The 113,941-nt window shown below is 47.8% G+C and overlaps 3 protein-coding genes across 3 annotated transcripts; 2 read left to right on the forward strand and 1 right to left on the reverse strand.

Moving 5' to 3' along the window:
- Positions 1 to 3,797: 3,797 nt before the first annotated feature.
- Positions 3,798 to 17,089, reverse strand: IGFBPL1 (insulin like growth factor binding protein like 1). Its single transcript, XM_087823213.1, has 5 exons — positions 16,642 to 17,089; positions 8,074 to 8,183; positions 7,263 to 7,379; positions 5,393 to 5,546; positions 3,798 to 4,707 (listed from the first exon to the last, which is right to left on the reverse strand). The coding sequence occupies exons 1-4, from the start codon at positions 17,087 to 17,089 to the stop codon at positions 5,397 to 5,399; spliced, it is 825 nt and encodes a 274-aa protein (XP_087679339.1). The 3' UTR covers positions 3,798 to 4,707; positions 5,393 to 5,396.
- A 7,970-nt stretch (positions 17,090 to 25,059) lies between these two features.
- LOC107544847 (stimulated by retinoic acid gene 6 protein-like) lies at positions 25,060 to 48,745 on the forward strand. Its single transcript, XM_016222771.2, has 18 exons — positions 25,060 to 25,079; positions 28,615 to 28,690; positions 30,479 to 30,579; positions 31,021 to 31,151; positions 31,939 to 32,059; positions 33,572 to 33,617; positions 34,452 to 34,580; positions 36,867 to 36,937; positions 38,328 to 38,439; positions 40,737 to 40,890; positions 41,273 to 41,348; positions 43,368 to 43,449; positions 43,771 to 43,819; positions 44,280 to 44,397; positions 45,478 to 45,597; positions 46,893 to 47,056; positions 47,757 to 47,903; positions 48,597 to 48,745. Exons 1-18 carry the CDS (start codon positions 25,060 to 25,062, stop codon positions 48,743 to 48,745), a joined length of 1,866 nt encoding a protein of 621 aa, XP_016078257.2.
- A 5,799-nt stretch (positions 48,746 to 54,544) lies between these two features.
- Positions 54,545 to 100,523, forward strand: CCDC180 (coiled-coil domain containing 180). Its single transcript, XM_087823214.1, is given in 39 exon segments — positions 54,545 to 54,603; positions 55,069 to 55,139; positions 55,361 to 55,451; positions 56,757 to 56,947; positions 57,536 to 57,624; positions 58,848 to 58,951; positions 59,996 to 60,124; positions 60,220 to 60,330; positions 60,455 to 60,550; positions 62,511 to 62,674; positions 64,012 to 64,131; positions 65,533 to 65,612; positions 65,979 to 66,067; positions 67,836 to 67,958; positions 69,044 to 69,217; positions 69,979 to 70,094; positions 71,198 to 71,324; positions 73,229 to 73,268; positions 73,397 to 73,812; positions 75,046 to 75,275; positions 76,460 to 76,635; positions 78,178 to 78,358; positions 79,246 to 79,392; positions 80,230 to 80,374; positions 80,549 to 80,665; positions 81,600 to 81,698; positions 83,394 to 83,513; positions 85,185 to 85,357; positions 85,654 to 85,768; positions 85,771 to 85,904; positions 87,612 to 87,689; positions 90,938 to 91,004; positions 91,727 to 91,868; positions 94,788 to 94,948; positions 95,520 to 95,657; positions 96,304 to 96,415; positions 98,238 to 98,343; positions 99,085 to 99,220; positions 100,395 to 100,523. Coding segments are annotated over 37 exon segments (4,944 nt in total). The 5' UTR covers positions 54,545 to 54,603; positions 55,069 to 55,139; positions 55,361 to 55,382.
- The last annotated feature ends 13,418 nt before the right edge of the window (positions 100,524 to 113,941 follow it).

Here is a 113,941-nt window from a genome sequence, read left to right on the forward strand (position 1 = left end):
CCAGGCAGAGAGACAAGGAAGGCTGTTCCTGGGAGAGGGAAGGGCATGAAGTTTGTGAAAAAGCATGGAGGGTGCGAAGAAACGGTGTGAGGAAGGGACAGGCAGGGAGGAAGGCCTGGGAGGAGGCAGCGGCTGGGTTGTGAAGGGGCTGGGCACCCTGTGAGGAAAACTTGAGAGTTTTGAAAGGAATGTGAAAGGGTCATATTTTAGTTTCTAAAGCTGGTTCTGTTTCAGTGGGAGGGTAGGTTGAGGGGGCGACCTGAAGCTGGAGGTCTATTGTCAGTGATGTTAACCTGAACCAGGCGTGGGGACGGGTGGGAGATCTTGGGAGCCAGGAGGTGACCCGTGCTGCTGGCTGGGGTAACCAAGTGGATGGTGGTGCCAGCACTGGGAAAGAGCACTTAGCTGGAGAAGGTTTGGGGACAAGATGGTAAGTTTATTCATTTATTCAACACGTTTTTTAGTGAGTGCGGACCCTCAGCACCCAGTGAAGCCTGGTGCTCTGCAGACGTGTGTGGGGATTTATGAATGGAGATGAGAGGCTTCTGTCTCCCAACCCCAACCCCACTTCCTACTCCTCCCTGGACCGCCACCCACTCCCTAACACCCGCCGGCAGGGGCAGATTCAGGCGTGAGGAAGGAGAGACACGGGCCACCCTGCCTCCGGCACACTCAGCCCTGCCGCCCAGAGGAGCTCAGGCTCTGGGGAGGAGGCGGCAGCGAGAGAGCCGGGCGCCGGTTCGGATCCCGCCCTGATGGGTGCCCACGTCTGAATTCATTACTGAGCCGCAGACGCCGGGCGCTCCAGTTTCCCTTCATTAATTAAAATAGCGCATGTAATCTGTCCCTGATTTAACGTTCCAGAGGCCCTGGCGAAGGCCAGCAGTGAGGAAATTCATTAGAGGAGACTGTTCACTGTCGGTTCATCTGCTCATTCTTATTAATTTTACCTGCGTAACCCATCCCTGGGGGGAGGCAGGGGCAACGCTTTTTTTTTTTTTTTTTTAAACATAGGCTTAAATTCACCATAAAACCTGATGAAAAAATTTGTTTTGACTAAAAATCAGACTTTTTAAGGTGGGAAGTGGATACATTTGGGACTGGACACTGTCTTTCAAATTATCTTCCTCCAGCCCAGTTATAACTTAGTTGACCACAGGCTGAGATTCAGGCTGCCTGCTGCTTACAGCATCAAGTCCAGCCTCCTCTGGAGGCATTTCGGGCTGTGGCCTAAGCCCTGGCCCCCACTTGCCACTACAGCTTCCAGCAGCCACACTGGCCACTACTCCCTGTTCACAAACTACACTGCACTTCTCTACCCCTGCTCCTTTCACGTGCCGTCTCCCTAGCCAGGAATCCCCCACACTCCTCCAATCCCCGGCTCAGATGCCTCCTCTTCTCTTCCAGGAAGTCTTCCCTGATCTTCCCCTACTCTGACCACAGAGCAGACATCTTCTGCTTCCCGGCAGAATGGTGACTTCATCCCACGCATCCCCACTCCAGTATCACCCGAGTGCACGGCCCAGGTCCCACCCACCTTCACATTGTCAAGTGTCTGTGCCCTTCTGGCCTCTGGAGGATGCCACTCCTGTGTGCGTGTGGAATATGGCAGAGGGCAGATCTAAGCGAGTGAATTAAATACTAGAATGTTTACACTGTGGGAGACCCAAGTTCAGGGGGAGCTAGAAGAATCGGGCCAGCAGCAGACAATTAGGACTAGTTAATAACTGCAAGCAAGGTGAGCAGGTGGGGCTGTGACTACAGCCCGGGTGAGAGGTAAGAAGATGCGGGCAAACAAAAAAAGGGCAAGATGCACAGAAATGATGAGGTATCAGCGGGACCTGGGCCAACCACAGCAGCACTCCAAGGACAAGGAGACCACAGACGGTCCTTAAAAACATTTATTTTCAGGGCAAGGGGTCATGTGACATCATCACATCTATGAAAATGGGGTAGAAAACAGGCTCTGGGGGATCATGTTTCCGAATGATAGCAGCCACAGCACACGTTCTCCAGCTCTGCAGAGGCCTTGGGCTCTCACCCTTGAAAAGTCGTTAGGTTGGGACAATCATCTTCATCTATCTTTTTGGTTCTGGTGAAACTATTGGACAGTGTAACATTTATTATTATTTTTGCACATAATTATGATGCTAACCCAGCCTCATGCAGTCTTCATGCTCAGCTCCATCAGCACGGGGCTCCGTCCATCCTGCTCTCTGGGTCTATATCCAGGTCTCTAATTCTGATTGGGCAAAATTGAGGGGATTCATCTGATTTTGTTAAGTGTGCTTATTAGCAGATGCATGCTGTTCTACTACCTTCTCCAGGGCCTCAGCATCCCGACTCCTCCTGAGCGTCTTATCACTCATTCAAATTACAGAGGAATTAACTGCAGACCTCGGGTACAGGCTGGGGGCGGGCAGGAGCAAGGGAGGAGGTGTTCAGTGGGATGTGAGCAGGGCCCCTGGCAGCCCCAACCTCCCACAAACAAGGAGAGCTTCCAGTTTGATCAGTTTCAATTCTAATCTTATTCAAAGAAGGGGTTCCAATGTGTTCAAGTTTGAAAGCCACCCATCTAGCTCCATTCCCTTCTTACTCAAATGAGAAAACTAAGGTGCAGAAAGTGAAGGGGCCCTCCTCAGGATCACACAGCGAGCCAAATGGACCTCACGTTTCTGGATTCCCAGGCCAGTCTCCTGCTGTAGCATGTCAGGGTGATGCCACCCCAACATTCCAGATGTGGAACGGCCAGCCTTAAAGGCAGAAAATGCAATTCCAAAAAGGGTCCCCCAATGCCATGGCCACTGTGGGCAGCATGAGGTTGCACTTTAAAAGTTGAGGTGGACCTGGATAAGAATCCCCGAAACCTGGGCAACTGGCAGCATCTTTTAAAAATATATGTTTTTATTGATTTTTAGAGAGAGAGGGAGAGGGAGAGACAGAAACATCGATGAGGGAGAAACATCGATCAGCTGCCTCCTACACACTCCCAACTGGGGATGGAGCCTGCAACCTGGGCATGTGCCCCGACCAGGAATTGAACCAGCAACCTCTTGGTGCATGGGATGACACTCAACCAACTGAGCCACACTGGCTAGGCTCTGGCAGCATCTTTTTACATAGTTATGAGATTATTCTGAGAAGCAGCACCATGAAGTGGGAAGAGTGCCAAGGAGGGCCAGGTGCCCTGAGTTCTGGTCCTTCTCAGAGGCCTTCAGACTTTGGGCAGGCGCCTTACTCTCAGAGCATGGTTTCTTCATCTGTAAAGAGTCAGGGACACTACTTCCTAGTGTCCCAGAGTTGGGAAGTGATCACAGATTGAAAAGGGCTTCATGAACTTTAAGAATTATCCACATGTGAGATCCCCATTTAAAAAAATTTTAATTGCCAGGATATCTATTTTTTTAGCCCAGATATTAAGTATTCTCCTTTCTTTTTTCATTAAGAAAAAAACAGGAAAGGAAAGGAAAGGAAAGGAAAGGAAAGAAGGAAAGGAAAGGAAAGGAAAGGAAAGGAAAGGAAAGGAAAGGAAAGGAAAGGAAAGGAAAGGAAAGGAAAGGAAAGGAAAGGAAAGGAAAGGAAAGGAAAGGAAAGGAAAGGAAAGGAAAGGAAAGGAAAGGAAAGGAAAGGAAAGGAAAGGAAAGGAAAGGAAAGGAAAGGAAAGGAAAGGAAAGGAAAGGAAAGGAAAGGAAAGGAAAGGAAAGGAAAGGAAAGGAAAGGAAAGGAAAGGAAAGGAAAGGAAAGGAAAGGAAAGGAAAGGAAAGGAAAGGAAAGGAAAGGAAAGGAAAGGAAAGGAAAAAGAAAAGAAAGCCAGCCTCATTCCTGGTTGAGGTCAAAACATCTGTAAATAAAACATATTCTATCACACTCTAGCTCCATAGCCAAGACAGAGCATCTGACCCAGTTTTTACAATTTGATGTCCAGGAGCCAGGTCTCCACTGTCCACCTGGTTCAAGAATACTGGGCTTGTTAACAAGTGGACATCTTGGTCCCCAAACGTCCAGCTACGGGGCCCCTGAGTCTGGTAAAGTGTTTCTTTAAAATGGGAAACGGCAGGAATAGAAGAGCTACAGTAAGCTGTCCACACTCTAGTATGAAGGAGTGGAATTTGTTTTTGAGGAAATACTGTTTAAAAAAGAAGGCTAAGACCACACTTCCTATGTTTCTTCCATAGGGCCATCTTACTCCAGGGTGGCAGGGTTCGAAGGGACACAGGTAACATCCAGTCCAAATGCCACATTCACAGGAGAAGAGACCAAGGCCCAGAGAGGGAAGAGACCTGTCCAGGTCACACAGCAGGTTAGAGGTCAGGCAGAGGACAGTGGGACCCTCCTCCTTCCCCCTATAACACACACTAAGTCACAGAGCTCCACCAATCAGTCTCGGACAGATGAGGCAAAGAGTCACAGTGGACACAAGCCTTGTCCAGCCCTTTAGAGTTACACATATACCATGACTTGATCTTCCTCGGGAGGGACTAGTTCAAAAAAGAATTCTCTCAGCAATTCATTTCAAAAGTATAAAAAAACCACGTGTTTTCCCCCCACACTGCTAAAACTACATCTGCATATGAATCTAGTTTGCATCTAATTTTTAAAAACATACAAAAGGGGTGGTCTACAAACACAGTTTTTCCAACTTGTCACAAAACAAAACGATCCACGGCTTGACCTTCCCGTCATCCTGTGATCAATGTTTTTAAGACCCTGGAAGAAAAGAGGAAAAAGAATGAGAGGAAAGAAGTCCACTCTGTCCAGTCAACTGCATGTTAAGTGGAAGGTGGTTTGATGACGTTCCCTGTAGTTAGATGACGTTCACTTTTCCGTTTTCTGTGCATCCTCTGAAGACGACGTAAGGCCTTGTACCCAGAAAGTGCATAACAACAGTGGCTAAATACGGAATAATGTGCATTACACAGCAAAATCCTTCTGCTTTTCATAAACTATCAACTTTTTTCTAACTTTTCCTGCCCTGTTAAAAACCCGCCAGAAGGCCGTGGTGACGGGGCCTGCTCCCGACTGTTCGGGCGATCCTCTAAGGTCATCCCTCCTGCCCTGGGCCTCCTGTGGGGGGGCAGACCATGTCTGCTCTCTCTAGGAGGAGCTGCAGGGAATATTCCCTTCAGCCTCAGAAACAGAAAGAAACCGCTGGTCCTTTTCGCCTTGCAGACGCCTGTAACGTTCACAGCTGGTAGGTGGGAAGCCGAGTGCCGTGTAGAACTTACTAGTGATACTACCTGCCCATCGTAGTATGTTCCTACTCTTGCTCTGTATCCTTCTGGTTGCCTTGATTTATGTATCTTTTTCTTTTTTATTACACATCTTATAAATGATCTCAATCTCTTGTGACACAGGAATATAAATACAAAAATGACTGAGAACACGTACTTACTCAGTCATATGTGGTCATCTGGAGCTGGGAAGCGAAGGGCTTTGTACGTGTTCAGATCACTAACTGTCACCTTGCCGTGGGACTGCGTCTCCCCGACCGCGTTGGCCGAATGGCACTGGTACACTCCCTCGTCTTCCTTTCTCAGGGGGTTGATCTGGAAATAAAGCAAGCAAGCAAGTTCATATAGTTCTATAGGGTACAGCAAAATCACCTCCGGTATTTAGTCTTGGTGATACCTGAGCGCTTAATTCCTTTTCAAAATAAGCTAGAGCTCACCATCTTTTTGCCTTGGCCTCCAAGGAAGAATTTAGATTTCTTTCTCAGTACTCTCTATCTTGGCTCTCATTTTAATGTTTCCTCTGCAGTCCTGCCTTTTACTGTGAGCTACCTTAGGTCCTCTGATTAAAAGGGAAAGGTATAGATTATAAGGAAAATATTGCAAATTAAAAGAACAAAAATTTACAGCCCAAGGAATGGCCCACAAGGGTTCCCAATGGAGGCAGCCTTCACAAATTAACACCAAAGAAAACCTTTTCCTCCACACTTCTAATAAAGTGTGGGAATGCTAGGGTCACAGGGCCCTTGGATGCTGTCCAGCCTAAAGCCCTCTTTTAACAATTGTGGACACTGAGGCTCAGATTTGAAAAAGCCACGGACCCAACTGCATTCTGAGCTTCTGAGCTGGGTGCCGAGGAATCAGCAAACCCTGCAGAGATGGTGGTGAAGTGGGGAAGATACCCCCAGAGCGCAGCCTGCTCCCCCTGCCCCTGCAGGGCAGATCCACAGCAGCTCTCCCCTCTCTTGCTTTCTCTTGTTAGAACGACCTCTATCCATTGAGTGTCACTCTGTAGACTGGGGGGCTCTATGCGCACCATCTCATTTTGAACTCACGCCAATCATGGGTGAAGGGGGAGCATCGTTAATCTCATGTTACAGGAGACTTCCAGGTAAGTCACAGACTGTTAGAATCACATGTCCCTTGCACACTGTCCAGCCCAAAGCCCTCTTTTTTTAATTGTGGACACTGAAGCTCAATGAGGTAGAGTGAATTGGCCAACATGGACTTGTCACTCTACTGCTCCTTCAAACACATGGCATTCCCCTGTCTTAGCAAAACTGCTGCAAGTGGCACAGAAGAGCCATGAGAGGATGTGGAAGTGCCGTCTTCCCTCATCAGCCATGTGGTCTCGGGCAAGTATATTAGTTTCCTATGGCTGCTGTAACAAATTACCACACACCTAATGGCTTAAAGCAACGCAAACTTATTATCTACACTTCCTGAGGTCAGTATTCCGAATGGGTCTCAGTGGGCTACAATCAAGGTGTCACCTGGGTTGCTTCTTTTTTAGAGGCCCTAGGGGAACATCCATTTCTTGCCTTTTCCAGTCTATATGGGCTGCCTGCATTCCTTGGCTTGTGGCTCCTTTCTTCCATCTTCAAAGCGAGCAATGGCAGGTCTTGTCTTTCTCACACTGTCATCTCTCTGGCTCTCTCTCCTGCCTCCCTCTTCCACACTTAAAGGACTCTTATGATTTCATTGGGCCTACCTAGATAATCTGGGGTAACTTCCTTATTAAAGTCAGCTGATTAGCAACCTTAATTCCATCTGCACCCTACTCTCCTCATGCCCTATAACAGAAACCAGTCACAAGTTCCAGGAACTAGGACATGGACCTCTTTCCAGGGCCATAATTCTGCCGACCACTGAAGACGACAGGCTCGCAGGGGTTATATTGCCTGCCCTGCTTTCCTCAAAGTTCTTACAGGCTCCAATGGGAAGTGGGTAAGAGCAGCTTTGAAGCATGTAACATGTTACAGAAATAGGAAGGGTGCTTTATAAGGGCCAATCCTGAACAAATGAGATACTCACCAAAATCCAAGCTGTGGCCTCATGGTCAGAAGGACCCCCTCGCACCTGGACAGCTATATTGACATGGTCCCCAGGCAGGTCCTCCAGAACCTGGGTGCCCTGGGGAGACTGTGTGACCTAAAGAGGAAAGCCAGAAAGCCAGGAGTGGTTTAGAAAAAGCATTTCTGGGAACTACCACCCCACAGACATGTTTGCTGTCTTCATCTTCCCATTGACTTGAAGGCCAAAATCCTAGTAGCTCTTATTCTTGTTACAGTGCCAGTCATGTTTAAAACCCAGATGTATGTACAGACAGCACACCCTGACGGACAGCGAAGATGTGGACACCACCACCATCTCGCAGAAGCAGTTCAGAACTCCATGGTCTTTCTCAGGGCTGCTGAGACAAGGGACAGCCTATGCTGTGATCCATGCTAGTCTCTCAGAAATTGATCTGCAGGAAGATCTAGTTTTGGAACAGGATTGGGTTATCTGCCACCAGCCAAGTCTTTCTAAAACCCAAATCTAGTAGTCTCCTACTTCATTCCCACTGATCTAGGCTAAACAGCAGAACTTTCTGGACAGCTGAGTAGCCAAGAGAGCAAATGCCACAGGAAGGATGGCAACTGCCCTTCTCTGGGGTGGGCTTTAGGATAAAGGTTTTGAGGCATAAACCTAGAGGCAGAGGAATGGTACATAAGATATCCTTTTAAAACCCTCTTATCCACATATAAAGATATGCACACAAACATGCTTAAATGAAGAAAAAAACATTTACACCTCCCCCCCCCCCTCTCTCTCACACACACACACAGTTCTTGGATATAAATACCTTCCTCCACATGATGACTGGGGGAGGCACAGCCTTCACCTCACAGGACAGGTACACCTGTGCCCCAGTGACGTTGTGAACACTTCGGGGTGGAATGATGACCACAGGAGCTGGAAGAAGACAGGCAACACAACCTTTACCCTGCCAGGTCCCAAGGACCCCGCTTCTAGAATTCCCTGCTAGCGGTGAGCCTGTTAGGCCAGTCTAACCTGAGGAGAGCAGTGGCCAACTAAAGCTCTTCATGCGTAAAAAACAAACTCGTAGGCAAGGAGTCAAGGAAGAGAGTTTGCCTTAGACCTGGAAGGATGCCTGCGTGCTTCCTCACCCATCACCTTTGTTCCGCCAGCAGGAAAACAGGGATCAAGAGAGAAAAGGCAACTTCTCAAAGTCACCAGCATGCCTGCGGCAGAGCTCCTGTCTCGTCACACTCCCTCCCAGAGCCCCGGCTGCCATCTGCTTTTGGCTCAACTACACGACAGGGCGTTGGGCTCCGGGAGGGGCTGGTGTTGCTTCACCAACAGCGGAGTCTTCTAACAGATGGGCTTTTCTCCTTCAGCGTGGAGGGCATTTCAAAGAATAATGCCCCATAGGACAGCTGCATCTGCCCTCGAGCTGAGACCCCCGTCGTCCATTCAAGACGCTCATTTGCATATCACACACTCACAGACTCCACTGGGCCTCCCCCACCCCTAAAGGCAAAACTGCTGGCCTGGAAGCCGTGTGAAGGCTGGGAATCAGGCAACGTGGATCTAGGCTGCCAGAACATTACACAAAGGAAAGGGAAGCTGTGGGCTCGCTGGATGGGACCAGAGAGCATGTGGGCATCTGAGTTAGAAATTCTTAGCTCATACGCACACCCTGCCCTCCTCTCTGTGCCTAGCATCTGCTCTGCTCACATGGGGACTGAAAGAACCAAGTCCACTGCCTTGACTTTCATGCCCTCTGTTGGCCCCTCAATGTACCCGCCTCTGCATGGAATGCACTGCCCAGCTCCAGACGTGGATGGCACCCCATCGTGCAGGGCTGAGAGGGTATGTGTTCTAGTCCAGGACCAGGGGGTTTGCCCCGCATTGACCTGCTGGTCACAGCCTGCCGTGCAGCCCAGGCACTTCCAACTGGTCTCACCTGCACAGGAAGGTAAGCTTGGCCCACCCTTGCATCTGGTCCCACGGTGTCTTGGGCAAGGGGAAATGTGGTCTCTGTCAATAAATGCTCTCTGCTCAGTTTTGCTGGACTTTAAGATGCCAATAACACCCCATGCTTCACAGGGTTGTTGAGCTGATCTTACCATGTGATGAGTGTGAAAGTGGTGGTTTAAGTTAACATGATATGCAAGTGGGGGTCAGGAGCAGGTCTAGTAAACAGATGACTGGGTGAAGAAACACATGACAAATAAAAAAGCAAACACATTCATTCTTGAGCCATCCAACTGCAGAGCGTAGGGGCTCCTGAGGCTTTCCTGGTGACTCAAGAAAAGCTCAGCAAGCCAGCCGTGGAGAGGAAAAGAACAAAGGGAGGGAGACAGAAGGCTGGAGCAAAAGGGGAGAGGGACAGGAGTGAAAGGACGAAGAGATGAGACTGGTCTGGCTCCTTCAGACAGACTGGGAAGCAGACCCTGTCAAGCTGCTGCCAGAAAAACTTTGGAAAACTGTCTTAGAGCCACAGAGTCTCAAACTAGAGGGGCCTAACTCCCCAAGATCCTGTGCCTGACTGTCTGTGATGTTCTCATCTAGCCTCCACTTGCATGCCTCTAGTGACAGAGAACTCACTACCTATGGAGACAGGCCCTTCATCCTTGGAAGGCTCTGCTGGTAAGAAAGCTTGTCCTCATTGTAGCTAACACCCACTTCCCTGTGGCTCCCACCTGTTTATCCCAGGCTGCTGTCTGAAGCCCTACAGCCCCCTGGGTGCCCCAAGGAACTCCAGTGATTTGAATACAGACACTGCCCTTCTCCCCCACAGACTTTCTTCCTCCTAAGCCTGATCAGTTCACTCCTTCAGTTGTGCCCATCTCACTGCCCTCTAAGCACCAAACCCCTATTTACCTCCCTGAGTCTAGCCAACATCACCCCAGGGAGCCAAGATCTTAGGCTTTTAACACTGATGCATCCCAGCCACCTGCCCTGCTGCCACAAAGAACAACAACACCCCTGCTCTCTGGCAGGAGCCCCATCTGCACAGGCGACAAAGAGAATCTGATTTATTCCCGTTCTCCTGCCAGCATGGCCTCTCCCGGAGCCCAAGCCGGTCCTTGAATGGCTCACTGTGGGAACAATCAGAACCACGTCTTATTCCAAAGCCCTCAGTGGATTCCAGAGGGACACTCAATCAACGTGTTTTACTTTTGTTCATGTAAGGTCATAAATTTTAAATGAGATTTCATCAATCCCTTTCATGCCTAAACGAATAAACCAGTAAATCACATTTCCCATTTCTCTCCTTGCATTTCCCTCTCCCTCTCTTTCAATAACTACAATTAGGAAAGACCATCTTGCAAATACTGTCTTTGCCACTAATTTTATGGCAGAAAATGCCATTTCTTTTACAAAAGAGCTTTTGATGATAAAGTGACATTCAAATTTTTACTTTTAAATTTATACCCAGCACACTCACTCTTTCTGGCATACAGGTCTAAGTTCTGACCGATATGTACAGTTGTGTAACCACTGCCATAACCAAAAAGAGAACAGTTGGGTTATCTCAAAATTTTCCTCATTTTTTTCAAGTGTCTCTTTGTCATAGTAAGCTGTTTTCAATTTTAACCTGTTTGATTTTACATTGAAAATATTTTTATCCACAACAGCTCTTTATGATCAGTCACCATCATCGTCATCATCATAGTAACAATGGTAACAATGCTACCGGCTAACACTGAGCTTGCTGTGCACTCAGCACTCTTCTGCTTACAGGGATTATTAACCCGTTTGATCTTTCCAGCCATCTCGCCAGCTGCCAGCTGGGAGGGCTAGCTGGGGTCACTCAGCCTTAACTGGTGGGACGAAGATCTGAGCCCAGGGATCTGGCTCCAAGCTGTGTCCACACCATTTTGCCCTCTCCTTACATGACACTTCCACATACACTACTCCTTTTTGGAAAGACTGGAAGGGAGAGAGAAAGAGAAAGAGAAAGAGAGAGAAAGAGAGAGAAAGAGGGGGGGAGGTGAGAGACACACATCAATTGGCTGGGGATTGAGCCTCCAACTGAGGTATGGGCCCTTGGCTGGAATCAAACCCGGGACCCTTCAGTCCGTGGGCCAATGCTCTAACCACTGAGCAAAACCCGCTTCACACTGATTTTTAAAGTGAGACATTTGTTATTCTGCAGGGACGCCATTTTAGTATAAGAAAACCCTTAGGGATTGTGTTGGGGGTCCCCAAGACCACCCCTAGGTTCAATGATTTGCTAGGAGGACCACAGAACTCAGCATAGTTTTACTCACAACTGTGATTTATCACAGCAGGAGACAAAGTAAATCACCAAAAGAAAAAGGCACATGGGGCAAAGACTGGGGAAACCAGGTGTAAGCTTCCAAGAGCCTCTCCCAGTGGTCACACAATACATGCTTAACTTACCAGCAATGAACTGTAACAACATGCAAAATGCCATCTACCAGGAAAGCTCACTGGACACTCAGTGCCTGATGGTTTTTATTGGGGGAGTCACCTAAGCTCCCTCTGCCTACTACATGCCGAAATTCCAGGCTCCCAGAAAGAAAGCAGCTGTGCAGCTACCCTCTGTTCAGTTTAAGCACAGTGAGCCACCATCATCAGTTCTGGGCGTGGTGGGAACCCTCCTGAAATCCAAGTTCCCAGATGCCAGCCAAGGGCCACCCCTGCCAGCAGGCCTATCTAATTTGCTGACTCTTCTATGCTGACTCTTTTCTGCGCAGGAATGAAACCCTCCAGGTGTCACCCCAAGGGAATAGCTCTTGTGAAGATAGCATTAAATGGGTGATGTGTCCTTAACACCAGCAGGGCATTACCGCCCTACCATCCCCAAGGGCTCATTTGCGTGTGGCACTGGGATGCTCAATGTCATGGCTATCGAAGGCAGGAGGAACTCAGGTTCAAATCCTGTCTCTGCCACATCCCAGTGCTATGACTTGGCTTCAGTTTCTTCTTCTTTAAAATGGGTACAGGAGTCCATTCTCCCTTCCTTCCCCTCCCCATATGCTATTGTGAGGAACAGTTACGAGACCCTTTGCAAACTCTAAAGGCTTCCATGGAGGGACTTGAGGACTCGGCAGGTCATGCTTCCCCGAGGGTGGTCTCCTCAAAAATGGCTCTACTGGTGCCTGGTGAGCAGGCCTATTGGTGGGCTCTTCCTGGAGGCTCCAGAGGCCATGGTCCTTCCTCGGGCAAGCCCAGGGCGAAATCTTGCCGCTGCCAGAGCTGCTACACTCCTAGAAGAGCCAGGCTTTCCTTTCTACCTGCCTTTGACAGGTGTCAGGTGGCTTTCAAGGGGGAGGATGGTGCCTGGTCGGCCCAGTCTGAATGTGCCAGCTTTGTCTTTCTAGCTGTTCCTTGCTCAATACTCATTTCTTTCAGCAACAGCCCTAGAAATGCTGGGACAGCACAAATCTACCCATCAGGTAACAGAAATAGTCACCCAGGTGTGTCCCAACAAAGGCAGCACTGAAGGCGGGCAAAACGGACCAAGGGAACCTCAAATGCCCAGGGTCCCAGTCAACAACAGGAGCCTGGCAGGTTGCCAACTGTTTCTTCCTTACCCACACATGAAGATGAAGATAACCCTCATCCTCTGGGGTGAAGGGAGAGAATGAATGCAGCTGTGTCATTAATGGTGCGGATCTGTACAAATGAAAAGGTGTGATCTGTCCCCCCACCCCATCAGCCGTGTCCTTGGTGGCTGGAATGAAAGATCTTCTCAAAGGCCTCCAAGATTTCCTTAAAGTGAATAGTGCTAGGGAAAGAAAGAATATAAAAAATCATCCCCCAGGACCCCATCTGCCTGCAGGAAAAAGCGCACCACCAAGAGTTTAATGATCGACGCACTGAACAGCCCTGATAATTTATGCTAATAGTCACCTTACGATGTAGAAAGAGAAACAGCTTAATCCTGCTCCCCACAGCCTGCGCCTCTAACCCCTCCCTCACGTGAAAGGCTTTTGAGCATGAGGCCCCCCTTCTTTGTCCCTCTCACAAAGTGGCATTCGCTGCCTCTCCTGGTTACCTGGTAACACATGCTTTGCAAAGACAGATTTCTAAGTGGAGCTGGAATTCCAACCGAGGTAAATTTTTCAAGATTCAGGGTCTTAAGAGCTCACTGAAGCTTCGAGCGCTCAGTGTCCTGGTGGGCACTGGCACGGGACCCTGTTCCTATCTAATGCAGCATTCAAAACAGGACATCACCCTGCTGTCTGCAGGATCCCACCCCCTCCCAACGTTATGATCAGAGTGCATGCCTGGAACAGCACAGCCTTTTAAAGTAATGGTAGCAATAACAATATAATGCCACGCCACCTTACAGTTGAGAAACAGAACCAATAATTCAGTTCAGAATGAAGCCTCACCCCTCAGCCTGGCACTTATGGCTTGCAGTGAGCCTGCCCTGAACTACTCCGGGCCTCACCTTCCCCAGCCATCCCACTGGGTGGCTGCCCAGCAGGCCCATTGTTCACACTCACTACAGGACCTCCTACCTCTGTGCCTTGGTTCATGCTGTGCCTCCCCCATCCCTCAACCCAGGACTTTTCTACCCATTCTTCAAGACTCCTTTCACATGCTTGCCCTCTGTGAAGCTACTCCTGTGCCTCTAAGGAGCCATCACCAGTGCTAAACAGAAGAACCAGCAACAACCCTTGGGGGAAAAACAGGAGGGTAGTTCCAGACTGAGAAGCCCTCAAGACTCAAGAGTAGCTAATATGTGGCACCTTCCTAATCAGGTTGCCAGTGGCCTAGAGATGCATGGCCCCTTCTGAAAAGAGCCAGGAAAACTGAGGCTGGAGCCTCACATCAGCTGGGAACTAGCCTCCTTCCTCAGTTTTCCTTTCTATTAAATGGGAGTGAGACCTGACCATGGTAGTTGTAAAAATCGAGTAAGAAGATGGGATGCAAACACGATTTCCAACAGTAAAGAATTATTCACATGTGGGAACACAGTGGGTCTTCAATAAACGTGTGTTGATCAGAGGATGACTCTCATTATTAGGCATTTTGGGGCATTTCAGAGCATCAGAGGAAAGGGAAGCATTTAAGCCTAAAAACTGTTTCCAAATGCTCCTGAGAAGCAGGCGTAAGGACACCTCCCACACTGTGCGGAACTTGATACATATTTACCCGGCCTCATTCTGTTCAAGCCTGGAGCTGCATAGTGAAGGAGCTGCTGAGTAGCTGAGGAGGGGTGGCTTTATTGCCAGTGTTGAGGCAGAACAGCTGCTGCTGTGATCAGTCTGCTTCGCTTCAACCAGGGTCCCCAGGGGCATTGTTAAAAAGTGCTCCTGCTTCGTCCTCTGTCTAGAGGGTGGCTTCTGGGCCGCAGAGTGAGGTGCCACTTCTGCCTTAGTCACCAGCTAGGAAAGGCCCTCCCTGTCCCCACCTTCATGCTTCACCAGGACACAGGAACAGGGGCCACACAAACATGTCAGGACAAAAGGCAATGGGAAGACAGTGCCTGGTCTGCAGTGGATGACAACTGCTAGTGGGGAAGGAGAAGTAAATTCCAGGGAGGCCTGATGCCTGTCACTAATGGGATCATTAAAAGCAGCTTCTGTATTGCCTCCATTTGGCTCCATGAACATCTTTACGCCCGGGGCCCATGCCTGAGGTGCGCCTCAGGGCCCATACATCAGAGTGGAGGGGCTGTCACATTTACTTGTCATTTGGTAATTTTCAATGAATTAGGGATATGGGGTTTCCATCTGCCATCTGGCCTCACTCTGGTAACCATGGCAACCACCACCTGCCTGCCTTAACACTATCAAGTCCTGTCCTGAAAGAACACAGAACAGGGTGTAGGGGACCTGAGAGCTGTCCAGGCTTTACTGGGCACCCTGACCAGTTCCCTGCCCCCACTCCAAGTCTCAGTCTCCTCTCCAAATAGATTTGGTCTAAATATCTTAAATATCTTCAAGGCATCTCTCTCTCTTGGAAACAGAATGCTACTCCTGGGAAAAACCATCTGAGACTGAGACCATCCATACCAGCAAATTCTGGGGACCTGGTCAGCATTTATGTCTCCTGCATGTGGAGAGAAAGTGTTACCTGCTGAAGACAAAGAGAACCGCCTGTGAATTAACTGCTGAGGAAAGCAGATTTTAAGAAAGAGTGACAGGAACTAGAAAAAGGAAGGAGGCAGGACTGTTTAAGTGCCACAGGGCAGAAACAAAGGGACCTCAACAGTGGCTCCACAGGGGCTGACATGACTCAGAGGGAAGAGACCAGCCCAAGGTCACTCAAGGGGAAGTGCCAGCCAGCTCTCCTTCATGGGAGGCCCAACTAGGAATGGCCAGCAGTGCTGTTCCTGTAGTCCAGGGAAGCCTCAGCCTCCTCAATGGGCTGTACATTGTTTTCATGTTTCGGGACAGGAGCTTTCCTGCCCCATCTCCAACAACTCCGTTCTCCTGGACATGCATCTACTCGGAAGGCTGGGGGGGAAAATAATAATAGGAACTTCCCAATGCCTGTTAAGTCCTTTCCCCACCCCCAAGGCTTCTTTGTTGGAACAGAAGTCATTACACTGACTTAGGCATTTAGGTCTGGACTTGGTCTCCAGGCATGGGCCGGAACCCCAAGCTGGACTCCTTGGGACTCAACCAAGACTCTCCAGGCAGTGTAGAAAGGGGCAGTTCTCCAAAACCTACTAGGCTGGCAGGGTGCGTCTCTGGGCATCCCTTTACTAATGTTTTATTTTTGTTTGATTTTTAAAAATTACATATAGAAGGTGAGCAGCAAGAACACCCATAGACAACTTTACTGTGATGTTAATGAAGTTTAAGTTTCTAGGTCCCAAGCAATGACTAATTTTCGATTCCTTTAAAGTGGGACCCTCCAAATTGTATAAGCCTTGGCCCCACAAACCTGGGTCTGTCCCTGAAGGCACCATAATCTTTTCAGAGCCTAGGTCTCCAAAGGTCTTACCTGTCTTCAGTGGGCCCCAGCCCTGGTCTGGAGGTCTCCTCCTCCTCTAGCATCTTCACGTTCCCTCCCTCTGCATCCAAACAACCCACTCCGGGGAACTGGGCCCAACGAGCGCCTCTCACTCCCAAACTCCTAGTCTTGCGGAGGAAAACATGCCAGGCCTGTGAATAACTTCATCTGCAAGTACTTAAGTACCAAAAGGAACAGCGGGTTGCCCAAATTCCGACCAGCTCAGCGCCTGGTGTCCCCATGAGCTTGGTAAGGGAGGGTGCCGGGTGCGAGTCCCTGCCCCGGCCTCCCTGAGCACCTTGCCAGATAGAAAACTGCTCCCTAGGGGCAAACAGAGGCTCCGGCGGCGCTGTCCGCCGTGGCGCAGGGTGGGGCGGAGGCGCATCCTTTGCCGCCGCCCCAGAGCGTTAGGGTCCCTCCTCCTCCCGCCTCCGCACCGAGCGGAGGACGCCGCACTCACCGAATTCGCAGGGCCCGTCGCGCACCTTGCGCAGGTGGCCGGGGTGCGGGCGGGGCGCGCGCCGGGCGCGCAGGCGCAGTGCGCAGACGCTGGGGTAGGAGCGGCCGTCGGAGCCGCAGACGGCGCCGCGCTGCGCACAGACGCAGAGCCCGGTGCCCTCGGGCGCGCCCCCCGCGGCGCGGCTCGCGCACACCAGCTCCGGGCCGCAGCGCGCGCCGGCCGCGCCCCCGCAGCGCGCGCCCTCGGCGCCCAGGCAGCGCGCGCAGCAGCCGCACTCGTCGCGCGCGGGGATCCCGGGCGCCGGGCAGCGCGCGGGCGCCGGGCAGCGCTCCGGCCGACACTGACCGCACGCGGGGCGCCGGCCGCCCGCGCCGAGGAGCCCGAGCCCCAGGGCCGGCGGCGGCAGCAGCAGGAGCAGCAGCGCGAAGAGCGCGGGCGAGCGTGGCATGTCCGCTCCGGGACGGAGAGGTGCCTCTGCTCGGCGCTCCGCTCGCCGCGCGGCGCCGCCACCCCGCCCGCCCCGCGGCCGCTGATTGGCCGGGCCTGCACCGCGGGGCGCCGCGGGCTGCTGCGGGGCGCGACCACCGCCGCCCCGGATCCGAGCTGGAGGGATGTCCCCACGCCCACTGACACCCAAGGGCCCCGGGGATAGTGAGACGCGGTAGGGGCAGGAACTTGCCCGAAGTCGCCATGGTAAAGTCTGTATGGTAGATGCGGCTACAGATGCAAGGCTGGATCCAAATAGCATGGCACTATATTTTGCACTTTGTATTTTTCAAAGTTTTGTTTTAAAAAAGAGATATATGGTTTAAATTTTCAGAGTTTATAAACGAATGTAATGATGTAAAGAGGATTTCCCTTCCACCCTGTGTCCCAGTGCCTAGCCCAGTCTCAAGAGGGCACTCGCTATCAGGTTGTTGGTATAGCTTTCCAAGAATTTTGAATACCTCTAAAAGCACATATAATTATATAGCCCCTCTCTTTAAACACATACAGTACATTATTCTGCTCTTGGTTTTTCCACCTATGAAATTTCCCTCAGTTTCCCCACCACTTTTCACCTCTGAAGTCGGGTCTCTTGTACAATCGGTGGAGCATTGTTTAATTAGCTTTCCTCCTCTTAATGCTACATGAAGTCATGAAGCATCTCATGGTCAGGAGTGACTTGGGTTATAACGAGATATGGCGATATATATTGGATTGGCTTCAGACTTAAACTTAGCACAGAGCTTAACTGCACAAAAACTGCAGTTATTCTCCAGTTGTTTGGGGTCCTTTTGTTACTACAAATAATGCTGCGTTGGATGTCGTGGCACACAAATGTCAACATATCTGTGACTTAGTGGAAAGTGCACGTGAGAAAGACAATGGAACAGGTTCTCGGAGTCACTTATTTATTCATGCGGTCCCCGTGCCTACTCAGAGCCAGGTTCTCTGCACCAGTCCTTGCAGAGGTCCCAGACAAGAAACCCAAGGGAGCCTTGATTGCTGGAATTTGATGTGCGGCCAAGTGAAGACAATGAATGGAGGGAGGGACTCGCTGACCAAGCTTCATGGGTGGCTTTTTTTGCCTTCACTCCCTAGCCCTGATTTGTCTGGTGTTGTTTTCTTTCTATTTCTGAATTCCTAGAGATGGAGAAAGCCTCCTGGAGTCTAGGATAACCAGCTGCAGCACTCTTGGGTGGTGTCTATTTTGCTTTTCAAGCCCAGGTCCTTCCCAGTTTGCAGTCTTTCAGGGGATGCCCTTATCCCCAAAGGAGCTCCAGCAGAGGCCACTCCATGTGGTGGTCAGAGCAGGGCCAGCTACCCGGCCTACTCCAGCTCTTCCCTTACAAACACACACATAGGGCAAGCTTCATGGGGTGGAGGTAGGCGGTGATAACTAAGCATAGTAATGTCGGTATAGCACTCAACATGTCTCTCAGTACTTATTAACGATTGGTTTATCCAGAGGCTGCTGTCTTGACCTGGAACAGCCCTTTAAAGTGCTTACACTCCTTGACTCTCTGTGCACTGCTATGAATCTCTCCTAGGGAAATATCACTATGTGTGAATATTTCATTCTGGAATTGGTCACGATAGCAAAAAATTGGAAACAATCTAAATGCCCACTGATAGGCAATGATGAACTCGGTGATGGTATATTCAACAATAGAGGATTAGGTGGGCACTGAAAATGAGGAAGGAGATGTAGGTTAACTGAAACAAAAAGATGTTGGTAATATCTTGTTTAGTGAAATAGCAATTACAAATTGCATGGCACGTGTGACGGCATATTTGTATATGTGTGGTTGTAAGTATATGAAGGAGTTCAAGATTGTTTAATGATAGGAAAGAAACGCTTATAGTGTTAAATGAACAAAGCAGGACTTGAAAACAAAAGAAATTAATTCCATGCTGCTTTTCAGGGACATCCTTCCCAGTAAGTTCAAACTTTCAAATGCTCAGAGCTGTCCAAAAAGAGAATAGACTGCTCCAGAGGTAGTGAGCTCCCTGTCATTGGGAGAGTTCAAGGATGAGTCTTTGCAAAGAGTATGGAGGGGATTAAAGAATCAGGGATTGGGTGAGTCACCATTCCCATGGTACAGTGTCTGACCCTGAGATCTGGGTTGTGCAAAATATGGTCATGATTAGCAAATAACTATACAGGGATGATTTGCCTGCTTTTTATACAAATGTTGACCTATTAAAGGTAGGTCAAAATAATGACCTGTGTCATTATTATGAATTAATGTGTGCCTGACACAGGTTGGGATACACAATCTCAGAAGCACATTTACACATGATCCATGTGCTTTTTTAGTAGGGAGAGCATTATTTAAGCATGACTCTTTGAGAATATGAGCAGAAGACTAGTTTTCCAACCCTGAGCCTGTGGTATCTGGGTAGAGAAAACATTCCAAAGCTTTGAAGGTGATTAACATTCATTTCCCTTTTAAAACTGCCCCAAAGCCCATAGCCCAGTGAACTCTGGTTCCCAGAGAGCCATTTAACACTGTGGACAACACTTTGTGGGCCCATAGAATTATGGGGAAAAGTGAGGATGGATTTTCTCAGCAGGGAAGGGAGTTGAGGCCCGTCTGTTGTCTGCAAGGGGTTAAGGAGGCTTTCTGGAAAAGGTGCTTCCTAAACTGAGTCTTGGGGAGACAGTAGGTGTTGTCTGGAAGGAAGGCAGAGAGACGGAATAGTGTGTCCGAAGGCTTGAAGACCAGAGAGAACACAGTACAGTTGGGAGCGAGGAGAAAGCTCAGCCCGGCTGCAGCGCTGTGTGTGGGGTGGGCAGATGGGAGCTCGGGGGTGGGAGGTGAGGCTGGAGAGGATGGGAGGGCCGGATCACCGGCCTGCTGGATATGGTGGAACCCAGGCTTGGTGCTGCTGGCTCAGGCCTGCATTACTGTCTGACAGGCAGAGACTTTAAATGTGGAGGGGAAGAGAATAGCATGTATTCCCACAAGGGGTGGGGGCAGAGGATAAGTCTGCAGAAAGTCTCCTGTTTCTCCATTCTTCCCTTCAGCAGCTTTTCCTAAGGCTTCCACCAAAATGCGAGGTTTGTGCTGTGGCCACCCATGCAAATCGCCACCTTGTGGACAACACAGGGATTACAGATCTAGAAATGCTGTTCCTAATTCTTTAGTTGAATCAATATTTTCTAATAATTCAAATGAGCCAAAATGCTGGGGTAAGGTGCTCTTGGTCCAGAGGAGAGAAGAGAAGTGTATACAGATAATCACCCCAGCTTCATTTTGGTTGTCCTTCAGTTTAAATGGGTCCCCCCTCCTAGTGTTCTAGAAATGACTTCTGCAGGGTCTGATCTACTCTTGTCTGCCCCGGTGCAGCCCCACTTCACCCGTTTGTCCATCCTGACTTCTGGTGCAGTAATCTCTTCCCTCATCCTGTGTTCCATCTGTCATAAATTGAAAAGCACCAAACTCGTCCCCAGGGAGGACACTGTGCTTAAGCCAGGATCTTGACCAACCTGGGAAGAGGGCACAAGATATGTCCCTAAAGTGTCTGTCCTCAGGGATTAGCATACTTCTTGGCACATGAGTACTTCATAAATATTTGTGACATGAATAAATGAGTGAGGGCAGGAGAGGTAGGTGACACTTGAGAGGCCAGTCCCCCTTTCCTGTGGGCTTATCCAGAGTTGAGTCTAGTCCGGAAAGATAAATTGAGGTCACGTTACAAAGATCACTGAATGCCCAGCTAAGGAGTTGGTTTTTTTTTTCTTCTCCCAGCAGGAGGAGCCAACCCTGTTTGTGACAGAGAAGGGATAGGATAGGAATATAGGTTAGTTTCATTGTTTTTCAAAGGGAGAAAAAAATGTTCTTAGTCAGGGGTCATACCCACCCCAGAAAGCCATGATATTGCTTAACGAAGAAATTGCACTAGGTCTTCCATATACCTGGTTCTTTTGTTTCTGAGTTTAATAATTAAGCCGTATGTCTGCAGAATAAACAGAGGCTGTCCTGCAGTAAGCTCCCAACACTTGGGAGACAAGCAGAGCCTTTGTGGTGGACTGCTGAGTTTCCTTCTGTCATGTCACCGGAACGCCGAACACTGCTGAACACAGGGCTAAACACAATAACCCTTCCCCACCTGGCTCGGGTGCAGTCAGTCATCTCTTCCCTCATTCTTTGCCAGCTGCCTGCAGCATCATTCCGTGGCTCCTGGAAAGAGGTCTCTAGTGGAGTGCTCTAGGGCTCTGTTCTATTCAATTTTTTATCAATAACTTGGACAAATTCAGATGTATTCAAATGCCCCAAAGCTTCAAAAAGGAATTAATCCACATTCGATAGGAGAGGCAGTATTCAAAAATCCTTGCATAGGGTAGAATGGCAGAGATCAATCAAATGTTGACGTGTTCTCCAGACCCATGTTAAGTTCTACGTTTGGACTCAATACAAAACTGAGAAACTATGAGAGAGGGAAAATGAAATCTATCACACAGGTTTAACTTCAGGTTCAGAAGGGGTCATGTCTGGACCATGGTAGCCCTTTAGAAATGGGTCCTTATTACTATGGATGACATTTTGCTGAACTAAAGCATTTTATAACAAGTGTCTTAGTGTTTCTCTCACTTTCAGGTGGTTGCCTTTCCAGCCTCCCCAGGGTCGTCAGTGGAAATTCAATTCCTTAATGGTGTGAAGAGAGGAACTGTGGAATTGTGAGGAAAACCACCATGATAATTCAAGAGTTTAGAGTGCCCATTGGAAGCCTGGGCAGTGGAGCTGGGAAGCATCTGGCAGGTGGGCACCCCTGAAAGAGCATCTCTGTGCACCTGGAGGAAGAAGCTCTTTGCAAGTCTTTTCCGTGAACAATGTGGCATGGATGCACCAAGAACTGCTTCTTCCAGGCATGAGAGGGCCTGGGTCCAGAGAAAACACATTTACAGTGTTTCTTTGCTTCTGGGCATCCAGGAAGAGAGCTGTGATGTACTCGATCTTTATATTTCTGTCTTTTTCGTTTTTCTTTTATTGTTTTCAATTTTGAGAACCAGCATTTATGGGGCCTCCCCTGTATGCCAGACGTCATGCTGAATCAAATCTAGGTGTGGCTTCTGAGCCACTGTGATCTAGCAGGGGAGCTGAGACCTGGACACAGTGAACTGTGATGTGACTGTGCAGTCACATCGCATGCAGTCAGTACCTGGCAGACAACAGGCGCCCCTTAACAGCTCATGTTCACTGAGCGCTTATTATGTGTCAGCCCCCCCCCCCCCCCCGGAGCATTTTATGTGTATTAGGTCACTTCAGCCTCACAGGTCCATGAAGTAGGTGTAACTTATCTCAGATAAAACCAAGGATCAGAGAGGTTAACCATGTACCTTGCCCAAAGTTACGCAGTTAGTAAATTGTGGAGTTAGCTCCAAGGTCCACACTCTGAACCACTGCACCAGACTACTTTTCCATGAACATGTGTTAACTGAACAAATAAAGAAGGCCTAAATGCATGCTGTAAAAAAGATGTAGACCAAGCCAAGGGAAGTAAGATTAACCTGGTGATCAGGAGAAACATGATGTCAGGTATGATGCTCGAGGTAGGACTTAATGAATAAAAACGATGGTGGTGAACAGAAGTGGAGAGCGTGTTCTAGGTGGGAGTGAAGGGATCAAGGTGGGCAAACACCAGTAGCCTGAATTTGTCAGTGATGGTGCCTGCTCACTGCCTCCATGACCCTCTCCTGCTCCACTGGAGCTGCTTAGACCAGAGGTGTTATAGAGTGAATGGTGTCCCGCCTAAACTCATATATTGAAGCTCTAACCCCAGTACCTTAGAATGGGGCCATATTTGGAGATAGGGCCTTTAAAGAGTTCCTACCCAATCTGACTGGTGGCCTTGTAAGAAGAGGAGATTAGGACAGAGAGAGACACCAGGGATGCACATGCACAGAAGAAAGGCTATGAGGACACAGGGAGAAAACAGCCTTTTGCAAGCCAAGGGAAGGGGACTTAGTAGAAATCAAACCTGCTGACACCTTGATTTTGGACTTCCAGCTTCCAGAACTGTGAAATAATATCTGTTGTTTAAGCAACCCAGTGTGTGGCATTTGGTTATGGCAGCCCTAGGAAAACTAAGAAAGGGGCGTATGATTGACCCAAAGACACAAGGGCATGGACTGGCCTGTGTTCTACCTGGGGGAAAAGATAAACTGGGGCCAATCTTTTCTCCTGGCAGTTAGACCTGGGGGAAACCCTGGAAAGGAGCCAGTGAATTTTGGTGACAGAAATTGAAAGGATGCCATGAGTAAGCGTCAGGACAGTGGTGAGTTGAAGCCATAGGATTGTGGAAATCATAAGGAAGCAAAAGGACTGAACCGTAGAGAGAATAGATTGAAGCAAAAATGCCAAGAGGGAGAGATGAAAGAGAGAGACCCATTGACCATGAGAGGGGAGGAACCATTCCCAAGAGTGGCTTTAGTTCCCAACACCTTTCCAGGTTGGGTCCCAGCCCTTGCCGAGGAGTATTAAGAAGCCCCTTTAACTCAAGGCAACTTGAGTGGATCTCTGATCTCTGTTCCTTGCTCCCTAAAGATCCAGAGTAGCATGGAAGGCTATGTTAAAGGATGAATAAGCAACTTTAAAAAGCCTGTAGGTGTGTGCAGGAAACCAGTGGAGATTAGGCTAGAAAAGAGGGTTGAAGCAACTTCTTGGAAGGCTTGGATTGGAGTGCTAGGATAGGGAGTGCAGAGTATGGGACGATGCTCAGCAAGTGTGTGGCAGGTCTGAGCTGTGCTTCAGATGTATGTATGCACTGAGCCTGGAGCCTGGAGGTTGCAGGGTCATTAGAGAGCTCTCATGATCGTCCAGATAGGAAGTGAAGAGGGCTGGATCTGGGGCAGAAACAGTGTGAATGGAAAATAGGGTGTATTGATTAGGATAAAGACTAGCTGCTATAGCCAACTCTGAAGTGTATAATGGCTCTAACATAGTAGAAGTTTATTGCTTATTCATGTAAAGTCTCAAACAGCTATTCCTAGTCTCCTCCAGTGTTGATTCAGGGACCCAGACTCCTTCCAGGTTGTGGCTACACCATTCTGAATAGCAACCCCATGCTGGCAGATGGAAAAAGAGGAAATGAATAAGACACGCCCACATCTGGAACCCTCAAACACAAAAGGATGGGTAAGAACTATCAGGAGGCATAATGAATGGAGTGAGAGAAGGGGAGGAGTCACAGACAGCTTCTGGGTAATGAAAGTGTGGTGGGGCCATTCACTGGCCTAGGAGCTGATGGATGCAGTGAATTAACAGACAAGGACACCTGGAGCCTAGTTGCCATTCAGTCCCAGAAGAGCATTTGGAAACAGGGTGGGCATTTAGAATCCACAGGCAATTCTGGTAACTAGAAAATCTTACCACATTCCCCACCACATCCGTGGGGTTCATTTTTGAACTTGTCTCCAGCCTCTTCTCCCAGAAAATGGGCAGCCTTGTTTCCAAGGAGAACCTTGAAGCCAGTGGTTCCAGTTTCCTAGTTTATTGCCTTGAGGCATAGTCCTACTTGATTGCTGGTGATAATTTTTACAGCTAGCTAAGAGGCCTCAACGGCTAGGCAAAGCTCTGATAGCTTAGGGGGCCAGTGCTTATGGCAGGGGCCTAAAAAAGACAAGAGCCCAGGAGAGAGGAAGTAGGAGGGAGGTTCTTGCTTTTGCAGCATGAGAAGAGGGGGGAGAGCAGAGGAAAAGCCAGCGGTGTTCTGAAACAAGGAAGAAGGCCGCCCACTTGCTTCGATTTCTCTGGTAAATATTTGACTGAATGTTTGCCTTTTCTGTGAGTTTTTGGGGCGCTGTGAAGAGAACTGGGCAGAACGCCAGGCTGTCAGAAGCAGCCGTAAACAAGAGGCTGGAGAAGCTCAAAGGACAACCTAGAGAAGCAAATTGCTCACCGGGGCTGCAGGTGGTGCTTTTCCGCAGAGATGATTTCCATGAACGAGAGGTGAGTTCTGAGAGAAGGTTTACGACGAGTCTTGCTGGACCCCGCGTGTTCTGGCGGCCGTCTCCTCGGATGCTGCTGACTCATGGGAATCGGGAGAAAGGCCTGGTGTAGCTCATTTGTAGACAGGCTGGCACGGAGGAAGGAACCATGGAGGGGGTTCCTGGGTGAGTGAACAGATTTCCATGCATCATCCACAGAGCAGTGTGAAGAGCTCAGGCCCACGTCGTGTTCGAGGACCCGGGTGTGAGCCCTGGCTCGGCAGTTTTTGGCAAACCTCAAAGCCTCAGTTTCCTCACCTGTAAATCTGGAGCAGTAACCCCTGTCCTGCTTAGCCCACAGCTTGGTGGAGATCATATGAGAACAAGAATGTGAGGGGACTTTGAGAGCTGTGAAGTCCTGCCCAGATGTCAGGAATAAATCTATGTAGGCAGGGTCAGCATCCCAAAAAAGTCCAATGGCTCTGTATATGCTGACATGAGAAATTCCTTTCCTTTTAAAAATGAATTCCCTTTCCTTTATTGATTAAATGAAGAAATTAAGTTTAGTCAGATCCTATTTTTGCTTAAAACTATGTAAGTTATAAACACACTTGCTTAAAACTGTGTAGGTTATAATTATGGGAGGAGAAAGGACTTTTATTTACTGCTTTATACATTTATAAATATTTTGAATGTCTTACAGTGAGCATATATTATGTTTAGAGTGTCATACACACATGGGGGGAGAGAAGAGAGAGAAAGACAGAGACAGAGACAGAGAGAGGGAATCCTAGCTTCTAGTACATAGCTTCAGATATCTCTCTGATTTCCTTATCTTCTTTAGAAGTGGAATTCCTGGAAATGGAATTGCTATATTTTAAAAGTTCTTCATATACATATTGCAAAATTAATCCTCAGAACGACAATGCCAGTTTACACCCTGACGCTCAGTAAGTGATACCAACTTCTCTTAACCTTCAGTGATGCTGGGTAGTAATTTCAGTGATTCCCAATTTGATAGATAAGACAGCATTTAATCTTAACCTCTACTTTTCTAGTACCTGAAGATTTAAGAATTTATGGAATATTCATATTTCTTTGTGGCTTATTCCTTGGACACTTTTGTTCTTGTGTTCCTTCTCTTTTCATCTTTATTTCGCTTTTTCTCTTCTGTACTTTGTTGAACCTTCTTTCATGTACACTTCACACTTTTCAATATACTGGTTTACATTCTATTTATATTCTTATGGTAGTTAGCTATGGATTTTAAACATACTTACTTAGAATTATGTTTTTCTTATACAGCCCAGAAAGAGAAAACAAGTTTCTACGTCACCCTCCTAAACACAATGAGAACTTGGCCATTGTTCTACTTCCCTCGGCGCCCGCGCTGTTTACCCACCTATCCCTCCGCCACGTGGGACGTCAGCTGGTGCTTTACCTCTAAATTGGCATTTCACACATTTTGTTTCACCATAATTCTCTATATATTTAACAATATATTTTACTAATTTCTCTGTTCATGATTGCTTTTAAATCCCTCTCCATCTAGATTTATTTTTCTTATTACTTGAAAATTTCCTCCAACATTTGTTCAGAGAGGAACTTGTGTTTCAAAAAAAGGTGTATATATGTGTGTGTGTGTATATATATATATATATATATATATATATAAATTTATATCACAAATTCACAGTTATGTATTTACTTGTGTTATATATAAATGTAAATATGTAAATATTTCTATTTAAATATTTCTATTATTTATTATACAACTTATGTAACTGTAAATGTGTATGATAAATTTATTTCTTACATATAAATATATATATTTAAAACCCTGTGTTCAGTATTAACAGTAAGTTTTGCTAACACCTTGCCTGCTGTTGCTTTTTGGACCCCCTACTTCCTCCTGGATTTATTCTCCTTATGGAGACTGTGTTGACTTTATTTCCTCAGGAGTAAGCCTCCCACCTGTTGAACCTCTGGCTCTCCTGTGGTGTAGTCTTTCCTCAGATGCTTGCTGGTGCTTGGCTGTGTGCTCATCTTAGTGATGGAGCTTTCCCCTGGGATACTAGCTTTGGGAGGAGTGCCAGCTGCTGCCAGTCCTAAGGCCTCTCTCAGTGCTGTGGGTGGAGGTGGGATGTACCCCTAGGTGGGGTACCTCAGGAGCTGGCTGGCCTGCAGGGGTGGGAGGACACTTGGGTGCCTGAGAAACCCCAGGTCATCGTTCTGTGGTCAGTGGGCAGCCCCCTCCTGCTCCAGCCTCCTGCACTCTGGGTGTAGAACACTTCTCGAGTGGCCCCACGTGTAGACCATGTCGGCTGATACTTTTTCTCTTTGATCTGGTCCCACTCTTTCTCCATTGTTTAGGGTTTGCTAGTAGTTTCTGTCCCCCTGATAGATTTCCTTCTTAATTTCAAATATGGCCATATTTCTTTCTTTTATAAAGCACATCTGATGGTTTTGTATGGAATGGGTAGACTGATGTGTGTGCTCAGTTGACCAGAGCCTGACTTTTACAGTTCCATCACACTGCTGAGAGCTTAAGCTCCCCCATCTCCCACTCCACTTCTAGGATGTTTCAGACTCATGGTCTGAAAACTAGTGCTGGGGAGCACTAGTATTTTAAAGAATTATGGGGGACTGTGTCATGCTTGTGGGCTCCCCAGCAGAGTGCTCTCCCTTGCGACTTCTGAGGGAAAAGTAGGAGCTGGCCAGGGAAGAAAGCACAGGAGATGGCTAGATAGAGGATGCTGGGGTAGGAAGAAAGCACAGGAGATGGCTAGATGGAGGATCTGGAGGTGTGAGCATGCAGAGCTGGTGTGGTGGAAGTGAGAGCAGCAAAAATAAGTGTGGTGAGAGCCCCAGAAAGGAGGTCCCTTTAAAGAGAAGTCACAAAACTGCTGTTATGTGTTTCAGACGTGGGGCCCAGCAGCCCTGTACTACAAACTCTGAAGCCTGGAGAGGAAAGTCCACACTCTATAGTCCAGATAACTGCTGTCCTGACCCCAGGGCCCAGCAGTGGATCAGGAGTGAGGTGAACCCTGGTTATGGAAAACCGTGTCCAAAGGCTGATTTCCTGCAAAGTTACAGAAGTTTAAGTCTCAGGCTCCTCAGCCGCACAGGCCTCTTCCAAGGCTCTGGGAGGATGAGAGGCACCTTAGTTAAGTGTTATATGGTGATATGTTTCCCTTAAAATACGAAAAAAAATATTTTTGTAGTTTCATTTGAAAAAGATCTCCAAATTATATAAGCTTTGGGCCCCACAAAACCTGAGTCTGACCCTGATTGTCATCAAGAAAAGGAGTTCGATCCAGTTAGTAAGGCAGTTGGTTAGATAATGAGGCCAGAGAAAGAAATCAGAAAGAAGATTAATCCACTTAGGGAAGATACATCACAGATGAGCCGTACTGGCTCTGAGAAAGCAAAATTTTAAAGGATCAGATGATCTTAGTGGGCTACAAGCCAACTCCTCACAGTGATGGTCAAGACTGAAGGGTCAATGCCTGCAGCAGTGACTGATGATGTGAATGTGTTTTTTTGCCATTTCCCAGGACAAGGCAGCCAAATGGCACCTGTGCAGGCTTCGTGAACATGGAACTCTTCCTCCATTACTCCCTCATCCCATCGGTAAGTAAAGGCAGGGGAGGGCTAAGGAGGGGAGGGAGAGGGAATTGGGCTGCTCCCATGCACAGGCTCCCAAAGGGGCCTGAATAGGTCAGCAGAGAGACATCAGCTACATTTCTTCGACTTGCCCTCCTACATTATGCACTAGAAACACAGGCAGAAGAAAGCTTTGAGGGCCATAGAGTCAGGGATACTGGCTTTTCAGGGCAGCAGTGACAGAACTGAGTTTTTCTGGAAGAGGCAATAAAAAGCATTTCAGGCAGAGGGAAGAGCAGATGCAAAGGCTCTGTGTGTGTGGCGGCGGGGTGATTGGAGAGTGTGAGAAACAGAACTGAGAGGGCCTGTGTGGCTGGAGTGAATTGAGGTGGAGCTGTCCAGGAAAGCGGGCAGGACCAGGCCAGGAGGAGCACTGTGGGGCTCTGAGCAAAGGAGTTTTGTCTTTATTCTAGTTACAGTGGGAAGTAATTGGAGTGTTTCCAGCATGAGGGTGGTGTGGTCAGATTTGTGTTTTGAAATGATCACTCTGGTTTCAGTGTTGGGATCGGGTTGGAGGAGGGCAAGACAGGAGACAGGAAGACCAGTTAGGAGATGGCTGTAGGGGTCCAGGTGAGAGGCAGTTTAGGATCATCTTAGATGATGGTGGGCAACTCAAGATGTTTGGGAGTAAAAGCAATAGAACTTGGTAATGGGGTGGGTAGAGAGGTTAAGGAGAGGGAGATGCTGAGGATGACTTGGGTTTCTCACTTGCACAGCTGGGAGGATGCTGGTATCTGCCATACCCTAGTTAAGGAAAAATAGAAGAGATCCAGGTTTGGGGTGGATGAAGGAATAGGGCAGGGAGGAAGACCCTGAGTTTCATTTAAGACATACTGAATTCAAGAAGCTTTCAACACATCAAAAAGAAATGCCAACTGTGTAGTTGGATGAACAGTTATGGAGCTCAAGGGTAAAGTCTGGGCTAAAGATAGAGTTTGTGAGTCTTCTGGGTATTGGTGGCCACTGAAAGCATGGACGTGGGTGAGATTGCTGAGAAAGAAAGGATCAGACAATAAGAAGAGTGGTCCTTGGACTGTACTGGGACGAACTCCAAATCTCACAGTTGGATGAAGAATGATCTAATGAAGGAGACTGAGAGGTAATGGAGAAAACCTAGGAAGGTATGGATGGCTAGGGAAGAGTGTTCCTGAGAGGAGTAGGGGTCAGCACTGACGAATGCTGCTGAGAGGTCTGGCTGGATCTGAGCTTCAGGTTCACACTGGATGGATCAACAAGATGGTAATGAGTGACTTTGGCCAGAGCTGCTTCCTGGGAGTGATGGGGGTAGAAGCCAGGCTAAGGGGTTGAAGAGCAAGTGAGAGGTAAAGAAATGGAGTCAGCAAGTATAGACAAGTCTCAGGAAGTTTCTAGTAAAAGGGAAGAGAAAAGGGCCTCAAGTATGTAGGAAATGACTGAATCTACAGGAAAAGAAGCAGAGGGATTTGTATCCTGACAGTTATCATCCCCTTTTTACAGATGAGGAAACAGATTCAGAGAAGTTAAGTCTCCCTCTCAGCCAGCATGCAGGAGAGACTAGATTCAAATGTGCATCTCTTCAGGGAAACCCAAAGGCAAGCTGATTACAAAACATCTGGAAGCTCCGGGGCATGTGCAGCGAGCTCTAGGCCTCTGGTGTTTGAGGAGTGTCCACAGTTTGAGCGCTCTGCTCACCCACATGTTCTCTTTCAGCGCAGACACCGAGGCCATGCCGAGGGCAAATATTCTCACTGACCCTCTCATCTTTTCCTCCTGTAGCTTTTCATCATTTTGGTCTTGTCCTTTCTCCAAAGACGGGAGCACTGTAGAAACAGAGGTGACACTTCTTACCTCCTGGGGAACTACTTTGGAATCATCATGTGAGTCGAGTCAGGGCTGATCACTGCAGCTCGGGGTACCCAGTGATTGGGGCTAACACCAATTGTCAAACCAGGATAACACCCCACCCCAGGCTTCCCAGGGACAGTGGAAAGAACTTTCATAGACCTTGGCTGGGTGCGGGCAGGCTCTCCCGCGCCTGTCTGGGACATACGCCTTGTTTTGGTCTCTCAAGTCGTACTACCTATGTCTCTCATGGATGAAACTCATCCCATTTTGCTTGTTGTCATGGCTACACTTCAGTACCTTGAATCTATGCCCAGCCCCAGAATTGGCACAGAGGGCCAAAGAAAATGTCAATGGAAATGAATAGTTCACTCCCCGGTGGCTCATCCTCAGGGTGGGATTGGTAATCTGGAGTTGAAATGTGGGATGTCTCAGAGCCACCTTCTGGCCTCATGAGCTGTTTCTCTTGTTCACAGACCTCTGGACTTCGTGGGCACTTTTAGTAACCGATGGTCGTATGGAATCGCATTTGGGGCCACAGCCAATAAGGTCATGTTCTTGTTCTCAGAAGGCTACCAGTCCCTGCAGGTCCCACAGTGGGCCCAAGGTACTAGAGCTGCTTCATAACTGCTGGGAATTTAACCACAGAAATTCTTGCTCTCAGATACAGCATAGCAGGGGTTCTCTGGGATCAGGGTAAGTTCTGTGAACTCAGGGTTCTTCCCAGCCTGTCACTTGTCCAACATCAGTGCCTACCCCACAAAGTCTCAAAGCTTGTTTGCGGGACTTTCTCCCAGTTAGATTCAGAGATCCTTTAGACATAGGAGAGCAAAAGTTCATAAAGTAGGTTCACCACCACCCACCCTAAAAATCTCTCCTGAGTCATAGCCGTGACTGCCTTCTTGATATCAATAGGCCCTTCGATACTTCCTCAAAGAGCAGGTTTTCTTTGGCCATTGGTCTGAGACCTCTTTATTCTCCATGCCTCATGCTCTCCCTGAAGTAGCAGTTTTAATCTACAGATTCAACCATCCCTAATACAACAACTTCAAAACCTCTCTGTCCAATCAGTTTCCTCTCAGTGATTCTTGTTTGTTCATTTGATCTGTTTCCACCTATTATACTGTGAGCTAATCAAGGGTAGGGAGCAAGTCTTCATCTCAACAGTTAGCCCAGTGCCTGGCATGGAAGAGGTACCAGGAAGGGTCTGTTGCATGAATGAATGAAAGACACTCCTGCGTTCCTCTGTGCTAAGCTGGGGGCTTGTCCACTCATCTCCTTGGGCTCTAAGGTCCATGACTACAAGTCAGCACAAGCCCCATAGCTTCCCTGGGAGAGAGGGAAGAGCCTGTGAGAAGAGGCACTCATGGCATATCTGGCCCTGTCTCTTGCAGCCTTTGTGCTTCTGGTTGGAGGCATCGAAGTCGGCCTGTCCCACTTCCCCTTCTTTGCTTGCCTCTCGTCAGAGTTCCGGCTGGTGAGCTCCATCCTGGGCTTCAGCTACTCTCTGATCTGGTAAGAGGGATTCTGCCTGCCTGCCCTCCTGCAATTCCTTTGGCCATTGCTGCACTCTGGACAAAGGGCTGGAGGTGACCTGATAGCTCTCCCTGGAGGACACCTTTGCTCAGAACTTAGGCCCACGATAGGGGGAATGACTGGTCCATGGTCCCACTGCGGCCCCTCCTTGGGACTGCACTTGAGCCTTCAGAAGGTCGGCCAGCATTCTGTCTGCTTCACAAGAAGCCATTCATGATTCGAATAGTCCTCATAGTCAGATGTAGAAAAATTCATTTCTGTAAACTGCAGAGGGTCCCACTGGCGGCAGCAGGAGTCCTGTGCGGATGCTGCTTCCCTGTGTTGCCATGGCTTCCCTGGAGCCCAGGAGAACGTGCATGCGCCTCAGTCTCTCTCCACCCCCTAACCAGTCTCAGGCACATGTGCAAGTCACATGGAACTCCTGCACTCCTTCACCCATGCTCTCATTCATTTAGCAAGCATGCTATCCCCACATGAGCCAGGGAACATACCGGAAAGCAAGGCAAACCCTCACGATCACATGTTCTGGCTGCTTGTCTTTATGCTGCTCTTCCCGTGAGGATTATCTTCCCCCACCTGACCCAGTGACAGATGGGTGCTCATCCTTTGTGGACTGTCACACCTACAGGTGGGAGCTTCATGGCCCTCAGCAACAGACCAGCACAGACCTGGCCCCAGGGAATATTGCTGACAGGATAATCCCATGAACAGTTCCACTCCCCAGTCCTGATAGGCTCATTTCCTTGACCACATCTCCTTTATGGGGTCTGCTTCCCCCACAGCATTTTCTGAGCAGGGGTCCCAGGCCCAGTGTATGAGGCATGCAGGGGGCTGACAAGTAACTAACACACCAGTGGCTGCAATTCCAAAGTGTATAAGTGGCTTGTTTTTAAAAAATTACAAGAGAGGGTATTCACTGTTAGATGTGGAGTAATGTCTTAGCCTATGACAGACTTTTTGACCAAGAGAGGACAGGATGGCAGGAATCACGCAGCAGCTTGGACACCATGGGCGTATGACTCAGGCTCGAACATGACCGGGAATGTGTGTTCAGCAGGAGTAAAGCCTTGAGGCTCATTCCTCAGGGCGGGGTTTATAGACAAGATCATGTCCAGGCAGACAGAGCCTCAGGTCCAGAGCCAGGAGACCTGGATGTTGGTACTGGCTCTGGTGTGACTCTGGACAAATCCCTTCCCATCTCTGGGTTCAGTCTCCCCATCTGAGCAATGGGGGAGGGAAAATGAGGTCGCACAGGGTCTTCCTGCTCTGCCATTATGGATTCTGGGATTGTATCTAAACTGAGGAGGGCACTAAATGAATTTCGTTGCATGTACTTAGGCACAAGCAGGGTCCCTGATCTGGGTGGGGTACACAACACACGGAGGCCTGGGAACCAGCCCTGTCAAGGGGGTAACTCCAGGCAGGTGGGATCTGGGCTGTTGTCACAGGGGCTGTGCTGGGAGTACCGGAAGCCCTGCTTCTCTCCTGCAGGTTTGCTGTCACCATCCTGCACATCACACAGTGTCCCCATGGGCAGGTGAGTCCCCACTGAGCTAACTTTAGGGTATTCATTTCTGTCACCATGGCGAACTCGCTGTGTCAGCTTGGACAAGCCTCTGCCACTCTATGGACCTCAGCTTCCTCCTGTGTGCAAAAGGGAGTTGGAGCCATTCATGATGCGTCCATTGTACAGCATCTCATGTTCACCAAGGTGCTAATTCAGTTAACGCTCACAGCAGCCCCTTGAGGTAGGGAAGCTCTCAGCAAACCTGTTTTATAGGTAAGGAAGCTGAGGCCCAAGGATGTGACATAATTCTTAAGAAGCAGCAGATCTGGGCATTGAGACCAGGTCTGATGATTCCAGAGCTCATTTCTTCCCACACCTTTATGTGGCCTCACTTTCTCTGTCTATTTACGGGAGACTTGGACTAGATGAACTCCTTCCAGCTTTTCCATGCATTGTCCTCAGAACTGATACAAACTAGTTCATCTGCTTAGTTCTATACCCCAGTAAAAGGAGCAAGAGGTCTCTCTCTGCCTCTTTCCCTCTCTTTCTCTTTTGCCTCTCCCTCCCTCCCCCTTTCTCTTGTGTGTATTTTCCAAAAGGAGCATTTAGTACTTAAAATCAGAAAAAAGCCATGAAAGCCCTTTGTACAAAATAAAATGGGAGTGCTGGACTCATATCCAGGGCTGCTGGATGCCAAGTCCACTGCTTATTCCAGTGTGGGGCTAGGGGAGCAAGGATCCAAGATCTGAGAGAGTGGGCCTTGGTGGGAGCAGACTGGGGCAGGCAGGTTCCTCTCCACACTCCTCCAGGGGCCTAGCCCTGCCCCTTCTAGATCCAGTGCCCAGTGATCTGCTTCTGTTGCAGTTTTTGGGGAGGTACGAAACTGTCATGTTCTACTGGCCCTCACTGCTGTGCCTGTGCTTCCTGCTGGGCCGATTCCTACACATGTTCATCAAGTCTCTGCGGGTCCACCTGGGCTGGGAGCTCCCCACGGTGAGTACTGAGTATAAGCACTGTGCATGCCCTGACAGGTTTGGTCTTCACGACAGTCCGTGTGGTAGATACTGTTATTGCTCCTGCCATTCCGTAGTAGGAAACTTGGACCTAAAGAGGTGAGTTGTGTTGCCCAACGTCACATACCTAGACTGTGGCAGAACCAGAACAGGAACCCAGACAGTTTGGTTGTTGAGGCTCTTTCTTAACCAGTGTTCTTTGTCTGCTTCCTTGAGGTATAAAGGTAAATGGTTTATTTGAGATCTTTCTTCTGTTGGTGTAGACACTTACCACTATAAACTTCCCTCTTAGAACTGCTTTTGCTGCACTCTGTAAGTTTTCACCTGCTGTATTTCCATTTTCATCTGTTTTAAAATATTCTTTGATTTCCCTTTGGATCTTTTTTCTTTGACCCATTGGTTGTTCAGGGGTGTATGGTTGAACTCCCACACACCTGTGAGTCTGCCACTTTTCTTCCTGTTACTGATATCTAGCTTTATGCCATCGTGGCCAGGACAGATACTTGATACTTTAATTCGTTAAGACTTGTTTTGTGGCCTAACATGCAACCTGTCCTGGAGAGTGGTCCCTGTGCTCTTGAGAAGAGTATCTGTCCTGCTGCTGTTGGATGGAATGTTCTGTATACGTTTATTTGGTCTATTGGATCTGTAGTGTTGTTCAAGTCAGCTGTTTCCTTACTGATCTTCTGACTGGATTATCCATCCATTGTTGAAAGTGTGGTGTTGAAGTATATTATTGTGTTGCTGTATATTTATCTCTGCAGTTTTGTTAGTAATTACTTTATATGCTTAGGTGCTCCGATGTTAGGTGCATATATATTTACAATTATTATATTCTCCTGAGGAACTGACCCCTTTATCATTCTATAATGATTTTTTTTTTTTTTTGTCTCTCATGACAGTTTTTGACTTAAAGTCTATTTTGTCTCCTATAAATGTAGCCAACCCTGCTCTATTTTGGTTACCATTTGTATGAAATATCTTTCCCAGTTTCTTTACTCTCAGCCCATGTGTGTCCTTGAAGCTGAAGTGAGTCCCCTATAGGTAGCTTGTATTTTTATAATGGTGTTTTTTTTTAATCCATTCAGCCACTCTGTGTCTTTTGATTGGAGAATTTAATACATTTACATTTAAAGAAATTGATAGGTAAGGACTTAGAATTACCATTTTGTTAACTTTCTGACTGTTCTGTGATTCTTCCTTTCTTGCTTTCTTTGTGATGTGATTTTTTTTGTAGTGGTATGCTTTGATTCCTTTTTAAAAAATCTTTTTTTTTGGTATAAAACACGTTTTTCTTTGTGATTACTATGCGGCTTACACAAAACACTTTATACTTATAACAGTCTATCTTAAGATGATAACAACTTACTTTAATTGCATAGAAAAACTCTGCACCTTTATCCTCACTTTCCCTCATGGGAGAATTTGCAGGCCAAGGGGGGGGGGGGTTTCCCTTTATGTACTGAGCTATGTCACCTTGGAGGACAGTGACATTGGTAAAATGAAACTGTCCTTTTAACCCTCTTCAATGCATCGCTTCTCAGAGTGTTTGTTTGACCGTGGTTCTGGAACCTCCCATGTGCACTCTTGGGCTCCCATAAAGTTACTCGCATGTGTGGGTATTTGTCAGAATTGGTATATCAGAGTAGCCTGGGGGTGGAGCCCCTATTCCTCCATCTTGTTGATACTACTCACCAGTCAGGACTCTAACCAGATGCTTTGTACTCCACCTAACATCTACAATATATGATTTCATCTCATGTGTAAAATTTACATATTCAATATGTGTAGCAGAATAGATGACTACTGTGGGACGCTCATTACACTCGGAGAAAACATTTTAAAACATACCATTAAACATACCATTTATTTTTTTAAATACTACAACATAAAACATGAGCAAAAGAAAGTCCTCCTACTCATAAGAAGTAAAAACACTGGGATTTGGGGTGTTCATTTCGGAAACAATGTTTTGAACTATGATGGGAAGTCACCAAATCTCAAAGAGAAGAAAGACTTCACAGAGCAAGTAAGCAGAAGAGTCAAGGAGGCCAGACCTTGGGCAGTTCATGAAAGCAAGTGCTTGGGAAACAGGAGACTAGACCCTGCCCTTGTCTTCATTAAATGACAGGTGTCTGGGAATGGCTGAATCCAAAAGAGCAAGTTTCACCCAAATTCCTGCCCTCTGTGGGGATAGCCCGTCATAGAGACCAAAACCCTAAAAGAATTTGTGAGCCGAAGCATATACCTCTCTCTCTTCTCACAGGAAGAAAAGCCCTTCCTAGAAATTCACCAGGCAGAGCACATCAAGCAGCTCCTGCGGAAGCCGCCCCTGCAGTAAGCCACAGTTTCATTCCTTCACCACTGGTGAGCCCCGACAGTGTGGGACCCTGAGATGACTGGAAGTGCTCTATATTAGTCAGGACTCTTATTTGCTAGTAACGGAAACTCAACTCAAACTGGATTAATGAGAAAAAGGAAATTTATGGCCTTACGTAATTTAAAAGTCTAGTGGTAGTCAGTTTTAAACATAGGTGGGTCCAGGGGCTTTATTGCTGTCATAAGAACTAGGTCTCTTTCCCTCATCCCCTCTTAGCTCTGCTTTATTCTGGGTTAGCCTTCTGGTTAAATGGGTTTCCTCCTCATGGTGGCCCCCAGACTCTTTAAGCTTATACCCTCCTGGTTTGAGCTCACAGGAAAGAGAAAGTTTCTTATCTAATAATTCAAACCAAAGTCCCATGAATGTGTTTCATTGGATCAAATTGGACCAGATGTCGTTCCAGAACCAATTACTGTGGCTAGGGGATTGGAGTAAAGTGATTGTTAAGACTGGGTCACGTGTTTGCCACTGGGACCAGGAAGTGGTTCAGCCACACTTGCCCACTAAGACTGATGGTGGGAAAGGAGTAGATTTTCAGAGAAAAACTCATATTCCATTACCAATAAAAGAGAACATAGCTGTTGGCCAGGCAAAAGTACGTGATCTTCAGCGATCATAGTGGTCACCCGACCCCTGCCACTACTACTATATGCAAGAGAATATGCCCTCAGAGAAGGGACATGTCTAATCCAAGGTCACACAGTGACAAAGCTAGTACTTGCCTTAGAACCACATTTCGCTACATGTAGTAAACAACACAATATAATAGTGGCACAAATGAGAGAGATTTATTTCTTATGTAAAAGAATTTTGGAGGCTGCAGTCCACACTGACCCTGGACTGCTCACCATGGCAGCTTACCGAACATCTGTCTCTCTGCTTCAGTATTTTAGTGGTTTCCATCATGAAAGCTGTCCATGATCCAAGATAGATTCCAGGGCTCCAGCCTGGATCAGCCACTATGTCAGCATTTCAGATGGCAGGCAGGAGAAAGAAGGAAGGGCAGTGGAGTTCCTTCCAGCTGTGTTGATTCTATCTGAGCATCCTCCCCAAAGTCCCACACCGCCCCTCAGGTCACATCTAATTGTCCTGTACTTAGTCTTGGTCACTCTTAGCTGTGATAGAGGTCAGAAGCTATAGCCTTTGATTTTGGTGAATTGCTGCATCAAATAAAACCTAGTCTCTGCTATTAAGAATAGGGAGAGAATGGAAACTGTAGAATCTACCAGTGTTTTTTCTCTTCACTAAAATCTAAGATGAAGAGGGGTAATGAGGTTACTTACAAAAGAATCAGACATTTGTTTACCAGCCACAACCTGTCTTTTTTTGGTGTTTACTCATTAACAGAGAGAGAAAAAAGTCTTGGTTCCAAACCAGGATATACGAGTGGGACCCCTGCTTTCAGTTCCCAAGCAGAATGATCGGAACCACTGTGTTGGCTTTCATCTGCCTGTACCTTGTAAGTAGATCTGAGCAAATCCTTTTCTGTTTTATAAATGGGGTGGGCCTAGGATAGGGGTTGTTCTTAAAAAGCTGGCTCAAAGTTTAATCTCTGTAAGTCAAAGAAGTACAGTTCTTTGACCCAACAATTTTGACTCCAAGCACACTTTTACCCATGTGGTGAATATTACTAATAAATATATTCAAATTGTTTATGGAGACTTCCAGCTGCCAATTCCACATGTAAAGAGCTTGCAAAATGCCATTCTATCTAACAACAAATAAAAATCTAAACAAACTGAAAAAATCAACAACTCTTCTTAGATCCATAGGAGAAGTGAGGTTACACTTTATTGAGGTCTTTTATGTTACACTTTTTACTTAGCCAAATAAAAATCATGTCACTTAAATATAAAATAATTGATCCTGACAAATAATTTTAATGAATTAAAAATAAAAGTGGATAAACTTGCTGTACTATATTTCAAAAAAAGGTCAAAAATTTAAATGTCTTATTTCATTTTGCTCTTAAGTTTGCTTTCTCAACAAAATTTTAAATGTCATAATTCAGGCCTCAGTATTCAATATATTTTTTTATTAAGCACAGAATCAAAACATTTCATGTGGTCAAAGTTATCCATGGTAAACTGTCTGGGTCAAAAGCAGGGTCAGAGTAGAGAGATAAAAATGGCAAGGCCAAATTGCCTCCTGCTCATTTTAAATGTGCAAGGATGATACCTATAAAAATTAATCCTACGATTACATTTTCAATAACTATTAGTTAAGTTATGCTGAAGTACCACATAAACCCATACATTTTAGTGACTTAACACTGTATGTAGTTTTGCCCACATAACAGTGCTGAATGGGTGAGTGCTGAGGTTTGGGAGGTAGCAGATCCTGTGTATTATTCCGTAACCCAGGTTCTTCCATCCTGTGCCCCATCATCCTCGAGAGCCCTCACCATCTACATCCAGTTGGCAGAAGGGGAAAGTGCGAGGAGAGTGCATGTGGGAGGCTTTCAAAGGCCCTTGTGGAAGTAGCACACTCCTTTTCCATTGCCAAGGGCATTGTCATGTGGCCACATTGAACTCAAGGGAGGCTGGGAAATGTAGTCCAGCCTCCTGCCTGAAGAAGGGGAGAATAGATATTAACGGACAACCAGAGTTCTCTGCCACAGTGAATAATTCACTTGGAGTTACTGTGGTTCTTAAGTCTTTACTGGTTATCTACTGTATTCCAAGCACTTTACTAAGACCCGACAGAGAAGACAGCTGATTAGGCAGAGCCTTGACCTGGGAGAAGCCCATGGTTTAAGAGAAGGGGACAAGATATGGTATAAGTGCCTGCCATCTAAAGTGAGAAAAAGAAAGCGAGTGTGCTCTGGAGGCGTAATGAATTATTCTAGATTCAGAAGCCGCCTGAAGACAATAGCATCTGAGCGCCACATTCAGAGATAAACAAGAATCAGTTGGTGAAGTAAAATGGTGGCAGGAACTCCAGAAGTAATGGCACGATGGCGCGATGATGGGCACGATGGCGCGAGGATGGGCACGATGGGGCAAGGAGGGGGCACGATGGCGCCATGATGGGCACGATGGCGCAAGGAGGGGCACGATGGCGCGATGATGGGCACGATGGGGCAAGGAGGGGGCACGATGGCGCCATGAGGGGCACGATGGCGCCATGAGGGGCACGATGGCGCGATGATGGGCACGATGGGGCAAGGAGGGGGCACGATGGCGCCATGAGGGGCACGATGGCGCGATGATGGGCACGATGGCGCGATGATGGGCACGATGGCGCGAGGAGGGGCAGAATGGCGCGAGGAGGGGCCACGGTGGCGCAAGGAGGGGCACGGTGGTGCGAGGAGGGGCACGGTGGCGCGAGGAGGGGATGATTGGGATGAGCAAGCATGACATGTCCAGGAAACAGTACCTTCTTCACTTTGGCGTCACTAAGATGCAGGAAGGGGAGCACTGAGAGATAGGACTGGAATTGTCCCCAAGGTTGCCCCTTATTCAGCTCTAGGTGTTCATCTCACTCTGATTTAATGTTTGGAGAGTTCCTCGAGCCCTTGTGGAGCTCCATCTTGTACACTGTAAGGTGAGGAACAGAGTTTGGGTATCTCCCATCTACAGAGAAGCCACAGTCCCATTCTTCTCAGGGTAGCCAGTGTCCAGAGTCTATTTCAGATGAGTGTTGAACTTCAAAGAGTTTTGACCTCAAAACCAAAGAGAATTCCATATGTTATTCACATACTTGGCAAAAGCTGGACTTGGGTGAGACCTTGAAATGCTTGCTCTGTGTCCCCAGTTTATTGTCATGGAGTTCGCCGTGTTCGTGTATGTGAGAGACAAGCTGGATGTGTTTGAGAGCAAGTTAGAGAGCTACATTGCCTCCGTGAACCAGACCGGGACCCTGACCCCAGTCATCCTGCAGGTGAAAGAGCTGATCCACATCTCCAAAGGTAAAACCATCCTTGCACATGGTTGCTGTTTAACTGGAGGTGGGTTGCCACAGCCCCAAATTGGCAATTAGAAGTTTGATGGAGTTTTACACTGTGTATACCCTGCAGTGTATTTACGCCATAACTTTCTCTTCACATTATTCACGGGATTGGAAACATTAATATCAAAGGAGAGGACAGTGCAGGAAATAAAAGTATCTCAAGGATGTGTATGGTTAAAATAAAACTGAAATATATAAGCACAACTGTATTTATACAAGAAATGTGTTAGAGGAAGTATAATATATTTTGCCCAGGCCTTTCTGATGTGAGCTTCTTTATTTTGAAAATTCTGTTTCTGGTTCATCTTTGGACACCTCTCCTGTCACCTTTTTTGTTTCAGGGGTCTGGGTGGTTACCATTTTGCCTGCCTCCCTCACGTGTGTGAGCTATCTCTTCCACATTTTGGCTTGTTACAGGTAAGAGGGCTCAGGGAGTCATTTGTGCGTCTTCAGCCAGGAAGGCATGTGACAGGATTTTCTAAGAATTCCCAAGCAGTGCCAGCAGTGCCCAAAGTGGAGCCAGGAGTGTATGCAAGGTCCAGGCACAGCCACATCTATTGTTAGTAAAGAAACAAACAAAAACTATTGACTTGAGCTTCTCCTATAACCCAAACATTGTGCTAGAATCTTCATTTTCACCACAACCCTGAGGGGTACTTTCATCTCCGTGTTTATAGGGGAGAAAGCTGAAACTCAACAAATTATCTTACCCAAGCAAGTAACAGCTGATCATGTCTTCCGACCCCAGATCTTGACATTTCTTGTACACTCTGGCATCTCTATTGGGTGTCAGACCTGCCCTGCTCTTCAAGACTCGTCACACTGGACTGTCAGCAGATAAATGCGGCTCAAGGGGACATCAGAGGAGATTGGGTCAAGGGAACCAGGGACCTCAATCTCAAGAACAGCAGTCAGTGCAGGAGGAGGGGATGGCCTTCAATATGTAGCAAGGACTTGCATGCAGATAGCAGTTGAGTTTTAGGTATCTACTGCTCCCGTGTGTGCTCACGAAGAGACCCCACCTTGCTCCCTCTCACTTCCTTCTCCGGGACCCTGTGGGTAGACTGGACACTGATGTTGTCCCCTGCCTTGCTTGATGAAGGAAGATGTCTGTTCTTTTCTTGATTAGTCTTCAAGTGACTGAGAGATTTTCAGAGGCATTTGACCACAACCAGGGACAACCACTGTGCAGAGCAGGCTGCATAGACGTTGGCAGAGGGCAGCTGAGGGCACAGGGAAGGGAAGTCAGGTGTGCTGGGGAGGGAGGCCTCATTCCTGTCCAGGCTGGCTCCCCCCTCCCACACGTGTCACCCAGGAGTGATGATCCCTGCCCTGCCTCCTTTACAGATCATGGGGCAGAGGAAATAATGGATGAGAAAGTGCCCTACAAACTGGGAACCACTAGCGCTGTGCCAGTATTTTATTTTTCTCAGAATTATTCCAATTTACATACAAGCTCTATTTTTTAAAAAATGTTAAAAAATATTTAGTATAAAGTAAGTCTTCCATTCAGACCTCAGTTTGTTGCCCCTGAACTTAACATTGTTATCCATTTTCTGAGCATCCTTCCAGAAATTTTCTATGCTGATGTGTCCGTGTGTGTTTGTGTTCCTGGTTGCACACTCTACTCCAGTGCTGCCAAATAGAAACACAGTGAAAGCCACAGGTGCACTTTTTAATTTTCTCATAGACACAAGTAAAAAGGGAGGTGAAAACAGTTTAATGATATATTTACCCTAACATAACCCAAATACCATCACTTCCACATGTAATAAATACACAAACTATTAATGAGATGTTTACACTCTTTATTTCATACCAAGTATTCCCAATTCAGTGGCCATGAAATTACAAAGCAACCTGGAAAGTGCTGAAGATAGAATGTTAAGGAAAAAGCAGGGCCCAGATGTGAATTTGGACTATGAACTTGACTCTGCCAATCTGATCTTTACACAGAGGTCCAGGCTGCGACTAGCACTTGGGAAAACACAGTGATTTATTGAGGTGCTGGGATTGTGGAGGGTCGTGGCCCCTTTTTCATTTCCCTCTATGTTGTTATAAGGCGTGGGATATCATTAAAAATGGTTTTCTGGTTTTATCTGTTTTAAAGTATTATATTATTACACAAGTAATTTATATTCACTGTAGAAAAAATACAAAACATAAAGCAAAATGAAGAAAATAAAAGCCACATGCACAGTCTCAAATATCACATCTAGTCACCATTAAGACTAGGTAACTATATATTATTTTTATAAAATATATTAAATTTAAGATTTTTAAGGCTAATCAGAACCATCCATGAACTAGGGTCAATAGTAGGGGCTAAGCTGCCCTCCATCTCCCTCCATAGACCTTTCTGTTTATATCTATTGAGCTCTAAGTGCATGAGGAGCTGTGGTTATGAACACTACTAATTTCCCACCCTTTCTCTAGAAAGCATATGAAGAAATTGTGGGCAGGAAATAAACACTTTCTCCCTCTGAAGTTCCACAACCCTTCCTCATCAGGGAGTGTGGTAAGTCTGCGGAGACCCGTCTCTGCCCTGAGCCTGAGTGATTTGCCTACCCCTGCGCTCCTGCACCTCGGACAGGGCAGTGTGGCGGGGAAGAGCCCTGGGCGGCAGCCCAGAGTCCTCAGTTCTGCTCTGCTGCTGGGTGACGGGACAGTCACTGTCCTCGGGCGGCTCTTGGTTGGTTTCCTTGTCTGTAAAATGAGGACAGTCACCTGTCTCGGTGGGTTGGTGGGTGAATCGCCAATGAGACAGGGATGCTGGACATATGTATCAGGTGTTCAAGGATTTCTCCCCTCTGGGACCATTTTCCCTTTTAAATCCCAGGTGGCCATTGCGAGGTACTCTGGCTGGCAAATAGCTTACATTTTGTGGGGTAAGTGCCATTGTGTGACCCATCCAATTCAACACATGTTCCCTGGGCACCTGGTGTGCGACGGGAGGACAGAGGTGAGGCAAAAGCAGCCCCAGCTCCTGCCTTTGAGGGGCCTTCAGGAAGAAGAGAGAATCACCTGGTCATGTAGATCATTTTTACCACCTGTCCTGAGCCCACAGGGTGTATATGCCAAGGGCGGTTGTGACCCAGAGGAGGAAGTGACAGTCCACACCCAGGGCCGGGCTTGAGTGCATCTTAGTGGAGTTGACCTTTGAACCGCACCTGGCAGGGCGAGCAGAAGGTCAACAGGAAGAAGAGTGAGGACATGCCAGGCAGAAGAAACAGCACAAACAAAAGTGCCAGGACCTCTGGTGGCAGGAGGATAGATCGGGGCTGCAGACGGGAACATGTGACTGGGTCACGGAGGGCCGTGAGTGACCACCGGCCCCCTTGCCCACAGGCTATTTCATTGTCCACGTGATGCAGAGCCTGTGCGGCGTGGTGATCACGTATAGCCTGGTGTTACCCATCGTCCGCAACCAGGGCCTGGAGGTGCTCCGAGGACTGGGCGTCGGGATGTGAGTACTCAGTGGACTTCCTGTCATTGCCCAGGCCTGGCAGCTGGTGGGCTCTAGAGCTGCTGTTCAAAATGCCCTTTTCCTGCTAAGTTCTCACTGATCCCTGGACCTATGCCCTTAGCTCTGATCCAGGCATGTGCCAAAATAGCAAAGCACTGCAATAGGAACCTTACAATTTATAAGTTACATATTTCCATTCTCATTATTCATCGGGGTCTTCACAACTATGTCTGGGGCAGATGCACATATGTCCATTTTATAGCTGGGAAGATTGAGGTTTGGGGAGGTGAAGTGAGAGACAGGACAGTATAGTGGAAGGAGAGAGTGAATCTGAGCTTAGGTTTTAGATCAGCTGTATGACTTGGGGAAGTTGCTTCTCTGAGTCTCAGTTTCTCCATATGGAAGATAAAAGTGAATGCTGACATTGAGAATTCACTATGTGCCTTTTCTCTCAAGGAACCTTTGAGGTTGGGACTTCTATTAGCTCCCTCACTTTCAGACGAGGAAACAGAGGCACAGAGATGTGAAGCAACTTGTCCACGGACAGGGAAGAGCAGAACTCGGAGCTGGACAATCTGAAACCAAAGCCTCATTTAACCACTACCCCACACTGCTGCTTAGGGGATGCAGATACAGACTGTGGTGCCCCCTGGACACCTCCCTGCTCTGTGCTTCTTGCTTCCATACTTACCTAGGGACACCCGGGAGTCTGGTGCAGAGCCTGCCCTCTTCACTCTCGCATGGCCTTCATGAGCTCTTCTAAAAACCCCATTCCTTTCTTTGATTCCCATGCTCTTAAACCACTCATCTCAGTTGCCACCCCTGGATCCTGGAGTTCTGGTCTAGAGCTAGAACCCTGACCATGTGGCTTTGAGAAAGTTATCTCCCCTTTGGGAGCCTCAGTTTCCTCATCTGCACAATGGGCATGTGAATGCTCTGTAGGCCTAAAGCACAGAGCTCATTGCTCCTGCTGGTCTGGCGAGTCTCAGCATTTCACTGGGTATTTATCACTGGGCAACTGAGAAGGGCTGGAGAAGAGTGGACAAGGCCACCTCAGGATGGTCTCACTCTGTGTTTCAGCCTCACCATATCCATCGTCCTGGGTCTCATGATCCTGCAGGTATGGATCGCTGCCAGCTTCTTCCTACAACCAAAGATGGACACAGCTGACAAGCAGAAGCCCTTGGCACTCAGCAACAGGTGAGGGCAAAGAAGAGAATGGCGATTGTAGGACTTTGGTCTCAGCAATCTCTCATTCCTTCCTCTTCACCATTGACAGGTTCCTGGGCAGACTCTATACTCTCTTAGAGGGTGAGGGGCAGTGGTTGAGGAGTGGGCTCTGGAGCCAAACTCCCTGGTTTCAAATCTTGGCTCCACCGCTTATGAGCTATGTGACCTTGTGTGACCTTACTAAACATTATGAATGTCAGTTTCCTCATTTTACAAATAATTGTGCATACCTCAAAGAGGTGTTCTGAGGATGAAATGTGTTCAAATATGAACTAGGACAATAGTGCCTGGCCTGTGGTAATCCTTTCTCAGTTACTTATTCAAAGCCATTCACTGATGGAGGAAACAGCATGGGCACTGAAGATAAAGAGATATCCCCCCAGGACCTGCCTGTGAGAAGCTCATTGCCCACCGGAGCTGACTGACACAGACATATAGGGACAGTAGACTCCAGAGGGTGTGAAAGGATTTCAAGAGAAACACAAGTAATTGGTAGAAGGGAGGCAGGAGTGGTTAATTCCGCTGTAGGTGGGACGTTCGAGCTGAGGTCGGTAGGATGGTGGGATTTCTACAGGTAGAGCTGAGGAGAGGGCATGGCTAGCATCCCCCACTGCACAAGTGAGGCAGGAGGCCATGAAAGGGCAGGACGTGTTAGGAAAACGGTGAGAGACAAATGTGGTGGCCATGCAGTGGCCTTGGATGGTGAGGTCAGGGAGGGGGCACAAAGTACAATGCCAGAAAGGCCTCTTTTGAGGATGGCCCAGAAATTCAATATACAAAGTTTGGGCTTATCTCATAGGCAGCAGGAAACCATATGATCAACTGGTCATTTGGGAAATTTCATCTGGAGGACTTGGAGCAGTTTCAACTGGGGGCAGGTCACTGTTACAATAGACATTGGGAAAGCCACAGCCTCTGCTATAACCACACAGAAAGTTGTGGCCACGTGAGATTTCTTATTGTTCAGGAAACCTCAACACCCAAGGATCTGTCAAATAGTACAGTCGTTGCTAGCATTCGTCCTGCACTGTGCTCACCCATCAAACGTTACAGTTGCTGCTAGCGTTCATCCTGCACTGTGCTCAGAGCCCTCTACGTTACATCTGAGCCAGTCTGCACACCAGTGCTGTGCGGTGGGGACAGTCAGCTCCCGCTTACATCACGAGGTCACACAGCTTGGAGCCAAGAAATGTAGGATTTGAGCCCGCCTGCCTGACCACCTTCCCACACTGAGGGTGCGCCCCACTGCCTGCTTCCATTCGCAGGAAGGCGTTCCACAACTTCAACTACTTTCTGTTCTTCTACAACGTGCTCCTGGGCCTGGGCGCCTGCCTCTCCAGGCTGCTCATCAGCTGCATCCTGGGCACGTGGCTGATTGCCCGCATCGACAGGACCATCATGCAGAATGGCTACGAGGGAGCAGACATGGGTAAGCGGCCAGCCCCCGATGGCCACGCGTGGACTTGCACCTTTGCAGAAGCCGCCTGGAGGTCGGGTACCAGAGGCCTAGAGTTCATTCTTCATCTGTTTAGAGCTTATCTTCCCGGGGAGGCTATAAAGCAGAGTAGAAAGAAAAAAACAAAACCACTGCACCCAGTGGTCAGAAGAGAATTCAGGCCATGGAATACCTGCGGAGCTGACGGGCCTTTGCGGTATATGGCGGGCAGTGAGCGGTAGCGCAATTCTCTCTAAATGGGTAGGAGGCGATTTATGAGTGCACGGCTCTGAAATTTTTGAGGAAGAACACACCTCAGAATGACTGGCATTGTTAGTTGGAAACTTACTTAGATAAGAAAATGGTCTGTTCAGTTGAAATACTCCAAAATCAAAGCCATTTCTGTAGAGCAAAAATAGTTTTTGTTCTATTACTGGCCCGTGTCCATTCATTTACTCATCTGTTCATTAAAGGAGCTGCAAGCTCCTTTGAGCTTTAAGTTTCACATGAAATGGGTGGATTAGAATGTGATCTGTAAGGACCCTTCTAGCTCTTTTTACCCAATTTTCTAGATTCTCAGTGAAGACTCAGGCACCATTTAGGAACAAAGTGACACTGCAGTTATGTCATGAAAAGCATCCGCTGGGCCGCCCTGGGATGTGCTGCATGGCCTGACTTGCCCTCTGGATTTCAGGGTTCAGTGCATGGGTTGGCATGCTCTACGTGGACCATTATCACACCAACCCAGTGCTCGTCAGCTTTTGTCACATCCTGATCACAGGCCACAGGGAGAGGAAGCTGCAGCAGGCCATCAGATATGGGTACCTAAATCGGTCAGCAGGTAAGTCTCCAGCTTGAACCTTCCCTGTGCTTGGACACCAGGAATGAGTACCTTAAGGGTTTTCTGGGACCCCTAAGATGTCCCAGGTTCCCCCGTCTCTGTCTCTTCTCCTCCACATTCCATGCCCTGGGAAATCCACCTGGGGAATCAGGAGGGTTAGCCCCCGAGTCAGCCTGGCCATGGGACCCCTGAGGCCTAGTGTCCTTGTTCTAACTGGCTCCTCCCTGTTCCCAAAAAATTAGCTCTAGCTCTGCTGAGTCCTCCATCCCCCATTTGAGACCCCACGCACATCCCAGCCTTCAGCCAGATGCCCTCCAAGAGGGCACTCAGTTGTACCTACCATCAGCTCTCCTGGCCACCAACTCCTGCCCCCTCAGGGCTCCATGCTGTGTACTCCCCACACTTCCACCCGTATTCCTCTGCTCTGCCTCCTGCTGGGAAGCCCTCAGTCATGTTTTGTCAGCACCCAGCTGGACTGTGCTCATCACTGTTCCCAGCACTACAGATACCCAGCTCTGTGGGACAAACACCTCCTTCCACCCCTACCTCATGTCCCCAGGAGGTCTGGTCCAGCTCTTTCCCCCACTTTTATCCCACACCTCACACCTCTTGGGCAGTTTTTCTTGCAGCCTCTGAGAAGGACAGAGACAGCTGCCCCCTCCCCTCAGTCTACCTGCTCTGATTCTATCCTAGGTCCCCGCATCTCAGCTAGGTCCAGGACAAGGTGGCTCCTGCTGCAGACCCTGATCAACAACCCCAGACTGGTCATGCTCAGAAAATCAAAACTAGGTCATGGCTCCCAGGAGTTTACCCAGATTCTCCTGACGTGCTCAGAGAGCTGACACTGACCTCCACCACTGCTCCATGGCCATTCCGGGATGACTGCCCCTGAGAGAAGGCCAGGCTGCCTAGCAACTGCCCCTGTGTGTGATGGGACCAACAGCCACTGTCCACATGGATGGTGCATGGCACTGGCCCCTCAGGACGGCATCTGCACTGAACAATGAAGTCTCAGGTCTAATTCACTCCCCTGGTAAAAAGATCAAGAACTAAAGAGAAATTTTTGTTGCACACACTTGGCCCAATCATGATTTCTACTCTCCATTGTCAGGAGGCAGCCTTGGGGAGCTCCTAAGTGTTGAGAAGCACTTAGTATGATCACAGGGCAGAACTTTGTGTCACTGAAGAAGGTGGTAAACTTTCTATATCAGCAGAATTTAACCATCTGATACAGTTTTTCTCTGGAAGAAAGTATGGCCTTAATTCAACGGGGTCGTCCTCACTGCTTCCTCCTTTCCAGGCATTATGGTGGTGAGAGAAAGAAATCCATGATCCAGCCTCCAGTCTGGTGGGGCGAGCAGGCACACACTGAGCGCTCCCTGCCAGGGCCCCTGGGCCTTGATCACAAAGAAGATGTACAAGTTCTCTCTGGCAAGGGGAGATCCCCTGGGGAAGCCACCTGTCTGAGGAGGCAGAGACGGGTGTGCAGGCATTCCAGGTAGGGGACAATAAGAGCAAAGGCATGGGAGCAGGAAAGGTCCAGGCGTGTTTGAGGAGGGTGAGCCCTCTGGTGTCTGCAGTGCAGGGCACTGGGGGCTGGTTAGACCATCCAAGGAGGCCCAGATGCCAGGCTGGGAAGCCTGGACATTCCTCTTTGTGCAGAGGGCCCAGTACTTACCCAGATTCTTCACATCCAAGCAGGAGGTCTCTGATGGCCCAGAATCTGTACAGAGTCTCACCATTCAAAGTGTAAGTCCCAGGAGGACCCACCAACAGGGTGAGGGAAGCCCCGTCCACCTCACAGAGCCATTGAGTTTCAGTAATCATCATCGAGCACCTACCGTGAGCCCAGTCCTGTTGCCGGGTGTTTGCCAGGCTTATCTCCTAGCTTAATTTCCACAACCAAGCTTTGTCCTTCTGCTTTTAGAAACAGAGAAAACTGACAATCCGGGTATTGGGAATCCCCAAACCACCACTTAGCTGTGTGGCATTGGCTACATTACTTCACCTTTCCTCACATATAAAAACAGGTAATACCCACAACACCCAAAATTATTTTGGGGATAAAATAAAATACAACCATTTCTAAGCTAGTGCCTGGTGTATCCTTAACTCTCAATAAATATCAGTTTTTGCTGTTTGCGATGTTACACTTGGTGGTGATCTGATTAATGTCTGCCCACCTCACTATGCTCAGCTCCACGAAGAAAGGATCCCCAATGGTCTCCCCTGAGGTAGTTGCCTTGCACGTTACTGCTGATTCTCCTCAGGATCTACACCCACCGGCCCTATTTGCTTCTGGACCTATTAGTAGACTCAGCCCTGGAAGTTACCTTGACCAGCAAGGGAGAGTGTGGGGGTCTCTTAATGGCCAAATATATGGACCCTTATCCTGGCAAAGCAGAACCCATCTGTGATCCATCAGGTCCCACCCAGGGAGGAGTGGCCACGATGTTGCTGACAGAGAGGCTGGGGCCTCTAGGGAATTTCTAAGATGTGCAGGGATGCTGGGCATCCTGGTTCACAGGTAGCATAAATGTTTATGGAACAAGGCTCCACTGTGGCTTTAAAAGGTCATCACAGATCTTTCCCCTGGACATGAAACAAGCAAGAAAAGGAATTCAGAGATCATGGACCAAGGTTCCAGAAGGATTTAAATCTAGGTAAAGAGTGATCGTTGGGTCCCTAGAAGGGGACTCGGGATGGAAAGTCCTGCCTGCCCTTAGTCCATTTGCAAATTACCTTCCCCTGGCCTTGTCCTTTCTACGTGGTATGTTTCATCTCTTCACATTTCCTCCCGTACTTAGTGCTGCTGCAGTTCCAGAGATTGAACTAGAAAACTACATGTTCCTAATATTTGCCCAAAAGAAACCTCAGCAGGAGAAGCAGAACATGTTCCCTCTTTCTTCAAAGCTGTAGAAGGGAAGCCGCTGTCCTGGGTGGGGGATGCTACAGGGGCCTTATGAGGGGTGAGGAGTCCTGGGCCTCTGCACACCTGGGAACCCTCCTTCCCTCCAATTCTGTCCAGGTCCTAACTGTTCTCAGACATGGGTGTAAAGAGTCCCCTCCTCCAGCAAGTTGTCCTTGATGCCAGCCCCTACTTCTCTGTTCTCAGACTCTCCCAATAAATATACGACACAGAGGATGGAGCAAGGAAGGTCCTGCCTGTGGGGGCCTCTGATTTCCACTTCCCTACCTTTCCCCCCAGTGAGTGCCACAGCTGCTCACCTTGCTCTTTTTCTGGAGGTCAATCGGATTCCCCTGGGAAGCAGACAGCCTAAGTCCATCAGAAAGAGCCCCCAGCTAGCCCATAACTAGTCCTCCAGCTTCACCCTTTCTCATGCTTTGCACTACTATGAGAGCCCTCGAGGGGCAGGGCACACACAAAACAGCTCTGGGACCTAGGTCAACGCTGGGCTCCAGAGTTGGGGGGACATGAGAGATGAGGCTCAGGGACCTTCTAGCCCAACCCTTTCTGATGACAGGTGGGAGACTAAGGCCTCAGACAGGAAGGGACTTCTCAGTCATTTATGTACGACCTGACTTGGAGGAATCTGACATCTCTCCCCTCCATGGGCACTGACTGAAGGAGAGGCCGAGTCCATCTCCCACAGAACCTCCTGCACCTTTGCGTTCAGGCAGCTCTGCTGCTTCACCAGCCTGGGGAACTGGGATGGGTGTCTTATGGGGGAGCCTCCATTCATTTGTCCTCAAGATGGGCATGATGCCTCAGCTCACAAGGGCGGCTGAGAGGCTCTCCTGAGAGGTTTGCCAAGTGCTGAGAACTCAGGGCTCAGTACAGGGGAAGGGTAGGGATGGGGCGCTCTCTTCTACCAAGTCTCAGGATCCTGGTGCTCACTTTCCTGCCCCCAGACTCACTCACTTCCAGATAATCCTTCATCACAGTGTCCAGCATCGCCAGGTCAGTAAGGAACGCGCCCAGGAAGGGGATGACATCCTGTGCCACTGGGATGGGAATGGTGATGAGCCCCAACTCTCAGGTGCTGCCCTCACAACCTCCCCTGAAAACGCCTCACCCTCAGCCGCCTGGCCCACCCCAGGGTTCCCGTGTGGAGCAGCCTAGGACCCTGAGCAGCCTCCCTTCAATTCCCCCAAGAACACCAGTCTGCTTCTGATCACCATCCAGGGCCTGCTTCTGGCAAGTCACAGAATTTGTGGTCCCAGGTCCCTCCATACCCCTCCTCCCTTAATTGATTCTGCACCCAGCTCTCCAGGACCTCCTGCTAGTCACTTCTTCTGTTTTTTTTTAAATATATCTTTATTGATTTCAGAGAGAGGAAAGGAGAGGGAGAGAGAGAGATAGAAACATCAACAATGAGAGAGTCATTGATCGGCTGCAGCCCGCAACCCAGGCATGTGCCCTGACCGGGAATCGAACCCTGACCGCCTGGATCCTAGGTCAATGCTCAACCGCTGAGCCACGCACCTGGCCGGGCCCTACTAGTCACTTCTAAGGGAGGGTTCGGGCACTGTGAAATCAAGGGGCAGGGCTGCAGGAGGAAGGCCCCCTTGGTTTGGAGGCCTCCAGCTGAGAGGGAGGAGCCCTCTCTCCACTGACCCTGGAGCCTCTCACCCACAGGCACACTCGCCTGCTGCTCTTGCCTCTTCTGGGCTCTCTGGGGGATCATCTCCAGAAGAGCAAATTTGGAAGGCTGCTCCTGTCAGGATCCAGGACAGGTCATTGATGTCATACTCCACCCCATTTCCCCCCAGAACCCCTAATCTCGGACCCTGGACATTTGACCCAAGCCAGCAGGTACCAGTGCTACCCCATCCTCTAGCGTGCTCAGATTCTAGGACAATCCCAGCTCGAGCACACCCAGTGTGTGGCCCTGGGCCTATGGCCTGACCTCCTTAAGCCTATTCCCTCATCTGCAAAGTGAGGAGAATTCCACCTGCCTCCCAATGTCTCCTGAGGACTGAATGTCATATTACTGTCATCACTGCTCTCCCCTCCCCCTCCAGGCAGAGCAGGGCACAAAGCTCCAGCACTTTCCTTTCCTCCGTGAACCTCACCGCCGCCCTGGGAGGCCTGCGCCTCAGGATCGGCACCCTCCTGATGAGTCAGAGGCCCACTGAGAAGAGGCTGCTCCCCCTCCAGTCAGAGGCCCTGTCCTCTGGGCTCTCAGGGTGTGTCTAGGCCCCCAGCTGGGCTGAACCATGAATGGAAAAGGGTGGGCTGTCTCAGGAGCCTGGATGAGCCTCACCGAGGTCTCTGCCCCCGAGGCTGGGCCTGAGGCCATGCCAAAGGCTTCACCTTAGGACATTCCCCTGCACAGCAGTCTGTCTTTATCCACTCAGGAAGGGCACTCTCCAGAGGTGCCATCTCTGACTGACAGGGTAGGGGGTGTCCAGGGAACAGAGTAGGAATACTTTGTTTCCTCTTAAACACAAAGCTCCTGACTTCAATTCTGAAAGGATCCAATAAGAACCCATCAGTTCTCCAGACTCTTAAAAGCCATCTAGGGCATTTGTCATTGCCAGCTAGACACCTCGCTGGAAATCCTGTGATTGATTAGCAGTGCTTGCTCTAGGGCAGAAGGGGAGTGGAAGAATGCACTCGTATCTGTCCCTGGTCCAGCCATTTAGACCCAAGGCTAGGCAGCCCATTTGTCCACCTGGCCAGTGGGATTCCTCTGCAGAACCCAGCCCTGGTGCTCTCCCCGTGGAGATGCAGTGGAGAAAAGAGAAATAGCAGAGGCATGGCTTCCTGAGGACAGGTCCCCTCCTGAGGACACGTCCCTGCAATCCAAATTGAATTAAAAGTTAGTAAGGCGCACGTGCCCTTCAAGAAACACCTTCAATAGGTGCTCTGAACTCCTGTATTTGACAGCAACCCACGTACAAGCACTCAGAGAGGAGAGGTAAGGGGTGAGGAAGGTGATACGGGGTCAGGCTCGGTGGGTGGGGTGCTTGTCACGGGTAGCGGACTGGAAGCATGGGTGGGTTCGGGATGTGTGCAGGCGGGCAGCTGCCAGCAGAGGAGCAGGATGAGGAAGGGCAGGGGGCGGGGCAGGGGCACATGCCGGCAGAGTGAAGAGTTAGCCGAAGCGGGGACAGTCAAGGCGGGAAGCAGACGTGGGGCCTCTGCGGTCACCGAGAGGCTGTGGGCTGGATCCGGTAGGGGCTGCAGGGTAGGTCAGAGCTGCACTTTCGGAGGGTTCCGTGGCAGTGGTGGGTTGGATGAATGAACTCAAAGAATCGTGAAATTAGCCTTTTTATTATAACTCCAGGCCTGAGCCCTTCAACCTCTTAGTCTGAGACAGAGGTGGTTTCTGTTAGAGACGCTTCCCACGTCTTACAGCCAAGCGCCGCTCAGTGCGACTTCCCGCGGAGGTTGGTTTTAACCAAGTAAAGAAGATGGGACGGATTTTCTTGACCGTAATTAAGGGCTCAGAGCTACACCTCCTGTCCCCCACTAGTCTCCAGGACATTCCGTGCTGCCCGGGGCCCCCTGACAGCCCTGAGGTAGCCCCCGGACAGAGCAGAAACTGGCCGGGACGGTCGGGGTTGACCGAGAGCGCGCCGCTCTGGGGGCGCTCCTGTTGCCAAGGGCAACCCCCCCCCCGGGGAGAGGCAGGGAGGGCGGGGCCCCGGGACTCGCGCTCTCCCCGTCGCCTTGGAGACGGAGTGTGTCCTGTGGCCCCGGGGGACTTGAGCGGTGCTTTCTGAAGTTGAGGTGAGGTCGCGCCCCCGGGCTCTGGGCCTCTCTCCCCTCGGCGGGGTCCAGGAGGGGTGTCCAGGGGCTGCCCCTCCCGTCGGGGGCTGGGGGAGGGGGGCTTGGGGCTTGAGCGGGGCTGCTGGGTCTTCCCCGCACACTGCAGGCACCTAATTAGCCCTGCCAGAGTCCGGCTGCCCCCTCCCTGGACTTCCCCCTCCCTGTGTCCGCTGGGGGGGGCCGGGGGGGAAGCGGGGGGGGGGAGGGTAGGCTGTGTTCAGCGCCAGGTGTGGGGTTCAAGGTCGGGTTGAAATCTCAGTTGACACCTTGGGCGCGTTGACTTTTCCCAAAAGAGCTTGGGAGAGTGAATCATAAAACAATTATCAAAAATAAAACAAAAATAACAATAAAAAAACAATAACAACAATTTAACAACAAATTTAATAACAACAAAAATAACAACAATTTATTATTCTTCACCCCGAGGTTCCGCTGGGATTTGCGTCCTGCGCGACTGGGAGAGCCAGCCTTCCCTGCCAGCTCATTTGTTGACTGAGGTTTATCTTTCTGCTGCTTCGCCCCCCTCCCTTCTTTTTGTTTAAAAAACGCTGAGGCTGGAGAGGGGCCCATGCTTCCTCCCAGTCCCACCTCATCTGTGAGGTCATGTCCCCTGGAGAGAACTTGTCCTTGGGATGGGGTGGGGACGTCTATCTCTCAACTTCAGGCCTTAATGAGAGCAAACCCCAGACGTGATTCTTGGACATCTGCTTCCCCCCAGGGACGTCCAGCTAGTGGCCAAGATGTCTTCAGTGGGGAAGGTGTCCCAGGTTCCCAGCGGGAAAGTGTACCAGCAGATCTTCGAGGCTGAGGTAGGCCTGTCCTTTTGTCCCCCCTCTTCCTGCTCCCCAAACTTTCCTCTGTTCCCCAAACATTCCTTTCCTCCCCTCCAAACTTCCCTCCCTCTGAAGCCTTCCTTGCTTGGGAATCCAATGAAATAAGGGCTTGGAAAATTGCTTTAATTTTAAAAATAATTCTTATTCTTAAAATATAAGAATATAAAATTAGAATGTCTATTTTGTAAATTAGAAAATTTAAATTAAAAGCTTTAAATTCCTCAGAAATAGCCATAATGAACCATTGGGTGCCCTGGGTCTTTTTTTTTTCCTATGCATAAAAGCATTTCTAATTTTTCTATTTAAAAACTAAGATTGATTCTATACTAGTGTTTTAAAACCTGATTTTCCCTGTTAACAGCATCTCACAGACTTTTCCCATGTCAGTGGGCATTCATGCACTTCGTGACATTTAGTGGCTGCCTCGTTGATCTAGGGCTTCCTGTAATGCATTAAAATAACACCCTCTTGACAACCACATAGGTGTTGGAATTGCCTCGTCATCTATAAAAAACGCACAAAATGATATCTTAAAAGAAATACACAACTTGAACACTTCCTTTGAAGTTCTGTGCTGCTTATTTAAAAGGGATTTGCATTCCTACTTTGAACCCTAAAAAATGTTCTCTATGTAAGGTTTGGAAATTATCAAAGGATAGAGACCAAAGACACAAATGATCCTTACTCACATAACCCTGCTCCCTGGAAGCAGTACAACATTCTTAATGTTTGTCATATTTTCTGTGCATTTCAGAGAGCTTTCCTGACCAGAATGTTTGGTCATTTTTCTATGCATTTAAAATGTGAAGATCATGCTGTATAATTCCAGTTATAATTTTTAATTTATGCTTTTAATTGATATGTTTTATGGCATATCACATCATAAGCATTTCCCTATGTCACAAAAAAATTCTTTCTAAGTCTCATTTTTAATAAATGCCTAACATTCCATTGAAGGGACCTATGATGTCCCCTCAACTAGGGAGTATTGGACAGTTCCATTTTTCCAGTTCCTTGTGATTATAAAAACTGCTGGGATGAGCATCTTGGTGTTCATTAAAATTTCTTAAGAGATGTCTTCCTGGAAGTGGCTGAATGGCTGTTATAGGGAGTGGAGAACCCTCTGTGTGAGGTATCCCCTACCTGGGGTTGAAGGCCTGCAAAGTGCCTTCCTGCTGGCAGGTTCCCACTGGGTCTTCTAAGACTGCACAGTCAGCCTGAGGGTGCTGGGAAGTCTGTGCTCTGACCCTTCCCCCCCAACTGGATCTTCTGCGGATTCAGGTGCAGCTGGTCCACGCCCTGCTGGCCTCCAAGAAGCAGGATGCGGAGTGTCCCATGCCCCCGAAGGATGGTAGCAGGCCCTTGATGAAGAAGGTGGATATTCCTGAAGGGGAGATGCTGTCTCCTCGACAGCGCAAGTGGATGCAAGGCCTGCCCAATGACTGGGTCACGGAAAACCCTGTTCTCTACAGGTAGGTCCGGCAGTCCAGGCCGCACGCCCGCACACTGGGGGTGCATCGGAGCCTTCAAAAACTCCAAAAGAGCTCACACAAGATGAGGGGCAGTAAGAATGAAGGCGCAGGGAGGTAATACCTACTTTGCAGAACTCTTTGCTTCTCCTTTTCTCCCCCCCGCCCCTCATAATTACTGTTTGAGTGCTGAGGGCCAGACAGTGGGCATGGGGATCCCACCCTCCTGGAATTTGAGGCCTCTCCAGTAAATAAATAAGCTGGGGTCTCCCCAAAGGTGGGAAGGCTCTGACACAGAGGATGGGATGGTGGGACAGGAGTCCGGAAGGCTCTCTGAGGAGGGGCCTCAGCTGAGACCCGAGGATGAGGGAGGGGGAAGCATGGGACAAGGCTCTGAGGCTTGGTCCTAGGATCCATGGTGTCCACTGGCAGGAGATGCCCGGGCAGTTTGCTGGGAGACTGGCACGGCCTCTGGGCAGCCTGAAATCAGTGGGCAATGTGTAGGGTCCCTCTAGAGATTCCCTCATGTGCCAGAGCTGCCCTGAGGGTGAGGGGTTGGGGTTTTATTGTTCTTTTCTGCTTCTGCCTCAGGGAAAAGAAAAGAACCAAGAAGGAAAAGGCTCAGGAGAGTGAGAGCGCCATCGCTGCCCGAGAAGTCCGGGGCCTCACGGACACCATCGGTGAGCCTCTCATCGGCAGGGGACAGCCTGGCAGGGGCCCCAGAGAGCCCTTGGGGGACTCCTGGGAGCTCTAATACAGAAGCGCCTGGCGCCCGCATTGTGTGGAGTTCTCGCTCAGTCTTTTCCTGGGCCTTCTCCCCTCAACCTTCTCCCCGGGCCTTCTCCCCGGGCCTTCTCCCTTCAACCTTCTCCCTGGGCCTTCTCCCTGGGCCTTCTCCCAATGCCGGGAGCTGGCAGAGGAGGAAGGCACTGGCTGCACTGTCAGGATTTACTGATGAAAACTAGTTGGTAAAGGGTGATGTTTGCTTTACTGTGATTTCACAAGAAAATTTCTCAATTCACATTTTTTTCCTCATACCACATTCTTAGTTGACTTTACCCCAATATGAAGGCTCTTTTTTTTTTTATGATTAAAAAAGTAATACATGTCACTATAGAAAAACAAAGGAAGGAGATAAACAGAAAGTAAAAACTCCCGCTCTACAATTCCCCCCTTCTTTTCCCAAGAGTGCCCCCCACCCCCCATGAAGTCACGTGGTGCCCAGCTTCCTGCATAGGATCAGGGGCCAGCAGAGCCAAGTGAGATGGCAGACCCTAGAGCAGAGGGCCCACATCCAAATCCCTGCTCAGCACTGACCCTTTGTTTTTCAATCCCCATGCCCGAGTGGCCTCACTTATAAAATAAGACCAATGAGTCATCCCTAGGCTGCAAGTTTGATCCCTGCTCAGGGGGCAAACAATCGATGTTTCTCACATGGATGTTCCTCCCTGTCTCTCTCTCTCTCTCTTCCTCTCTCCTTTCCTCTCCCTAAATATATCCTCAGGTGAAGATTAAAAAAATAATAAGACCAATAAGTAATTGAGGTAGAACCATACCTGGCACATGTTACGTGCTATGTAAATGTTGCTTATTCTTATTTGTGTATGTGTTTCCTTCTGTCAAACTATTTTTTTATAAAATGTAAATGGTCCCATTCTTCACACACCATTTTGGAACTTTTCTCCAGCATTTAGCTGCATGTGCAAGACTTCATTTCCTGTAGCACTCAGGAATCACCGTCATCTCTTCTCTTTCTCCTCAAGCCCCTCGCCCTGCTGGCCTGGTGTCAGGAGCCATCTCCTAAACCAGGGCACTTGCTGCCTTGCTGCCTTTTCTGGGTGGGCGCTCTCCCCTTGCCTTGGAGCCCTGAGGGCGGCCTCCTCACCTCTGTTTTCTCCCCCAGTCCCCGAGAGGGTCAGCACCGTCACTCTTCAAGGAGACTTTAAGAAGAGGAGCTACGAGAGTGCTCTGAAGAATTTTAAGGAGGAGATCACTCAGATTGGGATGGTGAGAATCCTTGCCTTTGCTCCCCTCTGTCCCTTGGCCATTCTGAAGGCAGGTTTGTCACTGCCCCCACCCCCCTTTCCCCCCAGCTCCCAGGTTCTCAGAGGCCCACTTAGTGTTGACAGAACCATAGTAGCTATGTTTGAGTGGCTCGTTACCAGTGCTTTTTATAACCTATGTCAGGTTCTGTCATTACTCCCATTTTACAGTTGAGCCCAGGAGGTCTTGTCCTACTTGGCACAGAGGGGGCCAAGTGGAAACTGAGCCCCAGGTCTGAAGCCAAAGCCCAGCCTTTGATCTCCCTGCTTAATTCTGTTCATGGAAACCAAATGGCCTGATCCCCCATTGACAGCCTGGCACTGCCTGACCCTTAAGCACCACCCTCACTTGGCTCCCTGTCCCTCCCCAGAGACCTCACCCCTAACCACACTGGTTCCGGAATGTTCCCTAATGAGGCCGTTCTTGACCCTTCCAGATCCTCTCTGAGCCACAGATTGTAGTCACCACTTTCTTCCTGAGTCCTCTTAGACTCATGTCGCTCCCCTGGATTCCAGGAGCTGGCTCTGTTCCCAATGTACCCATAAAGTGCTCACCCAGCAAGCTCACCACTTTCCCAATACGTCCCACCTGGACCAGAGCTCTGTTTCACCCATGAGCACTGTGGCTTTGGTCACACAACATGACTGAGCCTTAGTCTCCTCTGAACTAAACCTGGAATTCTTTATGGGCCACTACTTTAATGAATATTTGTTGAGCCCCAACTGTGGGCCTGGCCAAATGCCAGCACTGACTTCCCAGGCTGTGATGAGGTCCCAGAGAGTCTGAGGACACGCGCTCAGCTCCGCGTAGAGCAGGGCGTCCGGCCCATGGCGCCTGCCTGAATGGTGGCTGCCCCTGTGCTCTAGTTGGGAACCAATTAGTGAACCTTGGCTCTTTCGGCCTAGGTAAGGACTGTCATTTTTGAGACAGGACAGGGCTGATTCTTCCTCGTTACGGGTTGGGGGCTTCCTTCTGCCCCGAGGCCATCATGCTCCTGGCCTCTTTCAGGAAATGGAACCTCTCATCTTGGAGCCAGGAGCACGCCTTCTAAAAAAGCTGGCTGAGTTTGACGAAAACATCAACTGTCTCTTCAAAATGGTGGAAAATGACAACAAGCTGGAGAACTATGACATCCAAGTAGGGCCCCCTCGGGGGCTGGTGGCCCCACCCGGCCCTTCTCCTTCCCTCTCTGCCCTCGGTCCTCCCAGCCTGACCCAGACTTCTCGTCGCAGACCCTGGGGGAGCTGTGGGACCAGGTGGCTGAGAAGTTCCTGCTCCAGAAGCAGGGGATTAAGGAGCTGGATGAGACGCTCAACTCGCTCGAGTTCTCCCGGGCAGATAAAGTGAGTCAGCCCGCGACGGGCTCTTGGTGATTTCCACTTGTGGGGTGTATGAGGCGCCATCCGTTTCCTTTCAGTTCTCCAGGAAAAGAGAGAGGCACTAACTATGGCACCTTGTCGTTTCTAGCTAAAAAACGTGTTGAAGAAATATGTGGAAATCATAGAGAAAACTTCCTACCTCATGCAGCCTGACGTGTACAGGCTGATAAATAAAGAATCCATGGTGAGTGGTTTTCATGTGCAGGGGGTCAGCCCACGGAAGGAGGAGCCAGGAGCCCAGGGTGCTTCAGAGCCTGGTGTCTCAGGAGTGATGGCTTCTCAGAGGTCACATTTCCAAGTAACCCAGGTTGGCCACTTAGGTTCAGGTTCAGAGTCTTAGTTAAGTATTTTCAATAGAAATCTTCCTAAAGTACATTTCATGCTTCCCTGCCATCTTAATCCCAGTTTGCCTGACACAGCATCGTCATTTTGAGCACCGATGATTTTACAAGCATGCACTGGGCCACGTCTCAGCTACCATGTGCAGTACAACAGGCCACTGTGGAGGCATCACCTCGCAGTTGTCAGTCGCAGGGTGGTTTGTGCTCTCATGAGTGACCCCAGCCTACTCTGTTTGTCTAGTTTTTCCGGTGGTTCTTATCCTTCCTCCTGCTGGCTGTCATTCCCCTTTGCTGAGCCATGCCTGTCCCCACTGCTTCCCTGTCCACAACCCCAGCCTCCCCCGGCTGCTTTCTTTCAGATTAAAAAGAAAACACAAGAAATTCAAGGTTGTTCTTGATGTCTCCAAAGTCAGTGATGTCTGTCTCCTCTGCTGCATGAAAAGACGCTTCTTTTGGCTACTCAGAGGCGCCTTTTGCCTGCATGGGTTTCCAGACCCTGTACAGAAAGCTGGGCAGCCAGATAACAGTGAAGGGAGTACAGCATTCAAATCACAGATGACCTCCAGCCCAGGTCTGTGCCTTGCAGTCCTGGACAAAGCTCGGCCAGGGAGTGAGCACAGATGACCCTCTTCGCTGCCCAGACACGAAAGCTCCTGAAATAAGTCAGCCCCTGTACCTGGAACTCCCTGTCCATAAAATGGGGATAGTAATACCCCCCAGTACTTGTTGGGAGGCTGATAACAGAGGGCTCAGCAATGGCAGCTCTCACTGAGACAAGCGGGAGTTCCTAACTTTTACCCATTTGATCCACTAGGGGGGGCGTCAGAGTTAGTAGCATCCCGGTTTTGTTTCACTGTCTGACTTTCCTATGTTTATTTTACTCATTATAACAACTGGCATATGCTACTAGCTCTATGTGCATTTATCTCATCTAATTTCACAAATTCCCTATACTGTACATATCTTCATCTTATGGCTGCAGAAATGGAGGTTCAGGAGATACTTACCAACGCTAGAAAGTGCAGCTGGCATCAAGCCTCAGGTTCCAATGACAAGTGTTACAGGAAGTATTATTCACTGTGCTTGGCAGGTTCTCACCCCTGCCCCAAGGAGGTGCCTAGAGGCTTTTAGGAAGCGTGTGGAGGCATTTTTGGATGCTGTAGACCCTGGGGGAATAGGAGAAGCTGCTCTCAATGAAGGGGGCAGCCATGCGAAATGGCAGAACAGTACCACACAATGAATTTCCCCACTGCCATGCCAAGGGTGCCCAGGAGAGAACCACTGGGAAGACTGCCAAAGAACGTTCTAGTTCTGGCCTCCTTTGGTAATTGGGTCCCAGTTCTCATCACAGTCATATGCAGCCAGTCCCTGATGGCATAAGCTCTCTACTTTTGGGAAAAAATTATTTAAAAAACACACAAGAAAAACAGTTAAACACTGAGACCACTGGATGCTTAACTCCAGTGAACCAAAATCGATGTCCTTAATGAACTGTCGGAGGTGGCTTTGGAGCTGGGCTGAAGCTCACGTGGTCACAGTGCGTGGTTAAGCCTTTGGGAAAGACCTTGGTCACTGTCCACGGCTACTGAGCCCCAGGCAGCTTCTTTGAGTGCCCAGTGACCCCTCAGGACTCCTCAGACACTGCCACCACCCTGCTTGGACATGGCTGCACCGGGCCCCAAGCCCTCAGCCTGCACCTCGCCTGGTCCCTCTCCAGCCTCCCACCCCCCCTATCCAACTGAGCCTTGTTCTGACCTTCGAGAACCCCTGGCCCATATAGAGCCTGCCTGCCTCTGACCACAGGTCATAAACGAGGCCCTTCTGGGCAACCGGAGGGCCATCGCGCAGCTGTTTGTCAATCTGATGGAGGCGACACTGAAGCAGGAGCTGGAGAGCCGCCGCCGCTGGCAGTGCCTGCTCGATGCCTGGAAGGTTCTCAAGAAGGAAGCCCTGGTGCAGAATCTGAGGTCAGTGGCTGCCCAGCTCACCCGGCCGGCTGGCGTGGGCAACAGGTGGCATTCTCCCTGCCTTTTTGCCATTGCTTTAAAATGCTGTTGTTTTTCTGGTGGTAAAAGTAATATGTGCTCATTTTTTTAAAAGTTAAAATAGATAGAAAAGTAAAGAAGAACTTTAAAATCACCACGAGTCCCTTACCGCAGTGGGGAGCACAGCTGATGTTTGGTGTATTTTCTCCCAGGCCCTTTCAGACCATGCTGCATATGTAGATTTGTATCTTCCTATCTTCAGGAGCATTTTCTGAAAGCAGCACAAACTGTTTGGAAATGTTAGTCTGGCTATCTACCCAATTTCCACTCTTTACTCTTACACATAGCCCTGTGTTACTGGGCCAAAAAGAATGGCTGTCCCTAAGGCTTTGGTCCATCTCACCCTCTGGTGGCAAATTTCACCCACGGGAGGGAAGGTGAGATGAAGGCCCATCTCCACACTTCCTCATCCGGGTGGCATTTTTGTTAATACTGACACAAGGGTCCCAGACCTTTTGGCCAACAAGAAAGGGGGTCTTCTGCTAAGAAAGGAATTCATTGGGCCAAGATGTCTGAGGACACCAAAGAGAGCCTGTCCATGTGTGCTGCGGGTCGGGGGGTGGGTGGCTGGTCTGTACATCCACATTCCTAGATGGGGAGCATTAGAGCCTGACCCCGAGGGTGAAGGAAAGTGTGCTGAGACCTGGCTCCGCCTGTACTTTCCCTGTGACCTTCATCTAACACTTGAACATTCGGAGCCTTTCTCTCCTTATGCAAAGCAGGCACCGTGTGGACCGGTGATAGGGTGTCAGTGATGGTCAGCAAGACACTCCATGAAAAGTCTGCTCTGGGCCTGGGAGCTTGTTAACAAATGTCCATAATCATCCACAGTGATGGCAGGAGCTGACATTACTGGCCATTTCCTGTGAGCCAGGCACGGTGCTAAGACCTTTGCTTGCAGTATCTTCTTGGGTTTTTACCATCATCGGCTCCATTACAGAAGATTAAATTGAGATTCAGAGTGGGGGGTAGTGACTTGCCCACAGTCACAGAGCTGGCAGGTAGCGGCCAGGATCCTCACCCAGATCTGTGCCTGCTGGTCCGGTGTTCTTAGCGCCAGAGCCTCACTGTCAGTCCCTTGGTTTTCTCCTCCACTCCTTCCCTCCCCTCAGTGTACCAGAGGCCCAAGGTCAGACGAAGGGGTTGGAAGAGGTGTAAAGGTCCTGGGGTTCTGAATGTTCTTACCATGGGTCTCATCCCTCTGTCCCATCCACCTTGCCCCCCCTTTCTCCACGGTGCCAATGTGTCCGGACACCCAGTGAGTTTATGGCCAGTGAGAGGATCCAGTCTCCGCCAGCTGTGAAGAAGGAGCTGGAGAGCATGCTGAAGAACCAGGAAACCCTGCAGGGAAAGCGGCTGAGTCATCTCTACACCATCTGGTACAGCAGGACAGGTCCCTGGGGAGGGGTGCCTCTGGGGGTCCACAGGGGAGGCAGGCATAGTCCTCAGCACTGACCTGTCTCCTGAGGCATCCTCCAGACTAGGCCATCATCTCCTGGTTCTCGGGGCCTGGGCTGGCCTCCTGGGCCCACATTCTAAGGTATTCCAGCCCCAGTGACAACAGTGAACATGATACATTTGCTGTAGGAGGAGATTTAGTGTAACTGTGCCAAAGAGCTTGGAAGGAGTCAATGGCAAGGAGTGAAGTGGGGGGACAGTGAGAAGAGGGAGGGGCCAGGGTAAGGGGTTGGACTTTTTCCTGAGGGCAGTGGGGAGCAGAGTGGCTCCATTAGCTTTGCAGTTTGGAGGGTGAGTTGGAGGGGTCTGAGGCTGGAGGCCAGGAGGTCAGTGAGGAGACTGCTGCTAACAGACAGGGGACCTGTTAGAGACTGTGGACACCTGCCTCAGACCCGGGTCCACCCAGCTCTAATTCCATAATAAGCTGTTTGGCAGGAAGCACACTGAATGTTCTAGACCTTGGAAGCCTATGTCTGGGAAACCTGTAGCATCCACTCTCAGCAGCAGGTTGGAGCCTGTGTGGTCCTGCAAGCTGGAGACAATGTCTTCCTTGGTCCCTCCCATCCTGGTAACCCTGAGGCTCGGGTTCTGGTCTCCCCACCACCGAGCCTAAGTTCTCCTAGGATATAAATGACAATGAGAGCCCCACACAGCCTCCCCCTCGGCTGTTACTTCCCGCTCCACATACAGACTCATAGGCATGGTCACACTGGTACAAGATTTCTATGCAACAAGAGAGGGCAGGGAAATTCTCAAGGCTTTTCCCAGACTCTGCTGTGTCCTGTTTGCTAATGTCCCATTGGCGAAGTCCAGATCCAGCGGTGAAGAAATAGACTCCACCTCTTCATGGGAGGAGCTAATGATATTTGGCCATTTTTCAATCTGTCACACTTTTTTAATGACTTCACAAAAGGATTCACTGTCCTTTACTTACACAATTCCTTATTATTGGATATGAAGATTGTGACTTTTTGTGTTTATAAACGGTAATGTTAAGCAACTGTCTTAATACATAACTTTGTATGCATTTTATATGATCTCAGATTAGGTTCCTCGAAGTGGCTTCCTTGGTCAAATGATGTAAGCTGTTTGTTTTTTCGCATTAGGAAATTCAGTTTTATTTTTTAAGTAACAGACTCGGTAATGTGAATTACCTTCTCACGAGGTGTGTTCTTGGCACCAGGAAACCCCCATCAAGTCACTTTGTTTCTTCGGTATTTTCACAGACAGTACTCAGAGCACGCTCCCTGCAGATGCTACCTATTTCCATAAGTGAACGTTCTGCTCAGGCGTGGCTTACTTGTCCTTTCTTCTTTCCCCAGTGACCTTCTGCCCCCCAATTACAGCAAAGCTCAACTGGATGAATGGTATTCTTCCATTTACTCCCTGAATAAGTGCCTTGGTGAGTGAGGTTTGCAGATTTCCCTTGGGTCTCTCCAGAAGTCTCTTCAAGTAGTAGCTTCATAGCAGCTTCAGCCTGTTGGTCATTTATCTGAGAGTTTCTTATAAACTCAGGAGTGGGTGGCAAGTCCCTCCTGGGGGGAACGGGATGGGGGTGGAAGGAAGCGTAAGTTCTGAGGGTTCATATCGGATCACCAAGACCTTGCCTGGCCAGGATAGCGAGGAGGCTTTTGATGAGATTGGTGGTCCTTACTCAGGCACTGTACTGGGGAGAAGACGCTTCCCTTAGTGAAGGGGAAAGTCCTCCTTCTCTCTCCCCTCTTCCTTCTGGAAGAGCAGCTGACATGTATTGTTTCTGCCCATGGAGACACCTACCACATGGACTGTATGATGCAGCTCCGCTTACAATATGAGAAGACCTGGCAGGAGTGCCTGGCGCACGTGCAGAAGTGCAAGGTGGGTGTCCCTCCCGGCGGGCCTCAGGAGAGGAACACAGGGCTCGGCCTCATGTCCCCTTTCTGGCCCACCCCTGCCTCTCTCTATTCTGGATCCCCTGCTTTCCTTCCTCACATGCCCCAGGCCTTCACTGGCTATGGGTATGCTGAAGCTCTTCCCTCTGCCTGGACCCTGCCCTCCCCAGTTATTCCCATCTACCCCTCAGATTGTAGCCCAACATGAATGACCACCTCCAGGAAGACTTCCCTGATCTTGCAGACAAAGTTATGCATGCTCTGAGCATCTCAGGCTTCACCTTGACACTGCATCACAGCAGTTGACATTATTGATTCAGCAGAGGGCCTATCATGGGGGTTGCTTCCAGCGCTTCACTTTTATGAACAGTGCCATCACTGCCATCACACTCAACTTCTCTCTTCACCCTGCCCACCTCTGTCAGAGGGTGAGCCAGTGAGTTCGCCCACAAGCCCCTTCAGTGACAATGCCTGGTTTTCTGGGGGACAAGGAGTATTTTGTCAAAATGCCCTCTCCCTGCCTCCTCAGTAAAATTGTTTAGATGAAAAAAAAACAAAAAAAGCCCAATCATTTTGAAGATGGTCTAACCTGCTGGCCGTGGCAGTCGGGGTCCTTGGGCTCTGAGGGCCCCACCTGCTGCCCCCAAGAAGCTCCTGCTACTCCACCCCTCATGTGTCAGTCCAGCTTTTGCTCAGCCACCAGGACTCTGAGGAGAGCTGAGCGCTTTACAGTGTGATGCACAGTCCGGGTGCTAGTTTCTGTGGGCTGTGCCACACACTTGCACACGCTGTCATTGAATCCTACAAGATTTTGCACAGTGACTGTCACCTACCCCATGTGGAAATGAGAAGACCAAGTGTGTAAAAGGCCCAGGGGCTGCCCAAGCCCATAGGGCTCTGCCCATTTGCTTTGTGGCCTTAGGGACAGCCACATGCCTCCCAGTAGCTTTTAGGGCCATCAAACCTCAGAAGTAAAGCCTGGAGGGAGAGAAGGGAGGTAAACCTTGTGTCTTCTGAGATCCCTGCCTCTGGCACTCCCCTCCCCTACGCTGCTGCTGCCTAGGACTTCCCCTGGAGCCCGGAGCCCAATGGCCCCTTCGCCCTGAGAGCTGATGCCTGTGGCCATTCTCACTGCCCTTGCTTGGCACATGCAGGGGATAAGTGCTGAAATCAGCACATACCCCAAGAGTGTATTAAGCCTGTCAGAGGACACCCGGGATTCTTATTCAGCAGCATTGGAAATATTCAACTGCAGACAAAGTTTTAATTTGGGGAAGGTTTGTTTATTTTAGATTTTAAGCCAAGGCCTTATTAATTTAGAGAGCCCATTTTCCAGTTGGCATAATTCGGTTACAGGAAAGGGGAGCCCTGTCTGACATGCAGCAGCACTGAGGCCTTGCATGAGGGTGGGTTTTGCCTGTAGGGTCTGCAGTAGGACAGTCAGAGTTCAGATTCTGGCCCCGCCACATGCCAAGTGTGTGCTTCCAGCAAGTTTCTTCACTTCTCTGAGCCTCAGCTTCCTCATCTGTCAAAATGGGGCTAATGAAAACACCTCCGGGGGGTTCAATGAGACAAGGAGGGCAGCACACCTGGACATAGTGGGCAGACCACAAAGACGGGCCATCTCCACTGCTATGAGGGTTTCCCCTGAGGTCCTCAGGGATGGATGGGAGGCAGATCTCAAGGGGCCAGGACCAGGCTCCAGGGTGAAGCCCCCACCAGCCCTACACCAGGCTCTGCCTTGTCCCCTTTAGAAGCAGCTGCTGGACTGGAAAGCCTTCACCGAGGAGGAGGCAGAGAGCGTAGTGAGCCCGTCCTTCTTCCAGATGGTGGGAGTGCTCCAGAGCAAGGTGGAGGAGGAGCTGGAGTCCTTGGACGTGCGTAGCTGAGGACCAGGATGGGTTCACCCGGGGCCCTGGGCTGTGAGAATGACGGGATTCCAGGGGCTTGAGTCCATTTCCCTCCTCGTGGCCCACCCCTCAGAGCAGGCTCTCTGCACCGAGCTCTCCAGGCTCTCCCTCCTGACCCCCCAGCCACCCGGTGGCGCCGCACTGCACAGGACTCCACAGAAACAGTCTCGGGCAATGAGTGCTCCCTGAGCCCTTGCTCAGTCTGGGTGCCGAAGGGCCGCGGGAGCCACAAGCTCCTGCCCCATGATTCTTAGAATCTGGAGTGGGTCTACAAACTTCTTCTATAAGGGACCAGATAGCTTCTGTGGGCTATCCGGTCTCTGTAACAAATTCTCACTCTGCTCTTGTCACACGAAAGCAGCCCAAGGCAATGGAGAAACAAATGGGTGCGTCTGTGTTTCAATACAATTGTCTTGTGGCCTTGAAATTTGAATTTCATATAATATTCACATCATTAAATATCTTCTTTTTATTTTTTCCCAGCCATTAAAAAATATAAACTCTGTGCTTAGCTCCCAAGGCCACTCAAGAGAGGATAGAGGGCCACAGTTAGCCCACAGGCCAAGGTTGCTGACCCCGAACACTCATGAGAGCATAAGACACACATGTTTTTTTTAAGGGGGAGAGGTGAGGATTTAACAGCAGAGTGTGGTGTTGGCTCTGCTGCTGAGAGTCAGGGAGCTCCACAGAAGGAAAGATGCCCTAGGCTGAGATGGTTGCAGCCACCTGGATGACTAGGCCCCAAACTCCATCTTCTTCCTGTCAGTGACTTCAGTGGACATGGGACAGGTCTAGACATGAGACTTCAGGGTCAGCCAGACCAAGGATATGACCTTGGGCAGACTGGAAATGCTGTCCCAGTGGAGGGGAGGGAGGGCCATGAACCAAGGCCCAGAAGATGACCTCGAGGGACAGTGCCCTGGCAGTAATGGCCAGTCCTTGGAGACATGAGTCCTCTACTGTTCTGAGAGTGAGCCCCATGAGTGAGGCTTTCCTCCTCACCCTGGGGCAGTTGGCACTCAGGGCCCCTTCTCTGGTTTCTGCCACTGCAGAAATCCTTTGAGGCCCTGGCGAAGCGGGCAGAGTGGCAGAGCTTGGACCTCTTCAGCTACTTCCAGGATGCTGTGCAGCTGTGGGAGGCACATCAGGGCATGCTGTCTGCACAGGAGCTGGAGCTGGAGAAGCGGATGCACCAGCAGTGCCAGAAGCACAACCTGGAGAACCAGGTGTAGCTCCCGGCACCCAGGGGAGCCCCCACGGGAGAGGAGGGAAGGGCCGTGCCCAGATTGTCAGCTGCCCGATGGCTCTGCCTGGTGGCCTGTGAACTCAGCCAGCATTCAGATAAAAAAGGAAAAAACAACAACTTTGACCCATACTTCACACCATCAACAAAAATTAATCCCAAATGTAAAAACCTCAAACTAGCTATCAAACTTAAGCCAATGGGGAAACTGAGGCTCACCTTGGTCACGGGACTAGATGGAAGTAAAAGAATTTACCTGAGTGAGGTCTGGGCTGTGCAGTGGGTCCCTAGATCCAAAGGTGTCTGTAAGAGAGTGTGCAGGAGAGACAGACAGACTGAGGAAAAGGAGCGTCTACTTCTGGCAGTGAGCTGGCTCCCGCCCTACCTGCCTTCGCACAGTCTAGGGAGTGAGGGGGTCTGCTCGGGGTCTGATTTTAAGTACAGCTGGTGAAAGAGAGGAGCAGGAGCTACAGGAAGGTAGGACAGGCCAGGCTAGGTGAGTGTGAAGGACGTGTCCCTGAGGAGTCCCATCTGAGCTGAGTCTCCAGGGATGTAAAGTGGACAGAGAAGGACATGCCAGGCAGAGAGAAGAGCCCCAAGGCCTGGAGCAATGCCGTTTCTGTAGAAAAGAGAGTCCTGGGCCTGCCCTGGGCACTTGGACCTCAGTTCCAGTGGCAGGGTCTCTGCATGTCACTTACACTCTGCAAGCTCTGGTAACTCCCGTCTGCTTCCTCCTATTTCCAGACCCAGGAGGCCCACCTTGATGAGCTGTTGGACCAACTGAGGCAGCAAAGCAGTGAAAAAACACTGAATTCTCACCTGGAAAAGGCCAAAGATTTTCTGAAGAATATGAAAAGCAGGTAGGCAAACCAGACCCCGAAAGACAGAAGGGAATGACCTGGAATTCACATTCAAGGTCAGAGGCTGCCTGCTTTGGAGCCCAGGAGTGTGCCCAACAAACTCAAGATTAAAATGTTGCCTCCAGCTTTGGAGAATGTTGTGGTCCTTTGCAGCTCTGCTCTCAGTCAATGCAGAAACTTCAAGGGAGAACTTTGATCTGAAAAGTTAATGGAAGGAGGTTTCAAGGCCCTTAGTTTAAAAGTCAAGAGCATGGGCCCACCCCTTCCTTTAAAATTTTAAAACATACATGCTCTTTGTTAAAGAAAAAAAAAGTTAACCAATACAAACATGTAGAAAAATTCCACTTATTCCTATCCAACTCCTTGCTTTTATGGGCGTGTATATATGTGGATAACTTCACATATATAGTTTTTTGTTAATAAGGTTGGATCATACTGCGCAAAGTGTTATAACTATGGATACATTTTTGTTTTTAAATTACCATGTAACATTCATTAATATGGTTGCTTCACAATAATTTAACCATCTCCCAATTGATTTGTTTTTTAAGATTTGTTCCAGTTTTTCAATGTTAAAAACGACTCAGTGAACCCTCTTGTATCTTTGTGCCTTTGTACAACGAATTCCATGAGAACAATTCGCAGAAAAGGAATAGCACGGCGATTGTTTGTAGTACTTAGATTCAGAAGTATATCTTGAGGCAAATAAGTAACCCCCTGAGCCTCTGTCTTCTTACTTGGAAGCGGTAAAAGTCTGGATCTTGGGGCATTAGAAAGTTCGACGGGATAATGTAGGTGAAGTTCAAGGTCAGGGTTAAGACAGTGGGCAGGAAGTGGGAACCCATGTTACAACAAGCAGAGAACGCTCTGGTGTTTTTTTCCTAAACATTCTACAAAGAGTGTGTATTCCTTGTATGATCAGAAAAATAGCCAAAAGACCAAGGACTATTGTTGTAAAAAGAAACCTACACAGCAGCTCTGTGCAGAGCTAAATGCCAAATTCCAGCCCACCTCCATGGGGTCACGGGCTTGGCTTTTGGCCGGGGTCTCCTACACTCAACCAAGCCCTTCTTAGATGATGGTCTCACCCACCTACCTCCCAGGTATGAATATTTTCATGGCCTCTTGACAAAAGAAGTGATGGAGTATTCAGCAATCATACTGCAAGAACTTAACTCCTACAGCTCCAGTCTCAGCCGACACTTCCATGTTCGTGAAATCTTTGAACAGGTACAGAGAGGGATACAAAAACCCCAGCCACTCACCCAGAAGCAAAGGATTTCTAGTTCTGATTTGCTTCAACTCTGAACACCTCCCCTAACCTGTGTTGAGTTAGAAGCTATGTCATTGCATCAAGGAGTAAAAAGCCGAAAGTATTTCTAAAAAAAACCACCTCTTTCTCAGATTAAAAGAGGTTGAAGGGCTCAGAACTCAGGCCTCCAGGCCTGAGTGGAGTTATAATAAAAAGGCTAATTTGACGATTCTTTGAGTTCATTCATCCAACCCACCACTGCTACATAACCCTCCGAAAATGCAGCTCTGACCTACTGTCCTGCTCACAAGGCCCTCGCCAACTCTGCAGCCCCTACCGGATCCAGCCCACAGCCTCTGGGTGACCGCAGAGGCCCCACGTCTGCTTCCCGCCTTGACTGTCCCCGCTTCGGCTAACTCTTCACTCTGCCGGCATGTGCCCCTGCCCCGCCCCCTGCCCTTCCTCATCCTGCTCCTCTGCTGGCAGCTGCCCGCCTGCACACATCCCGAACCCACCCATGCTTCCAGTCCGCTACCCGTGACAAGCACCCCACCCACCGAGCCTGACCCCGTATCACCTTCCTCACCCCTTACCTCTCCTCTCTGAGTGCTTGTACGTGGGTTGCTGTCAAATACAGGAGTTCAGAGCACCTATTGAAGGTGTTTCTTGAAGGGCACGTGCGCCTTACTAACTTTTATTTGACTTGGAGTGCCTTCAGCCCAGGGTCTAGCGCATGATTCAGACACAGTGAATACTCCTGGGGAAATGCATGAATACCTGGAATGTCCTGCTCTGACTCTCCCAGAGGTTGGCTCTTTCCCACACACCCAGCCAGAGTCCTGCATGACTAGAGCTGAAAATATGTGTGGTTGACGTTGAACCTGGCCAAGGCTTTCCTGTATACCTGGGGTCCCTGGCCGCTCAGGGAATCCCTCCTGTAGGCAGGGATCACTGTTCCAATACTCATGAATGCTCCCTGTGGTACCTGGGGCGAGGTGAAGCTGAAGCTCAAGGAGGGTGAGCTCACCATCTGCCCTTTGGGATCAGTCTGGTTGCCTGACTTAAAGGATAGGCATTGTCTTGGTCTCCATGTCACAAGGGAGGACACTGAGCCCCACAGGGCTTAAGGGGCTTCCTCAAGTTGACCCAACTTGTAAGGAGCTGGGACTCAAATCCAGACCTGTAAACTCCACAGCCCACACTGTTACCCATGGCACGCCGTATCTATAATTTCATCCAAGGGATTGGTAGCGTTAATCAGAGGGCCCCCAGGTTTGTAAGTCATGTTTATTTGGTATGTTTCTGAACCCAGCACGAATCGGGTGCAGCATATATCTGCCCCGTTGTTTGAATCCTTCCGTTTATACTTTCTGGCTCTTTGCCCTAGATCACTACCAAAGCTGTGGCAGGCCCTAGCTCATGTGGCTCAGTGGTTATAGCATCAGCCCACACACTGAAGGGTTGCAGGTTCCATTCCCCGCCCTGCTTGGGGCGCATGTGGGAGGCAACCAATTGATGTGTCTCTTTCACATTGATGTTTCTCTCTCTCTCCTCCCTCCCTCCTTCCCTCCCTCCCTCCCACTCTCTCTCAAAATCAATGGAAAAAATATCCTCAAGTGAGGATTAACAACAACAAAATGTCTCAGAATGAGATTTGATTCTATAACGTGTACTGTGTGATGAAAGAGTTTGCTAGTCTGCTTGGGATTAAATAAAACTGATTCTCTGAGTTGAGAACACACTGATGACCCCAGTGAAATGCTTGCATTAGATGTTGGGGGTGGGGGGAGCAGGTCCTTTTACTTAAAAGAGATGCCCTTAGAAGTGGGGCCCTGGAGGAAGGCGCACCGCTCACTCAGTGTCCCTTGTCTTTTCCTTGCAGAACTTGGATGGGGAAATCATTCTGAAACTCAGGGAACCAGGTAAACCTTTCACAAGTGAAGTCTAATCTCCCTGACTCCACTCTTGGATATTTTTGGGGCTGCGGGCACCCAGTTCAGGCCACATGGGTAACCTGTCTTTCCTCGTGCTGTGGGCTGGCCCTCAACAGAAGAACATGAACAGCTGTTCCGGGAGAGAATGAGAAAGCGGAGGGGGAAGCAGAGGGCTAAGGTGGAAGTGAGCAAAAGCGACGAAAGCATCAGCGGAGGCGGGAGTTTCCTCTGGCCAGCGGAGGAGACGGAAGAACAGTTTCAAGACATGGAGCCCTTGGGAGTCGAAGGGCTGGTGGTGAGCCCTTGGGAAGAATCCGTGCTGAGCGAGGTGGTGGGGCCCAGAGAGGACTCCATTCAGGGGTCGGAAGAAATGCAAGCTGAAAGAGACGGCTCCCTGGGGTCATCCCTGGACCCCGAAAACGTGGGGGTTCCAGAAAATGAGAAGGAAGACAGTGGAGAGGAGGGAGCGGAGGAGGAAAGGAAGGAGAGGAAGGCGGAGGAGGAGGAGCGCGAGAGTTCATCTGCGCCTGAGGTAGGTGGGCGCTTTGGCCGGGAAGGTGTGCTCCCTGCCCTCCGTGTGTCATCAACACAAGCTTGAGTCCCCAGTAACACAGCCCCCCCTTGGGGTACGTGTAAAGAATTACAAAGGCATGCACACCTTTTATTTTTGTCAACAGGGATCCAATTCTTACCTCACATCAGGGCTTTTTAAAATTCACCTTCCTGTCCTTGCATCCCATCCTGCCACCCACTCTGCTGTCAGGTGGCTTTCCCCAAACTTCCCCGGTCCCCTCTTCCTTAGCAACTCTTTATTGTATAGATCAACTTAGCCTCCCTGTTCCCCCTCTCTTCCTATTCTCTGGTTGTGTAGAACAAAAGACCCATCTCCAAGTTGGCAGACAGAGCTCTCCTCAGGGTGCAGGGAGGTGACATTCATATTATTAAATCTTGTCCAACACATTCAAACTCACAGAACAGTAGCTTGAGTTTCATAATCATGAAATTGCAAAAGACTCTTCCTGTGTTGCTGTGGGAAAAATTGACCCATGAAACTTCTTTTGAGCAGGGATCTCAAACTCAAATGCCCACAGGCATGTAATAGGAAAGAGCTGGAGGCCAAGTGTAAAATGGTGACAAGTGGTAAAGAGTATTGGCTTTGTCTATTCCAGCTGCTATAACAGAATAGGCCAGACTGGGTGGCTTATAAACAACAGAAAATTTTTTCTCACAGTTCTGAAGGCTGGGAATCCAAGATCAAGGCACCAGCAGATTCGGTGTCTGGTGAGGTCCACTTTCTGGTCCGTAGATGGCATATTCTCACTGTGTCCTCACATGGTGGAAGGGGCAAGGGAGCTCTAAGGGGTCTATTTTATAAGGACACTAATCCCATTCATGAGGGCTCTGCCTTCATGACTTTATCACCTTCTAAAGGCCCACTTCCAAATACCAACACATTGGAGATATAAATTTTGAAAGAACATCCAACATCCAGTCTGTAGCAACTGTGCAGTCATTACTCAGCTCCAGCCAACAATACCATGTGGGAAGCAGGCTCAGAATTGCTAGATTTTCTGATTTTTAAGAGAATTCCAAAATCTAGACTATATGTGTAATCTCCTGATTTTAAAAGCACTATGTGGGCCAAAAAACAACTATAGGCAAGGTTCAGCTCACAGGTTTACAACCTCAGATGTCAAGGAACCTGTGGTTGGGATCCCCAGGTCTGTTTGATGATGTCAAGTCTAAAGTCTTGTTTTCTGCTTAGTCTGAAGCCCAGGAAGAGAGTCTGGGGGCTGTATCCTCTGAGGACATGGAGTCCTTCACAGTCACCAGTGGGAACACTTATTTTGTCTTCCTACCCCTGGAACAAGAAGAGGAGGATTGTGAGAGGTCCCATTCCAGCCTTTCTGACATTCTCATCAATGACACTTCCAATGCCAAGTTCCTAGAACAAGTGATCATTTCATCCGCACTAGTTTCAGAAATTAAAAAACAGTGAGTAGGAAACCCTTTTATTCTCATTCTCTTGTCCTGAATTTTATTTACAAGGTGGAATATTTTAACAACAACAAAAAATGGACTAATTTCAGCTAGGAAAAGGAAATGTGTAACTGAGGGTAGAGATGAGAAACACAATAAAAAATAGCAAATGTCCAGGAATGATCTGCAGTCACAGATACCCCTGTGAGAATGACCCCTCCACATGTCCCAAGATGCCTTGCTGTCTTGGACCTGGTACCTAAGTCAGTGTTTTCTCTGCAAGATGTTTTCAGGATCTAGATCATGGCCCATTGGTAATCTTAGGGTTTCTTACTTTAAAAATATATTTTATAGATATAGCCATAGAAGTGAGTATATCAGTATGGTATTTGGCTCTGATTATGTGACACATTTAATGCAGAAAATTGAAAAAAGTACAATGATGAATATAGAAATGACCCATAATTCTACCACTGAGAATTTACCTCCACTAACTCCCAAGTTTCTGCGCCTTCCTGTTTGAATTTGGACCAAATGTGGAAATTTGCGTTTGGCTTCAGGAGAGCATTTCCACTGCCCTCCTGACTCTACAGTGTCATAGTTAGGACTAACCAGCTGTAGATCACCTGGTTAGCCTACCTCCCATGTTTAGGAATAGAAGGAATAAAGCCAGGCCTTTCACTCTTTCTCTTTACCTCAGCCTCTTCCTACCTTGGAAATGACTCTTGACTCGACCCTCACCCTCTCCTTCCTCTATCACAGGCCTTTGTCTGTCCTCTCCGTAGCCCACAGAACAAAGGAAAGCAAGGGCCACCACAAGAGCTAATGTTTATCGAGAGGGTTTAATACTTTCAATAACTATAAGAGGGGTACAGTAATTAGCCCATTTTACAGATGAAGAAACTGAAGCTCAGGGAGTTAGTAACTTGAATAAGATCTCTGAGATAGGAGGTGGTTAGATCCATGATATGAATTTAGACCCTGTAATTTTAGAGTCCTGAACCAAACACTATGCCACCCAACCTTGCAATTAACCAGAAGAATAGTTCTGTGTTTAAATGATTAGATTTGCATGTTGCAGGATACCAAAAAGTATGGAAATCATGAGTGTATAGCTCAGTGAATTATTTAAAAGGAATACACCTGGTAACCAGTTCCCAGTTGCTGGCAAGGATGACCTTCACTGGTCTCTCCCTCAGGCTTCGAGCTGGCTTTTTTGAGCACTTAGAGAAGTGGTTTGACCAATGCACTCTCAATGCCCGAGTCACTGTGGCCACCAAGATTGATCAGCTGGATTCAGAACTGGAGCTGCGTCTGCACCTGCACCAGCCAAGAGCCCAGCGCATTGAAAAGGACATCCACAATCTCAGGGCAGGTACAGTCCCTGCCTGGGAAGGCTGCCCTGCCCCAGACCCCTGGGGTTGTGCCACCACAGCTCCACATTCATTAGCTGCCCCAGTTTGCACCACACAACCTTTATCTTGATGTTATTACACCATATGTGTGAGGGTTTGCATCTCTCAGGCTGGCAGAAAGGTACCTCTCAGAATTCTCAACCAAGATTTTTTTTAATAGTTTTTTTTTTTTTTTTTTTTTTAAAGGGAATTAGATACTGAAATAAGGAGTACTGTCCTGTTTTAGCTGTGTGAATCCCATATCTGTTCAGACATGTCAGATACACAATTTCATAGCAGATGCTCTTGAGGTAAGCCTGTAGCTCAGGAATCAGAGCTATCAGGCTCAACCACTGTGGTTGTGTGACTCTGGGCAGGTTACCTGACTTCACTGATTGTCTCTCACCTGCAGAACGGGATATTGTTGGTGGCAGTGATACAGCGAGGAATTGTGAGCCACAGCCTCCAGAAGTGGTAGCCATTAATTTCAGCTTATCGTTTATGATACTGAAAAAGAGGAGCCTTTTCTTTCTTAGGCAGAGGGCTCCATTAATGGGTGGGGAGCACACTCTTAATTGGATCCTTCAATGGCCCCTGTTAGGTTTTCATTTGTGTCACACTTTAAGCTCCATCATAGACCTTTAGAGCTTGCAGACAGTCCCCACAGGACCCCACTCAACCTCCTATTGCCTGAAATGGTTGTGGAATTAGAGTCCCAGTGCTTGTGGCCTTAGGACACCTGCTTCACTTTTGGAATCTCATTGTCTTCAACTGAAAAATGTGCATTAATTATAAATATAAATAAAGATGCTTTCTGAAGGCTGGTTTCCTTCCCCTTCCCTGGCTCCCTGGCCAGTGCACAATGTGGAAGTCAAGGCCAGAGAAGCAATGTCCTAGAGCCACACTGTTCATTTTTCACAGAGCTGGGACCACAGCACTTTCACCACTCCTGGCAGTAGGGAGGTCAGATAGTATGATCTGGTACTGGCTGCTAGCTCTAAGGGCCCATGATGGAGCTTTTAAATCAAACCTTGGTTCTTTTTACTATTCCTTAGAAATCCATTGAAATCCAGGCTCACTGGAAACAAGTAGCCACTGATCTAAAGGAACAGCCCCTAACTGCCCAGCTGTGGGCTGGGTGTTTTCTCCCAGGCCCTCACGGAGATCCCTGCCCTCCTCAACACCTTGCCCCCATCCCACCTGCTCCCAGGCTGCTCCCCTGCGACTCCCCATCTCCCAGGCCTTGTTCCTTTCAGCTGCAGGCAGGGTGTCTCCACCAGCAGGGACCTCACTGCCCATAGCTGGGCAGAGCCTCCTCTCCTGTAGGAGACCCTGGGGCAGTCTCAGATGGGCCTCCCTGAGATCTGCGCCCATTCCCAGGCCAAGCCCTGGTGAGGGCAGCGGGGCAGAATAAGAGACCTGCTCTGCAGCAGCCTGGGAAAGGCAGCTGTCACTGCCCAGGAAAGGAATGCCCCAAGGTGACTTGGGATCCAGAGGGCCTCAGCTCCCCTCATCCTTTGCAGCTGAGCTCTTGCTTCATCAAGAGCGTTTGGACAGCCACTGTGCTGGGGTGATGGAGGCGCTGAGGAAGGAGAACCTGATGTTCTCCCAGTTCCAAGAGGAGCAAAATGTGAAGACTAAAAACTTCCATAGCAAGATTTGTGACATGGAACACATCTTCCTGAATGCCACCAGGAGCCAGAAGTAAGGGCCCTGGAGTCCCCACCCTGCCTCGTGGCTGCTCTCAAAGCAGTGGTCCTTCCCTGGTGGGTAAAAGAGTTGGGTTTTCCAGGCCCTGGAGCTACCTTCTCTTTTCAGTTCACCCCTTCATGAGAGTCAGAGCCCAACTGTGTGAAACATCTTTCTGGGACCTGGGGGTGGGGGCAGCTGAGCAGCCAGAGAGAACAAAGGGTACTCGTGGCCAGAGTGTGAGGACACAGACCATGTGCCCCAAAATGTCCATGGTAGGAAAGATCACTTCTGTCCGGGGCAGTCAGGAAGTTTCCCTGCAGGAGGCCTGGGCCTGGGATGGAGGAAGGTGGGGAGGGGGCAGAATTATCCCATCAGGAAGGAGCACTGGCCCAGTTCCAGATAGGGATGTGCTCCGGGCAGAGCAAGGGGTTCCCAGAAGGCCATTCAGGGATTTGCTATGGGGCTCTTGAGTGCTCAGGGAGCCCTCAGTCGGATGACAGGTGAGGAGAGCACATAGCTGTGTCTGTACAGCGGTCGGGCACCCAAGAGGCGTGGGTTGGGGTGGACTGGGGTGTGAGGAGGAGACCCGCAGGGCGCCCTTTCAGGGGAGCACCAGGGAGCAGGAGCCACGTTGCTGGGAGTTAGAGGGAGTGTGCTAGAGGGAGGAGGAGATCCAGTAGGACCTGGGGAATCTTTTACCAATTTGGCGGCAGGGACCAGAGTGAGGAGAGAGGTGCCCTCTGACCCAGCACACTAGAGTTCCACATGGTGTCCTGCACACGCTGGCATTTTGAACTTCCTTCTAATGCCTCTTCTTCTATCCAGAGAATATGGGCAGTGGTTCTGGCGGCCCCACAGCTGGGCACAGATCACCACCCTGCCCCTCCCGTGTCCCCCAGGCTGGTCAGTCTCAGCAGCACCCTGCACCGGGAGCTGCTTAGCTACGTGGATGTCATCCAGGTGTCCCTGCGCAGCTTCCGCCAGTACTTGGAGGAGAGCCTGGGCAAGCTTTGCTATACCAACATTGAGTTCATCAAGCACAGCAGGTGGGCGCCGCCAGGCTTTCTCTACCGAGAGTGGTTACGACCCCCTTAATCTTTCATTGTGACAAAATATACACAACACAAAATCGTCCATTTAAACCATTTTCAGATGTACAGTTCAGTGGTACCAAGCACGTTGGCAGTGCTGTGCTGCCATCACCACGTCCAGCTCCAGAACTTTTTTTTTTTAAATATATCTTTATTGATTTCAGAGAGAGGAAAGGAGAGGGAGACAGATAGAAACATCAATGATGAGAGAGTCATTGATCGAGCCCGCAACCCGGGCATGTGCCCTGACCGGGAATCGAACCCGGATCGTCCGGATCCCAGGTCGACGCTCAACCGCTGCGCCACGCCCGGCCGGGCAGCTCCAGAACTTTTTTCGCCTTCCCAAACTGAAACGAAGAGCATTAAACACTAACTCCCATTCTCCTCTCCCCCAGCTCCCGGCAGCCACCATTCTGTTTTCTGCCTCTGTGAACTTGACTAGCCTAGTTGCCTCATTACAAGTGGAATCACACAACATTTGTTCTTTCCTGTGTCTGGTTTGTTTCACTTAGCATAATGTCTTCACATTCATTCATGTGGTAGCCTGTGTCTGAGTTTCATCCCTTCTTAAGGCTGAGCACGGCTCCACTCAGAGTATATGGCGCATATGGTTTACCCATTCATCCCTCCATGGACATTTGGGTTGTTCCTGCTTCTGTCCTTGACCTTCCTGCGTTCATTTTACCTTGATCCTGTACTTTTAATCTAAACCCTTATCAATCACAATATTTGGGATGAATAGAAAGTTTCAGGTCTGATCAGTGGCTTCTGTTTCTCCCAAATTATTTTCAGATTATTTTCAGAGGGAGGCAACTTTTCTCCTGAAGAAATTGAGTCACTATGTAATCGACTGGAGAAGGAAGCTTCCCGGATAGAGTTTGTTGAAAACTCAATCATGATCAACATGGAAAAGATGGAGAGCGACTACCTGGACCAGGTGGGTTAGCCCCACCCTTGACCTTCAGCCAGGCTCCCAGGATACTGGTTACAAGGTCAACAGGGCCAGTCAAGCCCCATTTCCAACCATTAATTGAGCCTGTCCCTCGCTGCTTCTGAAGCCCAGAAGTTCCCAATTAAGCCCCCCTCCTTTACTTTTTATATTTCTTTACAGGCCAATGATTTCATCAACAAGTTTGAAAGTAAATTCCATAACCTGTCTGTGGACCTTATTTTCATAGAGAAAATCCAGCGATTGCTGACAAATCTGCAAGTGAACATCAAGTGTGAGGTAGGGCAGATTAATTCTTCATTTGGTGGGTGTTTATCACACACACCTGCATGCCAGCACCTTCCTAGAAGCTGGGATACCGGTGTGGTCTCTGGACAGTGGGATTGGCACTCAAGCCAGGAAGACAGATTAAACTGTCATAGCATCTAACATTCATTGAGTTCTTTGAACATTAACCAACTTGTTTTGATTAGCTGTGTCAGTCCTCTTGAGAACTGTATGAAGCAAGTACTGCTTTTAATCCCCATTTTAGAGATAAAGAAATGTGCAGAGAGTAAGTAAGTGACTTAGTCAAGAACACAGAACTCATAAATGGTGTAGCCAAAACATGAATCCAGGTCAAAGGTCTCAAATAAACACTAGCTGTATACCTCAAGGAACTAGAACAAGAACAAACTAAACCCAAAGTTAGCAGAATGAAGGAAATAAAGGTCAGATCAGAAATAAATGAAACAGAGACTAGAAAAACAATGGAAAAGATCAATGAAGCTAAGAGCTGATATTTTGAAGATAAACAACATTGACAAACCTTTAGCTAGACTAAGAAAAAAGAGACAAGACTCAAAATCAGAAATAAAAGAGAAGACATTGCAATTGATACCACAAAAATACAAAGGATCATAAGAGACGACTATGACCAACTATGTGCCAACAAATTGAGTAACCTGTAAGAAATGGATAAATTCCTGGAAACATAACTACACCATCAACCAGTTCTGTGAATTAACAATTTTATTTTTAAACCTTATTTGACAGTTTAAAAAAATCTTTAAAATTTATATTGGTGAAATTTCTGATAAGATTGTGCATTTTTGACTCCTGATTTTATTTTCCCGGTACTTAATTCATTTCTCAGATAATAAGTTTTGCTGAACATTTTCCTTATCAAACTAAGTCTTCTAGAAACAAATCTTGGAACCTCTGGTTTTTCTAGGTGGCAAAATCTAATTCACAAGCAAATGGATTAAATTCTTTTCTGGAACAGCTTCAAAGCAAAGTAGAAATGTATCGAAACTCAAAGGGAGACAAAACAGTAAGTGCTCAGTAGATGCTAAGCTATGAATAGTAAAGATGCATCATGCTAGAATCATAAGCTGGAAATAAACTTACATCTGTGGTCAAGATTTCTCCAGCACCAGAGGGGCCCCTGAGCCTTCCTACTTAACCCCTGTTTTATTCAATGGAATTAAGGAAGAGAAGAGAAGAGAAACCAGCCACTGCCCCATCCCCCAGGACCTCCCAGGAAGGCAGGTAGAGTCCAGGCCAGGCAGGCAGGTAGAGTCCAGGAGAGTCTTTTCTCTTCCATTTCAGTGGCTGAGTTAAGGTTTCATTGTTATTAGCAATAGAGGACATTTATTTTTCTCTCTTTATTGCTTTTTCTTGCATAGTAACACATACTTCTTAGAAAAAGTTCCAACAACCACAAACATGAGGGGCTCTGCAGGAAATGAGAATGACATGAGAACACACATCACTCATGTTATCCTCATTTCCTGCAGAGCCCCTCATGACCTCTGTATTTTTGTGCAGATGTTTCTAGGCATCCCCTGCAGAGCAGGGAAAACTTATTAATTTGCTGTGGCCCCTTCAACAGGCCGTTTAGGGACAGCTCTGCCTCTCTAGGGCAGAAACCTTTGCTCTCCCACATTTCCTCACCTCCCAACCTCCCTCTTTCCTGTCTTCTCCTGGTGGTGTCAGGGTGTTGCGCAGGGTGCCAGGGGCTTGCACAGTCTCCTAAGCAGGTGGAGGGGTGGGGAGCATGAGCTTGGGCGGGCAGACAGTCTTGTATTGATGGAAGACACCGATTGGACACTTATGTGGAGCACTAATCAGGAGACAGGAGAGATGCATTGAATGCATGGTGAAGGTTGTGGGGATCAGGGGTAGTGTGGCCTGGCCATGTGCTCAGTGCCATTTTGAGGGGGGCCTTCTGGCTGCTGGGTGCAGAAAGGCAGGGAGACAGGTTGGAGAGAAGTAGGGTGCCAGGACGGAGGCAAAGAGAATAGTTGCCTGGACAAGGTGCCAGCTGGGACATGTTCCAATTCCAGAGCTGAGTGGAGGGGACAATGGGCAGGACACAGAGTGCATTGGAAATGAAGGAAGTGGAAGAGGCCAAGGCACCTCCTGGCCTGGGCCATCTGATAGATGAGTGAACCATTCAGGGAATGACGTGTGAGGACTGCTGAGCAATGTGTGGGATGTGTGGTGAAGGCGACCCAGATCCTCACGGGGCTTTCCTGCACACCTGTGGGGCATGGTCAGTGGGATTGCTGCTCTAGGGGTGTGTGTATTTGACATTGTCATGGAGATCCCCTTCCAGAAAGCTGTGGTCGTCTCACTCCTGCACACCTTTGCCATCTTGGGCCAAACATTTCCTTGTGAACATAGAGCTAGAAGAAATCCTAGGGAAGCACTTTGTCCCCATCACACAGGCGAGGAGACTGAGTCAAGCAAGTATATTTAAATCATTTGCGTAGAACAAACCTGTAGAACCAGGAATAGAACTCCTGATGCCTTATCAACTGAAAGATCTGCTGTCCCCGTGCAGCAGCCTAAGACAGTCAGCCAAGCATTCCCCATCCCCCAGGGTCCTCCCTGCAAGTGAGGGGCCTCCATCCAACCAAGAGACACCCTCATCGGCCAGCTCCCATTCCTGAGATTCAGACGGAATCAGCCCACCCTCCTGCACCCTGCTTCCTGTGGCTTTCTTCTTCCGTGTTCTCACTAGGTGGTGGCCACAGAAGACCTCCAGGGCTTCATCCGAACTTGGAAAGAAAAGTTGAACCAGAGGATTGAGTACCTCAAATGCAGGCAGGAGAAAGTGTCCGTGACTCAAGTGGTTTTTGCTGTAAGAAACGGAATAGGGTGGCGGGGAAGGATGGGTGAACTATTGGGCCTGCTCTCCTAGGAGACCTGCAAGGCTCCCCAGAGCCCAAGGGAAGAGGGAGCTCCCAGGCCCCGGCTGGATACCAAGCCTACTGGGGTGCCTTGGAAAGACCACAGGCTGTGGATTCAGATCTGGATTCAAATCCAAGATGGGCTACTTCCCTGCATTGATCTCTTAGGGGACCCCTCACCTCATGGCACCACCTTCTCCCCATCAGTGCCCTCAGCTCACTCCACCCACCAGCTCTCAGGAAACCTCACTCCTCAGCCTCTTCCTTCCCACCCACACCTATGAGCAGCTACCAGCTTCTCCCCACCCGCCCCTAACCCCTCATCCAAACCCCCTGGTCTCTTGCCCACCTGGCTGTCCTTATCTTCTCACTTCCTTCCATGATTCATTCCTTGAGCTGCAGCCAGACCAGACACCACAAAAGGCCATTCTGACTGTGTCACTCTCCTGCCTCTGGGTAAAATCCAGACCCTCTCGTCAGATCTATGCAGCAGCCTCTGCAGTCCACCCTCCGTGGCCTCTTCATTCCTCTGGCCCCAACCCCAAGCTGTCACTTTGCCCTAGGCCTTCTCTTATCCCTGGACTGGTTGGGCTATCCTGGCCTCAGTGGCACCTCAGCTATCCCCATGAGCCCACAGACCATGCAATGAGGTTTCCATGTTAGGGGCCATCTCCCCTCGACTATGTGCCCCAAGAGGGCAAAAGAGCCTGTATCTCCCTCACCCCACACGCAGCCCCTCATACCAGAATTTGAATACCAGAGGCTCTCAACCAACTTCAGGTGGTGGAGAGGGTGGTCATAGAACCAATGGCAGCATAAATGGGCACCCCTCAAGTTCTGCTCTGCTCACCCTCAGGCCCTGCCTCTCACTGCCACATTTTGAACCAGCCCTTCCTTTTATGGGGAGGTTCTTCCCACCATGCCACCAACACTAAGCTTCCATTGCACCACCACTACTGTGCATGACAAGATGGGTCTCAGGAGTCCAGCCAGGGTCCGTCCTTCTGACAGTCCACTGTAGAGTCATGACTCAGAATAAAGTAGGGAACAGCCTAACTTAGCGCTTATTGTGGGTTACCACTCTGGCCCTCTCTCTAAGGTCCAACTCAAGGGGGAGTTGGCCACTCACTCATCCACGCATTCATTCATTCACTTGTCCATTGGTCAAAAACATTGCCTGGGCACACAGGTTCATGATGCTCAGTCTCATAGAAGATACTGGAACTTTTCCTTTATAGTACTGGCCCCCATTGTGACCAAACATTTACTTGATGTACATATTAAATGTCTGTCTCTCTGACTAGACTTTAAGGTCTATGAGGACAAGGGTCCCATATGGCCTCTTTACCCCATGTCCTGGTCACCCAGGCAAAGCATTGCAGAGAGCAAGCACTCAGGAAATATTTTTGATGGTTCGCATGCATGCATGAATGAATGCCCTCTAAGAGAGATATGACCATTACCATTTTATAGAAGGGAAAATAGAGGCTCACAGTGGTCAGGCAGCTGGCCTCCAGCTGTAGCACCTCAGCAAAGTGGTGCTGGAATATGAACCCAGCCTGTCTGCCTCCCTGACACTTGGGCTGGGCCCACACACTTGGGCCCTTCCCTCTGGCCTGCAGGACAGCGTCTTGGTTGACCTGGATGTGGAGAGTGACATCCTGGTGTCTCCAGAAGCCCTTGAAGAGGAGGCCAAGGTAGATGCGGTCAACCACGAGTCCTTTGCCCAGCCGAGCCGCATGGGGAAGCCCATGATTGAAGACCCAGCTATAGGGGTGGTCAAGAAGATCTTGCAGTGAGTGGCCTTGGGGTGTACTATGGGGTCCTGCCACCAAGACCCATGCCCTGAGCCTTCAGGAACTGGCTTTGGGGTCTCACTCACTGCCTTCCCATGTGAACCCACCCCTGAGAGCCTGTGATCTTGAGCAAGGGACCTCTCCTCTCAGAGCCTCAGTTTCCTCCTCTAAAATGGGTCTCATGATAGGATGGAGTCACATGGTGTTGTGTGCTAACTGGGTTGGTGCCCAGTGCCTGGTCTGAGCTGTCCTCATGGTCACTGGGAAAACTTCACATCCTTTTCTTTGGTTTCAGGTCTCAGGAATCAAAATGCTCAGTTTCCCCATGTGACAAAACTCGATCACAGACAGGTAGAGCCAAACAGGCCTGTGGGTCTCAGGGCACTGATGGTGGGGAAAGCCAGTGGTGCTACCTGGCCCATCTTCACCTCGGGTCCTCTGCTCTTGTTCTGGGGAATCATCATCCAAAGGCTTGAAGCGACACCGGAACCAGGGAGAACACTCTGTGAAGACTTTGTCCAATGTCAATGCCACCTCAACAGGGAGGTAGGGATGCTGAGCTGCCCAGGATCTCCTCTTCCCAGACCCCTACCCTGTCTCCCGAAACAGAGGCCAGAGGCTACCCTGTTACTTCTGTCCTCTTATGTGCTGCCTGTGCTCACAGCTCCGAGGCTCCAAGGGTCCCAGTGAAGGTTCAGCTCTGATGCTGGCTTTGGTTATATCTTCATTCATTCCTATAGAGTGACTCGGCTCACACAGGCCTCCCACTTAGAGAACCTGTCTGAGAGTTCCCACAGTGATGGCTGGTGGATCCAAGCCCTGCCACGAGCATCATCCTAATGGGAAAGAGGGACCCTGGAGATAGCTTTCCTTGGGTGACATCACAGAACCTTAGGAGAAGTCCAGGGCTCTGCATTCCAGCATGCGCTTTGCCTACTATGCCCCATTGGGGTGATTAGACTCATGGCTCAGTGAGCATGAACTCTGGCTAACACCCAACGTGGATTTTACAGAAGGTGGATAACAGAGGCCATGAACTTCCTTGGTCTTCTGTGAGCCCTCATTGATGTGGTTTAATTCCTGGTTTTGAGGAAGTGGCAGTGAGGAAGCTACTGCTTAGCATACCTCCAGAAGGTCTTTTTAAACACTCAGGCCATTTGCAGTGAGGAAATAAACAAAGACCAACCAAATGAGAAAAGCAAAGGCTATTTACTCAGAGCTTGCTACAGCAACGGAGTCAGCCACGTCACTTGCATTTTAGCAGAGACTCAAAGGCAGACAGAGAAGTGGAAAACTTTATAGTGGAGAAGAGGGAGGGCCTTGGGCGCACCTGATTGGAGGCTGTGGCACAGGAAGCAGGAGGCAGGCCAGCAGGGGGCATCCTATGTGATTGGTTAGGGGAGCATATTTGGTTTTCTCTGGTTGGTTCTAAGTTGGAATCCGGGACAAAATTTTGGGAAGCTGTCATTTATTAATCAATTCCTGGTCATTTGGGGGTCGATTTTTACCGACATTATTATTTAGTTTTCTGAATTGTCACAGGGATAGCCACTGGCTTCCTGCAAGTCTGACTCACAACAGGCTGACTTCCCAAGTTGTTTACTGTAATGAGGAGTTGGTTTCTCGGGCAGGTTGCTACAGGTGGTGGGTCAGACTACAGTATTTATATGTGCTCTAGACATTGTCCATTTGTACATTCAAACTCTCAGTGGCTACAAAGTGAAATCCATGTTGCTAGGGCTGCCAGATTAAAATTCAGGATGCCCAGTTAAATTTGAATTTCACATAAACAACACATAATATTTTTAGTGTAAATATGTCCCAAATATTGCATGAGACATACTTATACTAAAAAATTACTCGTTGCTTATATGAAATTCAAGTTTAACTGGCCTTATTGTATTTTTATTTGAAATCCTGGCAACCCTACATGTGACTCAACCTATTTTTCTTTGGGGGCTCACACAGAGTAGCAAGAATACAAATTTCTAGGCCTGAGCACCTCTCCCTCTCCCCTCTTCTCAGCAGCCTTGGGTGGGTTTTAGCGGTAGGGCTTCATCCCCACAGTAAGGTTGTCTCCAGAATTGTTGAGGAGTAGGGAGGCATCTTGAAGGATTCAGCCCCAATCATAGGAATCAGGTAGCCCACAGGCAAGTCTAGTGGCTCTAACAACTCAGGTGCGGCTCCCACAGACTCAGATATGCCTGTGTCTGTTCCTGGCCTCAAGAGCACTGACCTACCTTTGCCCCACAGTGTCACACGGGTTTCCAAGTCCAACAGAATGGACAGAAGGTACCAGGTGCTCTGCGACAGGCCACCTCCTCAGGCCGAGTAAGTGACAATGCCTTCTCCTTTAACGCCATTTTAATCTGTTACCTCCATCTGGGGGCAGCTAAAGCTGACTCAGTTAAAGGGAAAACAAAAAGTTAGGGGGCAGAGCTGGAGGGGTCGGTGAAGGGACAGGTAGGGGTCAAGGTCAGTTTGTCTCAGCTCATTTTACCTGAATTTATTGAGAGATATTTTCACCAAATTTTCACATTTTTCAAACTAGGCATTTTGTTGGTAGCAGGGCAGTGTGACCCTTTGAGTTTGGGTTTTGTTTTATTTTTAAATGCTTCCCTCTCCCCCATTCCTCTTTTCTGTTATTTTAATTTCAGTGATTAAAACAAAATACGTTCCACTTAATATAGCTACATTTCAAGGAAACTAGCAAAATTTCAACTTCAGAAAATTGAAAGCACTCAGAGAAATTGAAATTTTCAGAAAATTGAGTCTACAAGTGGGCCCCCTTCCCCTTAATCAGAGACCCCAGCGTCGCAGCGCCCCCTCCACATCAGTGGAGCCCCACTGGTCTCATCACTTGGGTTTGTGAACATGGAAAGGAGGGTGGCTTTTATATTAAGTGACCCAGAAGTTTTGTCCAAATCAGCAGCTAGACACTCCCTCACCCCACACACCCACAGACATTCCTCATCATTAAAATCTTGACCCTCTGTCAGTTTCATATAGCTGTCATTTTATCCCATATGTAGATTTATGTAGCCACCACCACAAACGCAAAACAGAACTGCTCCATCACCACCAAGATCTCCCTCCTGCAACTCCGTATAGCCACATCGAGCCGCAGACATCTCCATCCCTAGCCCTGAGCAACAACTAATCTCTTTTTCATCCCTATAATTTTGTCACTTTGGGAATGTCATATAAATGTTGTCATACAGTATATAACCTTTTCAGAGTGGCTTTTTGCAGTCAACATAATGCTCTGGAAATCCATCCAAGTTGTCGCACGTTTGAATTGTTTATTCTTTCGTATGGCTGAATGGTATGTATGATATCCATAGCATTGAGGTACCATAGCTCTTTAGTGATTAAAAGAAAATCATAGGCTAAACTGAAAAAAAAATTGAGAATTTATTAAATCTCTGAAAGAGGGGAGACTTTCCTGGCATTACACAATGGTTAATTGCTCAGAAAATAGAATCAGATTGATCATGGTTTTACCTCCACATTGGGATTATTAAGTGACTTCTCCCCAAGCCCAGTGGATAGAAGAGAACCCTCCTCTTAGAGCTCTGCAGAGGAGCCAGAGAGTTCAAGTGTCACCCACGGGCCTCCGGGTAGTAATACAGGATTGTCACACTGAGAAGCACTAGATGAAATCACAATGAAAAAGATGGACAATTTTGGCAAATAAAGTTTTAAACTCCTGTGGGTTAAAATGCAATTAAAAGTTAGCTAACCACCAGCCAAGAAATAATGAGATGGTCCCTCCCAGGCACTGCAGATGGGAGGTGTTAAAGAAATAAGAATAGCAAAGAAAAAAACCTTTAAAAATTGGTTCCCTCCTCCCTCCCTCCAGCAAATTACTAAGGAAACCATGAGAACTCAGTAGGGTAAGAGGAGAATTGAAGAGACCACGCCCAGAGGAGGAAATAAAATTGGGAACAAACACATGGAGAAAACACTTTCACTAGAATGCAAAGAAGTGGAAGGGGAACAGGTTCATTCCATATTTTGCCTGAGATTAACCAACATATAAATAGATTTTAGTGGAAGTTCCCAGTTTATTAAGGGAGGGTGGAGATGGTCCCTCCCAGGCACTGCAGATGGGAGGTGTTAAAGAAAAAATTATTCTGACACTTGTTAAAACAGTAAGGATGATTTTATTCCAGACTATGCATTAGGTGTCAAGACTGTCACAATGGGGGGGAGATGGGGTTCGACTCAGAATATAGCAAAGACAGTGGAGATTTATAGCCAATGCATGGAGTGAGGGGTGTCAGTGGATGGAAAGTTCAAAGGAACCGGGACTCTTGCTAAACCTACTTAACAGGATTCTTGCTGCTGGCAGGCCAGAGTGGTCAGCTGTCAAGGGCAGGGGGTTGTCTCTAAACCGACTTAGCAGGATTCTTGCTGAAACAGCATCCAGCAGGCCATCAACAATGCCCAAGGATAAGGCCTAGTTGAAAAGTGGGCTCAGAAGAGCCGAGCCTGTCTAAAGTTAGGTCAAGGAGAGAGTGCTTGTCAGTCCCTCTTTTTGTCCAAGGGAAGAAGAGCAGAATATAAAATACACGTGAACCTAATTCCAAACCTTTTTTAAAATCAGCAAAAGGAAATATAATAACATGCTGGCATTCATTTTTCCTTCTTGTTTTTCAGTATATTTTAATTTACTTTAATTATGATGAAGGAATTTTAAAATGAAAGATCAAGTGACCTATGTATATACATATATTTTAGAAGTTGGCCAACAATGGTGTGTTTATGACCATCACTGTGCTGTTTTATAGAAATTGTGAAAAATTAAGTGTCACTCTTACTATTGAGATGGTTGATGTAACTGGACAGGAATACCCGCTGGATCTGTGCAAATTGTGTAATGAAGCCTCAGTATGCTCACAGCCACCTAAAGGCCAGAGGTATCAGAAGGAAAATGTTTAGTCCTACAGGAAGTCCTGCTCATTGGTTAATATTTATAAGAAATCATTATTTCTTCTTTCAACCAATACAGAGGCACTGATAGGTGCAGGCACTGCACTGGGGCTGGGGTTCCATGGTGAAGAAAAATAGACACACAATCCGAAACCTCCACCTGCTGGGAGAGATGGAAGTTAATCAGCTAGTCACACAGATAAATCCCAGATCCTCTATGGGGAGTGCTGTACGGTTGAGGGCCACTCTGGGAGCGCTGGAATGAGGCAGTCAGGAATTGCCACCAAGCCAGGATCTGAGGAAGAACGGGAACAAATGTGACCAAGGAGAAATCAGCAGTGTCCTCTGGAGAAAAATCAGTCTGTGCAAAGGTCCTGGGGCAGGAGTAATTACAAGGAGTGATAAGGCCAAAGGAGAATAGAGACACTTGGAAGGGGCCAAACCCAGCCTCTCACACAAGAGGCATTAAACTAGACAAAGAGAAATATTAGGTGGGTGCATGCTTTTGCATCACGTGAACTGCCCAACTCCAATCCTGGGTGGGCTGCTGAGTCCTTGGAATGTTCTGTCTGTTTGGTTTTGTCCACATCATTTGGTGTGATTAGACCAGACCTCTCAGGGACACTTATCCATGTGTGTTTCAGGGATTTTAAAGGGATCATCCTGACCCTCCTCTGGGAGAACAATGAGCATCTGATGAACGTGGTGGAGGTGAGAGCTGCAGCCCACAGGCCTCTGCCTTCCTTTCTGCCAGCCACTGCCACATGTGCCCAGCGCCTGTGCCTCCTGCATCCTGCTGATAATGGCCTTGCGGGTGGGACTGAGAAAAGGGATTCCAGTCCCCATGACCATGGCTACCCAGCTAAACCATAATTCATTTACCTATTTATCCAGACACCAAACATTTCTTGGACATTAATTGTATGTCAGGTACTGGGTGTGCCCAGAGGAACAAGCCCATCTCTGTCCCTGAAACCAGTCCCCACCAAGAGGGTGACAGACATGGCGGTACCACAGGGAGACAGGTGGGATGTTGTGAGCAGACACCCGGGTGTCCTCCAATAAGAGCCACTCGGTACCTTGTTCCAGCCTCCCACTGAGCAGGGGCTTCGGATCATCCGTATTGGTGGCCCCCAGCCTAGTAACCAGCCTGGCACTTTATAGTAAGCTCTCAACCTGGCCACTGAGAGGAGATTCCATTTGGGTCTCGAAGGATAAGTACTATTTTGCCGCTCACTCACGTGTGCCTTGCGTAGCTCTGTGATACTGGCAGTGGCGGAAAGGACAGATAAGCGGGGAAGAGCGTCACTGGCAGAGGGGACAGCGGGAGAGAAGGCTGGGCAGTGTTGAGAGCAGGGGGAGGATGCCAGGAGCATGGACCAGAGTCCCATGGTGAGGGTCCTTGCCCACACACTGTCAACCTTGTTTTGCAGGAGTTTTACCGCAAAGAGAAGCGCTTAGTCACCAGGCCTGACTGCATGTACGATACCTTGGAACAGTGCACTGAGAACATTGGCAAGAAGATTCTGGAGTACCAGAGCCAGACAGACGAATACCACAACTCCTGCCTCATAGGTGGGTGTGGGCAGCCGGCAGGCAGGACCCTGGTATGGCACGAAGCCACTGTTTGAGCTAGACCCGGGCCCTGCAGCCTGCATGTCACCCTCCTGACCTGGAGGTCACAAGGTGAGGCAGAGGAGCCTCTCCATGAAAAGACATCTTAGAATTAGGTAAAAACCTTGATCAGATTTAACTGGGGGAAATAATAATACCCCCACCCCCAAAAATGTCCCCTTTTCTTAAGAAATATGGTGATTTGTATAACTAAAAATGTTTTGTTCATTGCACAGATATTTTTGACAGCTTTATTGAGATATTTATATACATACAATGTACTCACTTAAAGTGTATGATTCAATGGGTTTAATATATTCACAGAGTTGTGCAACCCCCTGTCCCTCCATCACTTCCCCAGCCCTAGATAACCACTGATCTATTTTCTGTCTCTATCGGGTTTCCTATTTCAGACTTGCATATAAATGGAACCATGTAGTATGTGGTCTTTTGTGACTGGCTCCTTTCATTTTGCATAATGTTCTAAAGGTTTAGCCATGTTGTCACATGTATCCGCACTTCATTCCTTTTAATAGCTGGATCATGTTTCGTTGTCTGCATCTACCACATTTTGTTTATCTGTTCATTCATTGATGGGCACCTGATTGTTTCTGCCTTTTGGCTGTTGTGATAATGCCTCTGTGAACACCCGTGTACATGTTTTTGTGTGGAAATATGTATTCATTTCTGTGAGGTGTATAAATAACTAGGAATGGGATTGCTGGGCCATATAGTAACTCTGTGTTTAATCATTTGAAGAATCTTTCCACAATGCCTACTGTATGCCTGGCCTGTGCTGGGCTATGATGGACTTGATATAGACACAGCCTCCTGGGGATCAGGGACATGAAAACAGGCAGGTAGAATACATCTTGCCATTCACATTTATTATTATGACATAAAGGGGTTGTGAAAACATGACCATTGCCCTCCTTTTGTCCATTTCTCCATGTTCCTCTGCATCTTCATCCACAGCCATATGTGTTTTATGCAGTTGTAAGTCCTAATTGTTTCTCTTGTAAGTCGGGGAAGCTGAGGGCCCATTATAGGCCTGCTGTGTTGGTTGAAAGGCAGCATGGACAGAAGAGGGAGAGGATTAGGGGGTAGTCAGACCTGGGGGCAAGACCCAGCACTGCCGTCTCCCAGCTGTATGACCTTGACCAAGTCACCTTGCCTCTGTGAGCCTCAGTTTCCTTGTCTGTAAACTGGAGATAAAGACAAAACCCACTATGCAAGGCTTTTTTGAGGATTAACCCCCTTCCACAGACCCGCCATGTATGGAGGAAACAGTCTGCCGTAGCTCTCATTACTGTGGTTGTGCAATGAATGGAATAGAAATGACAGGCAGCATCTCGATTTTCTGGCTCAGTATTTTCCCAGGTTCTCTGGTCGAATGGATTTGAGAAATGCTGCTGATTATGTGCCAATCTAGAAGATTCTCAGTTCAAGTAAATGGATGCTTCCATTTCTTAGTTTGGGAGTTCAGTAATCTGACCAACTCGCCCAGTGAAAACATGTAAAAGATATGTTTGTGATGAAATCTTTTAAATGCATTAAGCTAACTATAAAGTAACAAACACACAAGGCCCCCAAATTAAATTAAATAGGAACTCTGAGAAATAAATTGAGCAGCAGTTTTGGCTGTGGCCCTAAGGACTTTGCTGACTCCTAGGTGATTTTAAGCCTGTTTTCAAGGCCTTCAGGGCATTGGGAACAGGAGACAAAGGCCCAGACCTCCTAAGGTGGAAAGTCTGCAAGGACACAAGCCACATAAAACTGGGACTCTACCTGCAGAGTAAGGTGAATGCGACAAAACCACCCCTCTCCCACAACTAGAAGGAAACTGTCTTACTAAAAATCTTGGTGCTGGGTAAGGAAGAGAAGAAAAACTCCAGTGAGAATCCATACCCAGAAGGTGGCCTTTAGATGGTTTTTAAACCTGAGGTCACGCTGAGATAAACCTGAATTCAACTTCCTGTGGAGCATCCAAAAGACCTCTCCCTCATACTTTAGCTTAAAATGATCTTGAGTTAGTTGGGCCCAGATGCTTGTTTAGTAGAGACACTACAGATCTTCTGTAATAGAATATACCTTCAATTCAGGCCTCCAAGGACTTCCCAAAATAAAATGCCCAGCATAAGAGCTCACAGTAAAAATAAACAAACAAAGCGCACACACAAACACAAGAAAGCATGAGGTAGGCGGCAGGAGGAGGCCAGTAGGACTTTATATATTGAACGTATCAAACACAGAATATAAAAGAATGTATTTATTACAGTTAAATAAAAGAGGAAATTGGAAACATGAGTAAGGAGCAAGGGATTATTAAAATGACCAAGTAGATATGAAAGAAACCCAAATAGAACTCCTATATTGGAGAAACATTTGAAATTTAAAAATTATAAATGGCTTTACAGCCAGATTATTCACTGGCAAAGGTAAACTCAATGAACTGGAAGGTAGATACAAAGAAAATATCCAAAATGCAACACAGAAAAACAGATGAAAATTGGGAAGAAAGGTGAAGAGATATGGAGGAAAGAGCAGATACAAAGGCCCAAAGGGAGAAGAAGGAGGCTAGAGTCAAGGCAATATTTGAAGAGATAATAGATGAGACAATGCTTAAAGATACAATGTATTTTAAAGGATACGAAAAGTCCTGTAGAGCATAGAAGAGAAGTCCTTGGAACTTCTAGACTATACTAGCTTTTTCTATACTATTTTGGCCACATGACCCCTTTTGATGAAATAGCTGTTACCACATTGAAGACCAAGTCTTTCTCTTTGGGAAACTGCTTTGGGCCTTTGATGGAGAGATCACCTCAGCAATTTGGCTCTGCTCTGTCCTCTCCCTGGGTCCCCCACCCCCAATGTCTACAGAATTACGAGCCCAGATGAGGAGATTTGAGGAGCTACTGCCCCAGGTGTGTTGGCTGATGATGGAAAATTTCAAGGAGCACAGCTGGGAAAAATTTTGCACCACAACCAAGGAGACCCGGGAACACTTCTGGAATTATCAGAAGCAAATGGAGAAAAGGAAGGTGAGGGCCCCCAGGACTTGCCCTTCCTCTCCAGGTCCAGGGGCCCTGGAAGTTCAGAAATGAATGTAGGTCATAGGAAGAACTGAGTCCCAGGGAAGGTGATGGGCTAGGCTTGGGATTGTTGGATGGGGACTGAGGGACACAAGGAATTGGAGAAATGAGAGCAGAGCCAACAGCTTCTTCATTGAAGGCATTCAATAAACTCCTTGTTGGATTTAATGGGTGGGTCAGCTGGGTTCTATGTGGCCATAGTCATTGAGGTCAACAATGATTGTCTACCTGGTCTTGCAGCCATGGGATGTGGCTGCTTCTCATTTCATTAGACCAAAGCCCTAATTGTGCTGCATAGATGCTCAGCTTACCCTCTCCCTACCCTCAGGGTCGGCTCCAGCCATGCCCCTATCTTGCCTTTTCTGCCCACCCATGGCCCTTCACACCCCCTGGTCAAAACACACATCAGTCGGGCCATTTTCCATAATCGGCAGAGGACATAGGCCAGTGACATTTTGGTTCTGACCTCAACACAGCGTGGTTGAAATTCCTGCTGATTTCTGGATTTTTTAAATTAAAGGATAAAAATGCCCAGAGCCTTCATCCAAGTCTTGGACACCCTATATATCTAAAAGAAATGGAGTCTCTATGTCTACTGGAAGAGAGAAGACAGAAAGAAGTGGACTCCATGATTATGACAAACAAGGAGAAGCTGGAGGTCAGTGGTGCCATCAGTTCCCAAGTCCAGGACTGAGGGCTGCAACCCCCCCCCCCCCAGAGAGATCACCCCAGTCTGCAGCCCCAAGGTGCCAGCAGCGCAGCTTTTTGCTGGCACCTTGGCCAGACTGGGGGATGAAAGCAGGCAGGTTTTATAGGTGGAGATGGTCATTATTGGCTGCTTTAACTTGCCTTTTTTAAAAAATCTTTACTGTTGAAAGTATTACAGATGTCCTGTTTCCCCGGCCATTGATCCCCTCCACTCTGCATCTGCCCCCCACCAGGCCTTCTCCATGTTATTGTCTGTATCCATGGGTTATGCATTTAACTTGCATTTTTAAAATTTCTATATTAATTAATTAATTACAAAATTACTAATGAGAACTTTTTTTTCAAGATCCATGTCTAGTTTTATTTCTTCTTTGGTGAATTGTCTCTTGGCCATTTCTAAATCATTTCCTATCTTCAAGCCAAGTCACCTCTTGGAAGAGGTCTCCTGGCAGAGGACCAAATGCCAGTTACCTTGAATACAGCTGACACATGGCTTTGGTCTTTTGTTACCCACTGGCTCCCCAGATCCTCCCTCAGCCTGCTGTCAGAGGCAAGGTCCTCCACCGCCAGCACCGACTCCCCTGTGTTTCCCCCAGGAATGCACCAGGAGGCATGGCCGGTTATTCATAGCCAGCTTGGCCACCTTCACCGAGAAGTTCCTGCTGCAGTTGGACGAAGTGGTCACCATCGATGATGTCCAGGTTGCAAGTAAGTGGCACCACCACCCTGTGTCCTGGCCCCAGGGGGTTGGTGAGGCGTAGGCTGATGGGCCCTGTGTGATTTCTGCTTTTCTCCAACTCCACCAGAATAAAAACAGATTCTCCACGGAGGGAACTGAAGCATTTATTTGTTTTCATTAAAAGTACCTTTTTAAAAATTAAAATAGTAAATCCCAAATGGGTCAGCGATTACATGTTAAAAAAAAAAATGAAACTCTACTAGTAAATATTTTCATAATCTTGGGGTAGGGACAACTTTCCTAAGTATGAGATGATAGCCAGGAACCATAAAGAAAATGGCTGGCACTTGTCTGTGGCCAAAACAAAGACAAGGGGAAATTTCGAAAGAAGGAAAGGCAAACCACAAACTGGAAAAATATTCCTAATATCCTAAAGGTCAGAGAAAGGCCTAATATTCCTGTGGTACAAAGAACTCTACCAGGTCAAATTTGTAAAAAGAGACAGAAGACAAACACATACAATTCAAAAGTGAAGTAATTCATGTGGCCAGTAAATGTAACAGATGCTTGACTTTACTGATGATGAAAAATGCAAATATGAATAATGAAGATATCAGTTTTGGCCAACAGCCTTGCAAGGCTTTTAAGTTTAGTGGCAACCAGCCCTGGTGAGAATGTGAGGAAGCCCTAATGCCGCAGAGACCCCTGGAGAAGTGTAACATCGATACCACTCTCGTGGAGAAACCTCTGTCAGTACCTGTCACAATTCTTAATGTGCACACCTCACACCTTTGGACCTCATACTTCCTTATCCTAGGAGTTTATCCAACAAGAACACTTGCACAGTTTTTCAAGGATATGCTTCAAAGCATATTCATCACAGTACTAATATTGCAAAGAATTGGAAAGAATACTGATATCTAGGTATAGGGGATTGGATAAATTATGGCCAAAATGTACAATGACTACTGTTCAGATATTAAAGTGGGTTTAGCGGTCTATATGTATGTGAAAACATAAGTTGGCAGTCAGTACTTGTCTATGATACCATTAAAAAAAAGCACACACATGATATAAACACACATACGTATATGTAAATGAATCCGTGCGAGAGAGACAGAGAGAATGAGAGACAGAGCCTGAGAGGCCGGACTGTTGACAATGATCCCCTCTGGTGACTGGGATTACGAAAGACTTCTAAAATCTTTTCTTTTTCCAGGTTAGGTGATGTTTAAAGTCTTTATAATGTGCATATTACTTTTATAACTATAAAAGACCCAAATCATACCTTAAATCTTACCCATTTATCACTAACCTACTAAGTAATTAAAATGTATTACTTTTATTAAAAGTTTTATTACAAAGACAATAAATATTTATTATATAAAATAAGAAATTCAATATGAATTACAAAGAAAGTTAAGAATACAGCTTGCGGCCCTGGCCAGCGTGGCTCAGTTGGTTGGGCATCCTCCTGGGCACCGAAAGGTTGCTGGTTTGGTTCCCAGTCAGGGCACATGTCTGGGTTGTGGGCTTGATCCCTGGTGGGGGGTGTGCAGGAGGCAGCTGATCCATGTTTTGCTCTCACATGGATGTTTCTCTCTCTCTCTCCCTCTCCCTTCCTCTCTCTCTAAGAATCATTAAAAAGTCTTTTTAAAAAATAAAGAATATAGCCTACATATCTGGTGCATTCAGCTTTTCAGTGGAAAGGGGCTCTGCCTCCCACAGGAGACTCCAAATGGGGAGAAGGGGAGTGAGCTTCATTTCTCTAAATGTAAGGTCAGGGCCTGGGCCCCTTGAACTCAGGCTGTGGGCGAGGCCACTGTCAGTAACCTATCTCTTGCCTGCCAGAGATGGAGCCCCCCAAACAGAAAACATCAGTCCTTATACGGAGGAAACTCGCCGGGCTCTCCCTGGAGGAAGAGAGTGAGAAGCCCCTGACTGAAAGGGGGAGCAGGTAAGAGCCAAGAACAGGAGAAATACCATGAATGGCTATATTTGCTGGGGGCAGTGCAGTGAAATAACAGACCTGGTACCCTGGGAAAGGCATTATGGTTCTATGCCTCAGTTTCCTCATCTGTGAAATGGGCACAACAGCCTACCCTACATGGTATTATGAAGAGAAAGTTAAATGAGATTGGAGTGCCCATGGCACATACTGAGAACTCAGTGGCTGCTAGAACCTACAAAGGGGTCCACAAAGAAAAGGAGGCCTATCCCACTGTGAGGCACATTCTTGGGTTGCAGGCGGCACTGTGAATGTGTGATGAAAGCTATCAATGTGCTTATTACTGTGTCCCGAGAATGTGACTCTGGAAGAAGTGAGGCAGTGATTTGCCCAGCTAAGTTCTTAGCAGTGGCTTTTACAGCACAGCAGGAAAAAAATAGACCAGGAACTGCGACTGCCACCTACCTGGCTGGCCGACTGATGAGGAAACTAAGGCTCTGAAATAGGAAGCAACTGGAGCAGTGACATTCCCCTTCCCCACACAGAACCCAAAACTGTTTATTCACATGGATTTAAACAGTATGAAAATACAAAAAATAACTTGAAGAAGCTTAACATTAAATGCTCAGAAGGGCTTTTCTTTTAATTAAGACATTTAAAGAAATGCTACCTTTCCCACCAGGGTTAGTGGGTGCACAGTGAATGTTGACGCCAAGCCTGTGGGGCTTTTACATGCATGTTTGTTTGTAGGAAGTGGCCTGGAATCAAACCCACTGAAGTCACCATCCAAAACAAGATTCTCCTCCGGAAAACATCATCGATCACCACCATGAAAACAACCCTGGGCCACCTGGCAGCCGTGGAAGCCCGAGATGCTGTCTACCTGGTGAGTGGGGAGACGGGCTGGGACAGGCGTGTCCACGGGAATGCACAGCAGCCCAGTTTGGCTGGCTGGAGGAGAAAGCTTCCCATCACAGGTGCCCTGACATTTGTCCATGGAGCAGATGACACAGGTCAGGGTGCCACAGAGCACAGTGTCAATACTCAAGACAGTTGCTGTTCTCAAACACAAGGATGTGAGCTGCTAGCCATGCCCAGTCCAGTCCCAGTGACAGTGTGGGTGTGATCGCATGAGCCCCACTGCTGTGGGAGCCCAGTAAAAACACACCCCACCCAGACTGAGGGCTGAAGGCTTTCCAGAGGGACAGTTGAATCAGAGCCAGGGGCCAAAGTTAGCCGGAGGCATGGAGGCCCTGGGAACAGTGGGTAGAACAGCTGACAGTTTCTTTCTCAGCATGAGGCAGCTCATTGAATCCTTGTAACAGCCCCATGGGGAAGGTAGAATTGCCCCCATGTTACTGATGAGGACACTGAGGCTTAAAGAACATGCCCCCCCATATGCGACTACAGAGTGGCAAAGGTAGGGTTAGAACCCAAGTGCCTGTTAGATACCCGGGCCTGCCCAAAGAAGAGGCTACACCCTGATGCCACCTGTGGGACCTCTCAGCTCTGAAGATGTCTGGACCTTTGGTCCCAGTGCCCAGAGAGAAACCTTTTCCTGCCCAGAGATATGCTGACCCTGGTATTGGGAAAGCCTACAGTGCCAGGGCCAACCCTTACCCAGCCATCGTGACAAACCCCAGGCAGAGGGGGTGGCTCTGCCTGCTGAGTCCAGTGAGGGCTTGAAGCCTGGAGGGCTCAGCCCCCCGAGGAAGCCAGGACTCCTAAGCTCCAGGGAGCCACAGTGCGGGGCAGTAGTTAGGAAGAACTGTGGAGTCCGTAGTCTAATAGACGGGGGTCCTAGCCCCTGCTTAGTCTCTTTCTAGTTGGGTGACCCCAGGCAAGGTTCAGACTGAGCCTCAGTTTCCTCACCTATAAAACAAGGAAAACAATCAGACTTGCCTGACTGATTGTTGGGCAGATACATGAGAAGTGACTTGTGGAACTCTTGCCAGTGCCTGGGATGGGTGAAAGCTACCTGCCGGCATGTGCAGTGTTCCTCTAGGGCAGAGTCCAGATGTCTCTTCTCACGTGGCTTCCTCCTGCTGCCTTGCTCCTAGAAATATTTAGCATTGTTTGAAGAGGAGTTGAAGAAGATCCAGAGAGACAACACAGCACAGCTGAAGGAGGCCCAGCGCTGGAAGGACAGCTGGAATAACTCCGTGAATACCATCAAGGGCCTGTACTAGTAACACCCTCAACTCACCCCAAATAAAGGCTCCTTTTTTATGGACTCCTTTTAGATCTCTCCATCTATCTGTGTGTCCATCTATCCATCCATTTATCCATCTGCCCATTCATCCATCCATCCATCCATCCATCCATCCATCCATCCATCCATCCATCCATCCATCCCTGCTTTGTGCTCAGCACTGTAGCTTCATCAGTGACCAGGACGCGATATGATCCCTGCCCACATGGACATCAGTTCCAATGAGGAAGACTGAGCTGAAAGGAGGAGTTCCACATGATTGGCAGGGATGGTCACTTAAAATAGAGACCAGTATTCCAAAGGAAATACCTTCCAAAAGTCATGCTTGGTGCTTCCTCTTGGAAAATGAAATAATTAAGTCTTCTGGAAAAGAGTATATTTTACATTTTAAAAAACATGAGTTATAATTGCAGCCATGCACTGATTCTTAGAACCAACAAAGAATTAATCCAGTGTTGTCTGGGTATCTGCCTGGCAACGTGCCTGACCAAGTGACTGCATTTTGGAGAAAACCTTCTAGGCCTCCTTAATTTTCCTAAGGGCTCTCTAAGCCCCTGGGACTCAGATCATTCTCTCTGAAAAGCTCCATCCTGCTGTCTTCCTTGTTGATGTCCTCTTTTCGATTGTTAAGTAGCCCAACCATGCCAGGTCTCATTTGTCAGTAGCTTTCTATGCACTTGGACAGGCTGAACACATTCCTTTCTCGATGCCGTAGACTCCTCTTTCTTTTACATGTTTGGCATTTTGACTTTGCATCAGTTTACATTTTCACATGCTGTTTCTCTTTTAATGACTCATGAGGTAGACTCCTATATACCTGATGTGGTTTCCTCCCACCGCCTTTTCTTTCCTCAGCCCAGCATGTACTGCAGTATAAATTTTGTGCCAGCTGTTTGACTGACTGTTACAGAATCAGTAATATTGTAGTTGGTTGCCTTGCTTTAAAGTATTAGTTACCCCACCTCCATTCCCTACTGCACAGCTGGGCCCTTCACCAGCTGACAACTCAGCATCCACATCCTTGGAATCAGCCTAATATCTGGGCCTTGTCCAAGGCTGAGCTGTCTAAATGACCCAGCAGCTCGAGAGGGGACAGAGGCAGTCCACAGGACAGCCAAGACCTTCCCCTGCGCTTCTATGTCCTCTCCCTACACAATGCCACTTTAAGCTTCCGTTATGCTGTTTTCTAGTGTTGTGCGGCTGTGTGGCCTCCATAGCTTTAGGAATCAGTCCCTCCTGGGGATTAGCCCCTTTCAGCTGACTCAGCTTGGAGGCCTTTGTGGGCAGATTAGGGAGTTTTGCTTGATCAGCACAGCCTTACCTGAACCACAGCCTGGATTTGAGCAGGGCTCTGGCAATCTCTCCCTTTTGTTGTTTTGTTTTTCTCCATATTCAGTTAAAACAAACACAATTGTCTAGAAATTTCTCTGCATTTGTTTGTGAGGCAATAGCTGATGGGAAAAGGAGTGATCATGGTGTTAACAATTAACCAACAGTAGATCTGTCCAAAGATCCCTTTTGTCATGGATCTGCTTTTCCTGACCTTGTGTAAGAAACAAGTACCAGTGAGGCTGGGTTTCGTCCACATATACAACTTTGAACATGTTGTTATTTAACTTCAAAAAGGAGCTAAGATTAGTATTGCTAAAGCTATATACAACTAAACAGCTCAGAGGAAAAAAAGATGAATAAAATCTAAACTCTTTTCAAGTTGTTCACAAGGGAGGTGAGACATGGACTCACCTCCTACATTCTCCACTGTAGACATGTTTGAGGAACAAGTCAGGCGCTGTAGGAACTCAGCTCGAGGACGAATCACTTTCAGGTGGGCACTTCAGGGAAGGTTCCCCAGGAAAGGAGTTACTCAAGACATTGAATAATGCTGCAACCAAGTCCCTGAGGTTCATCTGGTGGTACACATGGTGATAGAAATGAGAGTTTGGACTTTGGTTTCCTTTTTGAAGACAGCACATAGAAGAAACAGATGAGTTCAGATGGGAAGTGAGCTGAGGGCAACCAGAGGCTTCTCAAATTGCCTCTCTAAAATTTGGAGGGTGGAAGAGACATTGGTAAAGATGCCTGTGGCAGCTGCAAAGTCCAGGAGGCTCTGAGAAGGAGGATGAGTGTCTCTTTCTTGGGCTGTATTGCAAACACCCCCCAAAAAACCCATCAAGTGAGATAAAAACAAAGTGTGAGATAGGTGCTTGGAACATGGTTGCTGTCTCCCTTGCATTGTAAATAGTGCTTGCTGAACTAAGAGAAGAGAGGGTCAGAAATTCAACTCAACCAATTATTTTGGTTTGTCTTCCTTGTACAGGTATTTTGGTATTTGTGTCCAATGTGGCTCTCTCAAAATAAACAGACTACCTGGGTGTGGGCAAAAATGCATGAAGAGCTTTAGATGGAGGTTTCTCACTTGAAATATTTCCACCTTTCTCAGCCCAGGATAAGCTGGCAACAAATCCATCTTCCTTCCTCACACCTGGGCCTTGATTTGCACTTCAAGGGAAGTTGTCATGGAAAGGGAGTGCAAAACCTTCTCTGAAATCATATGCCCAATTTTGTATCTATGTGTATCTGTGTTTCACATATTCTGACCTCCTTCCTAGCCAAAAGGTAAGAACCATTGTGCTTAAAGAGTAACCAAAATGCATCATCTTGGAAGTCCCTTAATTCCCCTGAAATCCAATTATGTCCAGGGCATGGGGTTAATTCTTGAACTCCCTGGGCCTTGGACCATTCCCAAAGAAAATAAACACAACTTCCTAACCTGTTCTTGCTATGTCAGCTACCCAGGGACTTCTGAGAACTGTCTCCTATGTCTTAGTCAAAAATCTATCTAGAATGGACACTTGACCCAAAAACATCTATGAAGGGCCAATAAACATGAAAAGATGCTCAGTATCATTAGTCATGGGAACATGCAAATTCAAACCTCAATGTGATACTCTATATAGCTACTGGAATGGCTAAAATGACAAAGACTGACAAACTAAGTACTAAGAGGGCCTGGAACTACTGGACCCCTCATACATTGCAGGAATGTGTGGGAGGGGACTCCAAAAGGGGGCAGCCACTTTAGAAAGAAGTTTGACAGTTCTTATAAAGTTAGGCATGCACCTACTCTATAACCAGCAATGAATTCTATTCCCAAGTCTTTTAGCAAGAAAAACAGAGACCACACAGAGATCTGCATGTGATTGTTTACAGCAGCTTTATTCATCATAGCCCCAACCAGGAAACAACATAAGTGTTTATCAAATATGAATGAATAAAAAATTATGATATACCCATGCATATGACAGAGTACTAATCAGCAATAAAAAGGAACAGGTCCCTGATATATGGGACAACATGGGTGACTCTCAAAAGCATTATGTGAAAGAAACCAGACATAAAAGACTACATGCTGTATAATTCCATTTACATGACCTTCTAGAAAAGGCAAAGCTATAGTGACAGAAATCTGATCAGTGGTTGCTAAGGAGTGGAGGTGGGGGGAAGAAATGAATTGTAAAGGGGCACAACTTTTTGGAATGATCAATTCTTTATCTTGATTGTGGCAGTGGGCACATGATTGAATACGTTTGTCAAAATTCATCAAACTATATTTAAATTTTTATTATATGTAAAGTATTCATTAGTAAAGCTGATTAAAAAAACAAACAACAAAAACTAGCTGCAGAGCATCTTTTTTCTTAATCTGTAAGACAGTCCAAACATGAAACCCCTTTGTGAGGATAAAGGACCTCAGACTTGGGGTCAACTCACTTGGTTTTATCGTTTATTTTGTATATCAGACTCTGCAGTTTTTCCTAATTTCCTTCTCCAACTGGCATTCTTTCAACTGGTAGCAGCTTTTACATCTTTCTCCTCTTAAAAATGGAGCCAGAGGATGTTATGAGCACTGCAGAGTCCAAATTGGGTCTATTGTATTTTAGGTCTATTCAGTCCACTGCAGTGTTTGAAGCAGATTGGAGGGGAGAGAAGGGAGAGGGCTCAGAAACAGAATGAAATACAGCAGGGGACTGAAAGAAGTTCCAGAGAGAGGCACTGGCTAGACTTAGGGACCAGTTGTGGGAGTATGAAAGAGAACAGTGTTCAACAGTTCACCATTGCCTTTGGGAAAAGGCCCCAGCTCCTGTGCATGGGCTATTAGGCCTTCCATGATCTACTCCCAATCGACCTTTTCATTGCCCACTAGGTCTTTCCACCAAATCAAAAGCTCCTCAAGCACAGGCTTGCACCTTAACATAGTAGGCGCACCATGAAAGTTTGTTATTTAACAGCAGGTGTTCAATGTATACTGTTTGTCCATTCACCCTCTGATGGACACTTGTGTGTTTCCATTTTGGGCTATTAAGACGACAGATGTGCCCGGCCCGGAGTGGCTCAGTGGTTGAGCATCTATCAACCAGGAATCCAGGAGATTGTGGCTTGATTGTGGCACGTGCCCAGGTTGCAGGCTTGATCCCCAGTCGGGGGCGCGCAGGAGGCAGCCGATCAATGACGACTCGCTCATCATTCATGTTTCTCTTTCTCTCTCTCTCTCTTCCTCTCTCTGAAAATAATAAATATATATTTAAAAGAAGAAGAAGAAAAGGAGGAGGGGGTTGGGGGAGAAGAAAGATGCTATGAATATTCTTGTCCAGGTCTGTAGGTGGACATATGCTTTCATTTTTCTTGGGTAAACTCTGGGAATGGAATTGCTGGGTCACATGTTGGTTTAAGGAATATAAACTAATATGCCCAGTAAATGTTGATAGAATGTATGTGCAGAGGAAATAAGTGAATAAATATTAGGTGTTCATAATTTTAGAATGAATGAATGAATGTGACACATATTTATGTCACCCTTATGATGCCAGGCACCATCCTAGGCTCTAGGAATAGACTAGGGAACAAAACAAAGATCCCTGTGCTTCTAGATCTTTAACTGGAGGAGGAGAGTAGACATGAAAAGATAATAAAACCCATTTAGTGGGCTAAGGAGAGAGAAAGCAGAGAAGCTGGGAGCCAGGGAATATTAGGGAAGGAGCCTGACGTTTTTGAGAGTGTGGCCACCCTCTTTGAAAGGGTGATGAAAAAGCCCTGAAGGAAATGAGCGGACAGGGGGGCTGTCTAGCAGAATGAAAACTAAATGAGCCAGAGTTGAATGAAACGTCTGACGGGGGGATGAGCAGGAGCGCGCCGCGCTGGTGGGATCCGCGGGTCCCGGCCCGGGCCCGCCGTACTTGCGCTGCCCATAAGGAGGCGCTCCTGAGCCCACCGCGCAGTCGTCTTCGCCCTCGGCCCGTGCGTGGGCACGCGCAGAAACCGCTAGGCGGCGTCGGTTTCCCTTCCCACGCGCGGACGCCGGCGTGGGCCGACGCGGCCGGGGAGCCCGCGCGTGCGCACAGCCGAGGCTGGGCTCTCGGGGCGGGGCGGAGCGGGGCGGGGTGGAGCCGGGCGGGGAGGGGGACTGAGGTGATTCCCGAGCCGCAGAGGCAGCTCGGGCGCTGCGAGGAAACCGAAAGTGGGCGGTGGCCGCGGCTGTGGCCCTGGCGGAGACGGCGGCGGAACTGGGTCCGTAGGCGCGGGGACCGGCCGTGGGGCCCCGGAACGAGGTGAGCGCAGGTCCTGCGGCTGAGGGCGCGACAGGTGCCGGGCGGAGGCGGACGGGGTTTGGGGCCGGCGCGGCGCACCTGTGTCTCCCGCGGGACAGTGGCCCGGGCGGGACTCGAAGGGGCCTCCGCGCTGCAGCCGCAGGGGGTGCGGCGGCCCCGACCCCCGGAAACGGGCGGGCGCCGGGGAGTTGGAGTTCCAGAGCCCTGTGTTTTAAATCTCTGACGGGACTCCTCCCGGCCACTCGGGGCCGGGCGGGACGTTCCCCGGGAGCCGGACGGACCCTCCTGCCGCCGGGGAAGCTCGGAGCGGTGGGGGAAACGCGGCGGCGGGGGTGCGGACGGGAGGCGGGGATGCTGACCAGGAAGTGGTTCCTGGCACCGGCGGGACCGGCCGCGGCCGCAGCCGCAGCCGGCCGCCCGACCCGGGGATAGCGGAGCCCCAGGCTGTGTGAACTCCAGCATTTTACACCAGGGGCTTTAAGTTCCTTAAAGGCACGGGCTTCTCTTTATGCACCAGCCCGTGCAGGCCGCTCACGGTAATACGCGACACAGATACGATCCTTTCGATCGAACCGTGAGCACTGGGTGGGAACAGAGCTCCAAGTTCAGAAGGAAACACGAATCGATGAACTGGCCTCTTAACTTTCCCCAAGATCCAGCAGGGTCCGGCTCTCAGCCTCAGCTTCATGGGAGGAGGCTTGGAGCCCACACAACTGTCCTGCTCTGATCCACTTGAGGGGTCTAAATACATTTCCGTTCATAACCAAGGGTATCATTCCCAGATAATTTCCATTATTTGAACAGGAAAGGGAAATACCTATATTAGAAAAAAGTCCTGGCCCCAAAATATTCTGTTAACTGTCCTATGAAACAAAACAAAACAAACCGCTGATCGCTGTCGTCTTATCCCCCACCCCCGAATTGTGCAAGTAGAAAAATTGCAGAAGAGTGTCTGTCTGCCTAGTGATAAATAACGACTTAATGACAGAAAGTGAAATTTAGACCTAAGTCCCCAACTTATCTCAGGCTGCCCTGATGGACTGCCTTGATGTGTAGGTGTTGCGTACTGCAAATAGTGTGGCAGACCTGGATTGGAATCGGGGCTGCTCCTCTTACTAACTGTGATCTTGAACAGATTACATACTTTCTTTGAGCCTGGTCTTTTATGTATCAAATGGAAATATTTAACTTAGTCTGAATGGTTTTTGTGAGATAACTACTGTAAGTTCTTTGGCTTATAATACCAGTCAGGAAATATTAACTCCTTGCCACCAAACTTCCCGTAATTTACATAATTAGATTTCAGTTTCTTGAAAGCAGGGACACATCTTCAAATTCTCTGTGTAATATAAAGTGGCACATGGAGATTTTTGCAGTTTCACTCAACTGACGTTCATTGAGCATCAATTACATGCAAAGTACTGTGCTAGGTGCAGGGATTTGCTCCTGGGGCCAGCTGGATTAGAACCCATATCTCCTGTGCCCTTTGGTGGCACACAGCCTCCCTCTTTGCTAGTTAAACACAGTGAGACTGTGAGGCAGCGATTGGTGGTGCTTTCGGATCTCAGTCCCTGTAGACTGGACGTGAAATGTAATCCCTGCTAATGCCCTTTTAAGTGTACTGGTTGGATGTGACTGAATGAACTGTTGTATTTTGTACCAAGAGATTTAAACTCCTCGGAGGACCTCTCTTTAAGTTCTCTGTGCAATATAATCTAGTTGGAGACTTAATTTGAATGTAAAGGAAAAACGGTTAAAAATCCAACTCTTAAGTGTCTACTCTGTGTTCGATTGAGTGCTGTTTTCAAGAACTGAGATTTGACATAGAGTAAATGCTTTGCTTCTGGACGTTTTCAGGGTCAGCAGATCAATGCAGGAAGGACAGAAATGCCCTGGTGTGTGGAGTGAAATCTAATTTCATATTTGTATGAATTGGTTTTTCTTTCTTTATGTAAAATGTACTCCCTCCCCCCCCCTTCCCCATACTCCCACTTTGTGCTTTTAAAAGCTTCTTTCTTTTTATTATTTCCCCATTGGACCAATTTTTAAAGCAGTTTTGTCCTTTAAACAAGCTATTTAAAAGTAATTTATTTTGTCATTTTTAACTGAAGATGTGTAATTTGTCAGTTAGAGCTTCTGATAGCACAAGTTACCCAGCGTGACCCCAAAGTGAACTCAGTATCTTAGCCATGCAGCTTTGTCAGGAGAAACAAACCCATGGTTCCCATTAGACTTTTGGACCTCATTTCAGAGCTTGAAGGACTCCAAGGAAAGTTGAGAATCATGGTTCTTGTCCATCTTCCTTATTACCTTCCATATGAAAAAAGAGACCTGAAGTGACTTGCTCACAAGGTCACAGCATAAATAGGAGTAAGACCTACACTCCTAAAAAACTAGTTTGTCATCTCTAGTACAAATACAGTATAGATTTATGGAAAGCCCTTGCTTATATATTCATAGTATATAGTCATGCATGCATAATTTGGTGTTTGAAATTACAATAATAAAAAGGAAAACTGCTTCCTAAAGATACTCTATGAAGTATGTCACCATCTGAGCCATTAATTACTATTTTTCCTTTTAAAAAGAGTTGGTAAATGAATGATTCAGGTGGTAACAGGTAGACTACAATTGGAGAGAAAAGATAACACATTAAACTGTTGCAAGATGAGGAATCATGTGGAAGGGTCTTAGGCAAAAGCCTTCCCTCTCTTAGGCTCAGTGCATTATTTTGTAAGATGAAGGGTTTGGGTCAATGTCTAAAATCTTTGCAGCACGGACAGTCTGGAGTGTAGAGCCCGGATTGTTAAAACAGTGTCTTCAAGGATAAGGGCATCCAGTTGCCAGAAGTGTACGTCCTGAGGAGATACTGAACTTTGAGTAGCTGGCTAAAGAAGTAAGAGAGATTGCTTGGTGATTTCAATTGACCCTAATAATTGTTCAGTCTTATTTTGGGGGTTTAGTGTCACTCTACAACTCAAATTTATGACATGAAAATGCAAGGAGGAAGATGAGCCAAATAGTACATTTGGAAATACTTGAACCTTAGGGAGCCTTACAGAAGAGAAAGCATAGGTGAAAGCCTGGCCAACTTGGCTAAAGGCCTTTGGGCACCAGCAGTGGGGAAACTCGAGCAACAGGAAGCAGATAAAATGCTAATGGCAGAGCCAGGGAGGAGCAGTCACTGGTAAAGGCATGTATCTAGAAAACACCAAAGCCAGGTTCTTTAGAACAAGACTTTCTCAGGACCATTTTTAGGTGTGTGAAAAAGAAAAGCTGTTAATTTCCAAAATATAGTTTTGAATGTGAGAATTATTTTAGGCTATTGGGATTGTTTAAATCTTGCTTTTCTAAAGGTTGTCATCACTCCCCCCCTACCTCTTGCCCCACTTCTTGTACATGTGAGCACTTTGGGGTACTCATGGTTAATTGTGTAGCAAAGAGAAAAGGGACAGAATGAAAGGATAAAAAGTGTCAATTGCCACCACTGAGTTTTTGCAATAGTGATTCTTTTGGATTTGAATGCCACATCCTCCTATCAGAATGTGGTAGATTCCTGCTTCATGCCACTTTAAGGGCTGGTTGCTGAGCACAGCCCAGGGTTGCTGTCAGTGCACCCTAAGCCAGATTTACTTTCGGAAGCCTACTCTACTCTACATTTGAAGCAGCTGTCTGAAAAGATGTCCGAGGTTTGGGACCAGAAGACCTGGGTCCTTATGGTTCTGGCCATAAAAATAGGTGAGAACTGGAATATTTACCCTAGGTCTCAGATTCCTCAGTTGTAAACTGAAGAGTTTGGAGGAGATGGTGTGAAGATGCCCACTAGAATCCCATGTGTCTCTCATTTCCCCTTGCTGAGGTTAGGTCCACCAGCCTGTACTGCTTTCTTCAGCCAGGCAGGGTCTGGAGTTGTGGGGTTGTAGTCTGGCAGAGAATCTCTGCTGAATGACCATTTGCCAAAGTAGTAAGTAACTTTTTGCCTACTATTTAGGTGAGAGATCTTGGAGGAGATCCAGTGGCTTTCTTACCAAGCTTGCCAGTTCATAGGTATGTTAATGAGAGAAGTAAGAAAATCTGGGAAAATTCTGATATTTAAAATTTAATGCCATACTAAAAATTTCTCCAATATGCCAATGCTTATATCATTGCACTCTTAGCCATTTAATATATTCAGAGGTAGTTTCCCATCCACACCATGTTTCTAGGGAAATGTTTTTAATTAAGTAACTACTGAATACTAAGTTTTGCGGTAAGCACATATAATTCTACTTTTAATGCTGGTCATTCAGAAGGAGAGGCAAGGAAAGGAGGAGGGAAAAGAGTGAGAGGAAGGAAGTGAAAGCCAAATGCAATATGCTGTGATCTGTTGTGGCCAGTTTCTTCCTCCTTGACTATGGTCTTTGCTTGGTCAGTCTTTGAAATAAAAAATACTCTGATTAAACAATTCTGCAGACCCACCTCCACTTTACTCTGCTGTTTAGGATTCTTATTCAGCTGAAACAGCTCCCTTAAGCCCCTTCATTGTGTAGGGAAACCCTTACGAATTTTGACCCCAAGAGCCTGTGGTCTAAAACAGAAATGGCCAACCGTATTTCTCCCAACCTGGCCTAATCTGTGGTCCACCAGAGCTTGCATAATATTCTCTTTTAAATGTCTGTAGGATTATTACATCTTCCTGATGAATTGAGAGCCCCCTTTCCAACCCCATTATTGGTAATCTGTGTGTGTTTTTTCTTTTCTTTGTCTTTAACCTGCCTTGGGAGTTTATCAATTTTGTTGATATTTTCAGAAACTAGTTTTGCTTTGTTATTTTTTCTCTACTTTTTTCTATTTCACTACAGGTCTTTTTCATCATTATTTATTTTGCTCTCCCCTTTATTATTTCCTTCCTTCTACTTACTTTTGTTTTAATTTGCTCTCTTTTGTTCTCAAGGTTGTAGATTAGATCACTGATTTGGGACCTTCTTCTTTTCTAACATATAACTGTATAATGCTGTAAATTTCCCTCTAAATGCTACTTTAACTGCAACCAGTAAATTTTTATATATGTTGTGTTTTCATTTACTTAAATATATTTTCTGTTTTTTGAGGAGCCTTCCTCTTTGCTCCTTGGTTATTTAGAAGTATGGTAGTAAATTTGGTAGTAAATTTATGGTAGTAAATTTGCCAATACATATGTCAATATTATTGATACCTAATTTAATTTTGTTCTGGTCAATTTTGTTTTGTTTTGTGTAATTTCAGTTATTCTAAATTGGTCAAGGATTGTTTTAAATTTCAGAATATATTCCATCTTGGTGAAGGTACCATGTGCTCTTGAAAAGAATATGTATTCTGTCATTGTTCTGTGTATTCTGTGTATTGTGATGTTCTATAAACATCAATTAGATTAGTTTGGTTGATAGTGTTGTTCAGCTCTTCTATACCTTACTGGTTTTTTGTTTACTGGTTCTACCAGTTGCTAAGTCTCCAACCATAACTATAAATCTGTCCATTTATTCTTTCAGCTCTATTGGTTTTGCTTCATGTGTTTTGAAGTTCTGATGTTATGTGCAGTCTCACTTAAAATTGTTATGTCTTCCTGATGAATTAACTCCTTAATTATTATGTAATGTCTCTCAATCCCTGGCAGTATTCCTTGTTTTGATATAAATATAGTCATGTATTATAGAATGGTATATCTTTTTCTATCTTTTTACTGTTAACCTATGTATTTATATTTAAAATAGGTTTCTTTTAGGTAGTATTTGGTAAGTCTTGCTTTTATATCCTCTCTGCCAGTCTGTAACTTTTAATTGGAATATTTTGGTTATTTACATTTAATGTAATTATTGGTATGATTGGTTTTAAATCTACCATTTTGCTAGCTGTTTTCTAATTGCCCTATCTATTCTTTGTTGTTATTGCTGTTTTCCTTTTGCTCTCATCTTTATTATTTCCTTCCTAATTTTTTTTTACTTCAGCCTGCTCTTTGATTGAATTTTTATTCTATTTTATCTTTACTACTGGCTTATTAGTTATACCTCTTTAAAAATTTTTAGTGGTTGCCATAGCATTTAAAATTTACATCTTTATCACATTCCACTTTCAAATAATATTATACTATTTCATGTATAGTATAAGAACCTTCTGGTGGTATACTTCCAGTTCCTCTCTCTCATTCTTTGTGCTATTATTGTTGTGCATTTTACTTTTACATAATTATGCACCCCACATGAGGGAGCTTTTTTGGTGATGGAAATGTCTATATCTCAATTGTGATGATGATGGCATGAGTGTATATTTTTCAAAACTCAATAAATGTACACATAAGATGAGTAATTTATCATATGTAAATTATATCTAAATGAAGATTTATATATATATAAATATGTATGTATGTATATACTTACATATGTTAGTATCTGTCTGTTTATCTATAGAGAGAATAAGAATATATACCTAGTATAGGACTTTCCTAGTCTATAGTATTAATTAAATGTTGGTGCTGGTGGTGACAATTTGAAAAAAAATGTTTAGTGGAGCAGGTACACGAGGAATACTTAGGTTATTTGCCATTTAAACCTTGCTGTCATTTGAGTATCATATTTATAATTAAAAGGACCCACACTTGAGCTGATATTTTTGTCTCCTTTTTCAAAAAGTTAAATGAGGAAATTAATAGAATTAATTCTCTGCTGTCTAATATCTAATGGCTATATTTAATTTAAATTAAATTAAAATCCAGTTCCTCAGTTATCTTGGCCACATTTCAAGTGCTTAGTAGTTCATCTGGCTATTGGCTACCATACTGGACTGCACAGACATAAAACATTTTCATTGTCACAGAAAATTCTGTTGCATACCACTGTTGAAGGAAAATATAACAAGTTATCCATGGCTTCTCTCTCTCCTCCCCTTAGTGAAGGGCTAAGTTCACTTTTCCTGGCTGCTTGAATGTTATTCTCTGCATCAGTCTCCATTCTATTTACCATTAGTCTAAAGAAAATTTGAGTGGTTAATTTTGAAACATACCTGTTACTGATCAATGAAAATTCTTAGCCAAGGTCCTCATGGAATTCCCAGGTTCCAAAATTCAGCAGTCACTTTGCTTTTTCTCTCGCACTTGACTTGTCTGCTGCGTACAACACTTTTGAACATACCATTCTTCTTGGTTCTTTCCTCTTTTTGTTTACATGACACTGTACTGCCTTTTCTACTTCTATTTCTCTGGTCCCCTTTTCTTAACCTTTTGTAGGCTCTTCCTCTGCCCATTCTTTAAATGACAGCCTTCCAGGAAAGTCCATCCTTAATTTTGTTTTTGATTCCCTAGTCACCAGATACCATGTATATGCTGAAGGCCAGCAATCTATAACCAGCTCAGACCTCTAACTTAAGATCCTAGTAAGTATATCTGTGTGGCTGCCCTGTGAGCATCCCAACTCCTATGTCCAAAATTAATTCACTCTCTTCCTTTATTGCAAACCTGCCTCTACCTCACCTCAGTGTGGGTCATTACTATGCAGCATGCTTCTGAGACAGGAACTTGGAACTTCCCTCCTCATCAAAACCAGTTTATCAATTCCTGTTGATTTTACCTCCCAATTACCTGTAAAACTGATACTTTGTTTGTTCCCAAGGCCCTGTTTTCGGGTCCTCCACATTTCTAAGTATTCTTATAAGTCATTAATCTTTCTCCTCCTTATTTATTTTCTCCGCTACAGAATAGTGATGTTCCTAAAATGCAGAACTAATCATTTTGTCCCCCTATTTAAAATCCCTCCAAGGCCCCACATTACTTCAGTCAAAA

The sequence above is a fragment of the Miniopterus natalensis genome, chromosome 12 (assembly GCF_054644295.1).
Source record: "Miniopterus natalensis isolate mMinNat1 chromosome 12, mMinNat1.hap1, whole genome shotgun sequence".
NCBI classification, from domain to species: Eukaryota; Metazoa; Chordata; class Mammalia; order Chiroptera; family Miniopteridae; genus Miniopterus; species Miniopterus natalensis.

Coding starts and splice junctions, on each gene's coding strand:
- IGFBPL1 (XM_087823213.1), bottom strand. CDS start 17,089: ATGCCACGCTCGCCCGCGCTCTTCGCGCTGCTGCTCCTGCTGCTGCCG. Junction 8,184..16,641: donor CGACGGGCCCTGCGAATTCG/GTGAGTGCGGCG, acceptor GTCTTCTTCCAG/CTCCTGTGGTCATCATTCCA. Junction 7,380..8,073: donor CAGTCATCATGTGGAGGAAG/GTATTTATATCC, acceptor TTTCCTCTTTAG/GTCACACAGTCTCCCCAGGG.
- LOC107544847 (XM_016222771.2), top strand. CDS start 25,060: ATGATTTCCATGAACGAGAG. Junction 34,581..36,866: donor TGGGCTGGGAGCTCCCCACG/GTGAGTACTGAG, acceptor CTCTTCTCACAG/GAAGAAAAGCCCTTCCTAGA. Junction 41,349..43,367: donor CACATTTTGGCTTGTTACAG/GTAAGAGGGCTC, acceptor CCCTTTCTCTAG/AAAGCATATGAAGAAATTGT.